General features: G+C 32.5%; 7 protein-coding genes and 3 long non-coding RNA genes across 18 annotated transcripts; 4 read left to right on the top strand and 6 right to left on the bottom strand.

Annotated features, from left to right (window-relative positions):
* Positions 1-8,939: 8,939 nt before the first annotated feature.
* On the bottom strand, positions 8,940-12,583 carry LOC108474482 (BTB/POZ domain-containing protein At3g22104). 2 transcript variants are annotated; one of them, XM_053025467.1, is made up of 4 exons: positions 12,212-12,583; positions 11,626-11,681; positions 9,671-10,777; positions 8,940-9,593 (listed from the first exon to the last, which is right to left on the bottom strand). In XM_053025467.1, exons 3-4 carry the CDS (start codon positions 10,577-10,579, stop codon positions 9,135-9,137), a joined length of 1,368 nt encoding a protein of 455 aa, XP_052881427.1. In that variant the 5' UTR covers positions 10,580-10,777; positions 11,626-11,681; positions 12,212-12,583; the 3' UTR covers positions 8,940-9,134. The 2 variants fall into 2 exon arrangements, with proteins under 2 accessions (XP_052881427.1, XP_017631909.1); XM_017776420.2 differs by having other exon boundaries at positions 11,626-12,583.
* A 6,404-nt stretch (positions 12,584-18,987) lies between these two features.
* On the bottom strand, positions 18,988-20,160 carry LOC128290218 (uncharacterized). Its single transcript, XR_008279862.1, has 2 exons — positions 20,075-20,160; positions 18,988-19,600 (listed from the first exon to the last, which is right to left on the bottom strand). It is a non-coding gene; the product is annotated as an uncharacterized LOC128290218 (long non-coding RNA).
* Positions 20,161-54,302: 34,142 nt separating this feature from the next.
* Positions 54,303-67,791, top strand: LOC108475913 (histone-lysine N-methyltransferase ATXR3). Its single transcript, XM_017777894.2, has 20 exons — positions 54,303-55,044; positions 55,259-57,858; positions 58,122-58,178; positions 59,030-60,202; positions 60,748-61,109; positions 61,194-61,748; positions 61,842-61,942; positions 62,305-63,364; positions 63,503-63,574; positions 63,795-63,905; positions 64,002-64,102; positions 64,766-64,865; positions 64,950-65,045; positions 65,217-65,384; positions 65,483-65,608; positions 65,755-65,808; positions 66,138-66,385; positions 66,471-66,579; positions 66,702-67,001; positions 67,364-67,791. The coding sequence occupies exons 2-20, from the start codon at positions 55,404-55,406 to the stop codon at positions 67,538-67,540; spliced, it is 7,425 nt and encodes a 2,474-aa protein (XP_017633383.1). The 5' UTR covers positions 54,303-55,044; positions 55,259-55,403; the 3' UTR covers positions 67,541-67,791.
* A 616-nt stretch (positions 67,792-68,407) lies between these two features.
* Positions 68,408-69,611, top strand: LOC108475761 (transcription factor bHLH117). Its single transcript, XM_017777750.2, has one exon. It carries the CDS (start codon positions 68,467-68,469, stop codon positions 69,373-69,375), a length of 909 nt encoding a protein of 302 aa, XP_017633239.1. The 5' UTR covers positions 68,408-68,466; the 3' UTR covers positions 69,376-69,611.
* A 2,126-nt stretch (positions 69,612-71,737) lies between these two features.
* LOC108474976 (agamous-like MADS-box protein AGL104) lies at positions 71,738-72,859 on the bottom strand. The gene is made up of 5 exons (XM_017777001.1): positions 72,706-72,859; positions 72,523-72,573; positions 72,212-72,327; positions 71,875-72,036; positions 71,738-71,779 (listed from the first exon to the last, which is right to left on the bottom strand). The coding sequence occupies exons 1-5, from the start codon at positions 72,857-72,859 to the stop codon at positions 71,738-71,740; spliced, it is 525 nt and encodes a 174-aa protein (XP_017632490.1).
* Positions 72,860-78,369: 5,510 nt separating this feature from the next.
* LOC108476090 (uncharacterized) lies at positions 78,370-88,569 on the top strand. 3 transcript variants are annotated; one of them, XR_008279911.1, is made up of 3 exons: positions 78,370-79,036; positions 87,716-88,171; positions 88,282-88,569. It is a non-coding gene; the product is annotated as an uncharacterized LOC108476090 (long non-coding RNA). The 3 variants fall into 3 exon arrangements; XR_008279910.1 differs by having other exon boundaries at positions 78,370-79,257; XR_008279909.1 differs by lacking the exons at positions 87,716-88,171; positions 88,282-88,569 and adding an exon at positions 83,758-84,012 and having other exon boundaries at positions 78,370-79,257.
* LOC108476089 (beta-amylase) lies at positions 85,126-88,390 on the bottom strand. Of its 4 annotated transcripts, none has more exons than XM_053025465.1 (7): positions 87,843-88,381; positions 87,284-87,355; positions 86,797-87,195; positions 86,286-86,714; positions 85,996-86,205; positions 85,649-85,888; positions 85,126-85,567 (listed from the first exon to the last, which is right to left on the bottom strand). In XM_053025465.1, exons 1-7 carry the CDS (start codon positions 88,101-88,103, stop codon positions 85,364-85,366), a joined length of 1,815 nt encoding a protein of 604 aa, XP_052881425.1. In that variant the 5' UTR covers positions 88,104-88,381; the 3' UTR covers positions 85,126-85,363. The 4 variants fall into 4 exon arrangements, with proteins under 4 accessions (XP_052881425.1, XP_017633657.1, XP_052881424.1 ...); XM_017778168.2 differs by having other exon boundaries at positions 87,284-87,628; positions 87,843-87,946; XM_053025464.1 differs by having other exon boundaries at positions 85,126-85,888; positions 87,843-88,390.
* Positions 88,570-106,049: 17,480 nt separating the features above from the next.
* Positions 106,050-111,332, bottom strand: LOC108475581 (zinc finger protein CONSTANS-LIKE 12-like). 3 transcript variants are annotated; one of them, XR_008279907.1, is made up of 8 exons: positions 110,951-111,332; positions 110,115-110,823; positions 109,755-109,979; positions 108,391-108,731; positions 107,662-107,822; positions 106,720-106,789; positions 106,489-106,607; positions 106,050-106,317 (listed from the first exon to the last, which is right to left on the bottom strand). XR_008279907.1 is itself a non-coding variant. In XM_017777564.2 (7 exons), exons 3-6 carry the CDS (start codon positions 110,685-110,687, stop codon positions 107,696-107,698), a joined length of 1,266 nt encoding a protein of 421 aa, XP_017633053.1. In that variant the 5' UTR covers positions 110,688-110,823; positions 110,951-110,989; positions 111,140-111,332; the 3' UTR covers positions 106,050-106,317; positions 107,662-107,695. The 3 variants fall into 3 exon arrangements, 1 of the variants encoding a protein (XP_017633053.1); XM_017777564.2 differs by lacking the exons at positions 106,489-106,607; positions 106,720-106,789 and having other exon boundaries at positions 110,951-110,989; positions 111,140-111,332; XR_008279908.1 differs by lacking the exons at positions 107,662-107,822; positions 108,391-108,731; positions 109,755-109,979; positions 110,115-110,823; positions 110,951-111,332 and having other exon boundaries at positions 106,720-106,793.
* Positions 111,333-118,126: 6,794 nt separating this feature from the next.
* On the bottom strand, positions 118,127-119,406 carry LOC128290313 (uncharacterized). Its single transcript, XR_008280053.1, has 3 exons — positions 119,328-119,406; positions 118,776-118,862; positions 118,127-118,156 (listed from the first exon to the last, which is right to left on the bottom strand). It is a non-coding gene; the product is annotated as an uncharacterized LOC128290313 (long non-coding RNA).
* Positions 119,407-124,458: 5,052 nt separating this feature from the next.
* LOC108475477 (cyclin-U1-1) lies at positions 124,459-125,739 on the top strand. The gene is made up of 2 exons (XM_017777445.2): positions 124,459-125,170; positions 125,250-125,739. The coding sequence occupies exons 1-2, from the start codon at positions 124,734-124,736 to the stop codon at positions 125,482-125,484; spliced, it is 672 nt and encodes a 223-aa protein (XP_017632934.1). The 5' UTR covers positions 124,459-124,733; the 3' UTR covers positions 125,485-125,739.
* The last annotated feature ends 18,440 nt before the right edge of the window (positions 125,740-144,179 follow it).

Raw genomic sequence — 144,179 nt, 5'->3', positions numbered from 1 at the left:
CCATAAAATTTTCAGAATTTTTGTTCAAGCCAATTAGTACAGTTTATTCATTGAAGTTACCTCTGTTTCACTGCTCAACTGTACTGACCACTTTTCACTACGAATCAATTTTCTCCTTGTACAGAATTCAAAAGATGTTCTTATTTATTTCATTTGAAACTAGACTCATTAAGGATTTCAAGCATATAAATTATATCCCCTAATTATTTTTGTACAATTTTTAATGATTTTTTTCCAAGTCAGAACAGGGGATCACGTAGTCATTCTGAACCAGCTCTCAAAAACTTAAATATCTCATAATATAGAATTCCTTTGCTTGCTCTGTTTCTGTTATATGAAAATAAACTCATTAAGCTCTAATTTGATATCTCATTCAGGCTTTGATTCAATTTCTACTATTTTTGTTAAATTCTTAGATTCACATCACTGCAACTATCCAGAACAGTTTTATTGTTGATCTTTCACACTTCAATTGTATTCATCACTTTCCCATAACAATCTTTCCAATTTCCAATCACATATCGAGCATATTGCTCATAAGTTACACACGTATATACTTACACTTATCATCACAAAGTCATACACAATTTCATTTAATCAATTTCCAGTTGAACGCTTTGGAATAATAATGAATCTGTGATGGTATCGCACACAGCCCACCTTTAAAATCGAAGCTCTCTTGTACACATAATGGCCTTCACTTAGCACCACTCATGTGACCTAGCTTGATTGTACACATAATTTTGGCTCTCTTGTACACATGGTGAACACTTAGCACCACCCATGTGAGCTAGCCAGTTTATCTCGTAGCTCTCTTGTCTACATGGTGTCCTTCACCTAGAACCACGCATGCGACCTAGCTACATATATCCCGTAACTCTCTTGTCTACATAGTGTACACATAGTATCACCCATACGACCTAACTACATCATAATGTCTCGTAGCTCTCTTGTACACATGATGTGCACTTAGCACCATACATGTGACCTAGCTACATACCATATGTATCATCCAATCTTTCCGAAGGTTCAACCGGGATTTCTCTCTCTTTCTAATACTTGATTCCATACTTCCAATAGTCAATTATGATTCAAAAATCAGCTACAATACATAAAATATGCTGAAATACAAAAACATAATAAAGATAATGTATTATTTACATACAAACTTACATACTTTCTCATTTCCATGTCGAATTAATATTGAACATTTAAATCACCATAATTATGCTTACTTTCAACACCTCGGCAATCATAGTAAATATATCAATTTTATATTGAAACATGCATAAATTAATGCTTATTATACATATGAACTTACCTCGATACTAAAACGGTCATTTTACCAACTTTTCCGATTTTCGATTTTTCTCCCATTCTAGATTCAAATCTCATTTTTCGAGATCTAAAACATCATATTTTACTTATTTAATTAATGTACTATTCAAAACAGTCCTTAACTCAAACTTTGGAAAAAATTACAATTTTGCCCCTAAACTTTTGCATATTTACACTTTTGCCCCTAGGCTGGGGAATTAAACTTCATCCCTTATTCTTATGTTTTATGACATGCTGATCATTTTTCCCTTCTATAGAAACATCAAATTCTCACTCTAACACATAGTTATGAACAATAACAACTTTTACCGATTAAGCCGTTTTACTCATTTTTGCTTAAAACCGCTTAGCAAAAGTTGTTTAACATAATTTCAGCCTTCATATTCTACCATAAAACATCAAAAACTATGGGTATTTTTCCAAATATGAACCGTTGCTTAAATTATTGCTAGAATAAGCTTAATCAAGTTACCGGGATTCCAAAATCGTAAAGAACTTGAAAAACGGGGCTAGAACGGACTTACTATTGACCTTGGAAAGCTTGAAAACGCTAGCCATGGCTTCCCCCATGCTAATTTTGGCCTCCATGAAAAAGATGAGTCAATTTTGGCTTTATTTTCCCTTTTTATTTCTTTTAATTACCAAATGACTAAAATGCCCTTTCTTTAAAATTTTGTCCTATTCATGCCCATTTTTTTCCAAACGAAATATAAAGGTCTAATTACCATTTAAGGACCTCCTCTTTAAACCCCCATTTCAATCAAGTACTTATGAATCAGAACACATATTTTGCAACTTTTGCAATTTAATCCTAAAAGTCCAATTAAACACTTTATCAGTAAAATTACTTAATGATATTTTTACACTATATTTTAATCAATAAATAAACCTTAAAACTTAATCGGAATAAATTTTTCTACTTCGAATTCATGGTTCTAAAACTATCGTTCCGTTTAGGCCCTAAATTGGGCTGTTGCAGCAACTTCTGCAAATAAACCCTAATAGGCAAATTAAACATGCAATCTATAAAATTTCTTATCAATACTCTAACACATGCATCTAATCACTCAGTAAATCATAAAAATTAATTGAAATAAACTTTTCTATCTCGGATTTGTAGTTTCGCAACCACTATTCCATTTAGGCCCTATTTCGAGATGTTACATAAGGTGTTTTTGCAACTGCTTTATTGGGTACTCTATCCAGAATGTAGGCTGCTGTCTTTAATGCTTCTCCCTAGAGGGACTTAGGTAAGGTAGAATGAGCAATCATGCTCCTTACCATATCTTTAAGAGTTCTATTTCGTCTTTCAGCTACACCATTCATACTAGGTGATCCTAGCATGGTGTACTGTGGGACAATATCACATTCCTCTAGGAATTTTGCAAATGGTCCTTGACATTGTTCACCTTAACCATCATATCTACTGTATTACTCACCACCATAATCAGATTTAACATTTTTAATCCTTTTGTTGAGTTGATTCTCAACTTCAGCTGTATAAGTTTTGAGCACGTCCAAAGACTGAGATTTCTCATGAATGAGATATAGGTACCCATAACGTGAGTAATCGTCTATGAATGTTATGAAATATTGTTGACCATTCCAGGATGTCGTAGGGAATGGCCTACAGATATATGAATTAATTCTAAGACGTCTGAAGATCTGTTTGCACCCAATCTCTTGGTTTTGGTCTGTTTTCCCTTAATGCAATCGGCATAGACATCAAAGTCTATGAAGTCAAGGAACTCTAAAATACCATCAGACACAAGGCGTTCAACTCTAACTTTTGAGATATGACCCAAGCACCTATGCCATAATGATGCTGAATTTTCCTTATTTAAGTTACGTTTAATACCACGTGATTCCACATGTAAGGTTTCATTATAGGATGCAACTGTTTCTAGCAAATAAAGGTTGTCATAGGTATTTAAATAACCAGTTCCAATAACATTTGAATTTAAAGACAAATTAAATTGATTGTTTCTGAATGAACAATAATATCCAAATTTGTCTAACAAAGAAATAGAAACTAAATTCCGTCTAAATGACGGTACTACAAAAGTGTCTTTTAAATCCAAATAAAAACCAGTTCCTAATAACAACCTAAAATGCCCAATTGCTTCCACTTCTACCGATTTTTCATCGCCCACAAAGATGCGTCTTTCACCATCATTTGGCTTTCGGTAACTCAGGCAGCCCTACATAGAAACACTTATGTGAATAGTAGCACCAGAATCTATCCACTAAGTGTTTCTAGGTACTGAAGCTAAATTAATCTCAGAATAGACCAAATTAAGAATTATACATTTCTTTACACGCCAAGCATGATATTTGGTACAATCTTTCTTTACGTGTCCAGACTTATTACAAAAGAAACAACTCTCTATAGCTTGTTGTTGTTTCTTTTGAGCTGGACCCTTAGCAGCTTCATTCTGATATTTTCTTTTCTTGCCCTTGTCTTTAGGGGCATTGGCCAAATGAGCATTTTCAGACTTATCACGCTTCAACCTTTCTTCCTCTTGCACACAATGAGAAATAAGCTCATTTAGGGTCCATTTCTCCTTTTGACAGTTATAACTAATTTTAAATTGGTTAAACTGTGCAGAAAGCGATACCAAAACCATAAGAATAAGCAATCCCTCAGAAAGCTCAATTTTAAGTGCCTTAAGTCTTGAAGCAGTATGGAACATCTCCATAATGTACTCCCTTACGTTTCCTTAACCCTTATACTTTATAGACATCAAAGAAGTCAAAAGTGATGTCATCTCAACCTTATCGTTTTTAGCAAAACATTTCTCAATTTCATCAAGGAAACCTTTGGCCTGAGTAATCTCTTCAGATTCTGTGCCCCTAAAGGCTTCTGGAATGTTGTGTTTCATGATCATTAGACTCATGCGATTTGAACGATCTCACCTCTCAAAGTCCTTCTTAACATCAAGGGTGCTTTCCGCAGTGAGAGGTGCAGGTTGTTCTTTCCTTAGTGCAAGGTCTATGTCCATACAGCCAAGCACTATAAGTAAGTGCCTTTTACATTCCTTAAAATTAGTCCCATTAAGCATGGGTATAGAATTTATATTAACAGATATTGTGGCAGCAGAAGATGAATTAGCTGAATAGAGAACAAAAATAAGCTTAAATTAATATTCATAAGTAAACAATAAATTCAAGATAATGGCTAATCTCATCTCAAGATACCAAACACTACATTAATATCAAGTCTTTGGACAGTAAAATTAACAGTAAGCGGTACTCTTATTGTAGTAATCAAACATTGACAATAAACTATGTCAAGCAATGAATTAATCTTTGGACTAACTTATTACTCACATAAAATACCTTATAATTGTCACAGATTTATCACCACAGATGTCGTTGTAATTTTACCAAATATTAACTTACCTTTGGGTCAATCAATAAACGCATGAATTACAAAACATATAACCATATTAATATTTCAAATAAACTAATCTACACAAAAGAGGTCACTTTATGGTATTTTGTTTCAACTAATTTATTTAAAATATTAGACATCCTTAATTAAAAGCCAAAATCTGAATTTATTTGTTCCAAAATATTTACCTTAATTTTATCTTTTAATCAAATTATAAGATATATATTTATATAATTTTCCAAAACCACATACATTAAAACAATCAAAGCATGCATTTATTATATATTTATATATAAAAACAAAACATATATATGAATCAATTTCTATATATACATTTATATATATTTTAAATGTCATATAGGATTAAAATAATGATAATCACATGCCTTGCAAATATACAAGAACTGAATCACAATATTTTCAAATAAAGCTTAAAACGTAGGTATCAAATAATATTACACAAATATTTTAAACTTTATAATTGAATCTATTAATTGAAAATCACCCCAAATTTTTTTAATATGAATTCAAGATAATAAAAACTTTAATATAAATCTTCAAAAACAACATATATATCTGAAATATAAAACCTATGAAATTTTATGAATCAATTATTCAAATGAAGAACTGAATCAATTCCCAATGATTCGATATGACGAGGCTCAGATGTCACTTGTTAGATTTATAAAATAAATCTAAAATACAACTTAAAAAAATAGGATCTGTCATGTCAAATCATCAAGAATAAATCAAGAACAAAACTAGATGCGAAAGCGTACCTGAATCCATGGATTTCTTGAAACTTTCTAGGTCTTGGGGATTTGATCTTCCAAATTAGCATACAAGAAATTCAGAGAATATCTGCTCTCTCTTTCCTAATGATGGGATATTAGAAAAGATATCTTGTGTATAATTTGGGGACCATAACCCTAATATTTATAACCTTGGTATATTAGTTCTAATTAAATTCTAATTAGCCCATCATTAATTAGAATTTGATTAGAAGAGTATCTACACATATATGACTCATACTTTATTTAATAATTAAAAGCCCAATAAAATTCTAACCAAATTAGATTACTTTTAATTTGGGCTAACCTATCATGATAGTAAATAATAACATGTAATTATCCTTATTATATATGTGATGTCCAAATTTTCCAACATTAGCATCTATAATAACACCTCCAATAGAGGCACAATTCCTTAGTGAGAATATAGCACCGTCAATATTAAATTTAACGTAACCCTCCTCAAGACGTGACCAGTGTGAAGCTATTACCCTTGGATAAGAAAAAGATGACTCGAGTCCCAAAGATAAAACACTCCACATCCAACTTGTGCTTTTATCCACAAGTTCTTACACACAACTATGATCATTCGAGAAAACAAACAAATTTTGATTCTTCAAAAGTACCTAAAAAATAATAAAGAAGAAAAAGTTCCAAGGGATCCCATCATCAAAGCAAGTAGTTACATTTTCTAAAATCCATTTCAGCCAATCCTCAAGAGAAACAGAAAAGAAAAGTACCTGGCTCTAACGTGGTACTAACGTCATCCAAACTGCACGTGGAAAGGAGCAATCCTTTACCGCATGGAGACTCGTCTCAACCCCACATCCACATCGCAGACAATGGCTATCAGTAGTCATATGTCTTCTCAATCTTTCCCCATTAGTTAGGATCCTATTTTGCCAAAGGAGCCACAAAAAAACCCTTACTCGTTGGGGCGTATTAGCCTTCCAAAGTAGATTCCATTGAATAGACGAGTCAGTGGAATCAACTTGGTACAAATTTTTAAACTTTTCCTTGGATGAAAACTTATCACTTGCCCTCCACTTCCAAATAAATTGATCTAGCACTCTTAATGATGACAAAGGAATCATCGTTGCAATATAAGTCAAAATCGAACGAGGAAGCCATCTCCTCAATTGCACCCAATCCGAATTTCCTGTATTGTCCACAACACCACAAACACGTAATGTATCGATTGGCTGTCCTATACCAATATAAAAATCTCTAAGTGGTCTTGCAATCTTAGCCAAATGTCATGATAAAAATTAATCGTTCTACCATAACCAATTGTCCATATGACATTATTTAGAACCTCAAGCCAAACCTTCGACAAGGACCTCCAAACAAAAAAACAATTGGTTCATGTAATAAACGACAGCAGAATCCCATCCATCCTATACTTTTTCCGCAGAATGTGAACCCAAAACTCCTCTGTATTAGTCAAAAATTGGTAGTCAAGTTTGAGGAGAAAAACTATATTCTAATCAACTAAATTCTGCAATCCAAGGCCCCTTCTATCAACAGGCCGATAACAATCTTCCCAAGCTAAAAGTGTCGATTTATGTTCTAACAAAAAAGATCCCCAAATAAAGTTCCGAGTGTGCTTCTCAATTTCTCAATATATCGAAACAAGCAAGTGAACGGTGCCCATAAAATAATTGGGTATAGCTAACAATGTAGATTTAGCTCATAAAATAATTTTGTTGATTTGACTCTCACTTCCTTTCTTTTTTGAATATAATTCTCACTTTCTTTATTTGATGGAAATTCACGATATAAAATCTATAGTAAGCTTACAACAATTATCTCTCTATAATAACATTTTATTAAAGGTGTATAACAGTCACCTCTCTATAATATGCAAAATCTAGGCATGGGACTATTATAGAAAAGATTAACTATAGTTAATTAGGTCCAAAACATTTTTTACCCATCAAAGCCCTTGATTTTTAATATTAAAAGAAAAATATTTTAAACCAATTTGCATTTAAGGTTGACTTGAATTTGATGAGAATAGTTTATTAAATAAAAAATAAAATATTTAATTTTTTAAAGTACAAACTTAATCTTTTGAAAATTTTAATTATTCTTTTAAATTCTATCTTAATGTCAAAATGTAAATCTACAAAAATTAAAATAAGAGCCTAAAATTCAAAATATTTTTCACTTTTAACATGACTTTTATGGGTAAAAATCATAAATTAGAGACTTATTTAATTACAAGAATTATATAAGGGCTACTTTAGACAAAGAGTGGTAATTTAAGGAGTTTTTAGTATATTTTACCTTTTTCACAAACGAGACGCCTTCAACTTTTATAATCAAGAAACACCTAAAGGAAAGCTTTATTTATGTAATGACTTAACAAAATCTACTCATTTAAGAACTTAATTTAAGTTATGATCTAAGCTTTGTCGCTTCCAATAAATGTCTTTTCCGACTTTAGCGTGACAAGTAATCCAATGAACTACGTTCATAAACTGGTATGTACACACACAGCAAGTGAGTGTCCTCTCTGAAGATTTTATTTACTGTCTAAAATGAAATGGCATCGAAAGTTGGAAGAAGAGTGGCGTTTAAGCAAAATAATCCCTTCTCTGCTTCATATTTTCTTGGTTCTAATTACAACTCATTTTCTTCCAGAGAGACATACATTGACCTATGTATTAAATGCAGGTCCTCAATCTTTTCTATATATTTTGCGACAAATTAAATTTCAAGGCAGTGTCGGTCACTTGTGTTGAGGATGCCTCTAGGTGTTGTTGTTCGGCTTAATCCCACATCGAATACGTGGTTTTAATAGTGCATTGACTGCCGATTCAACCTGCAGATAATCTTCCAAGAAGAGTGAGAGCGAGCGGCTACTTTTATCTAAATTACACGGCATTGGCACCTTCACGCCCTTTTGTCGGTTCATTGTTTGAGTGGATCATTTGGCTTTTGCTATGTATTAAAATTTTAATGTTGAATCTATTTTTAACCCAACCCTTTTTTATCTTTGTTGTTTTGAGACGAGAGGAGGCGCATGCATGTACTGTCACATTGCATGGTCCACCCTCATCAAAGTCAACTGTTAAAACTTAACTTTCTCGGGATCTAAGGAGAGATGTTCAATTTTTTTTGGCTCCATTAGTTGACTCATTCTTGATAAACAAAAATTCATTGCCAATAATGTTTTACAAAAACATGCATCACTTCAAGTTTACTAAAATTAACGTCGAGCTCTTCTCCTACTAATGTAGTTGTTGTCTTGTTGATGAAGATGCTCACATTGGGTGTTGGAAAAGATTATGGCCTATTTGCCAGCTTGCATTACGATTTGCCACAGTGTGTGAGAGTGACTGGAAAAAGACCCAACCTTGGAGACATAGGCAATCTTACGGGCACCACAATATATACAAAATTGAAGAAACTTTTGTTTATGGAACCAAACATATAACAAGTTTTTTTCTCTTTTTCAATAGCTGTACAAACCAAGATCTCATTCTCCAATGACATACTTTAATATATGCAGAAAAGAAAGAAAAAAAGAACTGTAATCATACCTCAATGCCATACATACACAAGGAAATAATTTTAAGTGATTCAAACATTATGCAAGTTTTGTTTCATGAACAAAGCCTGGGCAAGGATCTTGCAGTGCTATGAGTTGGTGGTGTTTTCGATTTCATGAGTTTGGCCATCTGGGCCTGCATTTTCTTGCAGAGTTTCTCCAGTTCAATCACCCTCCATTGCATCCCTTGTAAATGAGCTCTGAGGTTCTCGTTGTCGCCCGATATGTCTAATCTCCCTGAATAAAGAACAATTTGTTCACTGCCTTCACCTTTCTTTGCCTTGCCTCGGGTTTCATTGAGTTTACAAGGGGAATCCATGTCGGGTTTACTGTTCTTAGTGCCCTGCAGTAAGTTCTTAAGCTTCAATTGCTGGGAAACGACAGCTTGTACCGAGCTTTTTGATGGAAATTTCGCATTCTGGGAAAGGTGTACGCAAGCATCCGAAGAGAGCTTCTCGTAGTTCAGTGCGCAACAGACCTTCACTTTTTCTTCTTCAGACAACCCTGCATGCACCTATTAAAACCATGTTTAGTGCAAATGCATCAGATATAATAGTGGAGTAACTTGTATGAAAGAGATCAAAGTACTACCTCCAGATAAACGTCGATTGCGTGGTATAATTCATCCCAACAGTCCCTGGCAGAATCCGGCAAGGCCACCACCAACGCTAGAAACTTCGACAATCTTAAAAAAGGATCCGGAGCTACTTCTGCAATATACAGATCCATCAAGCTAGCAACCTTCCTCATTCGTGTTGGTGATAATCGCCAGCCTCCTTCACATAGAAATGCTTTCAGAAATCTAAGAACAAGGTTCACATCATATAAATAACTTGTTCCATATGGAGATGGGATGAGCAGGTTGTCTAATGTTGCTTGATCCATTTGAGAACCTATCATACACTCCAACTTGTTCCTGCTACTTTTGCTTATGTTCAAATTCAGCACCACTCGAAGAATCCCGAACAAACTCTTGCACGAAATGCAACTCGGATCAAGAGTGTAAAGCCCATCGATCACGATCTCTAGAACTTGGCGTTTCTCATCAGATGAAGCGGTGAAGAACTTTGACTTCTGGTAATACAAGAGGAACCGACTGATGATCACTTGATTGTACTTCCGAGAGACCATAGATTTTACCAGCATTTCAACCAAATTGGGACTCAGAACAGAAAGGTCTTCGAACCACCAATTTGCTCGAGAGAAGCTGTTCTTCAAACTCTCGGTACTTCTAGTATCGCAGGAAAGCCGTAACCCCGAGCTATCCGGAGACGAAGTAGACGCACAAGGACTCGCTTCACTAGTGATAGCCAACCTCCCAACAATTGAATCCAAGCATTTTTCAAGAATACCTGAAGAAGTAGCAACCTGCTGCATTTCCTGGCAATGCTTCAAAGCAACCAAAAGATCAGGCCAAGTCCAGTACCCGAGTTCTTCAATGCATTTCTTGGTTTTTTCTAACAGATTACAGTTTCCTGACACAGATTTGCTCATCTCCATGAATTCAGCAGCAGAATATAGCAAGGAAATATTTGAAGGATTTATATCAATTTCTCCATTGTTATAACAAAACCTTGATATAAGCTCAAAATTCTCAGCTCCTCCAGGAAAGTCATTAAATATCACTTTATTTCTGTTGGCACCTGTGGATTTACCAAACAATTTGCTTAACCTGCCTGAGAATGAACATATAATTTTCTGCCAATAACCAGACAAGAATATTAGATGACAAAACAAATAATTAACCAAAACTTAAATACTCTAGCAGGGTTAAAATCTAGAATGTCTTTTGTCCAAGGAATGAGAATTGCAGAGAAAAGTGGGAGGATGGAACACAAAACAGGACAAACTAGAGAATTATTGTAAAAACAGTCCCCCAATCACTTTCCTGTAAGAATCTTGCAGGGCTAAACCAAGAGAACATAAAAAAGGAAGAGAGCTGAGAAGTCATTATTTAAGTAATAAATTAAGTGATGGGGTAATAAATTGCAAAGATGTGAACTAATCATCCCAGTAATGAAGGGAAATGAACAGTAATGAATGCCAACGGAAGCAATCCTAAGTCCAACTCAAAAAGTGGTGAATAAAAACAAAATTTAAGACATGAAACATTAAAGCACCCTAACAACAGCAATAAATGAAAAGGGGGAGGGGGGCAAGGAGAAAGAAAACAGAACAGAAAGCCCTACACACTTTTGGACTAAAATGGAGAGAACATGGTGATTCTCTAGAAAGAAGAACAAGAGCTAAATGAACTTGTGACCCACATCTTTGCAGTGTAGGTAGGGAATTAAATGTTTAGAATAAAAAATTCTAGAGAGAAAAATTTACAAGAGAATGTGACAATAAATTCCACATTTCTCACAGTGCAAAAATCTTAGACACACAAGACAAAAGCATGCCTATAACCTATGCAAAATCTCAAACACTATATGTTCACAATAACAACTTTTTTTTTTGGCATTTTGAAGAGAAAGCTAGAAACCCTAAAAGAAAAGGAGTTCCTTTTTACCATAAAAGAAAGAACTTTATAAGAACATAATTACCTTGTCTAGTAGGAAAGTCTCCTCTCCATTGATATCTGCTTCAAGATCACAGCAAACTGCCATAACCCAGAATAAACAAAACCCACCTCAAATCAAGAGATTTTTTTGTTTTTGGAACTTGTATCAGAAAATCACCAAAAAAAAAAAACTTTTTTACCACCCAACAAGACAAAGCCAAAAGGGAAGTGAGGAGAAGCACAGAAAAAAGTCACAGAACCATATATAAGAATTCTTTAGATGAGGAAGAAGACAAATAGAAACAAGCGATTATACCGACTAAATTATATCCAAAAAAAAAAAGAAAAGATTCCATAGTCAATGAACTGACTTTGGTTCAGCAAAATGAGGGAGTAGTAATAGGGAAAACTAAAAAAAGAGTGCAACACCAAGAAGCAACAGTGACAGTGTGTGTGTGTGTGTGTGTGTGTGTGTGTGTGTGTGTGTGTGTGTGTGTGTGTGTAAAGACAAAGAAGAGATATTAGAATATCATAAGGCCAGTAGTAATTTAACCAGAGAAAATAGAAGACAGAGAGAGAGAGCGAGAGGGAGACTATAAACTATAAACAGTTGTCGTGTGACCACTAACCTTAACCTGACATTCTTGCTAAAAGAAAGTACTTTTGTATGTAATAATATAGTGATAATTTCTTTGATTTAAAATATTAAAAAAGTGGGAATAATTGTATATTATACTAAAAAACAGTGAGTTTTCTTGGGGAGAGGAGAGGAGGACCCTCTTATAAAGCTTCGAACCCAAGCTTTTTCGCTGGCTTTTCCTTGTCTCTCGTCCCATTTTCATCGCTGCCAGTCTCTCTAGACCCGTGCACCACCCACCACCCAATTTCATACTTAAATATTTTGTATATTTCTTTTATATAATTAAGCTATCATTGGTATGCTCTCCCTCTCACGAGTTAAGAGATATTCTTATATTTTCAATCTAATCATAGCCCTTAACTCCCTCGCATATTTTTTAAGGGATAAAATGTACTTATAGTCCCTGTACTTTGCAAAAATTAAGAATTTAGTTATTATACTTCTATTTTAAGGAATATAATCTCTCTATTTTTAATTTTTAAAATTTAGTTTCAATAGTTAACACTATTTATTTTTTAGTTAAATTTGTTGTGACATTTTGAAATTACAAAACTACTCACTCGGTAGCCATGTCATTAAAAAAAGATATTGTAATTAACCTACACTTAACAAAAAATTAATAGTTGGACCTAAGTTTTAAATTTTAAAAAGTAAAGAGACTAAATTCCTAAAAATACAAGTACAATGACTAAGTTCTTAATTTTTGAAAATTACAAGGATTATGGACATATTTTAACCTTTTTTAAATATGCGATAAGTCCTTTTACTTTTTGTAAAATTGAAATTTAGTTCATTTCTAATTGTTAACACTATAAGAATTATTTTTCTTAAATTTAGATTCATTGCAGTATTCCTTTTTTTAGTTATATTACTACCAAGTGAGTATTTTTTATTTATTTCAAAATGCCACACTAACTATAACACCCCTCACCCAGATTGAATCGATATATCACGAGCAAGGGATATGGACACTAAGATTACTTAACTTGAACATCAATTTCAGAACTTCATTTTAACATATTTGAACCCATTTGAAGCTATTCAAGTTATTTTTAGGCTTCCTTTAAAGTTTGGTTGCAAACAGGGACAATTCGGGATCTTTTCAAGTTAAAATAAGGTAAACAGGGTCAAGGTCACGACATTAGAAACGAGCATTGCGACACTGAAGGCATAATACTCCAATGACATCCAATTTCACAACACTAAGACCAAAATTTTTCCAACATTGCAACATTGGCTAGTGAATGTCACAATTCCAAGGATAGATTTTCCAAAGCATGTTTAAAACATCTAAAACCAATTCTAAACTATCATCAATTATTCCATAAGACTTCTCAACCTTATGAAACATAAAATACCATCAAAATATCATGTAATTCAACAAATGTCTTCATCAAAGCTTGAATAAGTTCTTAGGGCTAACAAAATATTCAAGATTCACAAAGTACTTTCAATAGTAATCTTATACATATACTTTGTTTTGACTTATGTTCATGTCATAATCTAATGCCAAAATGTCAAAATCATACTCTCTTCCAGATGAGATGCGATGCGATGAGTTGAAATTGTATCTTCACTCTAGAGCTTCAAGTCGAGCTTCTATCTATACGTTGAAAAATAACATGTTAAGCTTATAAAAGTTAGTAAGTACATCGAGAATTAAACTTACCATTGAAATTAACCAATGTTAACATATAAAACAAGATTAATAATATACAATGAAATTAAATAGAAAGAAACCATAGTGAAATCTCAAACTAACATATTATAAGCCGCTTACCAATTTCACTAATAAGTCTACTTACCATTTAAAATTTTTAGCCCAATTGTAAACTTAATAGAACACGTAGGATATACAGAATGAACATTGAATCATTAGCACAAACGTGCATACACTATCTTACACTGAAGTGTAAAGTTAATGAAATGCTCCGAAGTGCGATATCATTAGATTGCATAGAAGTGCAACTATCACTAATGCACATAAAAATTTCCTAATGGCATGCCATCTATACCCTACTAGTTCATATCTTGTCTACATGGGCATTTAGTACATTAAATTCATTACATTCCCCCAACAATCAAAGATAATTCAAACTTTACATTTTTTTACAATTTAGTCCTTATTAATAATAAAATTCACTATACTATATAATGCCACTATAATATCACTTTTAATTTATTCACTTTTACATCGCTCTTCGTTCAAACCCTATTTATCAATATTTTAGTTCATATGTCTACTTTTGTACACTTTACAATGTAGTCCCTTTTTATTACTATTTTAATACACTTAAGCCATTCATTTTGTAATTAGAATTCAATTCATATTTTCTCTACTCCTTAATCAATTTTCATATAAAATATTAACACGTGGACATATAAAATAGTCATATAACCATTTTAATATGACTTACACTTCGGTTAAATTAGGTAAAGTAAAATTCGTGAAGTACTTACAATCAAGTGCTTGGATGAGCTTCTTTTTTCTTCCTTCACTCTTTAGCTACTTCTTTTCCCTTATCACTAACTTGGAATCCACCCATCTTCTCTTTTCTTTATTTTCATAAGAAAAATATACAAGATTCAACATCAAAATGATAATCAAATAATGTTTCCATGCACTTTTACTCGAAATAAATATGATCGTTATACTAATTCATGATAATAATGAAACCTTATCATCCTTATCTTAACCTTTTACCCAAAAACCTAACTTCACTTCTCTCTCTTCCAATATGAGCACTAGTTGACTTCACAAGATACTAAGCTTGCTATGAGGTTACTCTATTGTGTTAGATTTGTAAAATAAATATAAATTAAAACTGAATAAATCAGGATATATCATGTCAAATCATCAAGAATAAAACTAAATATGAAAGCGTACCTGAATCCATTAATTCCTTGAAGCTTTTCCCAATCTTGGGGATTTGATCTTCCAAATTAGCACACAAGAAATTCAAAGAATATTTACTCTCTCTTTCCTAAGGGTAGGATACTAGAAAAGATATCTTGTATGTAATTTGGGGACCATAACCCTAATATTTATATATGTGATTACCCTAATATTTGGGGATAGTAAATAATAACATGTAATTACCCTTGTTATATATGTGATGTCCATATTTTTCAACATATTGATTCCACCAAAAATCCATGGAAGAATATTTGATTTCTACATTTTTCTATCACAAAAATCTATTTAATTTAATATTTAAAATATTATAAAAAATATTTAACTTAAAAAAATATAAACATCATCATATTCATTTAGTGGCCCACAATAAATTTCAGTTGTCATCCACACTTCATAACACTCTCTTAGTTAAATTGCACTTCTAATCCTTCCTCTTTTTTTCGTATCAATCTAATTCAATCATTTATACTCTTAGTTTTCACATTTTTCCCAACACTTTTCACACTATTACAATTTAGTCAATACCTCGAATTAATTTCCCTCAATTTACAAGTCTTTCTAATTCTCTACGATATACAATTACCTTCTTTGCCAACACTAATGATTCCTATTTTGTATACTTTGAAAATTGTAATGTGTAAATCTTGAAATAATACTATTCTGATATCGGGGTATTTTGAAATTTGAAAAGCAAAGAGACTAAACAATTAAAAATAAAAATATTAAATATTAAATTTATATAAAATACATATACCTATAACATATTTTAATATTTTTAGTCAATCTAAATGTTACAGCAGTGTAGAGTCAAAGACATGCAATCAATTTCATAAAAAATAAAACTAAAATTTACAAATAACTCATAAAACTCGAATTGGATGCTTGCTAGATTGCTAAAGAATAATGAAATTAATGTTTTCTTAGCATATATGTTTAATTTTTTAATGTACCTTAACCCTTTAATTCTAACATGCATAGTATATTATATATAGAGAGAGACTTAAATTCTATTAAACTACTAGACTTTAGAAACCTATCAAACATGGATGTCACATCAATTTGTCGTATTCACAATTTCCCATCTTTTATAGTAATTTGCAATCCCACTTTGGACCCTTCTTAGCTACCATTGGCAGGGGATGTGGTGGACCAACATCTAAAATTGGTCCCCCACCCCTATGCTCCAAAGATTCATCTTTTTCGGTTCTGATAATGGATCATGATTTATATTGTTTCATGTGCTCCCCTTTCTTTTTTAATTTTGAATTTACTATACTTTTGCCATGTTTGGATTCTATTGGAAAGATTATTTGTAGTTGAATTTGTTTATTTTTGTACAATTGGGTTTACTCATTCAAAAGGATTAGGTTGGTTGACTTACTGAGATCCATCATATCATGCAATGGTAATTATAAGATTAGTTAACATAACATTATTTTAATACTTCCTTAAAAAATTGTGGATTGAGCTTAGATTGGCATTAGTATTATTGTCAGTACAAAAGGATATGAGTTCGAATATGCTGAAGCGCAATATCCTCTTATTTAAGGGTTGGGGAGGGGTATGGATAATTTTAAGTATTGTATTAAAAAAAGCAAATATAATAACAACATATAATGAGATTAATATTTAAAAAAATATTTCAATTTGACATTTATTATTATTTTAATTAAATTTAGTCACTAACTATTTAAAATGAGTTGAATTGATTTTTTTTAACAAAAATACTAACAAAAATCTTAAAATTTTAAACATAGTTGCCTACATGACAATGCACATGTATTTTATTTTTCTTTTTAATTTTTATGAATTTTTTATATTATTTAATTTTTTGAATGTTTTATAATTTTTAAATGGGTTAAATCATTTTTTGGGGCCTAGACTTGACAACTTTTTCCACATTGGGGCCTAAACTATTTTTTGGTCTAAGTTAGGTCATGAACTCAACAATTGTTCCTACATTTGGACTTGAACTTTTTTTTATTTAAGTTAGGCCTTAAACGTGGCAATTATTCTTACATTGGGGCTTGAACTTTTTCTTGTCCTAGGTAGTTGAAAACCCTAGAGTTCAAGCTCCAATATGAGAACAATTGTCAAGTTCAAACCCCAAATAATAATTTAATCCTTTTTAAATAATTTGTTGAAGTGATATAAGAAAAATAGTATCATATCAACATAAAGTACACATGGACTAACCATAAATTGTCACCCTAACATTGTTAAAAAATTAATGTGGTAATTAGTATTCTGTTAACAAAAATAGTGATTTGACTTTTTAAAAATCAATGATTAAATTTAACTAAGAAAAGAATGAAGACTAAAATTTAAAAATATAAAATTAGGAACTAAATTTATTATTATGCTAAAAAAATCATTCTAATACTACATGTACGAACCTACCAACAATTATTAAGTCAAGTGATAAAAAATTTAATATCACTTAAACAAGATTTAAAAATAAAATATTATAAATGAAAATTTACCCTCTATTTAAGAACTTAATCTTACTCAACTCGACTTTGCCCTATAATGTCTCTATAAAAAAAACATACTCCTTGTATTTTATTTCAGTAAGCCCTGGCATCAATTTCAGAAACCAACCACAGGGTTGACTCATGATAATTTCATCTTCTTTGATAGTGTATGCTTGTATTTATTCAAGTTTTATAGTTAGACACATGATTCTTATGAAATTGGGTATTTCTCAACCGCTAAAATTTATCTACTTACAAAATTGAATACTTTTTGGGTATAATCTTTCAAGGACGTTACATGCATTTATCAATATACTGTTTCGTGCACTTTTCTTTTTCTTTTATTCAATGGATTTTAGTTAAAATAAGTAAAATTGTGTCAGTTTTATGATGGGATTTGACGATTTTGAAAGTAATTTCACTTCAATTTATGTTACCAAGTGTCATTTAAATTATATATATATATATAAATAAATAAAACAGTGCAATAAATTTAAAAATAAAAAGCTAAAAGAAATATTCGATCGACACAAGATTTCTTAATTTGATATATGCAATTATATACATGAAACTTGAATTCTAATTTATATGCATGGATGAAACTTTAATTTTAATTCAACTATATATATTTAAAGAAATGAATACATACATTTATTTACATATTAGATTAATATAATTATTTGTGTATGCAATATATCAACGTAAAATGTAACACCCCTCACCCGTATTCAACACCGGAATAGGGTTACGAAGTATTATCAGACTTACAAAACAATTAAACATCCATTTAACATACATTTTCTCAATTCAACCATTCAATATTCAATCTCAATCAATTTGTCCCTAATACGAGCCTACGAGGCCCTAAACATGCTTTGGGAATGGTTCGGGACTAAACCGATATCTTAAGAAATTTTTATGAAAACTTTGAAAATTTTTCTTAAAACAGGGGACACACGTCCGTGTGGCCAAGCCGTGTGTCTCACATGGCCACCAGACACGCTCATGTCACTGGCCGTGTAGACATTCGAAATGGGAGCACATGGCCATGTCCCAACCCGTGTCCGACCCCATGTAACTGTCTGACTTGGGTCACAGGGCCAACACACACACCCGTGTGGCTAGCCCATGTGCCCTAAAAATGGCCATGCACGCTCGTATACCAGGCAGTGTGCTACGCCGTGCCAATCCTATAGGGTATACTGACTTATGCCACACGACCAAGTCATACGGCCTCAATACAATCTCACAAATATAAAACATAGAAAAATAAATGATGTAAGCTATAAAGCTTAGTAATCTCCTATGAAATAAACTCAATACAATCTCACAAATATAATTCAATAATTTGAATACAACAACATAAAGTTTACATTAACTAACAAACCTTTCATATACTCATTCACAAAATTATATAATTTCACCATCATTTCTTCAATTTGATGCTAAAATAGTTTATACACATACCTATACCATCCCGTACAAGTCTCATACACATTCTCGTCTTACAATTTTCCGTTGAACCATTCAGAATAGGAATCAGATATTTAAGGATCTCACACGATAAGTACCTATACGATGGCTCGAAGCCAAATCAAAGTAACTTATTTGAAATACTAATATCATGGTCGAAGCCAAATCAACCGATATGCATGGCCCGAAGTCAAATCGGTTTATCTCACACCCAAAGTGCTAATATCATGGCCCGAAGCCAACTCAATGTATCTCCTAATGTCAAGTCACTAGCATTCTAAACTATTCTTAAGGTTCAACCAGGATTTCGAATGTCGAATCGTCGTCGAATCACTATCGTTCGTATCCACAGTCTCGTATTTGCAATTTATGCAATATCAAAGCATATGAAATACATTTGTATTAAAATTTATCACATACGAACTTACCTCGGATGTGTAAACGACGAAATGAGTCGATTAGTCGATAACTTTAGTTTTCCCCCGATCTAGATCCGAATTCTACTTTTCTTGATCTAAATATATTCAAAATTAACTTATTTTATCAACTATTTATTCAATTCAATCCAAAATATACATTAAGGTTATTTTACATATTTATCCCTAAACTTTCACATTTTTACAATTTAGTCCTTATTACACAAAATCACAAATTCATGAAATTCCAAATATACCCATGCCAGCCGAATTACTATTATACCCCTAGCAGCCCATATTTTTCATTTATTTCACATTTTAACTACTAACTTTACACATTTCTCAATTTAATCCCTATTTTGCATTTTCACTAAAGATCACTTTACAAAACTTGTATATTCATAATAAATATTCATAATCTATCATAAAACATCAAAACTCATACATATTCATCAATGGAAACTTTCAAAATCTTTAACAGTTTTGCAAAATAGTCCCTGGGCTAACTAGTACTAGATGCAACGATCACAAAAACATAGAAATCATTAAAAATGGAACAAAAATGTACTTACAATTGAAGTAGAGAGCTTGGCCGAATGAAAACCCTAAGAATGGTGTATTTTGTTATTCAATTTCGGTAATGGAAGATGACTGAAGATGGAGAAATGTTTTTGTTTTACTTAATTATTCATTATTAACTAATTTACTATTTTAACCTTGGATATTAACCATCAAAATCACTTAATATAAGCCCATAATTGTCCACTCACAAAAGAAATAGTCTAATTACCACTTAAGGACATCCACTTTAATGTTCCATAGCTAATAGACACATTTATCTAATAGAACTTAAGTTTTACATTTTACGCGATTTAGTCTTTTTTATCAAATTGACCAATTAAACGATAAAATTTCTTAATGAAATTTTCACACAATCACTCAATTATGCTGTAAACATTAAAATAATAATAAAATAAATATTGTGACATCAGCTTTGTGGTCCTGAAACCACTGTTCTGATTTAACTAAAACGTACATTACATAAATAAGGCTAATTTGATAATGTTTTCAACTATTTATGAAAATTGAATCAAATAAAAATTTCATATATAAATTTGTACAAAATTAAAATTAATGTATGACTTTGCACATTAAATAAAAATTCATGTATAATTTTATATGTATCCCTATAAAAAAAGTATAGAAATTTTTTTAGTCGAAAAAAAGGGAACTAGATTCATAAAATATTAAAAAGAATCTAGCTTGATAGACAACACAACCATGCTTATCAGCAAGAAGTAAAGGTTCCAAACAACTAGGAGGATTGTTACAAACATTAAAGAAACTAGAAGATAAAGTCGTCTCCAAAGAAAAGTTAAATTGGAGACTACTCCCTAACCGAGCAAGGCGCGTTGGTTCCCTTCCTGAAAAACATGCATCAGAAAGATTGCTGGCAAGATAAAATCAAATTAGGAACAATATTAAGGGATCTTGCTAGCTGGAGCCCATCTCTAAGTGTCCACAATTCAACTTGGACACTGCTAACACAAGGGATATGCCTACAGGAGTCAATCACCCAATTACCCTGGTGATCGCAAATAATTGCTCAGGAGGTTTCTAATAGTCCGGGGTAAAGATGGGAAGAGGAATGGGGCGAATCACGGAAGAATAGGCAACAAATTCCCCCATAGCTGATGATACTCTATGAACAAAAGCTTTTCTGGGGCGAGGGATCCTAAAAATAATGGCGTTACAAGAAATCAATGTTCCTAGAGTGCAAAAGCAAACACTGCATACCATGGGAAACTAGGAGAAGAGGTCCACTCCTTCGAAGGCTGTTTAACAGTAAGATAAATTCATAATACAAGAAATAGGCATCGCGTGATTTTTTGATATTAATAACCTTTTTACCATCAAGACTATTTTCAATTTTCAGAATTTTTTTATGCATGGAAAGTCCTCCTCACAATTATTTATTTGCATATTTATCTATACTAACTCAAAATGTAAAAATACTAAAAATTTATTAAGAAAATAATAAATATTATTATAAAAATATTTTTTATAAACTATATAAAAAGTAATTTATATCTAAATAAATTTATAAATTATGAAGATTGAACCTAAAGCATTAACCCAATTGCAACTAAATACTCATTTATTTTTATAGAATTTATTTATAAACATACTTTTATATAATAAAAATTCCTCCCCTATAAATTTTTATAATCTATATTAAGGGTAAAGCCAAAAATATTTATAAGGTGGTTTAGATATTTATATAAAGTTGATATGTTCAAAGTACGCCTAGCTCATGCATGTCGAGCCTTTAAACATGCTATTTTTAAATAAAATAAGTTAAATGCTCAAATTATATTAAATATTGCAGTTATTTAATTTTATTTTTATCAATTAATATCTAGAAATGATTATTATTTGACCTTATTTTTAGCATATTAATATTTAGATACTACTTTGTATTAATTTATCAAATTAAACTAAAAAGTTACCAAATTTATTATATAAATTCTATAAAAGAATTCAAATCTTAAAAACTTTTAAGAACTTTGGGGGCTAAAACAAATTATCATATTTTTATACATTAATTTTAAGATTACAATAAAAATTTTAAAAACCTCAAAGGATTAATTTGAAATTTTTCAAAATTTAGAAGACTAAGTCCAGTGCCAGCCCCTAAATTCCCCCTTATCTAAATTTAATTATATTTTTTTATATATTATTTAATAAAGGTTTGGTAGAGGCAATGCCTTATCAAATAAAAAAGTTAGCTGAGATTTAACTTAGTACATACGGTTGTTATTCTAATAATTAGGAGGATGTGAGTTTAAGTATGTTTTTCTTTTTATTTATTAATTAAGAAGGGATTATAGATACAAGTAGAGTTGTTCATGGCTGGGCCAAGGGTCAGTTCCAAAAATAAATTATGCCCAAGCCGCTTGGCCGCTCAAAAATCCCATTTTACTATTAAAAAATAAAATATTAAAATTATATTTTTTATAATTAAATTTAAATTTTTAAAAATATTATTTAAATTAAATTCGGGTCAAATCGAGTTGGCCCAAGGTACAAAAATCATTACTAATTGGGTCGAGTAGGCTACCCGACCCTTGAACAAGTGTAGGTACAAGTAAACATTGTATTAAAAAGAACATTTTAAGAGGAATAAATCCGATCAATAAACGTTATAGCCATTTTAAAAATAGGGATAAATATCAAAATTATTAATAAACTTTGATTCAATGTGTAATTTGATATATGAACTTTGGTTTGGTATAATTATACACATGAAACTTGAATTGTAATTCATATGTATACATGAAACTTTGATTTTGATTCGATTGTACACATTTAAAGAAACGAATACATACATTTATTTTCATATCCTATTATTATATTTGTTTGTGTATGCAATATATTAATATAAAATTGTGCTAATTCGATAATGTTGGTAGTGATTTGTGACAATTGAATCAAATCAAAACTTTATGAATAAAATCGCACAAAATCAAAGTTCATGTATGGCATTGCACATTAGATTAAAGTTCATGTATAATTTTGATATTTATCCCTTAAAAATAAAAGGCATTTTTTATGGTCTTCTTCATGAGTGAATTACATAAAAATCTCATTTTTTTTTAAAATAATTACTCGGTTAGGCTGATTTTTTGTAAAATTATGGGATTAAGCCGAAATAACGAAAACACTTTGGAAGCGTTTTCAACATTTTTCCCAGATGGTCACTCCCAACAACTATTTTCTCCAACGGTTACGCCTCCAAATGACTATATTTCTTTTTCTATATAATCCTCCATTTCATTTTTTTTCAATTCAATCTCAGCTATCTCTCTCAATTTCCTCTTAATTTCTTACTCAAATTTTATTTCTCTCTCAACTCTCTTTTTATTATTATTAAAATTGTATTAAGATTTTTGTAAATTATTTTTCTATTACAATTTATTTCGCGTCTTTTAAAATTAGCAATGACAAAATCTCTAATCCGTTTGATTTGGAAAGGACATTTCGTTCGATCAATTGCAAATGATAAGAAATTTTTTTATTATATTTAATCTAATTTAGTTTAAATATTTTCTTGTTATATTGAAATTTAATATTTGTTTTTTTATATATATAGTCGGAAGATTGAATTTTGATGACACATATTCGTAATCTACATGCTCCTCCATCATCCTTAATCAAACCCTACTTAAGAGACACGAGATTTTTGCACATGGTCGTGATGGGTATGGGGTGTAAGTTAGACCCCACACTTGTAAGCACGTTGGTGGAAAGGTAGAGACCCAAGACGCACGCATTACATCTTCCATTGGGTGAGTGTACTATCACTCTCGAGGACGTGCAATTACAGCTCAGGTTACCGATGGATGGGCCAATAGTGGCTGGGTCAATTGTTGCAGTCGATTGGAGAGGTGTATGCAAACAACTTATGGAAAGGGTTCTAGAAACAATTTTTGGATCCCAGATATATATGAATTGGTTAAGAATAAATTTTGGTGGGCTTGATGTGGATTCGAGTGAAGTTCAAAGGGAACAACACGCTCGGGCGTACATTCTTATGATCATTGGGGGTCTTCTAATGCTTGATAAGTCACGAAATCTTGTCTATTTAAGGTGGCTACTAAAATTCGTTGGCTTTAGAGGAGAGACGAACTCAGTTGGGGGTCAGTCTTGTTGGCGACGTTGTACCGAAAGATGTGTCGAGCGACAAAACCATAAAAAAACCAAAATTGGTGGTTGCATGCTATTACTGCAATTATGGGCATGGTATCGGCTATCATTTTTACATTCTCGAGAGGATTACCATTATACATCCCACTTATAACAAGGTAAAATTAATTAGATAATATATTTACCATAATAAAATTATTTAAAATTTAAATTATCGTGTTACTCGCATAACCTCGGTTGGTTTGTCTTCTCCTGAATATCCATGTTGTCATGATGTGGTACTTGCTATAACACACATATGTGGAGCAGTATATTTCTTTATGGTCCACAACTCCGTCTTCTTCTTAACGAAAGTCGTGATTTTCCATGCATATTTGTTGTCTCGTATTGCGTATTTCACCTCAAACTTGTCAGATCGGGATTTAACAATGTGGAAGTTTACCTCATTCTTGATGTTGTACCGTTTCACTACAGTGACAAAGCCATTTTTAGAGGAAAACTCATTCTCCTCTTCTAAATCACTCGAATCCAATGAAGAACTCACATGGTCCACTCTTCTGTGTAATAGTTCTACAAACTCCAACTCATCGTTTGCTGATAGGTCCACATTATACATATGGGTTGGAGGTGAATACGCCCTGAATCATGGATTTTTTTTGGTTCTAATTTAGTTGGAATCGACTCTAGTTTAGAAAATAATGCAATTTTTGAACCATCGGCATCGGGCTTCCGAATTGGATTGGTATCGGATTCAGTGCCTTCTTCCTTCTCAACCCAACAAACATATTCACAGTTGGATGTCCCCTCGCTGGTGGGCGTCGTAAGGAGTACATCATCCTTTCTTATATAGTTGTCGAAACAACCAAAATTACCTGCTGATTGCCAACCGCTGAAACTTGATATCATTCCCCTGTAAATGTTCCCAAAGTTGAACATCAACTGATCGAAGTTAAAATCAAAACCACTAAATAAGTGTCGTGCAGAGGTCCAGTATTTTGTGTTACCATCAAACCCAGACTGTTGGACGTTCTGCCTATCGTGGTTGAAATCTAAGGCCAAAACATATGAGTGTTTTCCCATTAATGATTCTGGGATATCATAATGGGAACTTTCTAACAAAGTAGTAAACCCACCGCACAACTACGCCATTGGACTCTTGGCTTGTTCTTTTATTGCATCCTTTCAAACTATGACATATGTCGACCTCCGAGAGCCCTCATCTATCCTTGCAAACTCCATATATAACTCGAGAATTGGTGATCCACTAGCAATATGTGTATACACCATCACCTTCAACTCCCTTGCGCCTCTAATATTGAAAGCGTCATATCTGACAAGGTCGACCGATGTACAAAATCGATATTTAAGTGATGATACTCTCATCTGGTTGGATCTGGAAATTTTTCGCCCAATTTTTCCATGCAACTCCGACAATTGTATGTTCATGTTAAAAGTCAATCGTATTGTGTTTTTTGACAAAAAAATGACCCCATTATCGGTGTCATGCAATTTACCATCATAATAAACAATAGCATTAATCCGTCCACTCATTTTCAATGAAATAACCTATTCCACATGTTCAAACCAAAAACATTATGCAGAAAAATAGTGTGGTAATTAAATATGAACAATAAAAATCGATCCTTACTTTATGCAAATTGTGTGGTAGCTCCAAATTATGTCTTATGTGTGAACTTCCTCTTTTTTTGATTCTTCTTACATTTTTTTTTTTTGCTCGTAAATGTCTTATGCCACTCAATTCTAAAAGTCATGCTTTTATAGACTCGGGGGTCAGTAGCAATTGATTTAGAAAATTTTCCCGAATAAGTGGAGAGTTAAAAGTGCTAAAGGGAAAACACGTCCTACATAAAGCAATTTTCCTTTATCACTTTCAACTCTACACTTTTTACCACTCGACCATTAAATATCCCAAAATTCTCAAAATATATTTTCTAAGAAATCTGATCAAATACATCAAATTTATTTCACACCCGCTCTGTTGCCCAACTTCTTCTGATGTAACAAACACATTCCTGGGTTAACTTTTTTTCAAAACAATTTTAGAATCTGGATGTTTAAAAGCACAAAAAAAAATAATATTGTCTTAATTAACACAGTTAATCTTAGATAATGTCATCATTAAATGATATCCTCTACTTTCTATTTTTACAAATTGTTGTAAATTTAGGGAAGTTGTTGCCTAAATGCTCTAATTAACTTATTGAATATGACAGTAAGCGAAAATTGTAGAATTTAATGGTATAATTAAACTTATTGAACAGAATATTTCCATTCATACTTGTAAATCATTAAAATGAAAAGGGAAAAAGAGGAAAGGGTCTTTATTTGTTGCGGGATGGTCCGCAGTGAGTCGCGGCCCTCCAACCCGTTTTCAAAAACACCCCCTTGTCTTCTTCTTTTTCCCAACTAAATTGCCTTTGAATGCAAATAAAGGTGACACAGGATTCTTCAATCATGTACATATGTGTTTTTTTATGGCTTCCAGTAGTTATTTAATATATTCAAAGTCTTGGAATTTTCAGTATTTGGATTTCGAATTTTATCATTTAGATAGATGCATGTGTGATTTTTTTTGTTTATATCTTATTTCGATTTAAATTTCATCGTTTTGTTAAATTTGATAATAGGTTAAATAGGGTTGATGCAAAATTTTAGATTCGTTTTTTAGGTTTGGGTTCGAAAAATTAATCTAAAATTCTTTCTAAGCTTAGCCCAAATTAGAAAACCTAAACTCGAGTCCGACCCAACTTGCTCATATTAAATTTTTTAGATTATTTTAAATAAAATAAATTTCAAAAAATATATATCAAATAGACTAAAACATTAAAATAAATGCTTTCCATCAATTAGAAATACATTAAAAAAATCTTTATACTTAAATAACACTAATATAGTTGCAACTTAACAAGTAGCAAATTTAATAATAAAATAAGAATTATACAATATCTAAATAATAATAACAAAATAATAGCAATATAATAGCAAATTAGTAGTAAAACAGTTGCAAAATAGTAGATATGAGCCGAGCTTGGGTAAAAAAAAATCTTATTCGAGGCTCGGCTCATTTAATAAAGGGTATTATTTTTTATTCAATCCTATATTTTTACTCAAACACTTTCACTTTTCGCTCATAATCAAATTTAGGTCATGTTTGAAGTTATTTCAAGTTAAATCTATATATTTGCTCATTATCACATAAGTTTGTTTGTGCATTGCATTGTACTAATTGAAGATAATTGTAATTCTAAGTATCACATAATGCTAATTTCTTTTGGTTAGGTTTAGTTTTTAATTTTATAAGTCTGTAATGAATTTTTTTTATACCCATTTTAATATTTATGTTTGATTTTTGTTGTTACTATAATAAATATTAAATTCAGAAAAATAAATTTATACATCATAACTTTATCATTTCAATTAAAATTATATTTAATTATTGATTGAGTCTTTACTTGATTGACATTAATATTATTGTCAATATAAGAGGACGTGAGTTTGAGTGCATTGAAGAAAGGTTATAAGTAGTTCTAAACCTTAATATTCTATTAAAAATTTTTTATCTAATTTTAATATAGATTTATTACGTGTTTTCGTGCACATGGCATAATGTAATAATATTTAAATCAGTTATCGCGAATGGCAATATGATTGGAACAATACAATTTTCATCTGTTTAGTTTTCGAGTGTTCAGTGTGTTCTGAAAATAAAAAGATTTAGAGTGATGCAAACCCAAATTTAGATTGATATGGGCTTGGGCTTGGGTTTAGGCTTGGGCTTTGTTGAAGAAACTAAGAACATGACAACTTAAGAACACCATTAATGGATTGGCTTTTGTGAACGAAGATATTATTAGTAGTATATTATATAAATTTAAAAATATTACGTAAAATATATTTATAAAATATTATGTAAAAAATAATTTCAACTTTATTTGAAATGATAAAATCGAGAATATAAAAATGTTGGTGTTTTAAGTTTAAGTTCTACTATTTGTAAATATATGGGTTTAAATTTTATATAAAAATATTAAATAGATTATTTAGTGATTTTTAATCGAATTGTTATTCGATTGACTCATAATAATAACTCAATTAAAGACTTAAATGTAAAATATAGTATCATCATAATCATCATCGTAATTGATTTATATAATTATGGATTAATATTTGATGAAATATTGATGCATAACCTTCATGTACCATCAATTAATAATGAAATGACATATCATTATTGGTGTAATACAATTAATTTTATTTAAATATAAATAATTATTTTGTTTCTTTTTGGGTTTTGGATTTTAGATTTTAAGTTTGAATTTGATTTTTTTGTTTATGTTTATTTTAAACCCTTCAATATTTTTTTTGTTTTATACCAATGATGATGTGTCATCTTATTATTTACTAATAGCGCATAAGATCTATTCACGAATGGTTCATCAAATATTTTCCTATAATTATTAAGTTTTTAATTGAGTTTATGTTATAAGTTAAGTGACTTTATTTATATTTTGAAATTTTTCGTAATTTTGTAAATATAGCTCTTTTATTTTTAAATATATATTGATTTTTTTAATAATTTAAATATATAATTTGAGATTTGAGATTTTATAATTTTCTAAAATTTAATATATTTTTAGATTTTATAATTTTTGTAATTTTTAAATTTAAAATTGAAACTAATTAAATTAAGACATGTGTCTCATTTCCATTGGCTTAAATTAAAATTTAACATCGCTAACTTTAAGTATCTTAAAGCAAAGTTAAATATTTATTAAAAAATCAAAGTCAAGAATTAAATGGTATATTAATCCCCAAACAATTATTACATCTTAGCAGTGTTCATGAGCTAGATGGTTTGTACGGTCCGGTTTAGGCCAGTTTTGAGATTAATATTTTTAACCTTTACTCATTTAAAATTCTAAAATAAAAATATATAAAAAAATTTATATTAATATTATGTTATAATTAAATTTAAATAATAATAATTTTTTTAAATAGTTCCTAACCCAGTTTAAATTGATCGTCAAAGTGGAATTTCCTTTTTGATTATTCCCCGGCAACGCTTTAATTTTCTTTTTGATGTAAAATAAACTCAAAAGTGTATCAAAAAGATTATAAAGAAGTTCCCATGCTCAACATGTCTCTAACTTTATCCTCTTCTAAAAATACTTGAATCTTCATAGGAGGATTATCAAATATGTGTAAGTCATCATCATTCGCCAATATCACGTTTTGATTTTAATTTGTGATTAACTAACAATCACGCTTTATTAATCATTGAAATGGGTTTAGGGTAACAATAAATAAGCACAACAAATCGTAATACTTAACCTAAAATTTTCTTCTTCTTTTTTAAATATATAAATACAAGAGTTGATAGACATTATTGTTGTTGAGTGATGAATCTCGACCTTCATGGCGAGTCTTCGATTTGGCAAAAGAAGATAAATGGCTTCCATCAATCAACTCTTTTACGGTGGAATTGCTCACCCTATATAGGGGTGTGTAAATTTTAGGTGAAATCGTATTATTTCGGTTAATCAATCGAATTCGGTTAATTAATCGGTTAATTGAATTAATTTAATTAGTGGTCAATTAATAATTTTTTAAAAGTTTGGTTAACGGTTAATCGGTTCGAAATTGGTCGGTTAACCGAATTAACCGAACTTAATAAATAATATTATAATATATAAGTATTCGATCGGGGGTCGGTCGGTTCGATTAATTTTTTAGAAGTTAATTCAGTTAATTTTTTTATATGTTTTATACTTATTTTAACTAAAAAAAACATATAAATTTTGGTTAATTTGGTTAACTGACCGAATTAACCGAAAAAGTTCGGTTCGGTTAATTTTTTTTGAAAAAAGTTCAGTTCGATTAACGGTTGACGATTTAAAATGGTCGATTAATTCGGTTAATGATAGTTTAAGTCGGCTAATCGATTTAACACCCCTAACGGTAGATATATGATAAATAAACAGTGTTGTTGGAATCAAATTGATTGGATTAATCAATAATTGGTTGATATATTAATTTTAACAAAGAGATCGAATAGGTTTATGAGTGAATCACTCAGAATTGATAACAAAATTTAAAATTGAGAAAAAAATTATGATTGAATCAATTTATAAATTGTTTAATTTTTTTATTAATTTTTACTTGTTTATTTAATCATGGAATGACGGTCGAATCAATATGTTTTTAAAATATTGGTTGAGGGACATTTTATTTAAATCACTTTAAAAAAAAAAAAACTAATTTGAATATTTACTAGTCACAATAAACCTAGTCAATAGGGAACTTATAAGCCTATTGTAAATAATGCGTGAAAATATGCGAATGATATTCCTTTCATCATCAACAATTCAATGGAATGAGTCGCTCAAAGAACCCAAAGCCTTTGCCAGCAATTACTCACTGTTAGGAATACAGACACATGCTATATATATGTTTATCAAGTTTAGCTAATCTCTGTTGAAGGTTGTTAGAATTAGGTAGTTTGTTAAATTCAATTGTTGATATACGTGTTAAAAAAGTCATTTAAAATTCACTATATACTCGTTGAAGAAATGTAATTTTCAAAATTCAAGATTCATTTTTTTCTTTTATTGCTCTCTCATGTTCTCATTTTTACTCACTCATTTGTTTATATTGCCTCATCTTTATAATTTATTATTTGATGAAAGTTTGTCAATGTAACATCCCAAAATAGGGCCTAGTCGGAATAGTAGTTTCGGGACCACAAATCCGACATCAAAATATTTATTTTATGATTATTATGAGGCCTAGAATATGAGAATATGCATGTGTTAAAGTTTCATGGAAAATTCTTTGAGTAAAGTGTCCAATTGGAAATTAAGGACTAAATTGAATAAATTGCAAAACTTGGATTTTAGAACTAATTTGCATGAAATTGCTTTAGATTATAAATTAGAAGGTCTTTGAGAGAATTTTCCCAATTTCTAAGTTTTTGGACAAAAATGGGCTTGCATGAATGAAATTTTAAAGAAAGGGCTTAAGGGCATTTTGGTCATTTGGCATTTTAATGAAATAAAATGGGAAAAATGAAACAAAAATCAGCCATTTTCTCCCTTGTACCAGCCGAAACTCTCAAGCCCTCCATAGCTAGGGTTTTCAAGCTTTTCAAGCTCAATAGTAAGTGCTCCTAAACCCCATTTTTAATGTTCTTTGTATTTTTTAAATTCTGGTAGCTTGCTCTCTCCATTTCTACCCATGTTTCATGCTAGGGTTCATGTTTAAAAATTTACCCATGCATGAATTACTTGTATTTTGAAGAATTGTGGAGGAATATGAAAGTTAGATGTGTGTTAAACATATTTTCCTAGGTGATTTTCATGAAAACCCCCAAAAGGGACCTTTTTATAAAAGTTGTAAAATATGAGGTAGAAATGTGAAAATAATGGAAAATGTGGGCTGCCATAAGAAAGAAAAATGTTCCGCTAGGCTTGGGTAAGATAGAAATTGCATGTGTTTCATTATACGAGCTTAGGGACTAAATCGTAAAAATATGAAATGTTAGGGGCAAAACGATCATTTTTATCAGGGGTGAAATTTAGACTTGAAATGTACAATGTGGAGTGTTAATGATTTAATTTTGTTGTAATAGACCCCGAGGAACAAATTCCGGAGGTCGATCGAGGAAAACGAAAGGTTTCGAAATGACCGAAACACAGCACCGAAACGAATACCAGGTAAGTTCGGATAACTTAAAGTAAACTCCTAATAATGATGTGTTGAAAAATTGTCTCGGTTGAGGTTTAAAAGGGAATTCGATGGATAAACCATGTTTTACATGTGTAATAAGATCTTGCATGTGTTGCAGAAAGGATTTAGCCCGGACAGGTAATCTGCTGATCTCAATTATGAAAAGGATCTAGCCCAGACAGGTGTTCCTTCGGATGATTGAGCCTCCCGAAGAATACATGTGCATTATGAATTTAGCCCGGACGGGTAATCCGATCAGGGTCTGAATTTAGCCTGGACTGGTAATTCAGATCCGAGCTCATTAAAGGTGTTCGTCGCAATAAGAGATTTAGCCTGGACTGGTAATCCCGATATCACCTTATGAGTTTACGATATGGGGGATTTATCTTGGACTGTTAATCCTGCCATAAGATATGAGGTTCGCGGGAGTGCACACCTGAAATGATGATCCTTATGAATTGACGGTTAATGGATATTCCATGGAGATTTACTAGACACTCAACGGGATTAATATGAAATACATGTACAAAATGAAATGTTGAATGATGAGCTCATTTAAGATAAATTACATGGTGCTTTATTATGTGACTAACTCATTGGTTGAGTGTATGTGATAGGGAACCATTTCAACTTGTTGGTTTCCTTATCTATTATGGATGTATGCTAATTACTTGGTAAGTTTACTTTCCGGTTATTCGAGCTTACTAAGCATGTAAATTCTTACTCCTCTCTTTTCCCTGCTTTTCAGAGCTCAAGGACTCGTAAGGATTGGAAGACGGTTGAATAGCCAGCACACTATCAAATAGACCAGCTGTGGTATAAAGACATTTCTATTTTGTTCAATGGCATGTGTAGGACCTTTGAGTATTTTGTTATATGTGTCATTTGATTTGCCAAATGTAGGCATGTAAAGATATACCTATCTTTTTGTATATGGCCATGGGAATTGGCTTATTTTGAAGTAGGCTATGACCTACAATTCTATGATGTTTATAGTCATATGTGATGGTTTGTTTATAATTGGCAATGAGTCACAAAAACGAGTCAATTTTGAATGTGCTATAGTGACATGGAAAACCATAAATACAAAATAGGAAAATAATCTAGCATGTATGAAACAAATGATATGAGGTTTCCATGCAATAAGTTTTGCCAAGATCATTTATAAGTGTGTAATCATGTTTTGCTTTGTATTTGGTAACCATTAAGTATAAGTGGTGAAAAAGGTGACCAAAAGCTTGAAAAATAGCCTATTAGGGTCCACATGGTTGGACACACGAGCGTGTGTCTAGGCCGTGTGTGACACACGGCTCACTTCCATGGGTGTGTGTTATGGCCGTGCGTCCCCTGCACTTAAAATTTTAAAGTCAGTGTTGTACACGGGTCAGCCACACAGGCGTGTGCCATGGCCATGTTTTAAAGTCAGTGTTGCACACAGACTAAGGGCAGGGGCGTGTCCCAAGCCACACGGGCGTGTGTAACCACACGGTCTATACCCACACGGGCGTATGGAGCCTTAAAGCATGAATTTTCCAAGTTTTTCTTAAGTTCTCGGTTTAGTCTCGAACCGTTTCTAATGTATGTTTTAGGCCTCGTGAGCCTGTTCAAGGGACATAATGCATGTGAACGAGAAGTTTCAAGTTAAAAGAAATTTATGGTCCATTTTTATATGCGTATGCTTGAGTTGAGTCTGGTAGCACCTCGAACCCTGTCCCGGTGTCGGATAAGGGCAAGGGGTGTTACAGTCAATTACTCATTTGTTTGTATTGTCTCGTTTTGTTTGATTTCTTATTTTCAAGCATAACAATTTTTTTTCTCATAAAACCAAGGCCAACCATTTTGCTTAACAAGATGAGTTGGATTTTACCTCTCTTTGCGATTGAAAGCTTTTTGGAGTCAATGGGCTTATGCTTCAATAACGCAATAAATATGTAACATGTTGGGATCTAGTGCCCTAAGTGTAGTGTATTTGTCAGTTTATACTTGTAATTTTTTAAATAAATTGATTTAAATAATATTCCATTATACATTGATATCATTTATATCTGTCCTCAACGGTTTTTGCATGCAAAATAAAATGTAAGTAAATATTAGCTTATTGATTATCTAATGTTTGACTAATATTAAGTTGTATTATGTAGTTGGATCATAACGTAAGAAGACAACTTATATTAGTAGATAATCTAAACAGTTCGTAATCAAATCAAGATTGAGCAAATAGATTAAAAGACTATTTTGTTGTCTATCAAGTCCAATTGGGGAGATGTCTTGTGTTAGGCACCAAAGCTGATGACTCTCAAAAGATAAAGACACAGATGTCATTGTTTGGATTGTCAATACTTCGAATAAGACCCAAGTTGAATTTATCCTAATTCCATTTATGTATTTATTCACTTGTGATATTCATAGTGTGGCACACCTTAATCCGGAATAGATGATGGACTATGTACGCGTGACTCATATACTTCAATGATTACAAAGCCTAAGTTCAAATAGATAAGAAACCGAAAGCTGATACATTAAATATAAGACTTCTACATGATGTAGCATTATTCCATAACAATGGAATCATAACCCTATAAAGGGTAAATGGTGTCCTCCCATTGGCATTACATGATTAATGAAAAAGGAACGTGGCCAAGAGTTATTTGTCATAAGACAAATGATTTACTTACTATGTAACACCCCAACCAGTATCTATCGTCGAAATAGGGTTACAGAGGATTACCGATAATTACAGAACATTTTCAGATAATTCAAGTTGTTCATAGCAAAACTCTCCACTTGAGTCATAGTCACTAAATTATTTATATCGTGAGCTACAGAATTTTAAATTAAGATCCACTTGATTTTTCCAAAACTAGACTCAAATATCTTTCTACCATAAAATTTTCAGAATATATGGTTTAGCCAATAAGAACAATAAAATCTTCAAATTTACCCCTGTTCTGTTGTTTGACAGCTTCGACCTTTCTTTACTAAAAATTAATTATCTCTTAGTAGAGGTTTGGACGATGCTTCCGTTTGTTTCTATTGAAAATAGACTCATTAAAAATTTAAGCATATAAATTTGAACCCCTAATTTTTTTTTACAATTTTCGATGATTTTCCAAAGTCAGAACAGGGGAATCCAAAATCATTCTGACCCTGTCTCACTAAATTTATTATATCTCATAATTTATAAATCCATTGCTTACACCGTTTCTTCTATGAAAAACTAGACTCAATAAACTTTAATTTCATGTTTTATTCAACCTCTAATTCGATTTCCACAATTTTTGGTAAATTTTCAAAGTTAGACTATGCTAACACATACATAATCACCATATCATAATTTCATAAATATACCAAACCAATCATCACTAGCCATTCCAATGGCTAGGTTTCGAACCACAATTTACAAGACAAGATTTATTCGAATTAGCCTATACATGCCATTATAACCATAATTGTTTTACCTTATACACTGAATGAACTGTTGGATAGTGTGAATGATCTCCGCCAAGCTTCCAATCCAGCAAACATTCTGATTTACTATAAGACAGGGAAAATTAAAATGGAGCAAGCATATAATGATTAGTAAGTCCGTATAACTTAATAATAAACTTACCATCCATTCATCATCAAAATAAATATAAAGGGGCATAATCAAACCATTTAATCTTACAAGCCTTATCACACATTCTCATCACCTTTATTAGTCACATATTTCATATAAACTTCAAGAAACACATATATGAATTCATCAATATTTGGATTTTCATACATACATGTTTTTCCACATCATGTATTCACATAACATATATCAAATTATTTCTATGTATTTCAGATATATTTTATATTAATTCATCTCGAGTTCCGATATATTTCATGTCAGGACTTTACTCAATAATCAATTGCTCTATTGATAATCACTCGGGTAGTACACTCAAGGTGTACTAATCTATTCTCATAGATGAATGTATTCATCATACCATTCCATCTTCATATATAAGCATCTCACACTTCCATATTTCATTTCATGTAACATATTTTCATATTTCCACATATCATGTCTCAATCTATAACCATTTATCTCAATTTCATATTTGCTCATATTATAACTTTGTCCATTGAATTTATTTAAATTATCGATGGATTCTCATGTAGTACACTCATAGTGTACAAATCATAATCCGTCAATTCATATCCAGTAGTACCTTTTAGGTACACTCTCGAGCCACATACTATATAGCAGAATTATCGGTCCAGGCTAAATTCTGTCTGTAACGTATATACTCTAAGGGCTTTGTCAGATTACCAGTCCAGGCTAAATCCAGACAATTAGGATTACTAGTCCAGGCTAAATGCTAATTGAAACATATGCTCAAGAGACTCATTTCGGATTACCCGTCCAAGCTAAATCCTTTCCATAATGAGATCAATGGATTACTCGTCCGAGCTAAATCCTTTCTGCAACACATGCATGACCTCATTTCATATAGGGAAATCACACTATCCATTGATAATCATTATTCAATCGGGACTTACCATTTATGGGATATTATCATTTATTGGGCTTTATTGAACACCCTTAATTTCATAAAATATATATATGATTTATATATCATCACACACACACACACACAAACACACACACACACACACACACACACACACACACACACATATATATATATATATATATATATATATATATATATATATATATATATATATTTATATACCATCACATTCATACAATTCAATTTAAGCATATTAACTTTCATAGTTAAGTTACACGAACTTACCTCGATAGTTGTTCGTGTACATAAAATCTATTAATTCGACATTTTCTCATTTCCTCTCTCAAACTCCATATTCGGACTACCCAGATCTATACGAGTAAATTTTACATCAATTTAATACAATTCATACTCAATTTAATCTAATTTATATTTTAGGAAAAATTACCATTTTGCCTCTAAACTTTTAATAAATGACAATTTCGTCTTTTGGCTCGGAAAATAAAATTCATGCAATTTATTCCTTGTTCCAAGCCTAAATATTTTCATATATAACAATATCAGCCCTTGAATTCCATGAAATTTTAGAATTTTCCATAAATTCAACAACTTTACAATTTTATCCCTAAATCATGATTTCACTCAAAATTCTTTAATAAAGTACCTTTACATATCCATTAACATCTCAATTTCATTATCAAGTAACTAAAATCAATGGTATCTTCCAAAACTTCCAACAAAATCAAAAACTAATGAAGTAACAAGTTGGACCTAATTGTAAAAGTCCAAAAACATAAAAATTTCAAAGAAAAAGCAAGAATTGAACTTACTTGAAGCTAAATTATGAAAAACCAGCTCAAACCCTCTTCAATGGTTGTTTTTGACAGAAAATTGATGAAGAAAATGTCTAGAAACTATTAAAATAACATTTGGCCATATAAACTTTATTTTAATTCCAATTTTGTCCCTAATCACATGAATATCTTTGAATTTTTTCACCTTATGCAGCATCAGCCATCTAAGATGGTTTATTTTCCCTTTTAGTCCTCCTTTATATACTATTAAGCTATTTAATCACTTTAGCAAGTTTTGCACATTTTTCAATTTAGTCCTTTTTAATTAATTGACTACCAAAACATTAAAATTTTCTGATGAAACTTTAATACTACCATATTGACTAGAGGTGTGCATGGGCCGGGCCGGTCCGGGTTCGGTCTGGGCCCAGAAAAAAATTTTAGGCCCATTTTCTAGGCCTGGGCCTAGCCCGACCCGAAATATGGGCCTAAAAATTGTCCAAGCCAGGCCCAAAATAAAATTGTTAAGCCCGAGCCCGGCCCGACCCGGCCCATATTAAAATTTTTAGCTTATTTCATTAAATAAAAAATTTAAAATATAATAAGTCAAATATATTTAAAACAAATATTAAAATAAGAAACAAATAAAAATGATACTAAAACAATTCTTAAAACAATACATAAATTGAAAATATAATAAAAAGTGATTATATTAAACTTGAAAATAAAATGTAAATATGATTAAAAATAAAAATATATATATTTAGTATATAATTGGCCGAGCGGACAGGCCCGAGCAAAAAGTTTTGCCTGAGTCCGACCCGTTTTCTAAACGGGCCTCTTTTTTTACCCAAACCCATATTTCGGGCCTATATTTTTACTCGAACCTCCCATTTTTCAAGGCGGTCTTCGGGCCGGGCCAAGTAGCCTGACCCATGCACACCTCTAATATTGACACTCTATAAATATTTATAAAAATATTTATGGCTCGGTTTATAATACCGAGGTCTTGATATCTCTTTTTCTCAATTAATTGACCTAATAAATTTTTATAAATACAAATTTACTAATTCAAAAATCTTTTAAAAACCACATTTAACTTATAAATATTAAATAATAAAATTTATGAGCTCATTTTCCGGATTTAGTGGCCTCGAAACACAGTTTCCGACATCACTAAAATTCGGGCTATTACATATTATGTGCCAGTAATTAACTTTTTCATATTGGAAGATGTAATGGTAATCATAAGATAAAATAAGATCATATTAGGAGAATGGATTTTATCCCAAATATATAAAAGATATCCTATGTGGATAACACACTTATGACAAAGTCATTAGATGAGCACTTAAACTAGCTTTTGTAATGTTATATAATAAGGGAGAGTTCAGTCATGGTACTATAATGGAATGACTCTATGATTAAATAAGTTGTAATTAATAGGCGAAGTGTCAAACTTAATTACAAATTATTTGAGCTCTAATTATATATATACAATCGTTCCCTCCATAATGAACGTTAATTAATTAGTAGGATAGTTTAGCATTGCTTTTAAAAAGTGTTGTAGAAAAATGCTTTTAAGAAGTCCTTTTAAAAAGTTTGGTTTAATATTTAAGTATTTATTATTATTGTCAAAAAGTACATGATAAATAAAATGTTCATTTTAAACATGGTATTATAAGGTAACAAATATGCATTTAAATAATGTTCAAATTTTATGAAATCTTTGCAAGAATATAAAAATAATTTATTATAATTAGTTGTTAATATTTTAATATATGACATATAAATTTTAAATATTTTAAGCAATTAATATTAATTATTTATATAAATTGTATTTTAAACATTTAAATATAACTATTAAATATTTGTAATTAGATACTAACACATTTGTATTATTTTATTTTTAAAATGTAATTTGAATATATAACCCATATTAGATATTAACATAACATAGAAAATATAAATCTAACAAATTAAAATATTACATGCATTTGAATTAAAGTTTCAAAAGGGAAATATTTATATACGGTATATAAATATTAAAAGTTTACGTTAACTTTTGCAATTTAAAGTGAATTCATTAAACTAGAAGCTATAGCATCTCTTGTTAATTCCATTTCAAAATCACTTGAATTGTTTGATTCATCATCATCATCATCATCATCATCATCATCATCATCATCATCACTTTCTCTGTCATACACATCTTCTGGATTAATAATATTCTCATATACCTTGTTAATATTTTTGTATTCCATAAAATTTACATAAATTTGACAAACATGTTTTCAGATAAAATTGTGTATCGCCATTGTAGCAACAACGATCGTTGTTTGCTTTTCAATACTATAACTTGGCATATCCCTTAAAATGATCCATTTTTTTTTCAAACCACCAAAAGTTCGTTCAATCATACTACGTAATGATGAATGTGAATAATTGAATATCTCCTATTTACTAGATATAGGTCTACCTCTATAAAAGTCAAGCAAATGATATTGTTGTCTTTTATATAGTCCAAGATAACCCTTCATTTGAGAATATTCATAATCAACAAGATAATATATTCCTACATGTCATAATATGATAAATAATTAATTCAAGAGTTGTTTGTTTTCTTTTAAATTATCTATTAAAGAACTTATACTTTATTATTAAAAAAGAAATAAATGAAATATCTTACCATTTTGTGGGTGCGGAAATTTGTATTTTGGATCTCGAATTGCATCAATAAATCTTACTATTTGGTGGATCCTTCCCATCCAACCATAACAAAGGTGAAATACTTACTAAAATCACATATTGCCATAACATTTTGAGTTGAGACATCTTTTCTTTAAATGTAGGGAATTTGTTCATTTGGTGGAAGAATAGCGACAATATAAGTACCATTAATTGCACCTATGCAATCTTAAACAAATAATCATATTACTCTCATGCATATTTTTAATTGACAAAAATTATTAAAATATAATAATATAATTTTAAATTTTAACCTTAAAATGTGGCATATATCTAGAATCGTTACGTATTTGTTCGAGTATTGAGATAAAAAAAATGATCATCAAGTGCAATTAGATTAATGACCATCCTTGAAACTTTCACAAGCACAATTGCAAAGTATCGACTTATTATTGCTCTAGACCTTTGAAATCTTTCTCTATGTTGAGAAACTTTTTCACTGGCACTCAAGATATACAAAAAAATTCTTAACATTTCACGAGAAGATATGTCTTGAAATTTCCAATTTGTATATTATCTCCAAAACTCTCAACAAACTTGTGAATATGATTTTTGATATCCCAAAATTAATCATACAATGTGATCCATGACCGTCAATGATCTCTCGGATCCATGCCTCACCTTACTGTTTTAAATCCATGCATGGTTGCTTCAATATATACTTCTCATAACATAATTACATAGAAGAAGATGCAACAACAAATAATCAGTTAAATCATTCCATGCGTTGTAAAATCTTTTTCTTTTCCCTTTCATCATCACTTTCATCTTCGTTGGCATTATCAACCATACTCATCACCTATGAACAAATTTTATATCCAAAATCAAACATAAACCACTATTGATAAAACTAGATTACAAATAAAAATGTATAACATAAATTCAATATCCAAAAACCAAACATAAACAACTATTGATAAAACAAGATTACACAAAAATAAGTAGAACATAAATTTGATATCCAAAAATCAAATATAAACAACTATTGATAAAAACTAGTTTAGCATTGTTGTTTAGTCACATAGTAGATATCTTTAGACCCTAGAAGACTTAGAAATTTTCAACTCTCCTCCAATTTCGTCTTAAGCTACAAAGCTCTAATCTTGGGATTAATTGATAAAAATATAATTCGCTTTCCTTATTGAGTAATAATTTCAATGAGAAAAAGTATAACAGACTAGCTTCTAGAACTTCCTCTGACATGCTATCAAGCACTTTGACTGCTTATGGAATACCATATGGATCCTTAGCAGAAGTCAAACTACATGTGGCTTGATTCATGTTATCAGTTGCATTGCATAATTTTTTAGTTTGACTGGAAATCTTGCAGCCCCTCCAATTTGCTTTGAGGATTTCTTTCCTTCCAGTTTTAAATTGTGAAATAGATATTTCAGGTGTTTTTCTTTTTTTGACTATTTCCATCAATGTGAACATCATTTCTCGTATTTTATTTCTCATTCTCTTCAGGTATATTATTGTCAATATCCTTAAAAAATTCACCACGGAGTGTATTAAAAGAAGGTGCCCATGCTTTATCACCGGTTGCAACTACCCCCGTGAACATATGGTCCAACTTCCCATCGAATTTAGGATCAATGCCCGATGTTCTAATTTTTAGAGCTTTAGGCACAACCTACATATAAATTTGTAGTTTAATAAGAAATTATCAATAACATCAAAAGTAAGAAAAAAAAACAAAAATATTAAGAATTATTAATGTACCTTTAGCCTACTCTCCCACCAATCATTCGATGCATCGACAGTTCTTTTTATATGATTCCACCCTAGACCAGCATCTTTCGCCTTTAAGTTTTTTCTAAGCCTTCCATTCTTTTTTCAAGCCATCCCACCTATTTTTAAGTTGTTTTTATGAGTAAGCCTTGCATGTTTCTTTCTCGAAGTTGGTCATTATTGTTAGTCATCCATCTTTTGTGAAATGATAACCGGGTCTATTGGCTTTCAATATCTCTTTAATAAAAATATCAAAGAATATTTCTATCAATCTCTTATCCCACATTGTTTTGACCTTTGTACCACTAACTTCAACCACCGAATGTCTATTATGTATATGAACATACTCATTTCAGTCAGTAAAGCAAACAAACAAATCATAGATGGAGACCAAAGCCATTTCCCTTTCAAGGAGAAAGTAGAAAAGGAAAAAGAAAACAATAAAAAAAGCGTACCTTGAAGGAACAAAGATCGAAAGATGTATCTTTGAAGAAGAAAAGCAAGTCCTCTTCCATTGCTACTTCAAAAAATCAGATTCTATTTAAAGAAAATGTTGATGCTTTTGTTGTATTTCAATCTGCCATATAATCAAATCCAAGTTAGGGTTCCATTATACAAATATGACTCCACAAAAACACATTCAAAATGGCTCTAAAAAGGCAGGCAATTTGTATATAAATCTTTATAACAAAAACTGGATCCAAGTTTTGTATTGTAAGAAATACATAACATAACATAATAGAGACCTAAATCAAGCAAAGCCTCTATTACAATATGCAAACCTTACATTTAAGCCAAATGTACTGAACATATTGCATAGATCAACATAGGCCAAAGAGTCAATATATTTTGAATTTAACATATAATTTAACCTTGATATTCATAATATATGTTGTGAACAACTTTTTCAAGTTCCAATTTGCACTGGTTACAATGAACATGAAAACGATAATTATTACATAATATCGCACAATTAATAAAAAGAAATAGATTCTCACCAAAAACTTTATTTGTAAAATTTATATAAAAAAGGATTTATGTAGGAAATTTGTATAAAATCGATTCAAGGTTAGTAACTTCTCTAATTTATTCTTCTAATGGTTTGAATTTTAAATTTAAAAACAATTCATTCTCACCCCAAAAAAATATATTCATTATGCCTCTATTTAAGAATATAAAATATAAATTATTTCCATTTATGAAAAGATAAAACTTATTGTCTATCCTTTCCAATGTCTAACTCTTCCACCTGTTGATCATCATCTTCTTCTTCTCTAAAAACCCAACTATATGAGATTCTTTTCATCATAAACAAATTTATTCAAGACTAGAAATTACAAAAAAAAAAAGATGGTTAGTACGAGGGACAAGAACCTAAACATGCAAATCCCAAATAAACAATTTGTGAGACAATGTCGCCTCTCAAGCTTCCTATAGCCTTTAGATGGCTTTAAGACATTTTGATTCGACTATAACATATTGCCAATAGTTGGGATTAATCAACATGGAACCTAATCTAGTCAATAGGGTTACAGTTATAAAAGTGTTCATAAAATCATAAATTGTTTAGTCTTGAAGCATAACAGGAGGAGACCATTAGGTAATCTTGAAGTTTACTCTTAAAACAAACATGTTTAGGAGCTGAAGTGCTTGTAGACACAAATACAATAGCAACAATGACAGAATTGATAATAATTTAAACATAGATGAGAAGAGCAAATTGAGAGGAACAAATTTGTTGAAATGAGTCTTCATTCAAACTGTTATGGAGGGGATAAATTAATGCAATGAATATCATCACTTATTTCCTACTGAAATTTTATCCAAGAAGACTAATGTCACCATTGTAGATATTTCCCTAAAAATAGAGGATTGAAAAAACATTTGCACTACCAATAGTCAAATACTATACGGATACCTTAACTATTAACAATTAAAGGCAAGAATAAATATATTCGAGTGTTAAACAAGATTGAAAAAGAGGAATATCTAATTGTTCAGGCATAATAAACTAGAAAAAAAAAATATATGATATGTCATTCACATAGGATCTTCTCATCTAGTGAGCTAGGATAATATAAATGTTAATTCTTTCTCTGACCTTATAACAATATACTTCTAACAGTCGTGCATCATCTCTATACATATCAAAGGACAAGTTCCATGTTCTTTAGAAGTTTCAACATAGCATCAAACAAAACTCTAGAAGGTACTTGTGAAAAATAAAATAGAATAAAATAAATAAAAATAAAGAACACATAAATTTTACGTGGAAACCCTTTCGGGAAAAAAACCACGGGCAGAGGAGAAGAAAATTCACTATGTCGAAAAATTTTTACTCAAATACAAGAGGAATAGACTATGTCTATTTATAGGCTTGCAAAGCCATATTCTAGTAGGATTGAAACACCTTATCCTAATCAATATAAAATAGATGGAGTTTAATAAGGTTTAAAACCTTATTCTAAAATAAAATAAAAGAAGTCTAGTTCTATATGGATTTTACTTTTATTTTATTTTCCATCGTATTTTATTTAAATAAGAATTTGGGTCACTTAATTCTAACAATCTCCACCTTGACACAAATTCTCAATGAACAAGTTCTTCATCGCGAACTTTCAATAAACAAGTTCTTCACCTCTTCCAAAAACCCTTAAGGGTTTAACTTCAACAATGAACACCAACCAAGTCTAAGCAATGCTCAAACTTGGTTATAGGAAGTGACTTAGTCATCATATCTGCAGGATTTTCATGAGTGCTAATTTTGCTCACAACAATATCACCACGAGCAATAATATCACGAACAAAATGATACCGAATATCAATGTGTTTTGTTCTCTCATGAAACATTTGATCTTTTGTAAGAAAGATGGCACTCTGTTGTCACAAAATCTTGTCTTTGATTTGAAGGTCTTCATTGAGTTCACTAAATAGTCCCTTCAACCAAATAGCTTCTTTACAAGCCTCAAGAATCGCCATGTACTCGCTTCTTGGTGGTAGACAAAGCGACGTAGTTTGCAAAGTGGCTTTCCAACTAATTGCACAACCTCCGATTGTAAAGACGTAACTCATGTGAGAGATCTTCTTCTATCAAGGTCTCCAAGAAAATCAGCATCAACATACCCTATAACTCCATCTTTAGTTCTTCCAAACTGTAAGCAAACATTAGTAGTGCCTCGTAAGTATCTTAAAATCCATCGAACTACTTTCCGGTGTTCTTTACCGAGATTCGCCATGTATCCGCTAATCGACCGATTGCATATGATAAATCGGACGTGAACAAACCATAGCATACATGAGAGATCCTCTTGCACTAGAGTATGGAACATGTGACATGTACTCAATCTCATTATCGATTGAGGAGATAAGGTAGATGAAAGTCTGAAATGGTCGCTAAAGGAGTACTAACAGCTTAGCACTCTGCATATTGAACCCGCAAAGAACTTTCTCAATGTACCCTTCCGACTTAGGTACAATTTACTTGCTTTTCTATCTCGAGAATCTCCATACCAAGTATCTTCTTTGCTGGTCCTAAATCTTTCATCTCAAATTCTTCACTTAGTTGGGCTTTAACCTTTCTTATCTCTCTTTATCTTTTTTCGCTATCAACATGTCATCAACATAAAGAAGTAGATACACAAAAGAACCATCACTGCTTTTTCTTAAAGTAGACACAACTGTCAAAACTACTTCTTTTGAAATCATGAGAAGTCATAAAGGAATCAAACCTCTTGTACCACTTGTCTTGGTGATTGTTTCAAACCGTAAAGGGACTTTTTCAAAGAAGCAAACATAGTCCTCTTTTTCGAGACTATAAAACCCTCCGGTTGTTGCATGTAAATATCTTCCTCAAGTTCTCCATGCAAAATGCGTTTTACATCTAACTGCTCAAGCTCCAAATCATGCATGGCCACAATACCAAGAAAAGCTCGAATCGAACTATGCTTAACAACCGGAGAGAACACATCTGTGAAGTCCACTCGGAATTTGATCAGTAACCCTTTGCAACAAGCCTTGCTTTATATCCGGGTTCTTCAACTCCTGAGTCCCTTCTTTCTTTTAAACACCCATTTACAACGAATGACCTTTTTACCTTTAGGAAGTTTTACAAGATCCCATGTTACTTTTTGTGGAGTGATTCCATCTCCTCTTGCATAGCAAACATCCACTTTTCGAGTCTTCACACTAATCGCCTCGAATAATTAAATGGCTCTTGATTAGCATCTATATCTTCACCACATTTAAAGCATAAGCAACTAGATCAACCTTGGCATACTTCTTTGGAGGTTTAATTTCTCTTCTTGTCCTGTTTTTGGCGATAGAGTATTGCGGTGAAGAAGCAACTCTATTCTCAATTTTATCTTGGCTTGAGGAGTTGATTCTCAGTATTAATCGATGCTCCACCGCTTTTGGTTTTCTTTATTGGAAGAGTCTTTAAGAGATAAGTTAGGTAGCATAGCGTTTCATCAAAAACAACATCTCTGCTAATCACAACTTTTCTATTTTCAGACACCATAACTTATAGCCTTTTACACCACTTTATAACCAAGAAAACGCATTTAATGGATCTCGGTTCCAATTTTCCATTATCAACATGAGCATCGCAGGACACCCAAAATTTTTAAATCGAATAATTAGCGGGATTACGGACCATACCTCTTGTGGAGTCTTTTTCTCAATGGCAACGGATGGAGATCGGTTGATCAAAAACATGCACGAGAGGTCGCTTACGCCCAAAATGACTTGGTAAGTTGGCATTTGACAACATACATCGAACCTTCTCCATGATCGCTCGTTTCATTCGTTCGCAACGCCGTTTTGTCAGTGAGTATGACGAACTGTCAAGTGTCTCATGATCCTTCCGACTTGCACAATCTATTAAACTCATCGAGCGTAACTCTAAGCCATTGTGCATGCGGAGGTATTTTATCTGCTTTTCCGTCTGCTTTTCAATCATAATTTTCCAAGACTTAAATGTGGAAAACACATCGCTTTTACGCTTGGAAGAACGCCCAAACTTTTCTCGAAAAATCATCAATAAAGGTTAGCATATAATTAGCTCCACCTCTCGAAGGCACTCTGGGCGGCCCCACGATCGTAATGGATATACTCCAACGTTTCCTTCGTGTTATGGATTCCTCTAGTGAATCGAACTTTCTTTTGCTTCCCAAAACACGGTGCTCACGAAATTCAGTTTGCAAATTCCTTGCCCATTAAGAAGTCCTCTTTGCTTAATTACGCCATGCCATTCTCACTCATATGCCCTAGGCGCATATGCCAAAGTTTAGTAATATCATCATCCGACAAGGAAGAGGAAGCGGCAATTGCATCACCAGATAATGATAGAACCACAGAAAACATATAACTTGGCAATCTTTCTTTGCCCTTTCATCACAACAAGGACCCTTTGAAATCTTTAAAACCCCACTTTCACCGTGTATCTGCACTTTTGAATCAAGAGTACTCAACGAAATTAAATTTCTTTTCAATTCGAACATGCCGCACGTCACTAAGTGTTCGACAACTCCATCAAACATCTTAACTTTAATTGTTCCAACACCGCGATTTTACATGAAGCATTATTTCCCATCAAAACAACACCTTCAGATCATCGTTTCATAAGTTGTAAACCAATCCCGATTGGGACTCATGTGGAAGGTGCAACTGAATCAAGTATCCACTCTCGCCACTTTAGAATCATTGATGAAGCAACTAGAAGTTCACCATCGCCGTAGTCTTCTACAACATCACTTCACCGAATTTTCCGGTTGTTTTCCTTTTGATTCGCAGCCTCCCTTTAATCTTATTTTGTAGCTTATAGCACTCAGATTTAATGTGCCCTTTCTTCTTGCGAAGTTCCAAGTTTTACCTCTGTTTGAAGATTTCGATCTACCCTTAGATTTACCACAAGGATTCCGTTCTGTGTTCTACCACGATCATCATCAACATTCCGGTCTTGTCTCCCACGAACAATGAGACCTCTCCCGAGAGTTGGGTTTAACCACAAGATGCTTCATCTTATCATACGAGGTTAAAGAATCATAAACCTCATCAACTGTGAGAGACTCGCGGCTATATAAAATCGTGTCTCTAAAGGTTGAATAAGACGGGCAACGAACAAAGTAGAATCAACCCTAGATCTTCCTTATCATATCGAACCTCCATGGCCTCCAAGTTTGAGAGAATTTCTTTAAACACCGTTAAGTGTTAGGTGTCTGACGCACCTTCCTCCAAACGATGAGCATAAAGACGCCGCTTCATATGCAACTTGCTTGTTAGAGTTTTCGACATACATATTTGTTCTAGCCTCTTCCATAATGCAATGACAGTTTTCTCTTTCATCACATCTTGCAAAATTTCGTTGGACAAATGCGATGTAATTGTGTTAATGCCTTCGATCCTTACGCTTCTTCTCTTCATCTGTTAATGTCGAAGGCATCTTATCTATCCTAGCAGGCATCCTCTAGATCCATCTGCAATAACGCTTGCATCTTAATTTGCCACAACGCAAATCGGTGTTGCGATCCAACAATGAATTTCATACTTCAAAGACGCCATTACCGTGATCGAGATGAATAACCGGAAGCTCGATACCAATTTGTGAAAAATAAAATAGAATAAAATAAATAAAAATAAAGAACACATAAATTTTACGTGGAAACCCTTTCGAAAAAAAACCACGGGCGAGAGGAGAAGAAAATTCACTATGTCGAAAAATTTTACTCAAATACAAGAGGAATAGACTATGTCTATTTATAGGCTTGCAAAGCCATATTCTAGTAGGATTGAAACACTTTATCCTAATCAATATAAAATAGATGGAGTTTAATAAGGTTTAAAACCTTATTCTAAAATAAAATAAAAGAAGTCTAGTTCTATATGGATTTTACTTTTATTTTATTTTCCATCGTATTTTATTTAAATAAGAATTTGGGTCACTTAATTCTAACAGTACTGATGGGATAAAATCCAACTAATCAAAGGAGAAAAAACCAACAAAAGAATCAAAGCAAAATAGGGAAAAAAGAAAAACCCAACAAAAGGATCAAACACAGCAACCAAACAGAAAACCCAAGAAAATCAAAGGTGAAACAAGAAAGTTAACCTAAAATGGGGAGCAACTAAACTTAGCAACAACCAAAAAGAGCTTAACCTAAAATGGGAGAAAAAAAATGAGAAAGTTAAATGGGGAGTTGAAATGAGAAGATGTGATTAAGGGAGTAGAAAGAAAAAGAGAGAAAGCAGCAAAAACCTTTAAAAAAAATGAAAGAAGCAAAGAAAATGAAAGAGAAGGAAGAACCAGAGAAAACTCAGAAAGTACCGTGTGTTCGAGGGATGAAAAAGTAATTAAGCTTTGAAAAGTACTTTTGGGAAGAGAAAAACTAAAAATTTTAGTTTTTCCATTTGGCTAAAAGTGCTTTTAAGAAGCCAAAAATTTTAACCAAAAGTTACTTGTTTAGCAGTACATTTCTTCCAAAAGTTATTGTCCACAGCAATGTTAAAAAAGACCTTAAAGTAGCTTTCGTAATGATATATAATAAGAAAGAGTTCAGTCATGGTAGTACAATGGAATGACTTCGTGATTAAATAAGTTGTAGTTAATAGGCGAAGAGTCGGAACTTAATTACAAATTATTTGAGCTCTAATTATATATGTACAATCGTTCCCTATGCAATGAATATTAATTAATTTTATGAAATACTCATCAATAAACTTCACAAATAAAACTTCACCATTTAACAAATAAAAATTAAGCAAGGAAAAAATATCTTACACTTTAAATAATAAAATAATCCACAACATTATTTTAAAAATCTACAATAATATCATCTCATACTAAATATATAAAGAAACTTTAATAAAAACATAAGCGAAAAGTTGTGTTCTTGAAGCATTTAAAATTGTCTTTTTTTTCTTTACTTTATTTGTTATATAAATTCTTTATTTTTTATTAATTTTCTACTTTAAATTTAAATATTTTCCTTTACTTTATTTAAAGTTTAAAATTTAAAATTTAAAGTAGAGAATAATAAATTTTTATATATCTAACAAACTAAAGGAAAAATAAAAAAATTCTAAATGCTCCACAAACACAACTTTTGTGTATATTTTTATTAAACTTTCATTTATATATTTAGTTAAGATGATATTATCGTAGGTTTTTTAAATAATGTTGTGGATAATTTTATTATTTAACTAGAGTTAATCACTCATTTCTCATGGTTAAATTAGGAGACTAGTTTTTCGTAAGATAAGTATTATTTGTATTTTACTAATTCAACCAAAACTCTCATATCTCTTCATATAAATAGATGGCATTGGTAGAGGTATTTACACATCAATTTTAAATATTGTTATTCTACTAAAAAAATATAGTGAAAATTTACTTCTAAATATAAATTTTATTTTAGGAATAATAATTCTATTGGTTTCTATTGAGAGAGAATTACTTTCTTAATGAAAGTAAGAATTTATTTCTTGTTCTATGTTTGACTTGCGATTGTCTGAGCCCACACTTGAAGTGATTCGTGGTACGAGAATAGCGGAGAAGGTCATTCGGTTGAAAACTGGGAACGTCTGGGATTCATCTTGCACAAAGCACAAATACTTTTTGGAAAAAGTTTATTACTATAAATATAAAAAACCGACTTAATTTAAAAAGAAAAGAATTCCACCATGAAAAAACCATTTTTAAATTGGTTTTCTTCCAACAGTAGCCCCACTGATAACTCAACAGGCTCACATCGTTTTTTTACACTTCTAGCATTTCCAATGAGGTTTCTTTAGTAATTAGATTTACTAAGCCAACATGTCCACCACAAGGAATACCCTTATCTAGTTGAATTGCCGATAATATCTTAGTTTCACCTTTCATGTCCCCACTCACTGGCACAACAGATTATTGCTAACGAGTATCCAAGATACATATGCAATCGACAAAAAAAACCAAAAAAGCATGAAACTTGTAAAGGAAATTCAAGAAAAAAATAAAGTCGTAATCATATAAGTGAATTACCTCGAAGTTTTCCTTGCCTTTTTACTGACCAACCTGTAGCTAAACTTTTTGTGCTACTCCCACTGTTGGGATCTCTTTAGAATTAACAGTCTCGATCTTCTTAGTTGATTTGCTAAATGAGAGACCAAGTTTACCTGCGACTTTTTCCGACATGAACAAATTGATGCCCTTGTATCAACAAGAGCACTCCTCATTCGACCTGCGATGTTGATGTCTACAAACATCAACCCTTTTTACTTGTGATCACTTTTCGCTTTTGTAGAATTGAGTATCATTTATCTGAGACTCAATACACTTTCCTTATCGGGCTTCATTTTGTCTTTTTTACTAACCACGGATTTCTTAAATCCCTTTAGGCAGTATTATATTGCACTATATAGGCTTATTTTCATTCTCTTTTCCTTTCGGCAGTTGTTGGGTTTTGCCTTCCCATTCTGTGATTTTCCATTAGCATCATTCTTACCCTTTTCCATTGTTTCCATTTCTATCATGTTTTTCCTCATGGTCTCCCCTACCATTGCTCATCTATTTGGTATTGGAAGACTCAAATTTGTTTTTCTTCAGACCAAGCTCAACAAAGGATTTTGCCTTGACCATGGCTTTGGTAGGCTCTTTACCCCTTACTCGACGTAACTCTTGTTTTGCTTAGGGCTTCAACCCGCAATTGAACTAGTATAATGCCTTTTTCTCACTCAAATAAGGGATTTAGAGTAACAACTCAGCAAACTTTTGGACATTCTCTCGAATTAAGCCTTGTTGCGTAGGCTGACACAACTTAGCTCGAGCTTCTTCCTTCCTATACTCGAGGTAAAACAGCTTTCTAAATTCATTCTAGAACTCTACCCAAGTCCCAATAGGGATACCAACTCATCTTTCATCCATGCACCTATGATGCCACCATAAAAGAATGACATTAGTAAAATAGATTGAAATAATATTTACCTTGATGGAATTATCCTCAATGCTTATCGCATGAAAGTATTGTTCCACCCCAGAGAAAATTGTCCACATCTTTTGTGGACTTTTTCCCCTTAAACTTTTTTAGTTTGGGAACATCCATCTTATGCTATTTATGAATCGAAACCAACATCCATTTACCTACAACAACTATGCACACAACAAGCTCTCCCTTAAGCTCTTCAATTCTTGACGCCATGACTTTAATTTTCTCATTGAAAGCCACAATCATAGCTTCGAGAGCATCATTTCTATCGGTCAACTTATCATAAGTGAATTTGAGATCCTTGTGCATCTCTTCCACATTAGCATCAGTGGAACCCAACACTTGTTCCTTGAACTGATCTTTCCTCAATTCCAGTTTTGTTGTGTGTCCCTCGATTACCTTAAAGGTCTCCCTCATATAACCCATGGAGCCCTTAAATTTGACAACCTACCTTTCAAAATTGACATCATATCTTTTGATATATTAGCTTTCTTGCCCCCCATGGGTCTCTTTAGGCACAATCTACTTGTCTACTTCTTTCGTTATCTCAATCTGTGCCTTATCAAACATTGGCTTTGGTACTAACTATCATAGGGCTAGAATTTTAGTCTGACAAACCTTGCGGGCTTAGGTGATTCCTTTGCTTCAAATCCGCCTAAGTTAGCCTATCTCTTGAAAAGGCAAAAATTCTCAAAGGAAATTCTCTAGGGCACCGAAATAAAGCGGAAGTAAACTCTCAAGCGAAGAAGCAAAAAACGAACAAAAAAGCTATAAGATAACTAAGAAGACCAAGTGTTTAAGTAAATGCTCTCAAAGTGTTTCTATTACTTTAAAGAAATACAACTGGGTGATTACAAATGGGGGGAAGGGCTCTGTTCATAGTCGAGCTCCTCATGACCCAACAGTCTAGTTTATTAACACATCACCAACTAAGATTAAAAATAATCTACAAGTTAAAATTCTTAAAAGATTTAAAAGATTCTTTAAAAGATTACGAGATCCTTTAATATTACAAAATATTCACCATGGTAAAATATAAATTATTAGAGTGTTTACATGTTCACCAGGCTAAGTAGATGATGAGCCTTCAATCTTTCCAAGTAATGGGCCAAATTTGTTGGGCCAAATGACCCCAAGTGAATAAGATAGATCATCAAAATGTGCCTTGGTCATAGGCTCCTTTGGGTAGCTCATGACATATGCATGTGGATACGATGTATTTAGAATACAGATATGCATTTAAATATAACATACAATAAATAATTAAAACATAAGGTTTGAAAATAATTATTAACAACAAGTGCAATATGTACAATATTAAATTGAAAAAAATAAAATGTATAATGTTGTCATCAATCTTGAGTTAGTGTCAAACTGACTTGTAACGCCAACCCAATCAACAACAATATCAATATTTACGATTGATAGAGGGAATAAAGTATACATAATAAAATTAAAATATACAAATAAATCAAAATAAAACTTTAATTGAGTGGTAAATTAAAGTTTTTAATGTAATTGGTTCGGGTTCAAATCCTACTATTTTCATATATATTATTATTATTTTTAAAATTAAAAAAACTAAAATACCCTCAAATAATATAACTTATTTTAATTATGAAAGAGTAAGTTCAGAATTTTCCTAACCGAGTTGGTGACTTAATTGAGAGTAATACCAACTCAGCCAAGATTTTAAATAATGGTATAGATATAGGAAATTATCTCTGAAAAAAAATTATTTAAAACTTATTTGAAGACTTGAGTTTTCAAATACCAAAAATTTAATTCTGGACTAATTTTCTTTTAGAAAACTTAAAAGTAGAAAAAACATATACAGCTTTTGCAGTAAGAAAAGTTCTTCCATTGGGCAAAGCCCAGTAAGCATAGAACATCTCTACACACTGTTGATGCACCAGCAGACTATGGCGGCTGGGCTTTCCACATGGTTGCTCATACAAGTAGATTAAAAAAATGAATGAAAATCCAATAAATTGCGTCTCTTTTAGCATTAAAGTAAGCCCAACAATCATAACCTTGTTATTCGAGAGTCCCTTTTCTCTCCTAAATTATTTGCCCACCCAAACCAAAATTCTCCATCTTTCAGATTTATCCCCCTTCTCTGCATCATATCCCAGCTCCCCAAAAAATAAACTCCCTTTTTAATCTACGCACTTTCAGAATCTCACTTGCCGACGCCGGCGCCGACAACTTTCCTCTCTATCGTCTGTCTTCGCACAACAAGAAAGAAAATATTTGATTCGGGATTTTTTTTTGATTAAATTTATGAATTAATGACCCTATGTTGTATTGTTTCATTATTTTTGGGTCTGATCTTCTCTTATATAGCAAATAAATCTTAGTTATTATAATTATTGTTTGTATTTTTGTTTTTTTGTGTAGACATAAAATATTAAAATTTAAATATAGGTATAATTTTTATATATTAAATTTAATATCATATCATATCATATTTATTTTATTTCATAATTTTTTCATATTTAGTAAATGTCTCCTGTTTAATACAAAATCTAACTTTTTTTATATTTAAATTACTTGGCACATTATTTAATTTGCTCCAACTTGCTATATTATGAGTTTAGAAAGGATAATTTTCCTTTTATGGATTGAAATTAAAGGTCTTACCTTTACATATTAAAAAAGTCAATATTTTAGAAATTGATAATAAAATTAAGATCTTAATATTTTTAGGGTTGATTTTATTGGAACATTTCATAATTATTTAGTACTGTGAATTTAAAAGGTCCATTAATATTAAAAAAAAAAAAACAATCCGAGTCAATTGGTTAAGGACTCCAAGTTTGAAGGCGTAGGAGGGATAATGAAGAGCTGAAGGGTCAAAAACTCCGAAAATATCCTCACTAGTATTATACGATTCAACATACGGTCCTACTTCTCCTTCTCAGTTCTTATTTGTAATTATATATAAATAAGAGGGGTATTATTGTACTTTAAAAGAATTACATCTTAAATCCGTAAATTTCACAATCAAAGGTTAAAGATGGTTTAAAGGGGGAAAAAATACAAAGAAATTTACATCACGAAGGTTTCGTCTTTCAGACCAATAACACAAAGGCGAGAGAATACATTACAACACCGAGGAGGAAAAAAAAAAAAAAAGAGAGCCAAATAAAAAGAGGGATTTGATAGAATTTTCGTTTTCATTTTTATTTTATAATTTCTATTATTATTTTTCTGTTTGTTTGGCGCAAAGATTTCTATTTACGCAGCAGCTCTCAAGTTGGTCGTCGTTTTCTCTCGATCTGTTCTTCACGTTCGTCGATTTATAGCTTTCTCTCACGATTTCCTCGCCCTCGATTATTGTTTTTTCTCGGTAGATTCTTTTGTCTTTTTAATCTCTTCTTTAATTCAAAACATTGTTTCTTTTTTCTTTTTAATTCCGCGGTGTTCAAACCCTAGAAACCGTGTGGATTTCGAATGCTTTCGTTTTCTCTTCTTGATTCTTTGGTTTCTTCTTTTCACTGAAACCCTACATTGATTTGGTTGATGTGGGTTTTTTTTTTGGTGAAATTTTTGTTGTGAATTAGGTTAAATTTGGAGGGGGGAAGATTTCGGGAGTTCGAAAAAGGGGAGGAGTTTTTGTGAAGTATGAGCATCGATAGACCCGGGAAAGGGGAGAGAGCTAGGGTTTGAGAGAAGTTGGAGAATTCGGAAGAACTTGTGGAGATTTCCATGGGCGATGGAGTTGCGTGCATGCCTTTGCAGCAGCATCAGCATCAACATCAGCACATCATGGAGAGATTTCCAGTTACAGAAAAAACGCTTTGTGCCAACAATGAGCTCACTACAAAGCCTGTTAACCTCAAAGACAACGCCCAGCAGCAACAGCAGCAGCAGCCACAAGAGCAGCAACAACAAGAGCAACAACAGCAGCAGCCACAACCGCAGCTGCCGCGAAAGAAAAAGAAACTGGTCAAGGTTAAGAAAGTAGTGGTGGTTAAGAAGAAGGTGGTGGTGGGAGCAGCAGCAGCAGCAGCAGCCGCAGCAACATCACAGAAGAGTGAATTGGTAGTTAAAGCAAAGACTGAAGCAGGACTGAAAAACAGTAAAGAGATTGATAAAGGTGAGAATTCTGGGCAGAAGGAGGAAGTGGAAGAAGGTGAATTGGGGACGTTGAAGTGGCCCAGAGAAGGGGAGAATGGGGAGGTTGGGACTGACAAGTCGAAGAATGGGGAAATTGAGAAGGGAGAGACTACTAGTGAGAAATGTAGGAAAGGGGAAGTAGTGAAGGAAGAGATTGTTCCTGAAGTGAAAGTTGAGCTGGAGAAAGAGGAAACTGTTTCCAAGAAAAAAGGGGAGGTGATGAATGGAGAGATTGTTACAGGTAAGTGGAGAAAAGGGGAGGTGGCGAAGGGGGAGATGGTTCTGGAAAAAGGAAGGAAAGCGGAACCTGAAAAGGGAGAATTTGGGTCATGGAGAGGCGCCAAAGATGACCTAGAGAAAGGAGAATTCATTCCTGATAGATGGCATAAGGGGGACTTGATGAAGGATGAGTACAGTTACAGTAAATATCGGAAGTATGAGTTAGGGAAGGAAAAAAGCTGGAAATATGAGATGGAACGCACTCCACCTTCAGGTAAGTACTCAGTTGACGATCTTTATCACAGGAAGGAATTCAGTAGAAGCACCCTGCATGGCAGAAGTTCTTCCAGATGGGAAACTAGCCAGGAAAGGACTTCTAGGATCAGTTCAAAGATTGTGGATGAGGAAGGCTTATATAAGAGTGAGTACAGCAATGGTAAGAACCATGGGCGAGAGTACCCTTCTTCTGGTAATAGGCTGAAGCGGCATGGTGCTGATTCAGATAGTGGTGACCGCAAGCACTATGGAGATTATGGCGACTATGCAAATTCAAAATGTAGGAGGCTCTCTGATGATTTTGGTCGAAATTCCCACCCAGAGCTCTACTCACGCCACTCTGTTGAGAGGTTCTATAAAAATTCTTCTTCATCAAGAATGTCTTCATTGGAAAAGTACACTTCAAGACATCATGAATCCTCTTTGTCATCTAGAGTTGTGTATGATAAGTGTGGGCGTAGTCCAGCATATTCTGAGCGGTCCCCACGTGATAGGGTCAGGAATTATGATCACAGGGATCGGAGTCCAATTCGACGGGAGCGATCCCCATGGGACAGATCCCCATATACATGTGAGAAATCCCCATATGCTCGTGATAGATCTGTGTATTCTCGTGAGAGATCCCCATATGATCGGAGTCGTCATCATGACCATAGAAACAGAAGTCCTATCAATGCAGGGCGGTCCCCAGAGGATCGGCCTAGATTTCATGATCGCAGGGACCGGACTCCTAGCTATTTGGAACGTTCTCCACATGATCGGAGTAAGACCAAAAATCAAAGAGACACAAGTAAAAAGGGTGCCATAAATGAGAAGCGAGGCTCACAATATGGTTCTAAGGGGCAAGAAGATAAAGTTAGTCGGAGGGATCATAGTGGAAGAGACTCACATTCCTCAGCTAAAGAATCTGAAGATAGGATCAGCGTGCACAATTTGAATGGATCAGATGAAAAAAATGGCGTGTGTGAGTCTCACAAAGAAGATCAATCTCCAACACCCAGTGTAAATTGCCAAGAACCTCCTCTTCTTGTTGATGGGGCACCTCCTGAAGAGCTGCAATCAATGGAGGAAGACATGGACATATGCGACACACCACCTCACATTCCTGTGGTGGCTGAGTCCGCCGTTGGTAAATGGATTTATCTTGATGTTTTTGGTATCGAGCGAGGTCCTTCAAAATTATGTGACCTTAAGGAACTTGTTGAAGAAGGGGTTCTTTTGTCTGATCATTTAATCAAGCACTTAGATAGTGATAGGTGGGTGACTGTTGAAAATGCAGCTTCTCCCTTGTTGACTGCCAGTTTTCCATCCATTGTATCGGACTCGGTAACACAGCTGGTTAGCCCTCCTGAAGCTCCTGGTAACTTGCTGATGGAAACTGGAGATCTCAAGCCATTAGCCACTCACAGTGGTGATGAGACGATGAGCTTCCAAGATGACAGTGCAGCCACATCTGATTCCTTAGAAGATCTTCACATTGACGAAAGGGTTGGAGCTCTATTGGACGGTATCAATATTATTCCTGGCAAGGAGCTTGAAATAGTTGGGGGTATGCCGTCACTAACAATATTTCTTTCTACTTTTTTTTTTTTTTCTTTCTCCAATACTAACTCCTCTTGAAGTCTATATACCTACATTTTTCTGGCACTTGATTTTTTTGTGCGGTTCCTTGGCATTTATATGTGTATACACTAATACGCATACATTTATATGTGTATATGTCTATACAGAACATAGACAGGTACATGATTGTGTTTGTTTGAGGAGATTTCTTATTTATTTCCTGTTCTCTGGAATTTTTCCATCATGCAGAAGCTCTGCAAATGACCTTTGATGATGCGGAATGGGAAGTATGGGGGAACTCTGATGGTACGTATTTCTTGTAGAAGCCTATATTTCAAATCATACTTTTCTATTAAGACATGGCTATTATATTTCAAATCACACCTCTGAGCATTTGATTAATTGATTCTTTCCTCCTATCTTCTACTGTGAGATAATATATTTTAAGTTGACAAGTACACGCAGCTGGAATTTGGAAAATAGTAGTATTTCAGACATTATGGTTGGCCTTTATAATCTAATATCTGAAAAATAAGTTTTCAATTTTATTTTTGAAGTTGTCTTTATATTCTTCTAGGTTTGTGGTCAGCAATTGATTCCTGTCGCCTCCCACAATTAATAAGGATTATTCTTAGGTAGTTTACTTGCTTGGTTCAGATAGCTGTATAGGGGCATCTTTTAAATTAAAATATATGAAGTTTAGTTTCGTGTATTGATGAGGCTAATGTAAATTACCAATAAAGGTAGCACTCTTGTACTTTTGTGTTAGATTCCATCGGACTTAATTACTTAAATACTCCATATTTTTAGTTGATATATTTCAGCATATATTTTGTCTGCATGCATGCTTAATTTCTTTTGGTTGATCAAGAATTAAGATTTGTCCTAATTATGGCATCTTTGATTTTTCAAGATCAATATAATTTACCTGAAGCATTTGGTCTTTTTGGGATATTATGTGCACTTGAGCTGATCAAGATTTACCAAGCAGAGTGGGAGGCTGAATTGTAACTGAAATGAAATCAGTACAGTAGTTTTATATGAACAATATGTAATAACATTGAGATGAGTTCAAAATGAAGAAAGTAACAGGATATCTCTGGCATTTAGTCACCCATCTTGTGATGTAACGTTATTCCTTATCTTTGCTATTTCAGGTTTCCCTTGGCTTTTGAGTCGCACAGGGGATTGGCATGATAAAGTAACTGAAGAATTATCTAGCTACTCTGACACCAATGCAAAGGAGGCTGCAGAGCCCAGGGCTGTTGCAATCTCTGATTGTTCCTCCTGTGCTGACTCTAGTGACTGGTTTTCTGGTCGATGGTCATGCAAGGGTGGGGACTGGAAGAGGAATGAGGAAGCTACTCAGGATAGATCTTCGAGGAAAAAACTTGTTCTTAATGATGGTTACCCTTTATGCCTTATGCCAAAGTCTGGGTATGAGGACCCTCGCTGGCATATGAAAGATGACCTGTACTATCCTTCTCATAGCAAAAGGCTTGACCTCCCTCCTTGGGCCTTCTCAATTGCTGAAGAGAGAAATGATTGCAATGATATTAGTAGATCGAATCAAATTAAGCCTTCTGCTGTGAGAGGAGTGAAGGGAACCATGCTTCCAGTAGTCCGGATAAATGCATGTGTGGTTCAGGATCAGGGTTCATTTGTATCTGCACCTCGCACAAAAACTCGAGTGAAGGAGAGACACTGTTCAAGATCTTCCCGGTCACACTCGACAACTAGTGATGTCAAGAAATCATCGGCAGAAAGTGATTCACTATCAAAGGCTGTTAATGATCAACGCTTGAAAGGATCATGGAAGGTTGCACCCATTAATACTCCTAAAGACCATGTTTGTACTGTTGATGAGTTGCAGTTACACTTGGGTGAATGGTACTACCTTGATGGTGCTGGGCATGAAAGGGGACCTTCATCATTCTCTGAACTTCAGTTTTTGGTAGATCAAGGAGTTATCCCGAAATATAGCAGTGCTTTTCGTAAATATGATCAAATGTGGGTTCCAGTCACCTCCGCTGCAGGGAGTCTTGAAGTCACTGCATGGAATCGGCCTGGGAATGTTGCATCATCTGCTGATTCTTCTGGAACTACACTTTTAGATTCCCAAGGTGTCGCTGATAATAATACAAGTTCCAGTTCATTTCACAGGCTACACCCCCAATTCATTGGATATACCTGTGGGAAGCTTCATGAATTGGTAATGAAATCATTTAAGAGTCGGGAATTTGCTGCAGCCATAAATGAGGTTTTAGACCCATGGATCAGTGCAAAACAGCCAAAGAAAGAGATGGACAAGCATATTTACCAAAAAACAGGTATGCTCTAGTTATTTTAATTGCTAAATGAGTCTACATCTGGATTGGCAAAGAAATATTTTAATATAGAATGAGATGCTAGAGCTTTTCACAAGTTTCTTGGTAGTGTCAAGGTATGAGGTATTTTGCAAAATTTTGTTACGTTTTCTAATATATAAAATAATAATTTATTAGGTTAATATATAGTTGTCTTCAATATGCCTTTTTAGTGGACCTTCTCTTAAAAGCAATGAAATTTTACTTGGAATAGGCTAGTGTTTTTAGGTTGTTTCTTTTTTCCTCTCCTCACTCTTTTGGCTTTTATATGGCATGGCATTTTGGCTTTTATATGGCATACATCCAGTTTACAGGGTGTGTGTGTGTGTAGATATTTATGTGATGACTGATTTAAGTTGGTAAGGGTCCTCAGTTCTGTCTTGGACTTGGTGAAGATGAGTGTGTGATGTGTGAATTTTCACAATTTTCCCTTTGGTAAATTTACGAGACATTTGTTTAATCTTTCTTCTTTGTTCATATGTGGATGAATCTTGGCCTGCGCATTGCAGATAATGGCAAACGGGCACGAATGATGATTAATGGAAGTGAAGAAGAGTATGATATTGAAGATGAGTTGCAATCAATCCGAAAGGATGATTTTGCATTTGAAGATTTATGTGGTGATGTGACCTTCCATGAACAAGAGAGTGCATGTTCCGTTACTGAGATGGGTAACTGGGGTTTGTTGGATGGTCATGTGCTAGCACGAGTCTTCCATTTCTTGAGATCTGACATGAAATCCCTTGTCTTTGCTTCTTTGACTTGTAAACACTGGAGAGCTGCTGTTAGGTTTTACAAGGGTATTGCAAGGCAGGTTGACTTGTCATCTCTTGGTCCCAACTGCAGTGACTCTATAGCTCAGAAAATCCTGGTATGTTTCATGGTTGCTTAAAGTACTTGCATATAATTTTTTTCCCCTTTACACCTCTGGTTTAATACAATTTTTTATTTGCAGAACTGTTACAACAAAGAACGGATAAATTCCATGATTCTGATTGGTTGCTCGAACATAAGTTCAATCACACTTGAAGATGTTCTTCAAGTTTTTCCTAGTTTATCTTATATAGATATTAGAGGTTGCAGCCAGTTTGGGGAATTGATGGTCAAATTTCCCAATTTGAGGTGGTTCAAGAGCACAAGTTTGCATGCTATGACAATCTCAGATGAGTCTAATTCTAAAATAAGGACTCTGAAACAAATTACCGAGAAAACTTCATCTGGCCTTAAAACGGGCCTGGGGAATGCTATCGATGATTTTGGCGAATTGAAGAGTTATTTTGAAAGTGTTGATAGAAGAGACTCTGCAAACCAACTATTTCGCCAAAGTTTATATAGGCGTTCAAAGTTATTTGATGCCAGGAAGTCCTCATCCATTTTATCCAGGGAAGCTCGTATCAGGCGATGGGCCATTAAAAAATCCGAAAATGGATATAAGCGGATGGAGGAATTCCTTGCTTCTAGTCTAAGGGATATAATGAAGGAGAATACCTCCGATTTTTTTGTGCCCAAGGTACTCTGGATCTTGTGCTTTCTGTTTGTGCATTTTTTGTTTCATACATTATGTTTAAAAGCCTTTATTCTTTTGCTGTCATTTGGTTTTCAGGTTGCAGAAATTGAGGAGAAAATGAAAAATGGTTATTACATTGGACATGGTCTGGGTTATGTTAAAGAGGACATCAGCCGAATGTGCAGGGATGCAATAAAGTAAGGTTTTCTAGTTCCCTCTTTTACATCTTAATTTGATACATTGTATTAAAGAATATTTCTAAGTTGCAAAGGCTTTAAGTCATCCAAGCTGTAGTCATTTGACTTGCGTGGTTATGTGTTACCCAGTTAATTGTCTGAAGGCTGCCGCCTATAATTGTATAACATTTCTTTATGAATTAAAATTGATTTCTTCTGTATATGCCTAGAGCTGTTCTCTCCCTTATTTTCATTTATTGAACATAAATTGTTAATTTTGCGCTTTTCTCCTGTGCTTTATTTTTACGGCCATATGTTCAGCATGAGTATCTGATAATATGCTAACCATTCCATTTGTTTGTATACCAATTTGTTGGTTGTAGAGCAAAGAATCGTGGAGGTGCTCGAGACATGAATCGCATAATTACTTTATTTATCCAGCTTGCCACACGTTTAGAAGAGGGTGCTAAAATTACATCTTCTTATGAAAGAGATGAATTGCTGAAGTCTTGGAAAGATGACTCACCTACTGGGTTCTCAAAGTACAAGAAGAAACTTGGTAAGGCAGTCACTGAAAGAAAGTACATGAACAAGAGCAATGGCACTTCTTTTGCAAATGGTGCTTTTGATTATGGGGAATATGCATCTGATAGAGAAATTAGAAAGCGTCTGTCCAAACTTAATAGGAAATCGCTTGACTCAGAAAGTGAAACATCTGATGAACTTGATCGCTCTTCTGAGGATGGCAAAAGTGAGAGTGAGATTGAGAGTACCGCTTCAGATACTGAGAGTGACTTGGATTTCAAGCCTGAAGGTCGATCTGGGGAGTCAAGAGGGGATGGATACTTCATGGCAGGAGATAGTTTTGATTCTATGGCTGATGACCGTGAATGGGGTGCTCGAATGACCAAAGCCAGTTTGGTTCCTCCTGTCACTAGGAAATATGAAGTCATCGATCAGTACGTTGTTGTAGCTGATGAGGAGGATGTGCGGCGTAAGATGCAAGTATCCTTGCCAGAGGACTATGCCGAGAAGCTCAATGCTCAAAAAACTGGCACTGAGGAGTTGGATATGGAACTTCCTGAAGTCAAAGATTATAAACCCAGAAAAGAGCTTGGAGATGAAGTTATAGAGCAAGAAGTTTATGGAATTGATCCTTATACTCACAACCTCTTGCTTGATTCCATGCCGGAGGAGTTGGAATGGCCTTTAGAGGATAAGCAATCTTTTATTGAAGATGTTCTCCTTCGAACTCTGAATAAGCAAGTTAGACAATTCACAGGCACTGGGAACACTCCAATGATGTATCCGTTGAAGCCCATTGTAGAAGAAATTAAAAGAGTTGCTGAGGTGGACTGTGATAAACGAACAATGAAAATGTGTCAAGGTATACTGAAAGCCATAGATGATCGTCCTGATGACAATTATGTTGCTTACCGAAAGGTATACATATGCTTCATATCTCATATATTATTTTCTGTTCTTTATCCTCATGTTTAATAACATTATGTTGTTTTTCCTTGTTCCTTTGTTCTATGATGCTGGTGTTTACATTTTTTTCTACTGGATATGCTTTATTAGGGTTTGGGTGTTCTCTGCAACAAGGAAGGTGGTTTTAGAGAGGAAGATTTTGTTGTAGAGTTTTTGGGAGAGGTATGATGCGAATTAGATTACAAACAGTTTCTTTTATCTATGCCTTAGTGCAAATAATATATTTTGTTACATTTTTCTTATACAGTTTTTAACTTTCAGCTATATTTAAAAAAAAAAAAGTTTTTTATTTATCATTATGTGTAATTATTTTCTGGCTTTTGGCTTTTGAATAGAGAGACTCTTTGAAGTCTTTTGTCCTCACGGGTTCTAATTTTCATAGGTTTATCCCGTTTGGAAATGGTTTGAGAAGCAAGATGGGATTCGGCTGTTGCAGAATAACAGCAAGGATCCAGCTCCCGAGTTCTACAACATCTACCTTGAGAGGCCAAAGGTCCATTTAAACACGTCTTGTACTAAGTGATGTTATTGGTTAGTTAATTTTAATTGCTTTTCTGAAAATGTTTTCTGATCATCTCTTATTTATCAGGGTGATGCGGGTGGGTATGATTTAGTTGTTGTTGATGCAATGCATAAGGCCAATTATGCGAGTCGAATTTGTCATTCATGTCATCCTAATTGTGAAGCCAAGTAAGTATATTCTGTTGCTCATTTTGTTCTGTGCAGAATTGTGAAGCTATATATCTAGTCATTTTGTTTCTCTTCCCCATTTCTCCCTAGTTTGGGAATTCAAGACTTCTATAGAGCAGAATAATTCAGATTTTTTAAATATGGAGTAAAATGCTCATCAGTGATTTTTTTATTCTTTATATTAATAATTATATAATTGATGTTTGACACATATATAATTCTTGGACCCGTTTAACTGTTGTCAATAAAACTCAATTGTTTGTACTCTGTTATGAGCTTTTGCACTTTTGGGTATGCTTTAGTTAAGACCCTGCAAGGATTTTGGATTCCTAAAAGCTGAAAGAAGTAGCATGGATAATAGAGATATTTGGAATTGTTTTAATAGATAGACTGTTTTCTAATATGACTATTGCCCTGTGGTTCCAGATAACTTATCCTTTTTTGTTATGACAAATTGTATTTAAATCAGTCTCTGTATTATCTGTTTATTCAATAGTTCGGTTCTTTTTGGCACATAAAGCTTTTTTCTATTGGCATGACCTGTCCTTACCCTCTGCTTGTAACTTGTGATCCTGAACAAACTTTAGCCTAGCTACAAATCAAGTTCCGACCAAGATTTTGTTTCCTCTAATTCATCTAATATTTACCATTTCTTGGACGCAGAGTTACTGCTGTAGATGGTCAGTACCAAATTGGAATCTATGCTCTACGTGCAATACGATATGGCGAGGAGATTACATTTGATTATAATTCCGTTACAGAGGTTTGAATCTTTTGTCTTATCAGCTTTGTTAGGGATGATAATTCCTATGTTCTTATAGCTCATGATTGGTGCTTATCTTGTTAGAGCAAGGAAGAATATGAAGCATCTGTCTGTCTCTGTGGTAGTCAAGTTTGCCGTGGCAGCTACTTGAATTTGACTGGTGAAGGTGCATTTCAGAAGGTATGCAGTTTCATGATGGTTTTTTTTTTTTTTTTGAAAAAAAAAAAAAATGGAATCTTCTTTTTGCCTGTAAAAATAAAATGATATGGTATATTACCTGTTATTAAATAAGTTGACCTTTGCCCTTTTGAGTTTCCTAGAAGTTATTGTAGGAATTATGTTGTTCTTCAGGTACTGAAGGAGTGGCATGGTATACTTGACCGACAACAGCTAATGCTAGAAGCTTGTGAACTAAATTCTGTATCTGAAGAAGATTACCTTGAGCTAGGGAGGGCTGGCCTAGGAAGCTGTTTGCTTGGTGGATTGCCTGATTGGTTGGTTGCTTACTCAGCTCGTGTGGTATGTCTTGGTTTGCTGTAATCTCATTACTTCATTTTTGGATTAGGAAAAAAAAAGGAGGGAGCTTCTGTTTTGCTGACATTTCTTTTCTGGTGTAGGTGAGATTCATAAATTTTGAGAGAACAAAGCTCCCTGAGCAAATTTTACAGCATAATTTGGAAGAGAAGCAGAAGTACTGTATAGACATATCTCTTGATGCAGAGAGGAATGATGCAGAGATTCAGGTATGTTGCTGTTCTCATTTAGTCTGTACATGGCATTTGCATGTTTTTGTGCCTTTGCTTGTATCTGCTTACGTTTGTTTGAAGCTTTTTATGCTTACTGTCAAAATGTAAGTGCTAATTGTATACTTTCCTGTTGAACGAGGTAGGCTGAGGGTGTCTATAACCAGAGGCTTCAGAATTTGGCTATTACTCTTGACAAGGTGATTCCTCCGTCTCTGAATGACATATCTGAAGTTCAATCTTCTACATAATAAAATACGGTCATGTGCATTATGCTGACTCAGTAATCTTTACTTTGACCTGGTGTTTTATTATTTTGAAGAGCTAATCTTCAAATCTTGGAAGTTTAAACTTTTCGGAATGCATGGATTACTTTTGTTTTCATTTGGTTTAATGGTTGGATGGGAGTCATCTTTGTCGTAACATTGCATTTAATGATATCAAATTAAGTAGAGGCTAGTTCCTAGAGAAAACTATGTACATGCTCTATTAGTATCCCTATATTATATCATCTTTGATTCTGTTTCAGGTGAGGTATGTCATGAGATGCGTGTTTGGTGACCCCAAAAAGGCTCCACCACCTATAGAGAGGCTCAGTCCTGAAGAAGCTGTTTCCTTTCTCTGGAAAGGTGAGGGATCACTTGTTGAGGAGCTTCTTCAGTCCATGGCTCCTCATGTGGAAGATGAAACGCTTAATGAGCTGAGGTCCAAGATTCAAGCGCACGACCCATCATGGTCTGACAACATTCTGAAAGAACTTCAGAAATCTTTGTTATGGTGAGTGGAATGTCCTCGTTAAAGTTTTTTCCATGCTGTTTCATTCCAGGAAAGATGCAAACTTAATCATTTCTTTGTTTTGAAGGTTGAGGGATGAGGTTCGGAATCTTCCATGTACGTACAAGTGTCGGCATGATGCTGCAGCTGACTTGATCCATATTTATGCTTACATAAAGTGCTTCATAAGAGTTCGGGTGAGTTTTTAACTATTGTCTTTCTGATGAACGTTCTTTTTTTCCGAAAGGGTAGAGGGGGATTGTGAAGTAGAGAATGCTATTCTATTATCATTTTATATAACCAATCATTTTATACGCAGGAGTACAAAGCAGTAACTTCTCCCCCTGTCTACATTAGTCCTCTTGACCTGAGCCCCAAGTACTCTGACAAGTTCACAGGTCTTCAGGAATATTGCAAGACGTATGGTGAAAATTATTGTTTGGGGCAGCTAGTTTTTTGGTATAACCAGACCAGTGTTGATCCAGATTCCAGCCTGTTTAGAGCAAGTAGGGGTTGCTTATCATTACCTGACATTGGTTGCTTCTACGCCAAGGTTCAGAAGCCATCAAGGCATCGTGTTTATGGCCCAAAGACTGTCAAATTTATGCTGTCATGGATGGTAAGCTTCTTAGTTCTTTCATCCATTTGTAATGATGTAAGATGCTGTTTTGGATTATTTCAATTTTAAAGTATTGAGGCCAGCACTCAGATTGCCTTCAAATCGAGCATTCTGTAGATCACTTGCCTGCTGGGGATGAAGGTCGTCTGTTTAACACAGTTTTCAATGACATCCCTGATTTTTTAACCTGATTGTTTTGTGGACTAGTTAATTATCATTTATATCATAAATGGAAATGTAGCATTTCCACAGTTAACTTGCATGTAGAGGAGCAACGGTATTTGACTGGAAACATTATTGCCATGTATAGAAAATCACTAGGAATACCATAGTTACTGTTTTTAATATGGTGGTTGGTGCAGGAGAAGCAAGCCCAGAGACCATGGCCGAAGGACCGAATATGGACATTCAAAGGTAGTCCGAGAATCTTTGGGAGTCCAATGCTAGATGCAGTTTTGAACAATAGTTCACTGGACAGAGAGATGGTGCAATGGTTGAAGCATAGACCTGCGAAATTCCAGGCAATGTGGGATAGATGAGGACATTGTTGTAGGGGTTGAGTTTAGTGGGGAGCAGTAGGATATTATTAGCCAAATACGGTTGTAAATGTTTTTGGAATGATTTGTCAATTTTAGTTTGGCAGCTACCCTTTGGGTTAAGAGGGGTAGTTGGTAAAAAATCATTCCAAAACATCATTTTCTTGTGCCCCTTTTCTTCTCATTCTTATGTACAGTTTTCATCTTTGTATTCTGTAATTCATTTCGTTTAGTAGGCCTTTTTGTCAAAAGAACTTTTCCTTGTCTTTGCCTCATTTATTATTTTACCTGAATGCCAAAGGAATCATCAACATATTTTTCAAGGAGGATGTATTATTAGCAGTGATGATCAAATATTTAATAATATCATTCATTCCCTTTTATCTCAAAACTCAAAGCAAGCTAATCCCATTTCCAAATTTAAGCAGCGAGTGGCATCCTTTTGTCCATTTTGCTTTCAGTATGAAACAAAAGATCCCAACTAAATCTCCAACATGTGCAAGTCCTTAACCTTATACCTCTTTATTTCTTTGCGGCAATGACATGCAGATTTACAAGCCTCTCCGATGTAAATACCCGGCGACTTGAAACCCTCCAAGAGACAACAAAAAAAAAAAAAAAAAAAAAAATCGACAAAGCAGAGGTTGTCTCAGACCTGACCTGATCTGTACTAAAGGGCGGAGTGTGTCAGTTATATTTATATATGATATATGAAAGGCAGGCCAATCATCTTTGATTCTTGTGTCGCCGCCTTCGCTAATTCTCTAGGGCCACCGTTCGTACTTCCCATCTAGTAATCAACCCCCACGTGTCCCCCGTCGCTTTACGTCCTTATATTAGTGTGCACACTCTCCCATTTCTCTTCACTGCTTTTATTGGTCAGTCTCCAACATTCGCCCTGAGGCCACTCTGCAAAGCAAAACACCACCATGAAAATGGAGGAATACAATTTCTGTTCCACTCTTCATCCACTTCACTCTTACGCTCCTTCACCTTTCACTTCTAGTGTTCATAATACCGAGTTCAACAACATGATGATAAACTCCCATGAACCCAAGTTGTTCAACGACCCCAATCTCCGATCTCTCCTCCCTCTACCCTATGAACCCGACGGCCCTTGTTGCTTCTTCACCCCCGACCCTGATCCAGACCCTATCTTCCCTTCTCTTCCCCTCCCTGACCTCGACTTCTCCCTTTTCTCCTCCGATATCCCTGACCCAGCCAGCCACCCTCTTCTTAACCTCCCCTCCCCTCCCCTCTTCCTTTCTGACCTCCGCCCCCTCCACCGTCTTCCTCCTCTCTCCGCTTCTTCCACTCCCAAATCCAAACGCACTCGTCTCGACTTAGTCCTTTCCCACTCCGACAACAACCCTCAAACACTCGACTCCATCGTCAAGAGCTCCAACGCTCCTCCTCCTCCAATCATCCCTCACAGCGAGCTCGCCCGAAAGCGGAGGCAAAAGCGTAGCGACAAGACCCGTTGTCTCCAAAAGCTAATGCCATGGGACAAGAAGATGGATATGGCCACCATGCTCCAAGAGGCTTATAAGTACATCCGCTTCTTGCAAGCTCAAGTCTCCATTCTCCAATCCATGCCCATCACTTCCAGCTTTGTGTCCACCACCCAACATCTTAACAATGCTTCTTTTGAAGTCGGCTTTGCTGGGTTGGGAAGGCTAAACCGGCAACAGCTTTTGCAGGTGTTGATTAACTCTCCAGTGGCTCAAACCATGCTTTGTTCACAGGGTCTTTGCGTTTTTGCTACTGAGCAGTTGGTTTCGCTTAACAAGGCCAAGGAAAGGAAAACCATGCTTCAACAATTTCTCTTTGGTAATTAACTAACGAAAAATAGAATCTGGGGTATACGGTTTTACACGCTATACTATAAATGTTTTAGGGATTCTCTTTGATTTTTCTTTTGGGTTTATATTTTTCAGTCTTTATCGTCGTACTAGCCTAAATGTTAGTGCTAGCTTTTCATCGGAGGGCTTAAATCAATGCAAGGATGAAGGGATTTTGTTTGGTTCATCATTTCCACTTTTGGTTGATAGTAAATGATATATGAGTACTGAAATTTTGTTTTGTCTGTCTGATTTGGACCCAATGTGTAGTTTTTGATCCTAAACAAAACCAACAAATCTTAATATATTTGGGGTCTTATTACATAAATCTTAAAGACTATAATGTTTACCTGGAACACTCAGAATCTTTTCATTATCAACCCCTCTTTCATGTTTTAATTAGTTTTGTATAATTATCTCTAATCCTTTTTTTCTTTTTCAATCTTTTAACTTTGTTTATTTGCTCCAATTTTACTGTTGGGTGCATCCTGCTTAACGTGAAAACATGACATTTTTGTACCCCAAAAAAAGCATGACACATTTCTGGTTCAAACCGAGATTGATATAGCTATGTCCCCTGATTTACCACTTTGTGCATCAGTGACAGTGACTTTTTTTCAATCTTTTAACGTTGTTTATTTGCTCATTTTTACTGTTGGGTGCATCCTGCGTAACGTGAAAACATGACATTTTTGTACCCCAAAAAAAGCATGACACATTTCTGGTTCAAACCGAGATTGATATAGCTATGTCCCCCGATTTACCACTCTGTGCATCAGTGACAGTGACTGGATGAAAAGGGAAATTTTGTACCAATGGCCAACATGAACTTCAGGTTTTGCATTAGCCTAATTTGGTTTTTTTGATATGATAGGGAGAGAAAGTGACAGGCTGAGTGAAATAGCTTTTGTTTGTGCATGCGATGAATATTGAGTTAAACAGTACGAGACTGAAGCTTTATGATCAGCCAGCCAACCTCACCTCTTCATCTCAATACTCTCTTTGCATTTTGGTGAGTAAATATTGTACAAAATTGTGCTTTGATGAAATCCCCCTCTATGCTTTGCTTTTGCCACATTCATGGTTTTTTACACAACTCACTCTTCATTTCTGAAGCCAATTACTTCGGTTGCTTATTGTTTGTAGTGCTGAGTGCCCCTATGTTAATGTGACCAAGATTTGGTTCATTGAGGTTTCAGTTTGTAACTCCTTATTCCTTCCATTGGGCTTTAATTATAACTAAATCGCTACTTTAATTCATGGATCCATATTTTTGGGCTTCTAGGATTGACTGAGAGTGATCACCTTTTACTTTAAAAAGCCTGAAACACAACTATTTTGTTTAGATTTGGGTATTTCAATATGAACTTCTTGCAATAATCACCCACCAAGTACTTGATTAAATCAAAATATATATAAAGGGTAAATATACATCCTCGTACCTGGACTTGGATTTAAGGTTTAATTTAGTATTTTTAAATTTTTTTTGCCCAATACCTAAATTTGGCATCAAAATTCAATTGGGTACCTAAACCTTTTTTTGGTCTACTTAGACTGCCTTTGGTTCACCGTTTAACGCCAGTGAAGTGCAGTTGGGCTACCAACCTCATTGGCAACCTGTTTGGTTGAGCATTTCAGTGCAACCAAAATCAATTTTCACCACACTGATATCCCAAAAACTAACTGGAGCTGAAAGCAGTAAGAAGTTCACTGGTGCAGCAGATGTATTACTTTTATTTATTAATTTACTATTTTATCCTTGAAATTTTTTTATCAATCTTATTTTTTTTCAGATTTGGCAGCCAAATTTGATCCAAGTATAATGTTACTATTTGCAAAAATAATATTTATCATTGTTATAAAAGAATATTTGTGTATGAAATATGTAGACAACAAAGTAGTTTTAACATGAGAAAAGATTGTATAAAATTGTAATTATACGTCATTTTTATCTCTTTTAAATATGGAAATGACAAATTAAATTTTTCTTCCTAATTTTCAGTTTTTTCCTCCTGAAAAAATTCATATGTTTAATAGTGTAATCCATACTAGACCAGCTCTAGGTATCTTCCCTTACAAAGGTGATATTTAACATAAAAATGTGAAATTTCATAGTTGAGAAAAACTACAATTTATTGAGTTAAAAAAAAAAAAGTATATTTAAACAACCTGCCAACTACATTGTATTGTAAGCAAACCACATTTAAAATAACTATAAAACCTGTCATTCTCAAAGTTTCAAACCTTAGACAAGGAGTACACTAACTCTAGTGCTAAAACTACTGTCCAACCCTAACCTATCTCTGTTTTCTGCAATACATTTGAACAAGTCTGAGGAAGGATAACGGTGTTTGAGCTTTTACAGTGAAGGTGAAGTCTCTTTCTCAAGCAGCTTTGTCTTCTGTTTGTGAAGAACAAACATTGGTCATGTTGTTAACATTCATCACATCATATTAGAAAAAAACACACTATAGTGAAAAAAAAAAATGAACTCACTTTGAACTTTTCAATTCGTTGAATTGCCTTGGTAACAAATTGCTGGTGGTGTTGAGCTTCAGCAATTGAGTAGATATTGGACACATCTGGACTATATGACCTCATCTTCTCCTGAGCTTCATATATTTTCCAGTTTAGTTCACAGAGTTTTCTCTCAAGAGTCTGCAGGGAAACCAAAATAGTTATGGAAGAGCATAATTAAGAAAGAGCAGCAAGTTATACAGAGTTTTTGTTTACCTCCAATCTGAACATGCATTGCGTTAACAGCCGATGAAATTGTTCATATGATAAAAAACAGAAAGAATTCTTTGTGAGAAAGAAAGAAAAGAAAAGAAACCATAAATTCATCTGTCTGTGTGTATAAGCATGCAAATGTGCATGTTTGGAGAGAAAGAGATAGATACAAAGGGACATCAAACCCTCCTTCAAATGTTTCAGGCTTTCGTACAAGAACTGTAACCACAAGCAATAACCAGTTAGGATCACTAGAAATTGAAGGCGACGGAGAGAAGAGAAAGAGTTAGACTACCTCTTCATTGTCAAGATGTCTGAAATAAAGCAGAAACACAGACGAGGACCAAACCTCAGCTTAACTATTTGTGAAACCTTTTATTAAACAAAACAATAGAGAAGTTTACTGAAACACACCTACTGAAATCATCATGCCGGTCCATATAACGAAGAAAGATATCCTCGAACCTGTAAAAAGGGCATAACAAAGAGCTTACAACAACATGCATTTATAACTTACAAAAAGAGAAAGAACTAAATAATAGTAGAATTAAATATTGTTCATCACCCTTCCCTTGTGAGTATAGCTGGTCAATCGACCTGTAGGAGAAAACATCAAAAGGCCAACATCAGCACCACATAACGTTGATAATTCAGTGGCCTTCTTGAGAATGCCTTTCCCGCGTTTTGAATAAGCTATTTGACGAGAACAAGGGTTGTCAATTCTCTTGATCAACAGCCTCTTGCGACCCATTATGAAAAGGGAAATCGAATACGAAAATGACGAAGGAAGAAAACTTGTTGTAGGCTACTATGAGAAAATGGACATTATAGGACAAGGGGGAAGAATATGCATTAAATTTCCGGCCATTCAAGAAGGTCAGATAGTTATTGTAATATGCCAATTGTCAAAATTCCCTCACTAACGGATTTTTTTAACTCGACTAAGGCTTCAAGAGTAAACTGAAGATGTTAGTATGGCACTTACACATCGATACAAGCTTGTATTGACTGACATGGGTTGAAATATCGAAATTTTAGTTAAAACGGTACATAAATTACTTGATATCAAATTTAGGTCCAAAACAGTACGTATTGATCGGGGCATCCGGTACTGATACAATTCTGATTACTATGACTAGAAAATAAAATAGTATTTCATGAAGAAAATCTGTCTAACCTCCTAGTTGGGATTAGTTCACTTAACAGAAATCATGTGTTGACTAAATGTTTACAAAGTTATTACATAGAGTAACTCGGTTGTTAATAATTAAGGTTTTAGATTCAGATTATTTAATACCCTTAATTCCAAGGATAGAGATTTCTTGTTTAACATATTTAAGAGTAAAAGAAAAGGCTTCCATTAGTCTAAAACTATGGACTTTCCACTTCCTATAGTAGAATACATGAATCTAATTTATCTGAGTTAGTGAGTGAGATAGTTTTTTAATTTTTAAAGTTCATTGTGCGTTGAAAATGGATTATCTAAAACAATTACCTCATATCAGCATATGCCATTTCTATTCAAATCATGCATCATAATCATATTTATAGAAAAAGTCAACTATTCATTATTAGTACAAGATTATGTAGTAAAATATATGAATCTAATCTTTCTAGTTACTGAGTGAAATAAGTTTATTACACGAGAGAATGGATTGTATGAAATAGTTAAATTATATTTGTACATGTCATATATTTATGTTCAAATCATGAGTCCTAATCACATTAATAGAGAAAAGTCAACTATTCATTACACATCGCATGTGATAATTTAAGGCTTAAGGGTAAAAAAAAAAGCCTTTAGTAAAAGAAAAAAAAAATTAATTAAACTCTTAAAAAATTCACCCTCAATGACAAAAGAAATAATCAACGTTTAGTGTCATTTAATGGAAACTGTCAATTGACTGCTTTAACGTTTAGTGTGCTGACGTGCAAAGGGTGCTGACATGGCAATTTTTAAAAAATAAAAATTATAAAAATGTTTTAAAATTGATAAATATATATATTTAGAATGAACCTGGACAACAATTTATTTAAATTCATTCAAGATGAGCGCAAGCCTACAAAATAATTAAAAATAAAATTATTAAAATCTATAAAAATTTAAATATGTAAAAAATTCAAAGAAATAAAAAAATATTAATAATTTATAAAAAATTATAAAATTCAAAATTGTCACATTGCAACATCTTTGCTTGGTGCACTTCAATAAAAAGTTCGCAACCACTTTACACAACTCTTTTTCGTTGCATGTCTTTTGACAACTGAAATGCTGAAGAGAACTATGAAATCAAGCTCAAAATGTAGGAAACCGATGAGATTATCACTAATGCTCAACCTTTCGCATGGATATCGCCTGAAGATTATCATCATAAGCAGAGTCAGTACCCATTGTTTATGCCTTCATACAAATATGGCTTGTGGAGTTAAAGACCTCGAACAGACCTTAACGGTACGTTTGATTCGCTGTAATAGAATAGAATTGTAATGGAATAGAGTTGTAATGGAATAGAGCTGTAATGGAATAAAACTGTAATTAGTAATTTAATTGTTTGGTTGAATAGAATGGAATAGAACTGTAATGGTATTCTTGTGTTTGGTTGAATGGAATGATGTTGTAATAGTATAAGAAAAAAAGTTAAAATGACCAGCGTACCCCTAACTGATTTTTTTAAGTACATAATTATTGTTGTTAAATTTTACTAAGATTATTATTAAAATAGTAAATAATTTAATCATATTTTAATATAATTATTACTAAATATAATTAAATAAAAATAAAAACATATAATTTAATAATATTCTTAATATAATTTTTATTAAAATATGAATTAATAAAAATCATAACATAATCTCATAGGATCGGAGTTGCCAAAATTACAAATATTGATTCAAAAGCAATAATTATTCTCATTTTTATATATATGAAAATATCAAACATTTATACATCAAACAAACCTATGTTTTAACTTCTCTATGAGACTACCCTAGCCAACCAAAAATTTGTAGACCAAATCAAAAGCCATGCAAAATGGATTCCACCATAAAGTGTTGGAGATATGGGAGATATAAATTCCATTGGCAACCAAATAAGTCATCACCAAAGTTAGATCAACCAATGTATAAATGAACACTAACAAAGCATAATAAATGGTAGTATAATTGATGCAAGCACATAAGGAGTAGGAGCATATGGGAGAATTGCTTTTTAAAGTCTCAGCAGTGGATAAATATTTGAATTATTGAACAACAACGGATTAATTTACACAAACATCCATGGATAGTAATGACAAAAAGGGGTAATTAGGAATTTTTCCAAATATTCCCCGGTTCTGTCATGTTCGAATTTTCCTGGAGCTGAACATCATGTACAACACAAGACAATTTTCGTAGTGAGTATGCAGGGCATAATATGTGCCTAAAGATCTATTTTCCGGTGATTTCCTCATCATCTGAGGCAGCATATTCATTTTCACTCAGTTTTTCGTCACTTGACTTCACTTCTTCTGCTCCTACAATATCTTTAGGCTTGACATATTTCTCACACTATTCTGGTAAACAAAAAGAGTAATAACTTGTAAGCATTCTAGGAATAAGAAAAAATGGCATCCTTAAAATGCCATTGCAAAAAGAAGACATGAAATGTATGCTGCAGATTGATAAAAATCAGATTTTGAAAGTGCATATGCCATAACTTGATCTAATGTTTCCCTGGCCATAGTTTCTGTAATGTACAGAAAATTGACATCTAAAACAATGGCATGAACTAACAGAAAATGAACAATGACTCTTCAAAAATGCACCAACTGAACTGCTAGTTAACCGTATCTAATAATTTTGCTTAGTCTCTAGTTACTTCCAAGATCCAACCAAAGAATAGCTTTTTTTTTCTTTTAAAGTATAAAAACCAACTATAGAGGAGTGTATTTTTATTCTATTTGTGAAATTACAGTACTCAAATGGCATTAGAGTCAAAGCCGAGAACTCTAGGCAGCTATGTAGCTTAATTCTTCATTTTAAATGAATATGAGTGTAGGATATGAATCTCCAAATACATGAAAAACTTATGTCAAAATTGAACATATCCTTACAGGACACATACTTGTATCCGACACTCACAGGTGAGTCCAAGTAACCAACTGAATAGCCACAATCACAACAACAATCTAGCGCAGATTCAAAAAGAAAAACTTTAGCAGACATTATTGGCATATTGCAGGATCAAATATTCCTTATTGATATCCTCACATTAAAAATTAAAGTACTCAAAAGCAAGCTAACTTAAATAGCCATCACCAAAAACCCAAATATGTACAAAGATTTCCTATCTAGTTTCACCAAGACCACCATTACCAAAATGTATAATCCAAAAAGAAGAAAAAGAAAAGAGTAGATACTCACAAGAGACTTGGGGAATATTTCAGACTATAATTTCTTGTAATGCTTAACAGGTTGTCGAGATCTTGACTCAAAGCAGGATAGCACACACACATGCTTTCACAAGCTGGGAAGATCTTCCTGGAGATGATTTCCAAATGAATGATAATTCGTGTAACCACAATCAAATATCAAAATGCATTCCATGCACTATCTAATCCTCTTTTTCACTAGTTCTTTAGAAGTTTCTAATGAAGAGACAACTTCAGTATTTTCACATAATCATGCTGCCAATAAAAGAAAAATACTGCCTTTGTTTTTTTTTCTTTTCACAAAATGTTAATCTTCGTGCTTTAATTATTCGAATATGAAACTATTTCTGTTAAATGCATGAAAAGTTTATTGTCTTTGGTTTCCAACTAAGAAAAATAAAGATGAGAACCCTAAGCTTAAAAATAACAATAAATAGAAATAAATTCGGAGAGAGGGAGTGAAATTACTGTCGACACTGCCACCACTACTTCGTCCTCGAAGTCCCAGATTTCCCCATTCCGATATCTCTTGATTCCTTTTTGATGACTCTAACTACCAAAAAGTTCATATAAGGGAAATAAAAAATGCAGTGAAAAAGCTAAAAAAAAAAGTGTTGCAATTCTGCAACCAAAAGGTTTTATTGGCTTAAAAGGTGAAGAAAAAAAAAAGAAGGAACGAAGAATAGATTGACCTAGGTATTTTCTGCAATCAAAGGGAAAAAGGGAAACTGAGGGAGAAGATGATGGTTCCAGAGCTTTTTCATTCTCTCTTAGAGGTGATGGCAAAAATTGAAAAGGGGGAAAAAATTTTACTTCACACGGGAACAAATGGCTATTCAGTGGTGAGGTAAAGGAATGACTATTCAACATTTTCCCTGTAATACGCCTTGAATAGATTCGTGCTGTAATAGCATTACAGCAAACCAAACTAATGTTTGGTGGTTGGCCCGCCAAATTGGGCTGGAATCTATTCTTAAGCCCCCAACTAAACATGTTGTAAGTATTTCGGAAAAGTTTGATCAAGTTGTTTCTTTGAATTTTATAATTTTTTATAAATTACTATTTTTTTTCATATTTTTTACATATTTAAATTTTATATAATATATATTAATATTTTTAAAAATTTTATAATTTTATACTCATTTTGAATGAATCTAGACAAATAGTTGTTTATAAATTCATTGTAGATGTATCTATATATTTTATCAATTTTAAATATTTTAATAAATTATTAAAATTTTACCATAATTAATGATTTAATGATAAATGAAGCACCAATTTTTGTTAAAAGAGAAGGCAGTAACACCCACCTGACCAAGAAGAACCAATTTACAAATCTAAATGTTCCTCCATTACACAAAATTCCGAAGTTGTTGGACGGATAACCCATTTTGGGACTCCTTGAACTTAGCGGCACACGAAGAATATATAAAGAAATTAGAGAATTTGATTTATTCTATTTTGTTTTGTTTTAATTTAAGTAAAATAAATTAAAGTTATTAAAAATAGAAAATAAAATATCACATTATCAGGTAATATAAGATCACAGAAGTGTGGTATTGAAATTACTCATATTTTAGAATTTTGATTTTATTGAGAATTTAGTATTATCAACTCAATGTAATGTTTGAAATTCAAGTTATGCGCATAAGATAAAAAGAGTAAATATCTCCCTACAATGCAATTTTTTTATTATTAAGAATTGACTGGGTATTTATTGACATAAATTAAAAAAAGACAAAGGATTCAGGCCTATTAAAACAAGCCCAAAAGATAAACAATCCGGCCTATTACATATTAAAAGGAAAACTATCAAAATAGGAAGAAACAATAAAAGAAAAGAAATGACAAAGCAAAAGTGTGGCGACCGATAATAATTATGCCTAGAAAAAGGAAGCCTAAATTTACCCTTAGTCAATCTTTCAATGGCTGGAAACCATTAAGCCTCTTGTCTTTTCATTTCACCCGTCCCATCTGCTCTATCCGTCTAACGATTGCATTGCCCAATGTTTTCTTTCTTTGCTATCTACTTTTAAAACAAAATCTCCTATTATCTTCTTAATTGTTCTGTGATACCACCATTATGGCGATTCATCTCTACATCCTCCAGGTAAGCTATTTCACTTCTCTTCAATGTTTCATTCGTAATATTGTGAGAGCACTCATGTTCTTCATTTTTTGGATGTGCCTGAACTCTATCTTCTAGAAGCACGATTTCTTAGCTTGAATGTCTCTGATAATTGCTCCAATAACTAAATAATCGATTATGGTTGATTGGCATTTCTTTATCACTGTTAGTGAATTTGCCTGTATTTGTATTTCCTGAAAGTCCATTTCGATTCCTAACTTAACTGCTTCTAATCCTGCATATGCTTCTGCTGCAAACGGAGATGCAATATTATAATGAAGAATCGGTTTTGAGGCCAAGTACTCGTTCGTCGTTCCCCAAACCACCAGCCCAGTCGCTGATCTGAAGTTTCTGGTATCAAACACAGAATCAAACTAGATTTTTATACTCGGTAGGTTCTCTACAGTTCTTTGATTATACACCATATTCGATAGGCTCTTCTTTGCTCTAACCCCTTCATATTTTGCTATGTGGTTCTGGACTTTTTGTGCGAGATCTTTGTCTGTTGAGTATAATCTTTCATGTGTAAGCTGATTCCTTGAGTACCAAAGCAACAATAAAGTATAACAAAAATATCTGCACTGTTCATCTGTTCATTGTTTGAAAACTGCGGTAAGCCACTCTTAGAAATTTTGCTGCATAATATTTGTGATCCAAGACAAATTTAATAATTGCTAGACTTCTATGCTTACAGGACATTGCCTAAAAATATGATGGCAATTTTCTTCCCCATAACCACAACAATGACAAACAACATTCGTCACTATTCTTCTATATCTAAGATTGGCTAAAGTAGGGATGTAATTCCAGGCAATGCGCCAGATTATGACTATAATCTTAGATGGTAGTTGTAGATTCCATAGCTTTCCAAAAAACTTATTTTAGGTCTGTAATAAATAATTGCTAGGATCCAGATTAGCATTTTGTAATAGTTTGTAAGCGCTACGAACTGAGTATTCACCGGTCGGTTCGCCCCTCCAAACTTGGAAATCCTCATTATCTAATTCCGATAATGGGGTCTGTAAAATTTTCCTAGCAACTTCCGAATGAAAGGTATCATTAATCAACTGTACCTTCCATTTTCTATTTACCCTATCAATAGGATCCGATACTAACTCTAGTTTTAAATTGTCTGAGCTATTCTGCCTTTCCAATTATTCAACCCCTTAAATCCAACAATCCTTCCAGATAGAGACTTTATCTCCCCTTCTAATTCGCTAACATAAGCCTTTCTGAAGGAGACCCTTAGCTGCCCATATGCTCTTCCAGGTGAGTGAAGGTAAACTTCCTAACTGAGCCTTCAGGAAATTCGAATTTGGATAATGTTTCGCTTTTAAAACTCTGGCTAGTAATGAATTAGGATAATTAATCAAACGCCATCCTTGTTTGGTAAGCAACGTAATATTAAATTGACTCAAATTTCGAAAACCTAAACCACCATTCTCTTTTTAAAAACAAAGGTTCTTCCAAGCGCACCAATGAATTCCCCTTTTCCTATGCCCCTTCTGCCACCAGTATTTCGCTATGATATTTTCGAGATCACCACATAAAGAACTAGGCAATAAAAAACAGGCCATCGTATACGTAGGAATAGCTTGGAGAATAGATTTTATAAAAAATTCTTTCCCGCCTTGTGATAGAAACCTGGTACTCCAATTATCAATACGTTTTTTAAGGCGATCTTTTAAATTTTGAAAGGCTTCCTTCTTCCTCTTCCCCACCATATTCGGTGGACCCAAATAGTGCTCAGGCTCGCTTGAACTTCAAACTCCCAAATAGACTAGCTACATTTGCCTATCTTCCTCCCTTGTGTTTTTACTGAAAAAAACTGTTGATTTATCGAAGTTCACACATTGACCCGAGAAAAGCTTATATTCTTGTAAAATGTTTTTGAATAACTGTGCCCCTCTTCTTGTTGTTTCCCTAAATAGGATAAAATCATCTGCAAATAGCAAATGCGAAATCGGTAGACCATTCCTACTAGCCTCACTCTTTTCAAAAGACCTTCCCTTGTTGCTAATCGCATTAGACTCGATAAGCCCTCACCACATAGAAGAAATAAAAAATGACTTAATGGATCACCCAGCCCAAGTCCTCTGTGCGACTGAAATTTCACTCCTAGCTGTCCATTCATGACCACTGAATAGGAAACAGTAGTAATACATTTCATAATGATCTCTATCCATCTAGTTGCAAAGCCCATTCTATCATTATCTACTTTATGAAATCCCACTGTACCCGATCATAAGCTTTACTCATATCGAGTTTTACTGCCTTGAACCCTTTCTTTCCAACCCTCTTCTACTTCAACTTATTCAGAATTTCGTAAGCTAGTAGCACGTTATCAGATATTAATCTTCCTGACACAAAAGCACTCTGTGCAGCATCAATACATTTCCAATCACTTCTCGAAAACAATTCGTAATAGCCTTTGCCAATATTTTATACAAAAAATTACAAAGACTAATTGGATGAAAATGCGTCATATTAGAAGGATTAGAATTCTTTAGGATGAGCACAATATTTGTAGAATTAATCGAACTAACCTCCATATCTAAAAGACGTTGATAGAATCTAGTGACTTTATTTCCAATGATGGGCCAACATTTTTGATAAAATAGTCCAGGAAGTTCATCTTCTCCCAGCGCCTTCGTAGGTCCCATCTCGAACACCACCACTTCTATTTCTTCTTTCGTATAGTTTATAGTCAGTTGTTTATTGTCCTCATCCTGGATGCACCGAGCAATGCCTAATTATAAATGACCTGAATCACCCATTTGTCCTGTCGAAAATAGCTTCTGGAAATATAACCCTCTAATTCCTATAATACCTCAGTTTTGCTACCATATTCATTTAGCAACTTTTGGATAAGATTTTTCTTTTTCTGTTGAGTTGCTTAGCTGTGAAAAAAGGCTGTATTTTTATCTCTAAATTTTAACCAGTTCAGTCGAGCCCTCTGTTCCTAGTAGCTTTCTTCTTTCTCAATCTCGAAATTTAACTGAATTTTTATGTCGATCAGCTCTGCTAGGTTATTATCATCTCTATTTGCTTCATAAAATTCTGATAACTTAGCTGTAAGGACCTGCTTCTTCCTCTTTCGATTCCTTTGGATTTGTCCAGCCTAGTTTTCCAATCTCTTCTTAACATCTTCTAACCTTTGTAATAAGTCCCTTGAAGACATCTCCCAAATTCGTTTAACTTCATTGAAAAAAGAATCCTCCAATGGCCACCACGCTTCAAATCTAAAAAATTTATTTTTCAACCGTTCTTCTTCACCTACACGTGTTAATTAATAGAGGACAATGGTCTGAAAAAGAGTGTACTAAATGTTGTACTTTTACCTCCGAAAACATGGATATCCATCTAGTATTAGCCACTCCTCTGTCAAGCCTTTCACGTATATTCGTCTTCGAAAGATTACCTCTCTCCCAAGCAAACCATCTGCCAGAATATCCTACATCAATCAAATGACATTCCTCTAAAGTTCTCCGAAATAAATCCATTCTTCGTTCGTCCCTAGATAATCCGTCTTTCTTCTCAGACCCATACATTATTTTATTGAAGTCCCCACAACCAAACCACAGTGTGTCGTTGTCAGTACTTAAACTTTTCAAGACATCCTATGAGTCATTCTTATCTTGTGCATAAGGGGACCCATAGAAACCTATAAATCTCCATTTTCCTCGTATTTCAGTATCCTCAATCTCCACATCAATATGTCTCTTTGAAAAAGATTGAAGTATAATCGAGAGATCTATTCTTTATGCCATATATAAGCCTCCTCTACTACCTTCTAAATCAACCTCCAAACCATGCACAAAACCGCATTTCCGTCGCACCTGTTCCATCTGTCTATTACCCAGCTTAGTCTCCATAAATAAAACAATTTGGGGATTATACACCTTTAGCATATGCCGGAGTCACTGAATCGTCCGTGGTCTCTCAAACCACGGACATTCCAACTTAAGATTTTCATTGTAACCGGTCGACTTGCCTCTGGGCAGCCGCCGATGTTAAATGATTGAACTCTACCAGTCTTCTATTCCTTACCAATAAGTTATCAATTTCTTCTCTTACCGATACATCTTCTAAAGCTCATCTAGCTCTCTTCTTCCTTTCTTCTCCAATTATGACTCTTTTCTCTAGATCATGCTCCATAATTGTATGCATCAAATCTGATGTCCTATTTTCTTTTTGTTGATCAAGAGTTGATGACCCCCCTTCCAGATTAAAGCCCAAGATTGGATCAATAATCTTTCCACCTCCTGCATTATTATCATCACCCCATATTCTATTCGTTAAGCCCCGAATGTACCTCTTATCCCCATCACGTTTGCCATCATTATCCTCCTCCCTAAGCCAGATACTATTCATCGATAAGGCTCTGCGTGATTGAGCGCGCAGAGATAGATCCCAACCTAATTCAACAACTTCCACCCCAATCAACATTTTAGCTTCACAAAACGAATTATTATGTCCCAACCAACCACAATAAAAGCAAAACAGAGATAATCGTTCATATTTAAATTGGACATATGAACATCTTCTATTAAACACAACCTATTTTTTCCTTTTCAATAGTCATCTAATATCAATCTGAGCCCTTATACGTATATAGTTACGATTCTCCTTTCCTAGATTTGCTCTATCATATTCCAAAAAATACCCCCCAAAAATTACCCAATTGTACGGCTAATTTTTCTGAGTATAAACCAACTGGAACATCATGAATTTGTACCCAAAAAGGAGAAAAAATTAATGGAACTTTTAGCGGGTCTTCCCTCCACTGTAGCTTATAAAGGACTAACAGATGATTGTTGAAAGTCCATGGGGATCCCATGAGAACCCTTTCCATATTCATAACATGAAAAAATTGAAATAAATACCATTTTTCTCCCAAATCCCGGATCTGAACCCCACAAACCGTATGCCACAGATTTGCCATCGCGTTTTTCATAGCTGGAAAGTGGATAATACTTGTCGTTAGAAAACAGCCTACTAATTGGAACTCACCCCTTTCGTTACCCGAGACATGATCTACTTGAATCTACAAAATTTCATCTTCTTCTTCATTGAGTGACAGATCTGCTAACTCGTTTTCCATTGATGTAGAATAAGAGCGACTTGATGAAGCACAGATTGCAAAAGGACGAAATATGAGACAAAAGACAAGAAAAAAGAAGACCTAAATAATCATGCTATTGGCGACAGACTTCAGCGTGCTAGGGTAGCAGACTACTTTATACCTATAGAAAAATAAAAACTTTTCCCCTACAATGCAATTTAATAGTATAATATATCACTGTAATTGTATCTTACAAAATACTAAAAGATAAATAAAAACAATAAAGAACACTAGAAATTTAACGAGCTTTAGCAAATTACACCTACATGCTCAGACATTACCAAATATATTTCAAAGCAAAATGTACAATTGAAAAATTACAAACAGAAAGGGAAAAAAATTGACTTAAGAAGAAAATGACAAATTATGGGATAATTTAAAAGTGGAGAGACCATCTCTTTTTGTAGTGGTAGAAACACTCCACAACCTTGTATTTTTTAGATATGGAAATGTGCTATTTTAGCAATCCAATCAGAAAAATTTTATGCCAGAATCTAACATTATCTCTGAAAATGTTACATTTTTTTGTACAAAAATACACTAAAAACTGAGAAGTTAATCCAATTGTGTAATACTATCAAACTATAATAATTGTTTACCTAAAAATTACTAGTTCAAATTCAACTATATACATGCAATAAATTAATAAAAAATCAACCATTTATGTTCACGTGATTTACCACTAAATTAATTACTCAATTTTTCATAAAATAATATGACCAAAATTTGTAAAGATAATGCATAAATTAATGCATAAATTTGGTACCTGAATTAAACTCATTTTGTTAATGTGATATCGGGGTTACTTTTAGGTTCAATGTGTTTTTATATTTGATAAAAGTTATAAATTTTGATAATGCTATTAACTTTTTAGTGTTTAATTGAGTTCTAGAGTTGATTTAATGAGAATTCATAATTAACTAATAATATTAGCAATTAATTTTCATTAAATCAACAAAAAATTTAAATTAAATCACATTCATTGGATTGTATTTGACAAATTAAACGAAAAATGAAACAAATTCACTAAAATTTTTTATTAACAAAAACAATAAAAATTCAAGCCTAATAATATTAGTAAATTTAACTTTCATTAAATCAACTCTAAAATATGAATTATACATTAAAATGTTAACATTGTTATTTTTATACCAAAATATATAATTTTTTTAAATACAGGTACTAGATTACATATAATACATTAAAAAAGTGTTGGGTACCAAATCACATCTTAAGCCATACTAATACCATAATTGGACTGGGTTGACCAAGGGATATTATGAAACAGAGAGGATGATGGAGAAGAACTTAAGGATGCAATGATTTGGTAAAAAAGAAAAAGAAAAGAAAAAGAATTGTTGAAATTATGTTTCTCAATGAAAAATTGTACAGAGAAAATATGAACAAATCTACTCTCTACTTGCTTTTAATGAAGAAAGTTATGGTTGATAAGCCTGATGATTCCTGGCAAATACAGATGGCATTTGTTATAATTATTCACAGAGTTGGTGATTATATTATAATTTATAACCATGAAGGTTTTTATTTATTTATTTCGACTCCATTTCCAATTATTTTTTTGACCCTTTTATCTCACTTGAACAAGGAAAACAGCTTTCTTATCAAATTAGCAAGTACACCATCAAAATCATCAACCTTCATGTCTGTTTCTTCACCCCAGGGGAATGGCTCCATTGGCTTGGTTGCTTCCAGTAGATCTTCCATCACCAACTTTGGCTTTGACCGCTCCAATGGACCTATTTGGTGATTGTACATTCCCAGATCTGCACAGTAATCCTGAGAAACAAACAAAAAAAAAAACACCAACTTTATCCCCTCAAGGGTATTGTCTTTGTATGTATGTAAATGTTTGCTTACTTGATCAGTATGCATTTTCTTCACAAATGTCTTGAATATCTTGAAATTCTTGTCTTTCAAAAGCTCATCTGATAAACGAAGATATGTTACCCCATACATAATTTGCTTTGGCAAACCCTCTCTGCTGATACCATTAGGCCTGGCATTTAACAGCATCTGATTGTAACCATTGCTGTCGTATCTTGATAATGCATTTTCTCCTGCAACTTCTACCTCCTCTCTCCACCCCCCACTCAGAACCTGCAAAACAATGTGCCCATGGATGAATTCACTCTGCAATGAGCTTGATATGTACTTCATATGAGTTTGTTTTCCTGCAGAAGAAAATGTTGACCCTATATTTTTACCTGTTGAACAAGTTCCTGAGGTCCACATTTAGCATCAGCTCTTTGTTCTGAGTCCCTCATCTCCAAACATGTGAAATTGAAAATAGCATAATGCCTTGATAGCATCCTTGCAATAGGTCTATATCCGTCTCTATCTTTCAAATTGTAATATCCTGAAGTAAGTTCTGCTGCATGACTAGGAGATTTATACCACCAATGTATTCCAGCTACCTGTTTTTTTAACACAAAAATAAGTAAAATCTGATAGATTTAAGCCTCTGGTTAAAAATGCTTTTAGTTTAATGATATACTTTTGCGGCTAGCTTCAGTTTACACCCCAAGAAAGCTCTATTAGCTTCATCAAGGATCTCATCACCATGGTTTAGTAACTTGTTGGAGTACCAAGTCAAGAAAAACTTCCCTTTCTCAGTCATGTATGTCCCATTCAATCCAAAGAACTCTGTGGATCCAGGCGTGTCATTGTATTCCCCGGCATTATCAGGCAATCCCCATTCGGGATGGCCTGCACCCGTTGCTGCTTCTTTGAACTCCGCTTCGAGGTACTTGTCATAGCATTGAAATTCTCCAATGCCAGGGAAAACCCATCCTTGTGTTCCTGTATAAGAGGGATACCTAAGCTCACCTGCAGGACCAAGTCCTACTTCAATATCTATTATGAGCCCTGCTTCTATAAAATCTGACATGTGCTGCCTAAAGCTCTTCATGTTGTCACTGTACAACTACAAGAAATTCAACAATCTATCTTAATCATTATTGAAGTATATGAAAATCATTACAGAACAACTCCTGAAATACACTAACCTGGACAGCAGTTCTTCCATGGAAAAGAGGTTGATTATCGACACCGATAGTGAGGTATTCTTTGTTCCGGTTACCTTTCCGATTGGTATAAAATATGTCAGGGTCTGTTTCACCAATGTCAAGCACCCATTGTGGAAGTGGGATGGTAACTTCGTCTCCAACATTGCCACCACATCGATGAAATGACATAATGGCTTGTAGTTTCAATCCACATTCTTGAACGAGTGCAAACAAGCTCCTATAAGCACTCCAATCGTATTGCTTAGGTCCTTTTGATTCCACAATCCCCCACCAAACATCAACCATTACCCCATCAACACCAGCTGCTCTCAGCTCCTTGAGCTGCTTTTCCATCTTGGGCTGATCTTCAAAAACATTATCATTTGAAATAACACCCAACTGAGGAGAAAAAGAAAAAGAAAAGAGTAACATAGAGTTAGTGGATAAATTATCTTTCAGTAACTCGATATGTTTACTGGGAACTTACTGGAAGCATCACATAGACTGGCACATAGTTTGCTAACATCTTTTCATTGTAAGTGGAAGGAGCAGTTGGAGCCTGCATGTTTTGATTAACAAAGGGAAATGCAGATTGGTCTGAGATTGCAGTAGTAATGAAGCTCTTGCTTTATAGACCAAATAAAAGAAATAAAAAGAGCCAAAATTCTGTATGGTATGGGGCCTTATCTTTGCAAGGAAAAAGGTGCACATTTTAATTTGATTCCTTAGGGTCTTTCTGTTTGTTTCTATAATAAAAAGCCAAATGTTTATCTTCCTTTCTGCTCAGGAAATTGCACTTTGCCACTTGTGATAAAACTTGCTAGTGTTGGAACTACAAAAAGTTTCAGCACATGGACATTACAGTCATTTTAATCTCCATATTAGTTGAATGTCCTTATTAACCATCATTTCTTTGCAGTTGACAAGAATAACCCTACTCAAGACTACATAACAGGCTGAATTCGGGTTTAGCTCAGTTTGGGTTGAATTCCAATATGTATATGAAGATTGTAAGGCAAGAAATTATATATAGTTTTTCAACTCACCTCAGGCATTTCATCTGTTGATAACTTTGATGTCCCTGCTTTGGGAAATTTTGTTACATCAACATAGTTGGATCTACCTGTTTGCCCCATAGCTTCTATTCTTTTAACCTTCCTTATTACTCCCTGTAAGCTCTCAACTCTATCTATCAATGGCATCACGGCCAGGTCGAAAACGCCGCCATAAAGCCGAAGCCTAAGTCTATCACTTCCCCAACAACCACCCTGTGTTGAACGTATAATGCTTGTCATGTTGTTGATCATGGCTTATGCTTCTCCTAAACAGTCGAGCGAAAAGATTAATGAGGACTGCCAACGGCCAAAACGCTTCAGTAAGCAATAAAAATCACGTTTGTTACTCATATTGGAATTATTTTTGTGGTCTTCAATCTCCATGGTTGATAAATGAAAATTATCTTATGTTTTTTTTCTTTTTTTGTAGATTTAAAAAAGGAGTCGTCTACATGGGGAAGGGATGAACATGCACCCTTGAAAACACAGAGACGTGTGGTCAGGATCTATAGATATTCAGGTATTGGTTTGTTTGTAATTGCAATTCATAATATATATGGTGGATATGTTTCTTATGGTAAACGTCAGTATCCTCAGTTTTGTTCCTTTCTTCACTCTTTTGATGTTTGAAGGCTGCCATTGGCATCTTGTCCTAGAAGATGTTGAAGTTTAATTATTATGTGTTTAAAATATTCATTTATCTCTATTTGTTTTTAAAGGTTTTAACCTTTTATGTATATTTTATTTCCTAAACTACAAAAAAGTCACTTTTATGCATATTTTTCTTCACTTATATTTAAAATGTTACGTTTTAGTCACTTATGTTTAAAATATTACGTTTTAGTCACTTACGTTATCATTTTGTTATGAAATTATCACTCTACCGTTAAGCTCCATTACCTCCATAATGGCGGTCCTACGTGGCAGTCCAAATGGGTTTTAAATGCCAACTTGGATATCCTACGTGGCAGTCCAAATTAAATTTATTTAATTAAAAACTTATTTTCATCCCAACTACTGGACATCTATATTGACATTTAAAGCCTATTTGGACTGCCACGTAGGACTACTTTTAGGGAGATAACGGAGTTTAATGATAGAGTGATCACTTCTTAACAAAACAATAACGTAAGTAACTAAAACGTAACATTTCAAACATAAGTGACTAAAATGTAATCTGAGACAAATAAAAGTGACTATTTTTGTAGTTTATCCTATTTTATTGTATATTCTTTCACAGGACTAATTATGATGTAAATCTAACAAGTTCAATTAATTAGTTTGAGTTATCAAATTTAATTAATTAATTATGAGTTATGAAATTCAAGTAACCAAATTCTAAGTTTATAATGTTTCAAATTCATAGTAAAATATTTAATTAGGCGTTTAATAGTTTATTGAATTTATATCATTAATTTCATAAATTGAAGATTATTTCATTTAATAAAATATGATTAATTGATTTTTCATGTGAAATTTAAATATTTTATTGAAACAATATTTTAATTATGTCATTTTTATTTAATAAATTATAATTAACAAGCTTGCTTATATGAAATAATTATAATTTTAATAAAAATTTAAACAATATGTTGTAGAGAAATAATTTAATAAGAAACGTACTTCATAACTATTCATAACTATGAATGTTACTTTTATAAGTGAAAATATATTATAGAGAGTTAAAATAAAATATAAAAATCGATTTTACTAGAAATTTAGTTGTTATAGCGAAATGCTATTATAGAGAGTGTCGATATAGAGATGGATGACTGTATTACGATTGATAATAGTTACAAAAATTGATAAATAATGTTTTTTTTTACTTTTATGAAATAAAATTTTATTATTTCATTATATATATAACTTAGAAATAGTAGTATCATAACTTATATAACTAAATTAATACTTGTATAAAAATAATCATAAATCTAACATGGTACATGGTATTAATAATTATTAATATTGGTAAAAGAATATACCCTTTCAGTATGATACTCATTATCATGTTATATTTTTCTATTTTTCTATTATTTTTATTTTTCTATTTTATTTTATGTCATGTTTGTGTTATGTTTCATTATTATGCCAAATTTTCTATCATTTTTATTTAAAAAAACAAATTATTTACTTTCCTTTAGTAATGTGATTTCTCCCCATAGAAGCATCAAATTCAACATATAGGTAGATTAACTTAAAGCATACAAAAATGTATAACTAAAGAAAGACATTGGCCATGGGGTCTAGTTTGTTATTTGATTGCCTTGGACCCAACTGCATTTGAAGGTCCAAATATCAAATTCTTGTTTAAATTTAAATTTTAAAATTATACATAAACATTGATCTAATGTGTAATGTCATATATAAATTTTCATTTTGTGCAATTTTATGTTCGAAAATTTGATTTGATTCAATTTTACAAATTAAAGACAATACTATCGAATTAGCACAATTTTACATTAATATATTGCATATACAAATAATTTATTAATCTAATATAAAATAAATATTTGTATCCATTTCTTTAAATATATATAATTGTATCAAAATTAAAGTTTCGTGTATAAATATGAACCACAAATTAAATTGTAAGTGTATAATTATAACAAATCAAAATTCATGTATAAATTTAATATTTATCCCTTATTTAAATAAATAGATAATAAATTATGATATTTAATTTATAATCTACATTTAATTATGATATGTGTGTTTTTTTTTTTTCTGTTTTTATATAAAAGATATTAAAAGTGATAAAATACCCTTATAATAATATAATTTACTTTGTAAAGAGATGATATTTTAGTCATTATCTAATTGAATTGGTGTCTAGTTGACTTGTGACACTAATTCAATTAAGGGCTTAATATACGGTATAAAAGTAAAAAAATTAAATTCATGTCCATTCATTTAAGTTAAATGAACTTGTTTGTGAATATTAAACAAACATTTTCACAAACATGTTCATAAATAATAAACAAATCAACATAAAAAAATATTTTTAGATATAAAACAACCAAATATAAATGTTAATATTATATTATAAATAAAATAAGCACAAAAACAATAATCATATTATTAATTATGTAATAATCAAACAAATAAATAAATTTTAAATGATTTATTAAACGAGTTAAGAATGAAGAGATAGTGGTGGTGACAAAGAGACTGGTTCACATAAGTTAGATGAAGAGTCTAAGTCAAGGAGTTAAGGAGATGAGAGAGAGACCGTGTGTTAGGTGATATACTTAAGGTTGCTGAAGGAAGGGAAAAGATCCCTCCATCGTCACGCCTTGAAGTATTTATAAGGGGAAAGTCCCCATGCCCGATGGTGCTATGTCACAGACAGTACAAGCGATGGCCCGCTCATATGATCGACTAGGTGACAGGCTGGTTGACACCAAATGAGGGTCTGCTTTAACATTTCCTTTGTCGAGATAGCATGAGGTTGTTATGCCTCAATGGCCATTTAGTGGTCCCCTCTTGGTGGTAAATGTGTACTCGCTAATAGTGAGTGGTTGGAAGTGTATACCCACTAATAGTAGGTGGCCCAAGATGATTAGCCTTATAAAAGTTCCGAGGCATACGGGTGGTTGGCCTGCAAGGCGGAAGGTCGTCTATGAGTGCTTCTCAGATTGTTTATTGTGCCATTAGGTGTCCATGTCGAGTGAGGGTATAACAAACTTAAATAAATTAAACAAACAAACTCCATTTGTATTTGATTCATTTAATAAACAAACCTTGAAATCTTATTCATTTGTATTTTATTTCTTACTTTTTTAGAAAAAATATATGAAATTTCTTAAAGTTTTATTCATGTTTATTTCTTACTTTTCAAAAAAAATTTGAAATTCCTTTATATCTATTGACTACATTATACATCGACTAATCAAAACCTAGCATCGAAATTTTACTTAAAAAGGTCAAATTTCTTACCATAGAAAAAGGTATGCTGCAAGCTTTCAAACACGGGATAGTTGATTTGGCGTGCAGGAAAAAGTACTCCGAGCGACGTACCTATTTAAAGCAATGATAATAAACTCAGATTAATTTTAATTAATTATAATTAAATTTTAAAAATAATTTGATTCTTTATCAATTCACACTAACTTTTCTAGACAATGAGATTAAGATCCTAAACTTATTAATAGTTGTATTATAAATTAAATTAAATTAATATTTGGTCAATTAATTCTAAAATATTACATAATTATATAGATAATTATTGAATACATAAGCGAATTTGAGATTTTGACACATACTTATTAATTTATATTTTAATTTTTAAATATAATTTAAGATCACATAATAAAATCTCGACTTCATTTGCAGAGTTAAAATTTTTATTAACAATGTGCCAAATAATTATCCATTATATATTAAGTGTGAATTAGATATTTATAAAATTAAATATTAATATGTATTTTAGAAGTCAAAGTCTATGATGACTTCCTATACTATTATGTAAAGTTGATTTTAGTCACTCCATTAAAATTTGCTTTAAATTAATCTTTATACATTAAAAATTATTTAAATCATGACACCTTTATAATTTTCTATTAAGTTATGTTACTAATCAGTTGGAGAAAATATATTATATCCAACTGGTTTACTCATGTCTCAACCAATTATAATTAAAAATCTATGTATATTTAAACTATCGTGTGGTAGAAAAAATATAAACTTTATAGATAAAATTTTTCAACCATACAATAATTTAAAATAAATAAGTTTTTATGGGTTGGGTTATGAGTAAATCAGTTGGGTATAATAAATTTTATCTAAAACATCAATAACTTATCGAAAATTGTAATGATATTAAAATTTAAGTAAAATTTTAATGTACAAAGAATGATCTGAAATAAAATTTAAGACATTTAAGAAAATAAAAGGAATAATTAAATGTAATTTATCTTTAAATAATCAACTTCCAATAAGCATACTTAACTGATACCAAGAACTAAAAATAATTAATTAATTAATTGGCATTTCTTATACCATCTTTTAATTTTAATTCAATCTGTATCTGATAACCGACCCTTATCTCAATATCTCATTATCTTCAATTAATTTAATAGATTTGAATTTTAAAAGGCAAAAAAGAAGAAGAAGTCACACTTGACTATTGTACCAAAAAAACGTGTGTTCACAGTTAATGAACGTCAGTAGAAACACAGCTTTCAAAATGAATGGCTTTGGATAATTGGATGGAGAGAAGAATTTAAGTTCCATTTTGTCCATTAAATTAAGTTTTTAAAATTTTCAGAGTTCTGTAACTCCACATAAATAAAAAAAAGCTAAACATACTGTTTGGGTCCCTAAAATTAATAACTTTTTTCATATTGATCTCTAGATTTTTTTTTTTTTTAGATCAGATTGGTCTTTAAAGTTGGAACCCCTAATTGCTTTTTGATATTATCATTAAATGCTCGATTTAGTTTGACATGTATTGCACTTGAGTTAGTTTCTCATCATTTTAGGCTATTGGTAAATATTTTAATTGAGTTTGATAATTTTTGTAATTATGCATATAATATATTGCTTTTTACCGGTTATAAAAATGTTGTTCTCATATTAATTTTGTCCCTTATTGTTTTAATGTGATTTATTCCAAACTTTATTAATTATATATATATATATATTTTTGTTTAGCATCTCATTTCACAAAATTTATAATGCACTAAATCATTTTATAGATTTAAAGTTAGGGGGAAATGCAATATGCTCAATGCATATTCTCGTACCAAAATATGTTTGGTTCGTACTTTGTAATACATGTTACGATTTAAAATTCGTGTAAATTGGTTTGTTATGATTTTTTGTGTTTAAATTGATTTTTTTTTGTTTTCTTTTATAATCTAATGGATGCAATTTTTTTAGTTGGGTTGATACAAGTGCCGATGGACAAACAATTGTGAAAGATAATAACAATGTAGTGGAAGATTTAGTAGTGCAAATCAACATACTATTGAGTGAAAACAGGAAGTTGAGGATTGAAAATGTTGAACTTAAACATTTGGTGGACATGGATGAGTTGCAAATGTTACAGAAGAAGGTAACGTATCAGAAATAAAAGATGAAAGCATACAAAGAAATGATATCAAAAAGCAATAAAGTTGTTCTGTGTAAAATTGTTTTAATGTTTTCTTGATTATGTTCTTAGTTCATTTGTTATGCTAGTGAATTGATGCAATCAAAGTGTATGTTGAACAATATTGTAATGTTCTATGGTATGCGAAAGAGAGATGAACAATATTGTAATGTTTTATAATAATGGGAAAGAGTGAAGAATGATTTGTAATGCCTTATGGTGATGGAAATGAAAAGAGGCTTATTGTCATTTTATATCTCTTACCTATTACATTTCATTTTATTGTGGTATTATACATTGCTTTGTTGTGGGAATAGTTTGAAATTGCACAAAATGATGAATTATTTCAACAGACTCATCATTCTGTATCCATAAAGGACTTTAGATCTTGGTTGGATTAGACTTTGACTTTGTAATATTAGTTATTTTACTTTCTTGAGTGCTTAATGTTTCAATAGTGTTCTTAAGCTTCCTTTTTTTAGTTTGTTTTTCACATGACAAAGATATCGTAGTCTCTCCATTTAACCCAAACTACATGTGAAGAAAAACTTTAACTGTAAAGCCAAAACTGTATATGTTATTTTAAGTTATTGCAACTTGGGAAATGTAATGATATACTTATATTCAAAATTTGTAATCTCGTTTGATCATCAGTAAATAACCCCATTCCAATGAGAATATGTCTTACTCTCTTTCTACCTGGTCTAAATTTTGATAGTTTTAATGCACCAACAACCGTTGCTGGTAAAGGCACATCTCCTCACAATATGAAATCAATACAACTTTCAATGCAAAACCAAAACACATGAAAAGTGTCAAGTCAATTCAAACGGATTTCATTCTATCCAAAAACAATATGAATTATATACAAGTTGGACTAACTTGTGGTATGAAAACAGGGTTAATTGAATCTTTTGCATGAGATTGGTAAATTGATATTGAAATCCTATAAACCTAGCAACAATAAAGAAGAAAACATTGTCAAGTATAATTTGGTAGTTAGAAAAAGGAAGCAAACAATTGAACTTTCTTACCTTAATTTGTGTTGTTTTAATGTTAGAGGTAGGGTTTGATGTTAGGGGAGCTATATGAGGAGGTACAATAGCTGCTATACTGGGTGACAGAGGTCAGTTGAAACTAATGTTGATGGAGAAGGTGTTGCACTAGCTGATACTGATGGAGAACTTGGTGGAGGAAATGCATTAGTGCCCTGTTTTAACCCAAATAACCCCTGAATGGTCCCTGTTTGTTACCAAACTTTAAATGAAGCCTAGAAATGGCTTAGATAAATTCAAATGAGTTTGTTTATGTTAAAACAAAGTTTTGAAATTGATGTTCAAGTTAAGTAGTCTTAGTGTCCAAATTTGATACCCTTTATTTGTGATATATCGATTCATTCTAGATTAGGCGTTACAATATATATATATATATATATATATATATATATATAGCATTATAATATCAATAATAGTACCATTTTGGCATCTTCTCTTAAATAAACAACATGGAAAAATATATATACACACATAAACAACTATTAAATTTTGAGAGGATAAAAATTGGTTCTTTGACTTATTTTGGTTTTGTCAATCCAATCTCTAAAAAAAGTAGATTCCTTGAAGGTGCAGTGCACGGTAAAAAAATTTTATTTATTAGAATTTAAAATAAAATTTAAAAATTAAATCACTAATTTAAACATTCAATTCCAAAAACCAATTTTAGAATACCGAAATCCCCAAACCCAAATCAAAGTACTCAAATTTGAAAATACAATTTCATTCAAGAACCTAATTTCTAAATACCTAACATCGAAAACTTAACTCTAATTATCTTGTAACACTTCTTACCCGGTTCGATCACCACACCCGAACTATAGGATGCTACAACAATAAACAGAAACAATCTCATACATTTTCATCAATAGTATTCAATAAATCGATAAATACAAGTCATGTATTATGTTTAACATGAATTTCAAACAAATCCAAGTCTCAATCGAGCTTATGAAAGCTCTTAAATCGACTCAAAATCAATTCATGACTATTTTAAAACTTATGCAAAAAGAAAGGTAAAATTTTAAAACAGGGGTCACAGGGATGTGTGACAGGCTGAGGCTATGTGGAGCTAGATAACATGGTCGTGTATCCAAAATGTGTCACAAACTAAAACCATGTATAACAGGGTCACACAGCCGTGTCATCAGACTGTGTGGACCTAAATATAAAATCTTATAAATATTCACATGGTGTGTAGCTAGAACGTGTGATAGATTGTAACCGTGTTTATCCAAAACTACCCTGATCATACAGAGCACACAGTCATATGTGAGACTGCGTACGTCATAATAGACCACCTAAGGCATAGCATAAACCAACCTTTTAAAATTGACCTATAATGTATTTCATAACTAATTAGACCTGCCCAAAACATGTGTAAATTTCTATAATCAACTGAACATACAATCAATATGCCACATTTGGCACCAACAAAACTGTAACAGCTTAAAATTTCAATGGTGTCGGAACAGTGATTCAAGATCACTAAATCCGATGACTGGGATTAGGAAATTAAAATAAAATAATATTTAGAAGTGAGAGAGATGTTAGAAATACTTTAAATAGGTGAAATTAAAATTTAAAGAGAAATTATTAAATAAATTAAGTTGAAAATGAGGTATCGAGACCTCGATCTCGTAAAACTGAGTCGAAAATATTTTTATAAATATTTATGGAGTGTTAGTAATATGATGTTAAAATTTTGGTAGAAAATTTTATCGTTTGGGTGGTTAATTAAATAAAAAGGACTAAGTTGTAAAGGTGTAAAACTTGTGAAAGTGATTAAATAGCTTAAGTGTCTAATGAGGAAGGACCTAAATAGAAAATTTTCGCAAGGGAGATATTTTGGATGGCAATAGCTGAGAAAAAGTCAGGAAATTAGTGAAATAAGGGCAAAATTGGAATATTGCCAAGACTAACTAAATAAAGTTAGGACTAAATTGGAATTATCTAGGTTTTTCTTCATTTTTCTTCTTTCTCATCAGCTAAAAATGCCATAGGAGGCCTGGAATAAGCTGGTTTTTCATATTTTTGCATCATGGAAGTTTAATTCTTGCTTTTTATTTGTAATTTTTGTGTTTTTAAGACTTTTACAACTAGGTCCTACTATTAAATTCATTTTTATTTGATTCTATGAGTGAAATTTAAAGTTTCCATGAATAATTTATGTAATTTTATGATGATTTAGCATGGTTTTGAAGTTTTAAACTTATTATATGATGATTTTCTTAAGCAATTTTAGTGGAAATTGATTTTTAAGACTTAATTGTGAAAAAGTTTGGAATTAAGGTCTAATGCTAAAATTATGATTTAAAAAGGTTATGAAGTAGTTTCAAGTAATATAATAAAGTATTAATTGAGAAAAATTAGTTCAATTGGAGGGTTAATTGAGTAGGGACTAAATTGTAAAAATTGTAAAATTTGGGGCAAAAGTGTAATTTCTAAAATTAAAGTGCATAAGCTGTAAATTAGAGTAGAATTTGAATAAATACTAATGAATAAATGGAAAAATTTTATATTACAAATCAAGAAATCGAGGATAAACGAGGAAAAGAGAAATTTTGGAATAGTTCCAAAAATCTCTACAACTACTGCAAATTGTTCCGGGTAAGTTCGTATGGTTAAAGTATTAAATTTCAATATTATTTTATGAATGGTGATTAATATTTATGTATGTTAATTGTTGAAAATAAGTAAATTATGTACAAAAGTTAAGAAATTGAACTGAGTATTTCGGAGGAACGGAACGCAGGAAATGAGCACAATTGTTCAGTGAAAAAGATGAATTGACGGTAAATTACCCAAGTAAATCGATATTCAACATTTGTTGTGAATTCTCGTGTTTGCTTTTCGTTTAGCTCTTACGAGCTTCCGTTAACTCATATGAGTTTCAGTTAACCATTTTGGGGTTTCAGTTCAACTCTGATGAGCTTCAGTTAGCCTTCAGGATTCTGTTTAACACTTGTGTGCTTCAGTTAGCCTTCAGGCTTCCGTTTAGCACTTATGTGCTTCAGCTAGACTTCGGGCTTCAGATCACGATGTACTCAAATCCGTAAGCCGTTCCTTGAATGGACAAGTTGGTAAGTCGTAAATGTAACGTGTGGAAAAAGAAATGTAAGTAATGTTATCATTATTATTATTGAGCTCAATTAAGTAAATTTTTTTTAAATGAGATTATAACTTACAAGATAAAAGTAACTTACTTGAAATGTCTATTTGATTTGAATTTTAGAAAACTAATTTTTAGTAAGATTTATAGTTAAAGCCGACGAACTTACTAAGCTATAGTCACTTACTTCTAATGTTTATTGCTCTTTGTAGATTAACGGGAGCGTCAGAGGATCAGATCATCACGCTCAAGTCACACTATCTCGATTTTTCGGTAGATTTTGTTATAAATACTTTAAATGGTTTATATGGCATGTATTGAAGCTTATATGACTATGTTTTCTATTAACTCATGAATATATTAGTTAAGTTAATATAAGTTGATATATGATATGAATGGAAATTAACTAAGATGTTTAAATACTACTTGAAAGTATGAATGGTTATAATGTTAGATAAAATAAAGACTAGTGATATTGTTATGAAACGAATGTGATTTGGATGAGGATTGTATTTATTGAGTTGTTGTTTGTGTTGAATTGGTCGCAAATTTGAAATTGCAGGGAAGGTTAGATGTTTCTAAAAAGGTTATATTGAGTTTTTTTAAAATAATAATAAAAAATAAATAAAAAAATAAAAATAAAAAAATAACTATATTATGAAAAAAAAATTTCGGAGTACTTAAATAAGTCCCTGTTCATTTATAATAAGTGATTTAGGCCTCGAGGGCTCATAAAAGAGACTTAATGATTTAATTTTAATATGTTTGTTGTTTATTCATGAATTGTTTGTAAATTAATCAATATGTTCGGTAATGCCTCGTAACCCTATTTAGGTGACGGTTTGGGGTTAGGGGGTGTTACAATGACCATCGATAGAAATCTACAATCCATACCAAAACACTTAACCATTTTATACCTCAAGCTAGGTCACATACATGTCATTAATTAAGGTTGCCATTCACATTTGCTAATACCATTCAACATTTACTTAAGTCACCATATGCACATGTTTATATATATATATATATATATCCAAACTTAACAATACCAAAACACAAGCACATACTAGTTCATATGCATAACATCATCCAAACTTTGCCACAAATAATCCATCATTTAGCAAGTTATCATATATGCTTATATACAAGAATAATTATAAAAAATACTTATTAACTTGAAAAAGTTTAATCACCTTATGTACATGCCACAAATAGCCAAGCTCGAAACATCAAAAGTCTACCGAATCGGTAGACAAAAGGTATATGCTTCTCGCTGATCCGGTCAACATGTTCTGGATGTCTAAAATCTACAGAAAAAGTAGTAACACAGGTAAGTATTATAAAGACTTAGTAAGCTCATACAATATAAATGTCTACTTACCTTAATTTTCTTATCATATACCATTCACTAAGCAAAATAGTTAACCCTATCAATGCATAATACAACATCATCAAGTAAGGTTTTGAATTTAAATCCATACATATAACCTCAAATGTTCATATTTCCACCACAATTCAATTTGTATCTCACTTCTATATCAAGTTCATTCATTTGCCAACACCAATTTCATGTACTCACATTTCCATATTTTATTTCTACCCAATGAAACATCATTGATGATCGTTTTATGGAACACTAAACTAGACTACGATCACGACTAAGGCAAGCGCACCTATCGAATGGTAGTATGGTTATGGTGAGTCCAGAATATCGTATCCATAAGGACTAAAAGTACTAGTATTAACTATCTCTTTATTATTTAGCCTAAATTATAAGAGATTTGTTTTAATCTAAAAATTAACTTAACTAATTAACTACTGAACGTGACAGAGAGTGGAGAAAATAATCGAATAAACCAATAACGAGGACAATACCCAAGGAAGAATCCACCTAGACTTCACTTATTATTCTAACTCTGAATTAAACGATTTATTCACTTGTCTTAATCTGTAGGAATCCTTAAATTATGTTAATATCTCTTTCGAGACTAAGAACAATTGACTCTAAGTTGATTAATTGAAATCTCTTTCTAATTAAAACCCCTATTGTCGCATTACTCGATCTATGGACTCCTTTATTAGATTTGACTCTAATCCGGTAGATTTATGTCTTCCTATTTCTAGGATTGCATGCAACTCCGCTTAATTATGTTAGATCTTCTCTTAAACAGAGACTTTTGCTCCACTAAATAAGCACATCAAACTTGGATTAATATCCTGAAAATATTAAAGCAATGATTAAGAACACATAATTAAGAACCAGAACAAGTATTTATCGCGTAATTTAGATAATTAAATAATAAAATCCATCGTAGGTTTCATCCTCCCTAAGTATTTAGGGAGTTTAGTTCATACTAATGGGGGAAAACATCTCAAAAATAGAAGAATAACAAAACATAAAGAAAACCCAAAAACTTTGAAGGAAATTGAAGGGAGATCTTCAGTTTTGGAGGAGATCTTGCTTCCGAGATGACTCCAACGGCATCTCTTCAAGTATTTTCTACTATCTGCTCTGTGTGTCCCCTTAGGTCTTCCTCTAGTATGGATTTATAGACTTTAGACTGCTCAGAAACCCTAAAAATTGACTTTTTTCATGTATTTGGGAAACCTGGAGTGATATCGACACGGGCTGCCACATAGGCGTGTGGCCAGCCTGTGTGGCTCACACGGGCGTATACTCCACCCGTGTGGAATTTGTCTTGGCCGTGTGGGTCCTTTAATCAGCCCGTTTTGTCCATTTTTGGCCCCTTTTTTGCTCTTTTTGTTCCCTTATGCTCTCCTGAGTATAAAATATGAAATTAAAGGATTAAGAACATCTAATTCACTCAATTATATAATAAATCATCCAAAAGTATACTAAGTATGGGATTAGAAAGTGTTACTTTTATAGTTTATCAATCATAAAAGAACTTAGTACATAGGTGAAATTGATAACAATTGTTCATCCGAGCTAATAAAAAAAATAGTTTCTAGTTACCCGTTTGGGTTAAACCTACACAACAAATGTCAATGAGTGTTTGAGCTGTTCATAAACAATAGTGCTTGGTTACCCATCTGGGTTAAACCTACACAACAAATAGCTTGGCTATGGCGTAATATACATGTAATGTTACTAGTCCAAGCTAAACTTGTGTCACGTGTATCTTCAAGTCCACAAAAAATGCTAGAGCTTGGTACCATCGGGCACCTACCCGTAACCTCGCATATGAGGCTTTTACTATGTTCATCGGGATTTAACCTTAACATTTCCATTTTGTATCAATCCATTTTAATTAAATTCAATCATCAACTTATGTAACAATTCATAAACAATTCAAGCTGTCAATAAAACATAATTACACATTTAAACATAACATAACAACAGTTTAGATTTAGTTATATTGTATGAACTTACTTGACAAAACGATGACATTTTAAATAACACAGACTATTCGACAGTATTCTCTTTTCTGTGTAAATCCTCCGGTTGTTGTAATTCTTGATCTAAACCTAATTTAATTCAATTATCAATTCCAAATATCAACTAATAGCATATTGAAGTTAATAAGAGTTCAATTTCATCTATGCAGCACATTCTTCAAATTTTGTATTTATTTTAATTTAGTCCCTAAAACTGAAAATACCATAACTTTTAAATTTGAGCTTAAATTTCAAAAATTATCTCAAACACATCCTTAATTAACATACCAGCAACATATAACATATAATTTTCATCCCACTATTTGCAAATTTTACATTTTAGTCCTTAGTGACAAAGCTATCAAAATTTCACTTACAATTTAGTCCTACTAACAATTAAGCTTAACATGCTAGCCATTAACACCAAAAACTTCAAGAATCTTTCAATGATAACTTTTCTAAAATTTAACAGTTTTATGATTTGGTACCTGAAATAGTTAGGTTAAACTACAACTATCTCAATAACATAAAATTTACAAAAAATGGACCCAATATACAAACCATGCAATAGCCAACAATGGTAGAAACGGTGGAGATGGATGAGAATGAATATAGCTTTCTCTTTCCATCCACTTTTTGTTTCTTTTATGTCATTTACTTAATTTTCTTTTCTTTTATTTTTATAATACTAATCCAAATTAACTTAAGTAAACATGCTAAATAGTCCATCATACATCCAAAATGGTATTTTTACCATTTTGGTCCTCAAACAACTTAAAAGTCTATAGAAATTGAACTTTTATAATTTTTACAATTTAATCCTTATACTTAATTAATTATCAATTTAATTAAATTTTCAAACCGAATTTAATATAACACTAAGATAGACTCATAAATATTAAAAATAATATTAACTAACTCAATCATCAAAATAGGAAATTTCAAAACTATCGTTTTAGTACCATTGAAAACGGATTATTACATATATAATTTCAAACAAAACTCAATAATCTAAAACTTTAAAAGGAGTTGAATAATATTTCAAATAAAAATTTAAAATAGTTTCAAACCCATTGAGAAGAAATTCTCAACTCAAAATACAGTGTTTCAAACTAAAAATTTAGAAAATATCATTTAATAAATTGAAGTCTTAAATCGATTGAAGAATTAAAGAGATTTTCAATCTGAAGCTGGTATACTCGATTTTTAAGTTGAAGAAGTCTTTTTACTTTTCCTTTTTTTTTCTTTTCAATTTTGCTTCCTTTCTAAATGGGCTCGTATCCAATTAAAACATATTCATTTTCTTTAGTTAATTATTTATTTATTTTAATTACAAATATAAATTAGATCTATATATTAAAAACTAAAAAAAAAAATAGTACACGTGTCAGGATGTTATTAGTCAATTCTATCAGCTGGTTTAAAATTCAAACACCGTTTGTTTCGGGGGCTCATTTGTAATAGTTGGCAATTTAAGGGCCAATCTAATCCAAAAAAAATCTAGGCACCAATATGAAAAAATTACCAAATGCAGGGCAGCCTTAAAAAAATAATAATAATGGACGGCAGCCAAATAAAGAGAAACGAAACCATTCAACTTTGAACCATACAAGTGGACTCATTCATCAACGCTAAATCAACGTGTGGATTAGGACTATCCCTTTGCTTCCACACTAGTCTCTCCACATCATTCATTTCATGTCACCAACAAATACATTTTTATTTTTATTTTTGCTAACAAATGCCTTGAAGACGTTGCTAAAAGTAGTTTCTTTTCTCGTTGCCTATTCAACTCTTTTGTCTCTGCATGTATCCGTCCTTTCCCAATGAAAAACTGCAGGTGAAGATGAATTGAGAACCCTTTGTTTGCTGGTGGGTTCCCACATAAAGAGAGAGCCTTTTTAATTCATGGCTATAAAACCAAACTTGTATCTTTGGTAAACTAATAATTGACTTTGTAACCACTCAACAACAACAAATTATGGTTCATAATATCCCTTCATAACATCTCATAAAATTTTGGGGTTTAATCATTTTTACCCATAATTATTACAGCCTTCAAATTACTGGTACAATTATTTAATATTTTATTTCCTCAACCACAAGTTCCAATCTTGTTTTTAAATATCAAGACAACATTGGGTCATAATTTTCTCATGCCACCAGCTTTTATTATATATTGGGTATTTTTCTCTCAAGTTTCTTAGCCATTCAATCTTTCTCTTTTTTGAGTCTCCCCATCGTTCAAAAAAGATGTGCAAAGGTTTAGAACAAGGAGGGAACAGAAGCAGTTCTTGTCTGAAAAAGGGTTTTTCATCAGGGTTGGTGAATTGTGAGCTCTGTAATTCCAGGGCTTCCTTATATTGCCAAGCCGATGATGCATATCTGTGTAAGAAGTGTGACAAATGGGTTCACCAAGCTAATTTCTTAGCTCTCAGGCATATCAGGTGTTTCCTTTGCAGTACATGTCAAAGCTTAACCCAGAGATATCTTATCGGAGCTTCACATGAAGTGATGCTACCAACAATGGTGACCTCTTCTGAAACAAGCCACTGTAACTCTGACATGGAAACCCACCTTTCAACAACGCTTAAAACACCTTTTCTTTTTCTCTGACTCTAAAATTTTTCTTCTTCTTCTTCTTCTTCTTCTTCTTCTTTTTTTCTCTTATGCAACTTTTGGTTATGGAGGGATCTTATCTGGTTAGTCTGAGGTTGCACATATATAAATACATGTAGGCTTCATATAGGCAAAATCGGAGAGACGAGAAACAACTTTGAAAGTAATTCTCTGCAATGAGAAGAAACAAAAGAGAGAATTGAAATATAAAATCATTATCTTGATGTAATCCTCAGTATTCTGTAACCAGATTGCCTTTTTATCATTATTGCATTTTTTCTTCTTCTTCTGCAATGTATCATATTTAGCTTTCTTTCCTTTTTTTTTTCTTTCTGTAATTTGGAATATAAATCATAGGAAATAACTAATGGATGTGCCTTGCTAGATTCTTTTTGAGGTTCCTTGCTATTTTTGTTCAAGCTCCAGGCTCTGGAACAGAACTGATCATTAACATGTAACACAATCACTCTTTTTCAGTGTTGGAAATCCAGTTTTTTGGCATGGTTCTTTTTAGTGATCTTTTATCTCCTGAAATCTGTTTGCAAAGGTCTTCAAATCTCACTATACGTAAGCTCTTCAGTTTTCACGGTGGGTGAGGCACTCCCACTCTGCGAACTGTTCAGGCGCATATGATACTTTGCATATTTGTATGATTGTTGAGGGTCCATAGCGCTATAGCCCTTTACAAGAAGATTTACTGCAAATTTTGTATGATTGTTGGTGGTTCATGGAGAGAGAAAGTAGGCCTCATGTTACCTGCACCTGTTAGTCATTCATCAGAAAAGTCAGAAAAAAGTTATGTACTAAAATTTGATCATTATGTACTAAAATTTGATCATTCTGCATAAAAAATAATAGGTTGATGCCTCGGTAAAAGCTAAGCCCGGCTGATGTGTTATTTGCCTTCCAATAACAAGCTAAATATTATAGAACCATTCAATTTTCCCAAGCGTGGTCCAACTCCAAATCATGATCCTTAGAGGAAGCAACAATCTGAAACTAAGCACTTAGTGTCTATAGGGTCCCCAGTAACAATTAAATACAAAAATTGCTTTACATCAGAGAAGGGGGGTATGGACTATGGGAGTGAGGGGCCTCGTCAGCAAAGGGGAAAAGTTAATTGTCTCATCTGCTGCATGATTTCATCAGATGATGTCTGGTTGGTGGGCCCATGGGAATAACTCAAAGTTTCTGAGTATGTTCAAATCATGATGAGCCCTGCCCATGCTTTGGCTGTGCTTTCATCTTTATTGTGCTAAAGGGCCATCCTATCTTATCACATTATGAGAATCTTAATGATTGATGATCACAAAGTTCTCAAAAGGAACAAGACTCGGGATAAAGAAGATTAAAACTTCTGTCAATTTTTCTAGTGTCTATCTCCAGCAATGGAGTTTATAATCACCAATTTTCATGTTATGAAGTTCAAACAATTCAAGCCAGCCAAAACCTGAAGCTCCCATTGATCAATCTTTATCACTTACAGAGAATCATCTGGTATAGTTTCAGTATGGTTAAGCCATAAAAAAGAAATGAGGGGCAAGGAAGTCAAAAGTTACAGTTTTCCATTGTACCCTGAAACCAACAAATGCTATTCCTTTTTCAGGTCAAAACTTCACAATGTTTTATGTCAGCATTGGATCATTGGTTGCTCCCTTCGTACGTATGTATGTATGTATGTATGTATGGATGTATGTATGTATGTATGTACATGTGTGTGTATGCATGCATGGATTCATGCAAGTAAGTATATTTCTAAGGTATATTACCCTCTTCCCTTCTGTCCCTTCCTTGTGCTTGAAGGAAACTGAACTCAGCTACTTCAAGCAATCTAAATCTTTCATTCTTGATAGTTAATCTCATTTGCAGCTAAAAGAATCATACATAACAAAAAATATAAAGTACTCTAAAATATGGAACAAATAGAAATAAGAAATAGTGATTTATTATTCTGACAAAGTGCTACTCCTTATTACAATTTGATGACAATGGATCAGTGCTTATTACATGGAAAAGAGCTGGTGCACCATACAATAAGAAAAAACAAAATTGAGTTGCAACAAGGGCTTGCCTTCTGCAACGAAGGTGGAAATGGCGAGAAAAACCAGACAAGGATCTAAGTCCAAAGCTTGTTACTTCCGAGGATCTTCACAGCAAGGTTGACGTCTTGGAGTTTGTATTATCTATGGTTTCCTGCATATGATACAATAGCATAACACACTCAGTGGTGATGACAATATAATTTCCTTTTGTTTTTCAATGGATAAATGAAGCACAGAAACGCATCAAGTCAATTTCATTAGTATGGCATGTAAAGTAATCAGTGGTTTTACAGGAATAGTTTATTGTCAAGAGCCCAATTACCAATCACAAGGAACTATAACACAAGCATAATTGAGGCTGTCCGTAGATCTTCGGGGAATAGATCAGTTAGCTCGAGTGTCCATAAACTCTTATGAGTTGAGGTGGCCAGCACAATAGATCTACCAATGTACACATGAAACAGGCTTATATATTGAAACCAAATAATCTTCAAACTAAATGCAAACAATAAAACCTGCAGATACAGAGGAGAGGGAGCAAGAGAGGAAGAACCTATAGCAGCATTTAAGTTGGAATATATGGTTTACTTCCCCTTTCTGTAATCAAGAAAGAGCAACTAAACCTGCAATAAAAGGTACAATCGAAAAAGCCTAAGTTGAGTGTTTGCAGAGGAAATGATGCATCAAAAATATTCTAAGATGGGAAAATTATTAAAATTGCATAAGTTTATGCCTTTTTTATCGGCTATTGTTATCAACATTTACAAACCAGGATTTATCAAGAGAAATTATGATTTTGTGTCAGCTTTTTAGACCTAAGCAATGGAATTAAGGATTAAGATTTGAACTCTGAAAGTTCATGCAATATGCTGCCAATGCTGTGATTGACCACTCTGTGTGCAGATCAGTCCAAGTTAGCATTGGAAACTTCTGCAAACAGCAAAACCTTTTATTGATTTGCTCTAGCAGGAAACCAGATTCCTATAAAGCTAACTAATCTGAATGTTCTGTTTACCTTTCCTTATAATATAAACAAAATCATCTCAATAGAAATGCAGGCTACTCAGAGATGACTACACTTTTTAGCTTTTATTTCTATGTTCTTCACTCACTCTTCTTAACACTACTTGTTTTTTAATTTCTTCAATCTAGTGTTCACATAAACTCTTTAGTCAGCAATTTTGATCCATTAAACACCTTTTAGTTCTTTGCTAGAAAATAGGTTTGGGTATGTATGCCATAACTAAATCTAAATTATAAGATGAAACTGCAAAAGTTAAAGCTCAATCTCAAAGAACCATTTAATATAGCTGATACAAGTATTAATATCATGACTTCACTGAGTTGGGTATACATGCCATATCTTATTCTAAACGATGAGATGAAACTGCATTATACAGCATCTAAAAATCTTTATACTTATCATGTCCTTACTAGCTAGATTATTTACAAGAATTTTCAGGTGGACTACTTGATATCTTGTTAAACAGTTTACCTTCATGATCAGGGACATTATTACATAATGTGGCTTAGAAATTTCGTGGCACAAGAGGATCATAATCATATGCTTCGCCTGCTTTCACAAATCTACCCTTCACACGTTTCCTAGTGTCAGCTCTAGCTTTACGGGAAGCATATCTTATTTGCTTACCGAATCTGTAAATAATAAAAATGAAAAGCCAGTTAGGATTTTAATTTAAGTATACTTTATCATATGATTACCCTGACCGTATGTGAACAAACAACTATTAAAACCGTGTCTGAATGCTTAAAAAATGCAAACTGCCTCCTCCATCTAAAATGGGGAACTAAAGCAATAATCCTTACAAAGAGATGTTTATGGTTTTGTAGCCACAATAATGGCTTCAATGGTGTAGATTAACTTTCACTATTTCCACTATTTTTTTCCAGGAAAAGTAAACATTAATCATTATTTACAAATTATAACTGATGATTTCATTTGTTAAAAAGGGTACCCTATAGATAATAGACAATAGCATGAATGATACCCCAAAAGAAGTTGACCTATAGAGTATCAGTTATTAAAACCGAATGCGGCATGATTTTCAGAAGATAGGAGAAACTAAGATCAAGGTAAATGAGAAAACTTCATTGCTAAAAGCCCTCAAAATGTTTTAGCCTGAAAATGAACTACCTTGTAATCTATTAATATAAAGACAGAATGTAAACATCTCTTTCAAGGTAGGAAAGATGAGAATCATACATCCGCGTTTTCTTTTTTTCATTGTATCTTATCTTTGCTCTGTCCCTTGCTTGTGGACAACTAACTTCCAAATTTGATTCCCATGGGGATTCTCCAGTTAGAAAAACAGGTGCTAATCCGCAGTCTTGACAATCAGCAGGGCTATTTTCCACTGCAATGGTGGTTAATGAATGAGCCATGGTTGAAGGAATTTGACCAACAGGATATCCTAGATTGATGTTACAACCAGGATTGATAAGCATGCAATTGGAAGTGCCAATCATGGAAGCCATCATGCTAGCTAATCCACCAACTTGTGAGGATGGAAAAGGCACGCAGTCCTTTTTTACTGATGATGATGCCTGAAAAGATACACAATAGTGGCTTGTCAACCACAAACTGGACAAGCAAACTATTATCCACTTCAAAAAAGAAAAGTAGATAAAACCATGAACATAATTATGAAGCTACTGGTTTTTTATTACTCCACGATATCAGCAAAGTATGTATGCCTGATAAATCTTAAGCACACAACAAGGTAAAATGTCTTATCTACAGAACAACCAACTATAATACCAGTCTTGTTTCTTATGAAAGTCAATGAGTAGGCCTGACAAGTTAATATACAAGGGATCAAGGAGCAAATTCTATGTCCCAAGCTTCGTAAGCTATGTGTCAAAATGCATATTCCCTTTCTTATTATGTATGATCGTTTCTTATTTTGTAGAGCAGAAGATAGTATTAAAACGTATTATTTGCACATAAAAGTAAAGCAGTGCAATGAGCCGATTATTACAAACAAATGCTGCAAATGGAGGTACTGAGGACAGGGTCCGTTGGTTATTGTAGGACAAGACTTCATGTTCTAGACATTACCAAGGTATCATAAAAGCAATAATATTTTAAATGCACTCTTTGTTGCTCTGACTCTTCATTTTTCTTTTAAGAATATGTGCCTGACATTCATGCCAGTTGCAGTTCTGAACATGGGTATGGGGATATGATTCTCCAAGGACCTTACAAATACATGAAAGAAGAACATAGAAAAGTTGAACATTCCCATGTCCTATACATGCTTGTAACACTCATGCTCAAGCCCAAGTATCATGGAATGAACTTTATATCATGAACAGACTTTTTAATAGAAACACTATGTAGCACATGGACACTGGACCATTATCCCCTCTAACACCACAGTAAATGATGTACTGCAAAAGGTAGGATTACAGCTCAAAGAATCAGCTCATAACTCTTCAATGAACAACTGTGATGCATATGTAATATTCACAATACTACAGATAGATTACAAAAGTGGAGAGAGCAATAGAAAATAAAACAATAGATGCTTTTATAAGATATATTTAGCAATTGAGTTTAGAGAAAACCTCTAATGTAGTCTCAATAGGACCATCTGATTCAGTTACTGATAAGGTTTTCTCCATCAAAATGCTGTCTGTCCCAACATTCTCAAACTGGCATCTAGTTTGACCTTCTGAACAGCCCAATATCTCATCTGCAGTCTCAAAGGTTAGTTGAAAATCATTCATGATAAGACCCTCATAAAGATCATCACCATCAGGAACCTTGAAATCTTTGAGGTCAGAATAACCCTGCAACATAGGTGGCAAAAAGAAAAAGAACCATGCACTGTCTGAGAAATAACAGCTCCAGCTCAAATATCATAGCTTTCAAATTACTGCAGCATTAACCAATTCAAACAAATCCAGCGGCAAAAAGCATATTACCTTTGGCATATCCTCTGAGAAAAGTGATTCTTGATCTCCACAGTAAGGCATGCAATTTGCATTTGTTGATATCAAACAAGATGACTCCATACATGGCTTTAGCTTAGAACTAGAATCTAATTCATTCAACTTGGTACCAGCCGATCCAAATGAGGCCCCTTGTTCTCTTTGATCCGAACAGTTAGCAAAACAATCATCATTACCAGACTGTGACAAACCAGTATCAAAACCGCCACGAGAAGAAGCATCAAGAACTGAAGACCAGATTCGTCTAAACTCGGCCAAGGAAGGACAACCGGTATAACAATTCAAGGGCTCGCGCCTATGTCCCAAACTCAAACAACCATTGCCATTCCAATCACAATCTTGACAAAGAGACAATCTCTCATCCAAGCATCGGACTATGGAAGACTGAGAATTACATTTCTCACACAAAAGTGAACGAGCATGTCTACATGACAACAGATTTGCAGAGTGAACACACCCATCGCATCTCAAACAAAGCCGAGCTGAATCCGATTTACAGTAGACTACTGCTCTTACCCCACGACAAAAATCGCATAGAGGTTCCATACTACCCTCCTCAAACCTTATTATCTTTTTACCCCAAAATACTATTTGTTCAACTTTTAACAAACTCCACCTAACCGGAACCTCATGTTTGGAATTCGGCTTTATTTGATTTCACAATCTCGGCAAAAAACTAGCCCTTCACCATTAATATTAGCAAAAAACCCATTAATATTCTATCAAAAATATGTACAATGAACAACGGAATTGAATCATTTAAATGATTAAAATCATAGAAAGAGAATCACATTGAGCTTACGCTTTACCTATTTTCAGAAGGAAAAACCGAATTCCAGCCTCTGAACCTGTATTGATTGGATCAACCAATGTCGAGGAACGCAGAATCCATTAACGGAAGCAAACAGACATTAAGATTGATTTAAGAAAAAAAAAGCAAATATTTTGAACAAAAAAAAAACAAGGGAAAACACAGAGACGGACACACACGCACGCACCGAGAATAAAGGCGTGAGACAGTGAAGAGAGAGCACTAAGCCTTGGTCGGTTACTGGAAGTTAGTTTTTTTTTTTTTTTTTACAGAAATTTACATTTAGGTAAGCGTATATTTATTCGGGTTTGTCAGAGGTTAGCGGAGTGAGTGCCACGTGGCAAGATATGAGCTTTGAGAAGGTGATACTCGTTGTCGACGTGGATATGTAAATTTATTGCGGTCTGCCTTTTTAGTCGGGCGATGGCATGGATGGTAAATAAGCGGAAAGATTGGCTCACAAACTGAGTGACACGTCGGCGACGAGATATTCGCGGGGTTTTCATTGACCTTCGAGACAAGAATGAAGCTCCCCCCGTATCTCGAGATCACAAATGGACACGTGGATTATGTGTCTGAATAGCTTTTGATCTGTGGTGAGAGACAGTGCTTATGTGTCCATCTTTGTTGTGCTGATGTGGCAAACAAAACTGAATTCTTCTTTGATATAGCTTGTGTATTACCGAGTTCGGCTCCCATCCATTGACGACTAATCCGCTCATAAAATCATTAGAAGTATTTATAAGCCTACTCAGATTAAAAGTTAGAAAAATAAATTTGCTTCTTTTTACCTCTCATTGAATTGGGTTCTACTTAATTTATCATATAATATAATAATTATATATTATTATTAATTTTAGATATTTTTTATTTAAATTAATTCTATAATCCACACACAAATTCGAGTGATAATTTTATTTATAAATTAAGTTCAGACCAAAAATAAATTACAATAATATGATTTCTTCGTATAATCTATACTATATATAATACGACTAATTAACTTAATTTCATTGGTATCTCATCTATTTCATATTTCATATATTCATTTTGATTTCAAAACTCTACCTTTGAAGTAGGATGTAGGTTACGTGGTGTAGTGTTCTATATTTGTATGGTCATGTTTTCACCCATTTCATCGAAGCAACTCTTTTTCAATCTTTAGTTCATCAAATTCTTTCTGAATTAATTTTATACTTGTAACTTAATTAGATCATTTATCTTACATGTTGATATGACATGTCTGATTGATTTCTTGTTTTTATTTTAGAAATACACTTTACTCCACATATATTTAATTATAGGGTCATAGCTCAAGTATAATGTTTTTTAGTTTTCTTAACTCTCACTTTTAGAATTTGTTAACTTTTTAGAGAGTAGGAAAAGTGTTTTACCTAAATATATAGTAGAATGCTCTTGGGATCAAGTGGTTTTTTTTTTTATATGGTATGTTTTTTTATCAAGCGTCTGTATAAGCATCCTAAGATGTGTAGTTTAAGGATTATGTACCATGTATTGGAAATATTATAGTTCCATTTCTTTCATTGTAAGCTCACATATCAATTTTTCATTTCTTTATTGAAAACTACAAATATTGAAAAATAAATGTACTAGGAATCTTTATCTAGACAAAATCAATCATAGCTACCTATATCTATGTTGTAAACTTGAATCTTGCCACCTCAGTTGTCAACATTACTATCACCACTTTGCAATATCGCCTTTGAAGGCATTTATAATGATTTTAGTCTTAATTACTAAATACCATTACACAGTATGAATGTAGCTCGAAAAAAAAAAAACATCATATAAAATTACACAACATAATAAAAATAACATCAACGAACCCATGTTTTTCTCTGTTTTTTTTTATTATTTTGCAATAATATTTGCTGAAACCACTATGTTTTTAAATTTTAATAATAAAATAATTTTATTAAAATTTAACTTCAAAAACAAATGAACATATAAGCCCTATATTTTTAATTTTTAATTTTAATTATAAAATTAATAATTTGCGTTAATCTAAACTCTATCCGAACGATTTAAATAAAAATTTTAAAATAATTTCTAAAATATAATCCATCTAATAATTACTTCTAAACATGACCATATATACAACATTATATTTGAATACTAAAATATTCATATTTTATTCTAAAAGAATGCAAAAAGAAATTAATGTCTTTAAGATTTTTTTAAATTTTATTCTTATTTTATAATAAATATATAAAATGTGATCATTTATACTTGGCCCTCCAAAGTTTTTCTTAACTTTTAATTTTATTTTTTATAAAGTTTATAATTTAAATTTAGTAAAATTTTTAATTTAATTTAATAAATTAATACAAAATTATATACTTGTAGCATTTAAATATTCGTTTAGTAAAAAAGAAATAAAGTTAACAATTGTGGTATGTCATACAAGCTGAGCAAACTTATTTTTGCTTTCACTAAATCTTAATTTTGATGGTTAAGATTATTTGGAAATTGAAAATACTTTAATTCAAAGTAGTTTTGATATATATTGGGTTTTACTGAACTTAGCTTAAATGAATCAATTTTTATGCATGTATGTTTGTTTTGATAAAATAAGCACATAAAAATAATATATTTATCAATATGTACTAATGGAACAATAAACAAATATAAAATGAGCTTATTTATGAATATAAATAAGCTGAACAATTTTGTTTATGTTCTGTTCATTTAATAAACAAGTCTCGATACTTTATTTATATTCGTTTATTTAGCTTGGCAAATAAAAATAAATGAACAAAAATTAAATTATATTCATTTATAACCCCAAACCAAGAGCATGTCTACTTTATACATACATCCATTTATTAACATATTTTACTTCATTTTTGTATAGTGTAATGACAAAAAATCCTTCTTTAAATGAATTTGTAATTCTCTTTGATTCCTGAACATCCCATAGCCCTTGCTCTTAAAAAGTGTTAATGTAAATTTGTGTTTCTGAACTTAGTAATTAAATTCATTTTTATAGATATATTTTTTTGTCCACTTTAATATTTAAATTTAAAAATTAACCTTAAACTTGAAAAATATAAAAATTTGATGACTAGATGTCATGAGATTGTAAAATGTGATTAAATCTTGACCAAGTCCATGTTTAGAGGCCAAAATGAGCCAAGTGTCAAGTTATGGTAACAAAGTGTGCTAGAAAAAGTACAAATGTCAAATTAGACCTAATTATACTGTTGAAGAGCCAAAATTTATATTTTAATTATAGGGTAAATGTAACAACCTATTTTCAATTGTGTCAAAAATGGTGGTTTCGAAACCTCGTATTTTAATGATCGAGTCAGTAAATATTATTTATTAATATTTACGTGTTAATTATATTATTATATTAGATTTTGGTATGATGAATTTGTTCAGTGGACAGTTATTTAAGGTACAAATATATCGACTCTAAAGTCAATGGTTTTGGAAAATGAGGTATCAGGACCTCATTTCTGTAAACTGAGCAATGTTTAATATAAATATTTATGGAGTTATATTATAGGAGAATTGAATTTTGGATAGATAATTTTACCGAATTAGCAACTAATTAAGTTATAAGGACTAAATCGTAAAAATTATAAAAATCAATCGTTATTGATTTCTACTAATTAAAAGGCTTAAAAAGTAATTGCTTAGGGTTTTAAGTGGTAATTTACCAGTTTTAGTATTAGTGGACGGTGGATGCATGATTTTGGGTGTTTTATAGATTAAAAATATTGATAAATATTAATGAAAAGAAACGCAAAGCATATAAATTAAAAATATTGATAAATATTAATTAAAAGAAACGCAAAGCATATAAATTAAAAAGCCATTATCCATTCGTTCTTCTTCAACCCTGCGAAACAAAAAGAGAGAGGGGAAGCCATGGTTTTAAAGCTTCAAGCTTGGTAGCTTTGCATGGTGAGTTAAATTAATTCTATTTTTTAGTAAATTTTATGTTTTTGAGATTGTTATAACTTAATCTAACTAGTCCGAGTACTAAATCGTAAAATTGTTAAAGTTTTAAAATTTTGTCATTGATTTTTTTTTGTTAAATAGTTTGGTTATAAGCTTAGATTTAATAATGGACTAAATTGTAAAGTGAAATTGATTAGTTTTGAGTTTAGGGACTAAAATGAAAATATCTCGATTTGGCATGAAATTTCTATAACCATTTATTGTAGAAGGATGTATAAGGATTTGTTTGGACTTGTATTGTGAAACGAGGTTTAATTGCGAAAGATATGACAGATTCAGTTTTAGGGACTAAATTGAATAAAATGTGAAACTTTAGAAAAATTTTAAAAATTGAAATTAAGTTGATATATACATTGAGTAATATGTTTTAAGATAAGTAGAATTGATAATTTGAAATAAATCATCATATAGATCGGGAATTGAATCAAATAGAGTTTAATCAAGGAAAAGTTCATTTTTGCAGATTAATCCATGATGTTTTTGCATCGTTGTTTTTGTCAGGTAAGTTCATATGGACTTAATTTATTAATTCTTGATATGTTTGTATTATTTTATTTTATTGTTAAACTGAAATGTTATATATATACAAAGTTTTTGGCATCAAATGGATTAAATCGTAAAATATAAAATATATGATAAATATGAATAGATGTATGGTATTGAATGATTGTAAATTTTTTGTATAAATTAATTATGTGTATGTGATGATATTACACGGCTTAAAATGTATTTGGATTGTTTTTCAATATGAAAAACGTGTATACGGTTACAGAGGTTGAATTAGTATAAGTACGATAATAGTACCGTGTGAAATGAATAGTTATTTAGAATGGAAGATACATGGATTGTTAATTGAATCATGTTACATATATATGACAATGTTATGATAGTTTTGAAGGTTGAAATGGATTTATGGCTTGAGTGAACCTAATAAACAATTAGGATATACATATAGGAGGTACTATGTATCAGTGTTGGCTATCATGTCATATACATATAGTAGGTACTACGTATCGATGTCGGCTATCATGCCATATACATACAGCAAGTACTATGTATCGGTATCGACTTTCATGCCATATAAATACAGCAGGTACTATATATCAGTGTTGGCTATCATACCATATACATACAACAGGTATTATGTATCGGTGTTGGCTTTTATGCCATATAAGCATAACAGGTAATATGTACGGGTGTTGGTTATTTTGCCGATGGTTGAAATCCTGCATGTGTTGTGAACTCTCCCTAACTCGTGAGAATAATTTAAGTCCCGTGTATCTGAGATTACTTTACTATAGTTATCTAGGTGAAAATGTTTAATGAAACAGAAAAGTAATGAATCAGAAAGATATTATTTACAAGTTTGTATGATGAACTTGTATTAAATGATATGATTATTTGTGTATGAATGAAACCCTATGACATTTGATATGATGTATTTATGTGATGTACTAACCATTGGATTTGTGGTCTAAATTGTATAAGGATGCCATGGTTTATAACATGCTTTGTGCCATATGTTTCAATTATTTATATTGCTTAATATCGAGGTAAGTTAAGTTAAATTTTCATACGAACTTACTAAGCATTAGTATGCTTACTTTGCTTCTTGTTCATCCTTGTAGATCGATAGTTGGGGTCGAGTTAATCGGATCACACCGAAGCTCACACTATCCATCTCAAGTTTCGATAGACTTTTGTTCGTTTTGGCTTAGTTTTATGTGGCATGTACATAGGTGTCGTTGTGTATGTATGTTGATTTTGAGACATGTTGCTTTGGTCTCTATATAATATTTTGGTGTTGGGATAAAAGAAAACAATATGCATGAATGTGTGTATTTCATGTTTTGATCATGTTATACTTGATAGTTAAAATCGTATTTTGTTGTGGACATGGTATGATGGATATGAATGTGTTAAAGGCAAATGATATTTATAGGTTGTTTTATCCTAAATTGACATGAATTGAAGGAATGGATGGAATTGTTGTATTTTGGGTTCCAAATGTGGTATATTGGTTTAAAGGTTTAAACAATGATATGTGTTGGTATGTGTATGAGAGGTTTTTGTGTAGGTTTGAGTTAAGGTTAAGTGCATTAGTTGATGTGTTACAAGATTGAATTGAATTATGCACAGAATATCATGTTTATGTATCATATGGTCTGCACACGGGTTAGTGACACGGTCGTGTCATCACTAGAAGTGGAATGTATTAAAAACCATACTATTCCCGGTTGTTACACGGCTTGGTCACATGGTCGTATGATACACATGGGCTGAGACATTGTAACACTCCTTACCCGAGACTGTTGCCAGAATCGAGCACGAGGCATTACTAAACTTATTCTATCCCTTAAATAGGTTTAAATTGTTTATTTAAGCATTTCGGAATGTGCTGCCATTCTGCGTCGTAGTCGCCTAAAAATTCATATCTTGAGTGCCGAAACTCGAAATTAAGATCCGTAAATTTTTCCTGAAACTAGACTCATATATCTATCTACTAATTTTTTTCATAGATTTTTGACTTGGCCAATTAGTACAGTTTATTAGTTAAAGTTTCCCCTGTTTCAAAACTCGACTGCACTAACCTCTTGTTACTACGAACCATGTTTCTTCCTGTACAAAATTCATATCACTAAGCCGTTTGTTTCTCTTAAAACTAGACTCAACAAGTATTATAAACATATAAAGTATACCTTCTAATTAGTTTTGTACAATTTATGGTGAATTTCCAAATTTGAAACAGGGGTTCCAGAAATCGCTCTGACCCTGTTTCATTAAAACTCAGATATATCATGAAATATAATACCTTTACCTATTTTTATTATTCCATAAGAAAATAGACATAATAAGATTTAATTTCATATATTATTCATCTTCAAACTATGTTTATAAAATTTTTAGTGATTTTTCAAAGTTACGTCATTGCTGTTACTTGAATCTGTTTTAGGTTACTTTCACATTTTCATAATTTTCATGTGATAATCACCATTCAATCATACATATTGATAAACATGCATATCATCGGCCATTTTATTAGCTAATCACTAGCAAGTATTTACACATCATTCATTGTTCATATTATACCAAAAGTGGCTAAGTTTCTATACATGCCATACACAAAACAAAACGTCTAATTATACCGAGTTATTTCTTTGATAGTGTGATCGGCCTCCGACGTTTCCTTCGATCCCGAGTGGCTAGATAAGTACTATAAGAAGAAGAAAATAAAGAGATTAAGCACTAGGCTTAGTAAGCTTACAAGCAAATAAATCACAACATTCAACATAATGGATAATTATGCATAATATCATCTAACATCATAAATTTCTTTACTTCTCAATTTCTATCTTCTTCTTTATTCCCTTACCTTCTTTCTTACGACCTTTCCTTTTCATAAGTATAATCTACTTTTCCTTTGCTGTTAATTCACTGTAATTTAACTCGTATCCTGACCCGTTGAACCACTCGGAATACTAAGGATACTAGGGTCGCTTCTGTCTATCAATATCTCGCCAATGCCATGTCTTTGACATGGACTTACATGAATTATTCCTGTCTCCAATGCCATATATAATATGGACTTACATGGCTCAATCCTGTCTCCAAAGCCATATTTCTAATATGGACTTACATGGCTCATTTCGTTACATCTGTCAACCCTAATATCCTAACATTCCTAGGGTTCAACCGGCTTTCTAACACTTTTCCTCTGTCACTTCACCTTAAATTCGACTTTAAATATTTTCATAACATAAATATATAAATGCTGAAATTGACAATAATAATGTAAAATAAAAGAATATTGCATTTATTTACTGTAAACTTACCTCGATACAAAATGTGACTAAACTTTACAATTTAGTCCTTTACTTTTTCTTTTCCTCGATCTACTCTCGAATTTCGCTCTTCTTGATCTATAATAGCAAATTTAGCTTATTTAATATCAACATTTATCAAAACAACCCTTTACTCAAACTTTGGCAAAATTACATTTTTGCCCCTAAACTTTCACATATTTGCACTTTTGCCCCAAGGCTCGTAAATTAAACTTCATCCTATTTTCTTATGTTTTATGACATGCTGATCATTTTTCCCTTCTATGGTAACATCAAATTCACACACTAACATGTACTTATGACTATTAGGTATTTTTACCGATTAAGCCTTTTTACTCGTTTTCACTTAAAACCAAGTAGCACAAGTTGTCTAACATAATTTAAAACCTCATATTCCATCATAAAACATCAAAATACACAAATTTCACTTATGGGTATTTTTCCAAATTTGATTCCTAACTTAAATTATTGCTAGCATAAGCTTTATCGAGCTAGGGACTTCAAAACGTAAAGATCATTAAAAGCGGGCTTGGAATCACTTACTATGAAGCTTGAAAGTTGAAGAAACCCCAGCTATGGAGAGAGGTAAGGTTCTGCTGGTAACTTGAAGAAGATGATACAATTTTATCATCTTTTTACCTTTTTATTAATGTTAATAACCAAATGACCAAAATGCCCCTCCTTACTAAACTTTCAAAAATTCCTTCCATGTCCTAATTTTGTCCATGAACTTAAAATTGGTCAAATTACCATTTAAGATCTCCTAATTAATATTCCAAAATAATTTCATACTAAAAACTTCTAGAATGCAAGTTTTGCAAATTATTCGATTTAGTCCCTAACCTCAATTTAAGCACTTTATGCATAGAATTTTATCACGAAATTTTCACACAATCATGTAATCATACCATGAACCTCAAAATAATAATAATTTTTTTTTTACCCTGAATTTGTGGTTTCGCAACCACTGTTCCGTTTAGGCCCTATTTCGGAATGTTACAGACATTGCCGTGTGACCCATGTTTACAAAAATTTTCATTAATTTTGAAAAAGTTCCATATTGATCCTTAATTTTTCTCGGGTCAACTCGATTAAGACTCGGTTTAGTTTGTAAATCATATTATGCATGGATTATAAAATGTTGTATTTTTCAATTGAATTTTAAAACCTATATTAAATGTGATCTGCTCCAATGATTGTTGTAGCATTCCATAGCTCGAGTCTAACAACCAAACTGAGTATGAATGTTATAGAAAACTACAAAATTGGTCATTCAACTTTTATAAGTTTTCATTTTATGCCTCAAGAATAAAAAAATTACATTTTAGGCATTGTTGTTAATAACCGTTTTCAATTTGGTCACCCACCATTAATTCAATATTCATTTTAGTCACTCAACTTTTGTAAGTTTTCATTTGAGTTACTTATTTTATCTTTTAAAGTTCCTTTAGTTTTTTTAGAATTAATTTTAGTATTTCCCAATAAAATGAAATAAACTTGGGGTTTTATAGAGAAAACTTGAATTTTATAAGGAAAAACATTTTATATTTTATATTTCCTTTATTTTCTTTTCTTTTTAGAATTAATTTAGTTTTTTCAATAAAAGGGTAAATGACATTGTTAGAAGAGGCAATCACAGATCTCCGAAAGGATCAGTCTTCATGGACCGTAAAATGGACATGGAGGATACATTAGTTGTATAAAAATGATAGGGCAGCGGACCAAGACCATTTTTCAAGTTGTTTGACACAAGGAGATTCAAATCTAATCTGAAAAAAAGAAGCCAAATAGATTTAGGAAAATAAAGAAAACAAAAATAACTAAAAGAAGAAATTTAAAAAATAAAAAATAAATATTTAAAACAATAAATAAATAAATGAAAAATTAAAAGTGGAAGATGGATATGAATAGAAGATAGTTGTCCAATTGAACCGTTTGAGATATAAATATCAACAAATTCAATTAATAGCTCTAATCAACCATCCAAGAAATAATTAATGGCTCTAATCAACCATCTAAAAAATAATTATTGACAAATTGAAGGATGAAAGATGAAAATTGAATTCTCACGACTCCTTAAAGAAAATTGAGAAAAAAATTATTTCTAAAAATCACAATAAAGCAATATTGCATGAAAGAAAATAACTCTCGAAATAAATTTTTATTAAGGAATAATCAATTTTATCAATGTCTTTAATGAATAATGAAGAGGTATTTATATAGCTAGCTAATTACATCCAAATAAAACTCTTAAGTATAATGAAACTCTAATTAATCTAAACAAGAAGTAGTTTTAGTCGAATTAAACTTTCTTGTTGACTAAGGGCTAGTTTGGCAATGCTTTTGAAAAGTGCTGTGAAAAAGTACTTTTTAGAAGTGCTTTTGAAAATTTTGATTTAAAATTTGAGTGTTTAGCATTGCTGTCAAAAAGTGCTTTTGAGAAATAAAATGTCCATTTTAGACATGTTATTATCAAGTAACAAATATACATTTAAATAATATTTAAATTAGTTAATATTATTATATATTAGTAAGAATATAAAAAATTATTATAACTTCTTGTTAATATTTTAATATATAAAATATAAATTTAAAATATTTTAAGCAATAAATATTAATTATTTATAAAATTTAATTAGAATATATAAACTATATTTTAAATATTTAAATATAACTATTAAATATTTGTAATTAATATTTTAAAAATATTTTTTATTTTTAATTAATGATTTTAACACATTTGTAATTAAGTACCAAGAAAAAAAAAGGGAAGTATTATGTTATTGGAGGGGTGAAAAAATAATTAAGCACTAAAAGTGCTTTTAGGAGAGGAAAAGCTAAAAATTTCAGCCAAAAATAGCTTGTTCTGCACAGCTTTTCTTCCAGAAGTGGTTTTGGAGCCAAAAGTGCTTTTGAAAAGCAATGCAGAACTGGCCCTAAGAGTTAGTTTGGTAATACTTTTGAAAAGTGCTTTTAAAAAGTGACGTGGAAAAGTGGCTTTGTAAAGTTTGGTTTAAAATTTGAGTATTTAGTATTGCTGTCAAAAAGTGTTTTTAAGAAATAAATGTCTATTTTAGACAAAAGCACTTCTGAAAAGCTAAAAATTTAGCTTGTTTAGCATAAATTTTCTTTCAGAAGTGCTTTTAGAGCCAGAAGTGCTTTTTTTAGGCCCTGCAGAATAGACCCTAAGAAATATAAAATTCCTAAACAACTTTAAATACTTAAAAATATCTTAAAATTTGAAATAAATAAATAATAAAATAATAAAAACTAATAAATATAATATTGGACTCATATATAATAAAAATTAAGTCTAAAAATCGATCCCAATATGATTTAAATTCGAATTAAAGACCGAGACTCATAATTTCCCGTAATAATCCCATCCAAAAATTTTACTTGCGCAGTCTTCAGTCAAATTATTATAACTTGAGCTTTTGGACTTGAAATTAAGTGATTCAAAGTGTGTTTCAAAGTTAAGAGATAGATCTTCAAACTCTATGCAAACATCTTAGCCCAAAAATTTCTGGATTCCATTCAAAAATTCGTTGCAAGTCGATTGATCTTCCAAACTTAGAAAATTGACAGCTTGGTTAAATTAGCTTTAATAATTTTCACCTTATCCGTGCATGTATTAAAAAAAATAAAAAGGGAAAACTTAAATTTTTATATGAAAAACTTGGGTTTTTGCGAGGAGAACATTTAATCTTTTTAATTTTCTTTATTTTTAAGAAATAATTTTATTTTTCTTTTCAAGAAAAAGGAAAACTTGTTTTTACAAAGAATTGAGTTATAGGTAAAAATTCGGGTTTCATCTTTGCAGTTAAATAATGCAATTTCCTATAAAAGCTTAGGTTTGTTTTTTAGAAAATTAAAATTAATCCTAAATGAAAATTTATTAGTTTGGGTGACTAAAATTAGTGTAAAATAATATTGCCTAACCCCAAACTAACAATAGGTGACCAAATTGAAAATGTTTGTTAATGACAATGCTTAAAATATAAATTTGTACTTTTTTTACCTTTTAACACAGTAGTATTTGGAAAGTCACCTAGTAATTGGATTTGAGTGTAGTTACTTGTAACTACATAGACATTACATGTTTGGATAATCATTGTAATTGGTAGGTCGCATTGAATTGAGTATAATTGCAATAACCCAATTACAGTACTTTCCAATTCTTACATGATGAGTGAGAGTTAAAGTAATTACGAAAGTAATTACACCTAAATTAAATTTAAAAAAATATTTTTATACAAGTTTAAGTTATAATTTTTATATTATAAACATGAATACTTATAAGTGATTGGGATGATTATGACCAAAGATTTATTATATTATAAAACTAATTTACTTGTATTTTATAAAGTTATAGCAAAAAATATTATTTAAATCTTAAATCTTTTTAAAGCTATGATCAAAAAATTATTATAAAAATAATTTGCATGTAATAAAAATGTTATAATATATTTATTTATAAAAGTTATGTCCAATGAGATAACTTATTTCCGTGTCTATACTATATATTATAAAAATAATATTTTTATTCATAAAAGGAAAAGTGTTTTAGTTTTTTTATTATAATTTATTTGTAAAAAAAATTTATAAAGTTATAACAAAAAATATATTATTCACAAAAGGTTATGAAAATTATTCGACATTTCACAGAAAATTATAAAGATTATATATTATACATTTTATATTATTTTTTACTTAATTTATATATTATAAAAAAAGGTTGTAATTTAACATAATTCTTTTTTAAATTAATTTGTATAAGTTATTATTATTAAAACTACATACTAATTGCATTATGAACCCAAATATTATATAGTATGATATCATTTGAGAGAATGAGATTAAACACAAGCACAAAAAACGGCTCGCGAACTTTTTAATTTGAGGTAATCAAGGCTCTAAAATGTGGTTAGAGGACCTTTATTGTTCTAAAAAATTTTTCTCATACTAACAACATCATTTTAGTATGACATAAAAAAACATAAAGTTAGATCGTACTAGCATGTTACATATTTCATAGCTTCATTTATAGGTAGATTTAGGATGATCAATACTTCAAAAAGTACATACAAGAAAAAGATTTTGATAATCTTAATGATACATATTCAGATGATGATGTTGATGTTGATAAACTCGATCAAGAACCAACATTCGACGAAATGAGCTTATATTAAATATTAAAGAGGGGATAACCTAACAAATATGGAGCATTAGAACAATTAGATAAAATTTCATATGATCTTTATTTTTCTTGTTATCTTTATTAAGAGTCTTATTATCAACTATTTTTTGGACTAACATAATATACATGATGATTTGATTTTCATTTTTGTTACTTATTTAGAATTTCTTTTATCGTGCTAATATTTTTATAGTAATTAATATTTTTAAAATATAAAATTTCTGTAATTATAATTTTACTACCAAACATAACATAGAAAATTACAATATAATTACACTCTATCAACTAAATATATCTAAAAATTATAATTTTTTATAATTCTAAAAAAAATGTTATAATTACTCTACACAATAAACCCTAAGAAAATGGAATTACAATTTACAAGGACAAGAAGAAGGCTCGCAATCCGAGCCAAACTGTGGCTGTCGTCTCCCCACCAAACATTCAATCCAGCGAATTGTTGCTATCCGATTAAACCCAATCCCTTCCCATGCCATCCACTCGTGGGACCGCATTGCATCTAACGCCTCAAACTCTCTTTGGCGCACCTAGCCAGCCAACCCTTACAATTCCTCCGTCCAAATTACAACCCAAGTCCCCCCACTCGCTTACCTTAATAACATCAAAAACCCATCACAAAACTAGCTATACCCATCTCCTATGCCACATTAGTCAGCCAAATAGATAGGCTCATAAGTCTTAGCCACCCAAATATCTCCCACACTTTCCTTCTTCACACAATGGACTAAATGTTAGCCACCGGCGACTACCCCACGCACCCAATCCGGCAACCGGATCCAATCCAAGCCGACACAACACCAACACCAAGAGTCCTCACCATAATTTCCTCGGTTTTAGAAAAGTTAGTGGCCCGAAACGACAAGCTCGTTGAGGTCCTAACCGAGCAGCCAGATGGATTGAACTTGGACCGCAATGGTACCATCTCTGCTCCTCTTGGTAAAAGCTTGAACGTATTTCATGGCGTCAGGGCTCCAAATATAAGCATACCAAACTACTTGGAGAGGATCTATAAGTACACAAACTGTAGCCCTTCATGCTTTGTGTTGGGATACGTTTATATAGACAGATTGGCCCATAAGCATCCCGATTCACTCCTCGTATCCTTGAACGTGCACCGATTGCTAGTCACCTGTGTCATGGTTGCTTCCAAGGTTCTTGATGATGTGTAAGCGCCTTCTTCAACAACCCTTCACCTATTTTTGTTTCTTTTTTTTTAAAGGATTCTTGGGTTTTTGCTAATTCAGGCACTATAACAATGCGTTCTATGCTCGGGTTGGAGGAGTGAGCAATGCTGAGCTGAACAGGCTAGAATTAGAACTGCTTTTCCTTTTGGATTTTGGAGTGGCGGTGAGCTCACAGGTTTTTGAGACCTATTGTTTCCACTTGGAACAGGAGATGTTAATTAATGGCGTTGATCAGAAAGTTGAAAGGGGGATAAGCCCCGTTGCTGTTGATGAGATTGTGACTGACATCGGTTGATTGTTTCGCCGTCTCTCAAGCCATGGGATTGGCCCCAAGTTCCTATCTCTGTCTCTCTCGTCTTAAAATGGGGTCTCATTATTATTAACTTTGTTTTTTTAACCAAAAAATGGAAATAGAGGAAAGGAAAAAGAGTGCAATGGCTTTCATTTATTGTTTGTTATTGACTATCGAACCAATATTGTTTGCAACTATTTATGCCTAAGCTTTTGTACTGTGATCAAATTTAGTCATTATTTAGAATTATTTATCAAATTTTGAAATTTTAATTTTAGTTCAAATGATAGCAATTAAATATGTTGGATTAAATTTTGTACTATACTCAAGTTCCGTATTTAGCTCATGTTCTTCAATTTGCTCATTTCTTTTGAATTTCGATATTTTAATCCTGACTCAAAATATTAGTTGTTAAATTCATTAACTAAAATGGTGTGCCTTTTTTGTGCGTATCATGTGAAAATATCAAGATGATAGATATTACATATATGACAATATGTTTGTTGTATAAGATTTTGTAAATAACATAATTTAAAGGCTATCATTTATTCAAGACTGAAATTTCAAAACTCAAAAAGTGTAGAGACTAAATCCATAATTTATATATAATACAAGAACTAATAATAGCAGAATTTAAGTTTTTTTTTTTTTTAAGAAAAGTGATTATTACATCAAAACAACATAATGCTATGAAAATAAACTATGTAATTGACCTTAAAATTAGCTAATTTATTTGCCTCCCGAAAAACATGCTTGAACTGCACAAACCATTGTTTTCTATAGCATTCTTTGACTCTCTTTACTAAGGTTATGGTGTTGCCTTCCTCGTTATATTTTGACAACATTTGAACCACATTTGAATTATCACATTCTACCTCTGTGTAATATTTCTTACCTGATCCCGTCGTCGAAATCGAGTTATAGAATGCTACAATACAAAACATAACAGTTATAAACAGTTGATTGTAAAAAATACAAATATTTTAATCAATTCAATCATTAAATACCATCTAAAACTTTTTCTGAGTCTTATATGAGCTTACGTGAGATCTTGAGTTGATCCGAGGATATTTCAGGATCAAATTGTAATATTATCAAAATTTGAAGGTAATAATGCAAAATACAAGTCACATGGGCATATGTCCAGATCATGTAACTCTCTGAAGCCGTGTGAACCAAAATGTAAAAATTTCATCAAAAGTCATACTGTAACGCCCCCACACCCGAGACCGTCGCCGGAGTCGAGTATGAGGTGTTACTAAGCTTAGTTTAACATTTTTAGAACTTTGAATTATTTGTTTCTACATTCACAGCTTTTAAGCTACTTGCGTCACAGTCACAAGAAAAATCATATCTCGAGTTACAAAACTCGAAATTAAGATCCGTAAATTTTCCCTGAATCTAGACTCATAAAACTATCTACTAATTTTTTTCTAGAATTTTTGGTTGGGCCAATTAGTACAGTTTATTAGTTAAAGTTATCCCTGTTTCAAGACTCGACTGGTCTGACCTCTGTTTACTACGAACCACATTTCTCTCTGTACAAAATTCATATGACTATGAGGTTTATTTATTCTAAAACTAGACTAAATAAGGATTCTGAGGATATAAAATACACCACCTAATTATATCTTTACAATTTATGGTGAATTTCTAAAGTAGGAACAGGGGATTCAGAAACTGCTATGACTCTGTTTCACTAAAATTAAAATATCTTCTAACATATACTTCCTTTACTTGTTTCATTTGTTTCATGTGAAACTAGACATAATAAGCTTCAATTTGATATGTATTTCACCACCAAATTCAATTTCTATGATTTTTAGTAAATTTTCAAACTCCCGTTAGTATTGCTGCGGTATTCTGTTTATTGTAAATTTCATCCTTTTTATGAGTTTTTATGCACTAAGTATCTTAATAGTTTTCCTTAACATCAAACATAATCTAAACTAACCATTTTCATAATTTATCATTATCAAGCATTTCCTCAACCATTTCACAACCATACCATAAGATCATTTACACAAAATGGGTATATTGCTATACATGCCATACTTAAATTTACAAGCCATTTACCAAAAATCTTCGGATAGTGTGGTGAGCCTTCGACCTATCCCGACTCTGAGCTGGCTTGTCCAAAACTACAATGAGTAAGAAGGAGGAGTAAGCATAAATGCTTAGTAAGTTCATATGCAAATAATAAGTAACATAACAAGCAGTTATACCAGTCAACATTAGCATACATCACTAAAACACATATCACATTTTTAATCATTCTTCATCATCTTATTACCTTATCGTGGTTGTATCAATACTCAACCCGAGGGTTAAATACATACCTGTCCAAAATATCCATTTCATATCACTTACCAATACGTCTCTTTACATCTCGAAATTTTCCTCCATTTGAGTAGAACTTTACCCGTTGAACACATCGAATATAATTGGATACATGGATAACTTGCACATAAGTGCCGCATATTCAATCAAGCAATCATGTAACCCGCCCATAGCGAACTCGGACTCAACTCAACGAGCTCGGTGTTCGCATCCATAAGTGAACTCGGACTCAACTCAACGAGTTCGGATGCCTAGTTACATCTCACGAACTCGGACTCAACTCAACGAGTTCGGACATTCGCATCCATAAGTGAACTCGGACTCAACTCAACGAGTTCGGATGCTCAACCATCCTAGTGACATGTCACTTGTATCCTAATCTATTCCTAAGGTTCAAACGGGCTTTTCCTCGAACACTTATCCTTGCCGTCTTCCGTAGAATGCGAAATCAATACTCGGTAACAATTATATTTAACAAGTAGTTCACATAATTTACATATTATTTGAAATTAACCACAAAGCATACATTTCATAATAAAATTCAGCATAACACATAATTAATATCAATAACTTAAAAATAACAATTATGCTACATTATTTACACATGAACTTACCTTGGTACCAAAATACAAAGATTTTGCAATTTAGTCCACAATCTTTTCTTTTCCTCGATTGAGGTCGATTCCACGTCTTTCTTGATCTAAAATAACACATTTAGCTTATTTAATACTCACATTATCAAATTAATCCTTAACTCAAATTTTGGCAAAATTACAATTTTACCCTAAACTTTTGCATATTTACATTTTTGCCCCTAGGCTCGGGATTAAACTTTATTCCTTATTCTTATGTTTTACAACATGCTGATCACTTTTCTCTTCTATGGCAACATCAAATTCTCACTCTAACATGTACTTGTGACTATTAGGTATTTTTACCGATTAAGCCTTTTTACTCGTTTTTGCTTAAAATCGAGTAGTACAAGTTGTCTAACATAATTTAAAACTTCATATTCTATCATAAGACATCAAAATATACAAATTTCACCTATGGGTATTTTTCCAAATATAAACCCTAGGTTAAATTATTGCTAACATAAGCTTTATCGAGTTAAGGGATCTCAAAACGTAAAAATCATTAAAAGCGGGCTTGGAATCACTTACTATGGAGCTTGGAAGCTTGAAACAAACCCTAGCTATGGAGAACCCTTGAAATTTCGGCCTAATGAAGAAGATGGACAAAATTGGCTTTTAATTTTGTTTTAATTTATTTTAATAACTAAATGACCAAAATACCCTTACTACTAAACTTTCCCAAAATTCCTTCCATGTCCTAATTTTGTCCATGAACTTAAAATTGGTAAAATTGCTATTTAAGACCTCCTCATTAATATTCCAAAACAATTTCATACTAAAAACTTCTAGAATGCAAGTTTTGCAACTTATTCGATTTAGTCCCTACTTTCAATTTAAGCACTTTAGGCATAGAATGTCATCACGAAATTTTCACACAATCATGCAATCATATCATAAACATCAAAATCATTGTAAAATAATTATTTCTATCTCGGATTTGTGGTCACGAAACCACTATTCCGATTAAGCCCTAATTTAGGATATTACACATACGACCGTGTGGTTGAGCCGTATAGCAAACTGAGATCGTATGAAAAATTAGGTGACCAAAACTACAGTACTCACACGAGCATATGGCTAGCCTGTATAACAATTGGGAACCATGTGATTCTACATCTACCTATTTTTTAGAGAGCATAAGGACATGAATCAGCCCGTGTGGTGCAAAATAGATAAATTATTGATTGTTTCAAACCATCCAAAACACATTTTGGTAATTTTTAACATACTCAAAACATGTCAAGACCAAGCCCAAATCAACTTCCTAAAAAAACTAAACAATATGCCACAATAGCATCAACACACATGAATCAATTCAAATCTTTCAAGCATGTTACTACATTCCATATCATTCATAAGCTTCAATGTTACCTTTCTCATAACGCTTTGGTTGAAGAGTGATATCCTGAGGATCACACCCAAGTCCTCAACTTTTTGAAACCTTAAAAAAACTACTTATGTGGTCAACTAACAAGTCATTCGTATTAGGAGAATAATAAATTTTAGTCTTTTGTGCATTAATATTGTGCCCTGAAAAAAAGACTAAAATCTTGCTTAACGGCTACTTTATAGGAAAGAACTAGGTTATTGGCAAAGAATAGGTATAATAGAGGAGGTCCATCCTTACTTAATTTAACCGGCTTCTTTTTGTAGGACAACTTTATTAGTGCTTTAGCTAAGTCTTTCCATTCCTATCACAGAAAGGTATGGGGAAAAGGAATCTCCTTGTCGAATTCCTCTAGAAGGTTTAAATTCAACCAAAAGAGATTCATTTCAAAAAATTTACATTGACGGAGTTGAAATACAATGTATGATAATACGAGTTAGATTATAAGGAACACCTACATCTAAGAGTGAATCTTCTAGAACGACTTTGATCGCCATCCACCTAACTTTCCCCTTGTAAGTGTTTAGAATGGAAACTCACTTGGTTAGGTGCAACTAGTGATGGCGTAAGTTGCTTCAATATATTAATAGTTGTTTTTGTTACCGCTTTATAGAGAATTAAGCACAAACTAGTAGGCCTAAAATGGGAGAAATTTTCAAGCCCATTTATTTTTTCTGATCAAGCCAGTCAAAGTTTTATTCAACTTAGGATCCAGAGTACCTCTTTTAAAGACATTCACCATGTTACAAATATCATCAGCCATAATGTCCCATTGGCTTTGAAAAAATTGAGTATGAAACCCATTAATGGTCGTAGCTTTTGATGGAGTCATATCAAATTATTCCTTTTCCACTTCCTCATTCAATACCTCATTTTGTAAAAACTCAATCATGCTTTCCTCAAGTAATGAACACCTACCATGTAACCAGAAAAGCTCCATGAACAGAGCCCTTTTACCATGGAAGTAGTTGATAGTTTGTCTTTCAACACCTCATTTTCAAAGCACCATTCATCGCCCTCTAATTTCAAAGCATATATTTTGTTTTGTTTCCTCTTAGCAAGAATCTTAATAAGGACATACTTTATGTTACGGTCCCCTTCGATAAGCCATTCACAACCTGATTTATATTGCCAAATGAGCTCATCCAAGTCTAAAATCTTCTCAAGCTCCACCCTAAAGTCCCCTTCAAGTTCTTCAAGTTTTCGTGATCTCTTTCTTTCCAAAGCCGCTTGGATGCCTTTAAGTTGCGTCATGACAATCCTTTTACAAGTCAAAATATTCCCAAACAATTAATGTTTCCAATCTTTAACAGCTGCCAGAAGACATGCAACATTCTTTATAACTAGCTCACCGAATGAAATCAAAAAGGCTTATTAGTAGTCTACAGTTCATCAACACCAACCATAAAGAGCGAAGGTTTACGGCTAGGGCCACACTAAGGGGGTTGGTAGTGCGTTGGCCCCCCATTGATTTGGTATAATTGCCTCCCTAGGCCTTTAAATTTTGGTAAATTTTAATTAATAAATAGTATATTTTTTATTCCCACTCCCCACCAAGATTTTTTAGTTCTATTTTGTTACCCTCACCATAAAATTCTTGGATTTGCCCTAGTTTATGACCTGGAGTAATGGTTAAAGTTTTCGTCTAGCACCTAAATGGCACATGTTCAAATCCTGTTATCCACTCTCTCACACTATGATAATGATAAATAAATAAAAAATAGACGAATTATTATATTAACTAATAGTTTTATATAAAAGAAATTTTAGTCATTCAATTAAATTTGTGTCACATTATACCTATAAATAATATAAAAGGTCTTAAATTTTATCAATTTAATTAAGTTTGTATATTTTACCTCAGATAATCATGATTGTCAGAATTGGATTGAACCTACTAATTAAACCAAGCATTGGAGGTCCAATTGGTTCAACAGGTACTATAAAACCAAAAAAAGTTTGAACTAGTAAAAAATTAGTCAAACCAAGTAAAAAAATCAATTAAAATTGTTTGAACCAGTTTAAACTAGTTTAAATATTTAATTTTTTGTTATAATTTATAATCTTTATAATTTAAAAGCCCTTAAGCTTCTCTGGATAAATCAATTAAGCCCTTAATTTTTTACCCAATTGAACCCTTAACTTGTAAAAATACACCCAAATAATCCCTTTAATCATTAACTTTAACAATAGTTGTTAACTTTAACAGTTTTTTTTGATATTTTATTAAAAATTTTCTTTTATTTTTGAAAATTTAATAAATTATTATAAAATTATTCATATTAAAAATATTAAAATTGTAAAATTATACAAACTATTAAAATCGTCAACATTTATATTTTTATATAATTTGCATTACGACATCTGGGATTAAATAATTTCTTCTTACTTTATGTTTTTAGTGTATTTCATGAAATGCAAATTACTACTTTACCATGTCGTAATAAACTATGGAGTCGAGGAAGATGACAGAATTCTTGATTCTAATGCAACTGACGAGATGCCATCTTGCTTCCAGTGGGATCACAATATTGCTGCCAAAGTCGCAAAATTCAGTGTCACGTTCGAGATATAGGCACTTGCCTTCAATATAATATCTCATGGAGAAATTTAAATCTATTGAAAGGTTAATGGTTGAGTAGGCTATTCTCCAGTCAGAGAAGGGATCCATGCTTGACTTAAGAGTAGAACTATAATCAAGAGAAAAATGTTATAATTTTTTATAATTTTTAAACATTTTTTAAATAAATTTTTATATGATTTTTAAATAAATTTAATATTTTTTTACACTTTTCAAAATTGGATAAACTACAAAAAATAGTCACTTTTGTTTGCTTCATATGATATTTTAGTCACTTATGTTTGAAATGTTACATTTTAGTCACTTACGTTATCATTTTGTTACGAAGTGGTTACTCTACTGTTCAACTCCGTTACCTCCATAATGGCAGTCCTACGTGGCAGTCCAAATGGGTTTTAAATACCAACTTGAATGTTCAGTTGCTGGGAAAAAATAAGTTTATAATTAAATAAATTTAATTTGGACTGCCATGTAAGACATCCAAGTTGGCATTCTAAACACATTTGGACTGCCATGTAGGACCGCTATCAGGGAGATAACGGAGCTTAATGGTAGAGTGACCATTTTGTAACAAAATGATAATGTAGGTGACTAAAACGTAACATTTCAAACATAAATAACTAAAATTGTAACACCCTAAATTTTGGGGTTAGAAGTTTTTGGGTTTTGTGGTTAGGGTCAGTGAGAAGATTGCTCTATTATGTTTAGTAGCGCATTTAAGTGTAAGAATGGGTCTGTTGGTTTGGTGGTTGAGTGAGTGTTAATATATCTTTAGGTTCTAGGTTTGAGTCTATAGGTGTGCATTTTTGGAGAGCCTTTTATTTTGTTTTGTTTTTGGTTAATAATTATAATTATTTATTTTTATTTTTTACTTTTATTTTCTATTTTTGGTTTTGGACGTTTTTCTTTTTTCTTATCTGGGTTTTCTTTTTCTTCTTTCCAAAGTTCTTCCTTATTTTGCTATTGAACGGTTTTTGCTTGGGGAAATTTTAAGAGCCTCGTTTCCTTGATGTCGAGTCAGTGTTTGGGCATTTCTGGTTCCTATTGGTTTCGTACCTTCCTTTGTTTTATTCGCAAATTTTATCTCGACTTTATGAGAAGTCGACAACGTGTATGTAAGTGTTCACAAATCCGTTATTTTCGATGTTGTATCGTTGCCTTAAGTTTAGAATTGGTATTGATTTGGTATAATTTCGAACTATCAAGGGCTGGGGAGTGCTTCGTGCTGGAAACACATTTTTCGGGATTGTTTTAGGATGGTTTCGTGACCACACACGGGCGTGTGCTGATACACAAGGCCATTTTCTTTTGGGAATTAGGCTTTCCGGGTTGATTTGGGCCCCACACGGTCGTGTGGCCGAATTGGGGATTTTTGTCGATTTTCACACGACCATGTCCCCTAGGCTCATGGGCGTATGTGTTTGGGAATTAGGGTATAAGTGATTTGGCACCGCACGGCTTGGTTACATAGCCATGTTGCTAATTTGGGGATTTAGGGATCCTACATGGGCGTGTGTTTTAGACACACAGTCGTGTCTGGTGGGTACACAAGCGTGTGAGACCCTCACACGACCGTGTCTGCCCTATATTCTATTTTAGTACAACTGGGCAGTGAGTTACACAGCCTGTTCCCACGACCATGTTCCTGGTCCAAAAAGGCGTGTGCTTTAGCCATGCGGCCATGTGCCCTTCTTCACACGTGCGTTTGACCTCCCACGCGGCCAGAGCACACGGTCGTATGGTTCTAAGACACTTGCTTTGGTTCTGTGTGTGCTTCTGGTTTGAAAATGTGTCTGTGTATTCCGACCCTTGGCTAAGCCTTAGTGAGGGTGTTTAAGGCTCGATATATGTAACCATGTACTCTGCTTTTGTGTTGTTTGTGACTGGTGTTTGATTTTGAACCCGGGTAACTGGGTATATGTATGTATATCTGTTCTGTCTAACTGTCTGATAATGTGTCACCGTTCTGTGAGGTTGTATGCATATATACACTTGCATAAAGTAAAGTTTTGGGTCGGATTGCGAAGAGAAGGGAGTCTGTTTCTGATCTGATCTGGCAGTTCTACTGCAATTTACTCGTATAGCAATTAATCACATTGTACTGCATGTGCGTCAGCTTTGCTGCGTACTATTATCTGATCTGGCAGTTTAAACTGCAACATGAGTGTACAGCAGATTACCGCATTACACTGTATTGCTTATACGTCAGCTCTGCTGCGTATTAATATCTGAGTAGCTCGTGCACATATATGATGTGTAGGGTTGGATGGGCCTTCGAGGTCCTAAGTGGTGTGTTTTGGTTGGATGAGCTTAAACAGCTCTTAGGGGGTGTGATCGGGGGACAAAGAGGTGTGTTGGCTGGATGGGTGGGATTATTTATTTGACTGCATTCATGTGCATCTGTTTATCTGTACTATGTTTGTCTGAATAACACTTATGTTGCGTATTTTGGGTGTGCTTTGACTGTTACGTGTACTGAGGTGTTGGTTCTGTACTGTATCAGCTTTCACATATATCTGAAAGTATATTCTGCTACTGTTTTGTTGTCAGGAATTCTCTTCTACAAGTATGTTGTTTTCTTTTGAACTCACACTGAGCTCGTGTAGCTCACCCCCTTAGTGTTTCCCCTTTCAGGTACCCTTCGGAATTCTGAAACTGGTCCCGGTATGCAAAGGTCTTGGACAGTCATGGTTAAAATAAATTATCAGTTTGTATTTTTAGTTTCTGTTTTGTTTTTCGGGTTTGAACTGTCAAGCTCCGTTTTAAATTTTAATTCGTTCATTTAAATCCGATTATATATAATAAATGTTTTGGTTCGACGTGATAACTTGTTTTGTAAAAATTTACCTACGATCACTTCGGTGATCAATGTAATATCTCGGATTTGGTCTAGACTTACAGGCCGGATTTAGGGTGTTACAAAAATGTTATCTGAGGCAAAAAAAAGTGACTATTTTTGTAGTTTACTCTTCAAAATTTGAAGAAAAATTTCACAAATATTTTTTATTCACTTTTTTATGTTAGGTTGATTATTTATTTGTGTCAAACTATAGACTAAAAGTTTGAAGGTCTAAGTCTCACTACACTCTGTACATTTGGAATTTAGTCATTCTTTTATTTTAGGAATTTTGTAACACCCCTAACCCGTATCCGCTGCCAGAACAGGGTTTCAGAGCATTACTACCATTTACAGATCACTAAAAAAAATTTAAATACTTACCGATTCAATGCATCATATAAATAAATATATTACCATTCAATCAACAGTTTTGACACTTGTATAAGCACCAAACAATGACATTGTTAGTATACTTGCACATATCTCATATAAATTCAACATTAATATATCTATTTTCTCGACATATCGCACTTGAGTTTAATAATAGTCTCAACTTACATAATTTCCTTGTATCAACATATCAAAGATAATCATATATGTACATGTCATGAAACATATCATGCTCTTACCGTTTCTTCATAAGCATATATCATTCATTTCATTATATCAATATTTCATGCTCTATCATTTCCATATATTTTATGTATATTTATTCCGGTAATAGTTTATATCAAACTTAACATAAATTATATTCCATGTAGTTATACTTATTTCATTTATCTATCTTTATAATTATTTCATATAACCATTCGTCATCGATACATATTACACGAATATCAATTGTTCAACAGATGTCATAGCGTCTCCCATCCACGGTCTTATTTATCTTTGACATGATGCCATCTGTCTTTCAACTATGGTCTTACTCATTTTTGTCATGTTGCCATGGTATCTTTCAACCATGGTCTTATTCATTTCATGTCACGCTGCCATGGTATCTTTCAACCATGGTCTTATTTATTTCCGTCATGTTGCCATGGTATCTTTCAACCATGGTCTTACACATTCATATCAGTCGCCATGGTATCTTTCAACCATGGTCTTACACGTTCATATCAGTCGCCATGGTATCTTTCAACCATGGTCTTACACATTTCATATCAGGTTGCCATGGTATCTTTCAACCATGGTCTTACACATTTCATATCGAGAGCACACTCCCTGAACCTCATCCTTACATGGGATTACCACCAAAGCTAAATCCTGTAATATAAACTCATAGAGTATTGTCGGGATTCCAAGTCCAAAGCTAAATCCCACAACGACAATTACTCTAATGAGCTTGGATCTGAATTACCATCCAAAGCTAAATTCAGACCCTAATTGATTACCCGTCGTGCTAAATCCATTTACACGTATTCTTCGGAGGGCTATATCGGGATAGGATCACCCGTCTGGCTAGATCCTTTTACCGTCAATTCCTTTTCGAGATCCATCGAATTTTCCTTTCATTCAGTAGGATTTCTTCCTCTTTTATCAAATATGTCAATGTTTCATAAAATTTCATATAATGAACATTCAAATCATATTCATATCAAAACATGCATTTCAAGCATTTAAGAATATAATTCAAGTTATATGAACTTACCTCATTGCTTGTTTGTGTTTATAATTTCAGTAATCCGATATCTTTTCTTTTCCACGATCAAGTCTCATATTTGAGTCGTCCGGATCTTTATAAATAAATTTACCCCTAACCCGTATCCGTTGCCAGAACAGGGTTTCAGAGCATTACTACCATTTACAGATCACTAAAAAAAATTTAAATACTTACCGATTCAATGCATCATATAAATAAATATATTACCATTCAATCAACAATTTTGACACTTGTATAAGCATCAAACAATGACATTGTTAGTATACTTGCACATATCTCATATAAATTCAACATTGATAGATCTATTTTCTCGACATATCGCACTTGAGTTTAATAATAGTCTCAACTTACATAATTTCCTTGTATCAACATATCAAAGATAATCATATATGTACATGTCATGAAACATATCATGCTCTTACTGCTTTCTTCATAAGCATATATCATTCATTTCATTATATCAATATTTCATGCTCTATCATTTCCATATATTTTATGTATATTTATTCCGGTAATAGTTTATATCAAACTTAACATAAATTATATTCCATGTACTTATATTTATTTCATTTATCTATCTTTATAATTATTTCATATAACCATTCGTCATCGATACATATTACGAATATCAATTGTTCAATGAGATGTCATAGCGTCTCCCATCCACGGTCTTATTTATCTTTGACATGATGCCATAGTATCTTTCAACTATGGTCTTACTCATTTTTTTTCATGTTGCCATAGTATCTTTCAACCATGGTCTTATTCATTTCATGTCACGCTGCCATGGTATCTTTCAACCATGATCTTATTTATTTCCCGTCATGTTGCTATGGTATCTTTCAACCATGGTCTTACACATTTCATATCAGGCTGCCATGGTATCTTTCAACCATGGTCTTACACGTTTCATATCAGGCTGCCATGGTATCTTTCAACCATGGTCTTACACATTTCATATCAGGTTGCCATGGTATCTTTCAACAATGGTCTTACACATTTCATATTAGAGAGCACACTCCCGCGAACCTCATCCTTACAGTGGGATTACCAGTCCAGGCTAAATCCCTTGTAATATAAACTCATAGAGTATTGTTGGGATTACCACCAAGGCTAAATCCTCAAACGACAATTACTCTAATGAGCTTGGATCTGAATTACCAGTCCAGGCTAAATTCATACCCTAATTCGGATTACCCATCCGGGCTAAATCCATTTACACGTATTCTTCGGGAGGGCTATATCAGGATAGGATCACCCGTCCGAGCTAGATCCTTTTTACCGTCAATTCCTTTTCAGAGATCCATCGAATTTTCCTTTCATTCAACCGGGATTTCTTCCTCTTTTATCAAATATGTCAATGTTTCATAAAATTTCATATAATGAACATTCAAATCATATTTATATCAAAAACATGCATTTCAAGCATTTAAGAATATAATTCAAGTTATATGAACTTACCTCATTGCTTGTTTGTGTTTATAATTTCAGTAATCCGATATCTTTTCTTTTCCACGATCAAGTCTCATATTTGAGTCGTCCGGATCTTTATAAATAAATTTACCCCTAACCCGTATCCATTGCCGTAATGTGGTTTGAGCATTACTACCATTTACGATCACTAAAAAATTTAAATACTTACCGATTCAATGCATCATATAAATAAATATATTACCATTCAATCAACAATTTTGACACTTGTATAAGCATCAAACAATGACATTGTTAGTATACTTGCACATATCTCATATAAATTCAACATTGATATATCTATTTTCTCGACATATCGCACTTGAGTTTAATAATAGTCTCAACTTACATAATTTCCTTGTATCAACATATCAAAGATAATCATATATGTACATGTCATGAAACATATCATGCTCTTACCGTTTCTTCATAAGCATATATCATTCATTTCATTATATCAATATTTCATGCTCTATCATTTCCATATATTTTATGTATATTTATTCCGGTAATAGTTTATATCAAACTTAACATAAATTATATTCCATGTAGTTATACTTATTTCATTTATCTATCTTTATAATTATTTCATATAACCATTCGTCATCGATACATATTACACGAATATCAATTGTTCAACAGATGTCATAGCGTCTCCCATCCACGGTCTTATTTATCTTTGACATGATGCCATAGTATCTTTCAACTATGGTCTTACTCATTTTTTTCATGTTGCCATGGTATCTTTCAACCATGGTCTTATTCATTTCATGTCACTGCCATGGTATCTTTCAACCATGGTCTTATTTATTTCCGTCATGTTGCCATGGTATCTTTCAACCATGGTCTTACACATTTCATATCAGTCGCCATGGTATCTTTCAACCATGGTCTTACACGTTTCATATCAGTCGCCATGGTATCTTTCAACCATGGTCTTACACATTTCATATCAGTTGCCATGGTATCTTTCAACCATGGTCTTACACATTTCATATCGAGAGCACACTCCTTGAACCTCATCCTTACAATGGGATTACCAGGTCGAGCTAAATCCTTGTAATATAAACTCATAGAGTATTGTTGGGATTCCAAGTCCAGCTAAATCCCACAACGACAATTACTCTAATGAGCTTGGATCTCAATTACCGTCAAGCTAAATTGAGACCCTAATTCAGATTACCCATCCGGGCTAAATCCATTTACACGTATTCTTCGGAGGGCTATATCGGGATAGGATCACCCGTCTGGCTAGATCCTTTTACCGTCAATTCCTTTTCGAGATCCATCGAATTTTCCTTTCATTCAACCGGATTTCTTCCTCTTTTATCAAATATGTCAATGTTTCATAAAATTTCATATAATGAACATTCAAATCATATTCATATCAAAAACATGCATTTCAAGCATTTAAGAATATAATTCAAGTTATATGAACTTACCTCATTGCTTGTTTGTGTTTATAATTTCAGTAATCCGATATCTTTTCTTTTCCACGATCAAGTCTCATATTTGAGTCGTCCGGATCTTTATAAATAAATTTACCCCTAACCCGTATCCGCTGCCAGAACAGGGTTTCAGAGCATTACTACCATTTACAGATCACTAAAAAAAATTTAAATACTTACCGATTCAATGCATCATATAAATAAATATATTACCATTCAATCAACAATTTTGACACTTGTATAAGCATCAAACAATGACATTGTTAGTATACTTGCACATATCTCATATAAATTCAACATTGATAGATCTATTTTCTCGACATATCGCACTTGAGTTTAATAATAGTCTCAACTTACATAATTTCCTTGTATCAACATATCAAAGATAATCATATATGTACATGTCATGAAACATATCATGCTCTTACCGCTTTCTTCATAAGCATATATCATTCATTTCATTATATCAATATTTCATGCTCTATCATTTCCATATATTTTATGTATATTTATTCCGTAATAGTTTATATCAAACTTAACATAAATTATATTCCATGTACTTATATTTATTTCATTTATCTATCTTTATAATTATTTCATATAACCATTCGTCATCGATACATATTACACGAATATCAATTGTTCAACAGATGTCATAGCGTCTCCCATCCACGGTCTTATTTATCTTTGACATGATGCCATAGTATCTTTCAACTATGGTCTTACTCATTTTTTTTCATGTTGCCATAGTATCTTTCAACCATGGTCTTATTCATTTCATGTCACGCCCATGGTATCTTTCAACCATGATCTTATTTATTTCCGTCATGTTGCTATGGTATCTTTCAACCATGGTCTTACACATTTCATATCAGTCGCCATGGTATCTTTCAACCATGGTCTTACACGTTTCATATCAGTCGCCATGGTATCTTTCAACCATGGTCTTACACATTTCATATCAGTTGCCATGGTATCTTTCAACAATGGTCTTACACATTTCATATTAGAGAGCACACTCCATGAACCTCATCCTTACAAAGGGATTACCGGTCGTGCTAAATCCTTGTAATATAAACTCATAGAGTATTGTTGGGATTACCACCGAGCTAAATCCCGCAACGACAATTACTCTAATGAGCTTGGATCTGAATTACCGGTCAAGCTAAATTCATACCCTAATTGGATTACCCATCCGGCTAAATCCATTTACACGTATTCTTCTGGAGGGCTATATCGGATAGGATCACCCGTCCGAGCTAGATCCTTTTACCGTCAATTCCTTTTCGAGATCCATCGAATTTTCCTTTCATTCAACCGGATTTCTTCCTCTTTTATCAAATATGTCAATGTTTCATAAAATTTCATATAATGAACATTCAAATCATATTTATATCAAAAACATGCATTTCAAGCATTTAAGAATATAATTCAAGTTATATGAACTTACCTCATTGCTTGTTTGTGTTTATAATTTCAGTAATCCGATATCTTTTCTTTTCCACGATCAAGTCTCATATTTGAGTCGTCCGGATCTTTATAAATAAATTTACCCTAACCAAAGATCCGCGCCGAGCAGGGTTTTGAGCATTACTACAATTTACGATCACTAAAAAATTTAAATACTTACCGATTCAATGCATCATATAAATAAATATATTACCATTCAATCAACAATTTTGACACTTGTATAAGCATCAAACAGCAGCATTGTTAGTATACTTGCACATATCTCATATAAATTCAACATTGATAGATCTATTTTCTCGACATATCGCACTTGAGTTTAATAATAGTCTCAACTTACATAATTTCCTTGTATCAACATATCAAAGATAATCATATATGTACATGTCATGAAACATATCATGCTCTTACCGTTTCTTCATAAGCATATATCATTCATTTCATTATATCAATATTTCATGCTCTATCATTTCCATATATTTTATGTATATTTATTCCGGTAATAGTTTATATCAAACTTAACATAAATTATATTCCATGTACTTATATTTATTTCATTTATCTATCTTTATAATTATTTCATATAACCATTCGTCATCTGATACATATTACCTGAATATCAATTGTTCAACAGATGTCATAGCGTCTCCCATCCACGGTCTTATTTATCTTTGACATGATGCCATAGTATCTTTCAACTATGGTCTTACTCATTTTTTTTCATGTTGCCATAGTATCTTTCAACCATGGTCTTATTCATTTCATGTCACGCCCATGGTATCTTTCAACCATGATCTTATTTATTTCCGTCATGTTGCTATGGTATCTTTCAACCATGGTCTTACACATTTCATATCAGTCGCCATGGTATCTTTCAACCATGGTCTAACACGTTTCATATCAGTTGCCATGGTATCTTTCAACCATGGTCTTACACATTTCATATCGAGTTGCCATGGTATCTTTCAACAATGGTCTTACACATTTCATATTAGAGAGCACACTCCGAACCTCATCCTTACAAAGGGATTACCATTCAGGCTAAATCCTTGTAATATAAACTCATAGAGTATTGTTGGGATTACCGGTCAAGCTAAATCCCGCAACGACAATTACTCTAATGAGCTTGGATCTGAATTACCAGTCCAAAGCTAAATTGAGACCTAATTCGGATTACCCATCCGGCTAAATCCATTTACACGTATTCTTCGGAGGGCTATATCAGATAGGATCACCCGTCCGAGCTAGATCCTTTTTACCGTCAATTCCTTTTCGAGATCCATCGAATTTTCCTTTCATTCAACCGGATTTCTTCCTCTTTATCAAATATGTCAATGTTTCATAAAATTTCATATAATGAACATTCAAATCATATTCATATCAAAACATGCATTTCAAGTATTTAAGAATATAATTCAAGTTATATGAACTTACCTCATTGCTTGTTTGTGTTTATAATTTCAGTAATCCGATATCTTTTCTTTTCCACGATCAAGTCTCATATTTGAGTCGTCCGGATCTTTATAAATAAATTTACCCCTAACCCGTATCCGCCCGTAATGCGGTTTGAGCATTACTACCATTTACGATCACTAAAAAATTTAAATACTTACCGATTCAATGCATCATATAAATAAATATATTACCATTCAATCAACAGACACATGTATAAGCATCAAACAAAGACATTGTTAGTATACTTGCACATATCTCATATAAATTCAACATTGATATATCTATTTTCTCGACATATCGCACTTGAGTTTAATAATAGTCTCAACTTACATAATTTCCTTGTATCAACATATCAAAGATAATCATATATGTACATGTCATGAAACATATCATGCTCTTACCGCTTTCTTCATAAGCATATATCATTCATTTCATTATATCAATATTTCATGCTCTATCATTTCCATATATTTTATGTATATTTATTCCGTTTATATCAAACTTAACATAAATTATATTCCATGTACTTATACTTATTTCATTTATCTATCTTTATAATTATTTCATATAACCATTCGTCATCCGATACATATTACACGAATATCAATTGTTCAACAGATGTCATAGCGTCTCCCATCCACGGTCTTATTTATCTTTGACATGATGCCATAGTGTCTTTCAACTATGGTCTTACTCATTTTTTGTCATGTTGCCATGGTATCTTTCAACCATGGTCTTATTCATGTCATGTCACGCTGCCATGGTATATTTCAACCATGGTCTTATTTATTTCCCGTCATGTTACTATGGTATCTTTCAACCATGGTCTTACACATTTCATATCGATCGCCATGGTATCTTTCAACCATGGTCTTACACGTTTCATATCAGTCGCCATGGTATCTTTCAACCATGGTCTTACACATTTCATATCGAGTTGCCATGGTATCTTTCAACCATGGTCTTACACATTTCATATCGAGAGCACACTCCACTGAACCTCATCCTTACAAAGGATTTCCGGTCAAAGCTAAATCCTCATAATATAAACTCATAGAGTATTGTCGGGATGACAGGTCGAGGCTAAATCCTACAATGACAATTACTCTAATGAGCTTGGATCTGAATTACCAGTCGAGCTAAATTCAGACCCTAATTGGATTACCCGTCCGGCTAAATCCATTTACACGTATTCTTCGAGGGCTATATCAGATAGGATCACCCGTCCTGGCTAGATCCTTTTACCGTCAATTCCTTTTCGAGATCCATCGAATTTTCCTTTCATTCAACCGGGATTTCTTCCTCTTTTATCAAATATGTCAATGTTTCATAAAATTTCATATAATGAACATTCAAATCATATTCATATCAAAAACATGCATTTCAAGCATTTAAGAATATAATTCAAGTTACATA

The sequence above is a fragment of the Gossypium arboreum genome, chromosome 3 (assembly GCF_025698485.1).
Source record: "Gossypium arboreum isolate Shixiya-1 chromosome 3, ASM2569848v2, whole genome shotgun sequence".
Lineage (NCBI taxonomy): Eukaryota > Viridiplantae > Streptophyta > Magnoliopsida > Malvales > Malvaceae > Gossypium > Gossypium arboreum.
The sequence above is the reverse complement of the archived record's forward strand: the minus strand, read 5'-3'. Positions and strand labels throughout refer to the sequence as shown.

What these genes read in the sequence shown, in the direction of transcription:
- LOC108475581 (XM_017777564.2), bottom strand. Translation starts at nt 110,687, where the DNA reads ATGGAACCTCTATGCGATTTTTGTCGTGGGGTAAGAGCAGTAGTCTAC. An exon ending in TCTCAGAGGATATGCCAAAG is followed by an intron (nt 109,980 to 110,114) that starts GTAATATGCTTT and finishes CCTATGTTGCAG; the next exon opens with GGTTATTCTGACCTCAAAGA. An exon ending in CTATTGAGACTACATTAGAG is followed by an intron (nt 108,732 to 109,754) that starts GTTTTCTCTAAA and finishes GTATCTTTTCAG; the next exon opens with GCATCATCATCAGTAAAAAA.
- LOC108474482 (XM_017776420.2), bottom strand. Translation starts at nt 11,688, where the DNA reads ATGGCAGTTTGCTGTGATCTTGAAGCAGATATCAATGGAGAGGAGACT. An exon ending in AGACTTTCCTACTAGACAAG is followed by an intron (nt 10,778 to 11,625) that starts GTAATTATGTTC and finishes GGTTATTGGCAG; the next exon opens with AAAATTATATGTTCATTCTC. An exon ending in CAATCGACGTTTATCTGGAG is followed by an intron (nt 9,594 to 9,670) that starts GTAGTACTTTGA and finishes TGGTTTTAATAG; the next exon opens with GTGCATGCAGGGTTGTCTGA.
- LOC108475761 (XM_017777750.2), top strand. Translation starts at nt 68,467, where the DNA reads ATGAAAATGGAGGAATACAATTTCTGTTCCACTCTTCATCCACTTCAC.
- LOC108475913 (XM_017777894.2), top strand. Translation starts at nt 55,404, where the DNA reads ATGGGCGATGGAGTTGCGTGCATGCCTTTGCAGCAGCATCAGCATCAA. An exon ending in TTGTAGAGTTTTTGGGAGAG is followed by an intron (nt 63,575 to 63,794) that starts GTATGATGCGAA and finishes TAATTTTCATAG; the next exon opens with GTTTATCCCGTTTGGAAATG. An exon ending in TCTACCTTGAGAGGCCAAAG is followed by an intron (nt 63,906 to 64,001) that starts GTCCATTTAAAC and finishes CTTATTTATCAG; the next exon opens with GGTGATGCGGGTGGGTATGA.
- LOC108476089 (XM_053025464.1), bottom strand. Translation starts at nt 88,103, where the DNA reads ATGATCAACAACATGACAAGCATTATACGTTCAACACAGGGTGGTTGT. An exon ending in CAACAGATGAAATGCCTGAG is followed by an intron (nt 87,356 to 87,842) that starts GTGAGTTGAAAA and finishes CAAAACATGCAG; the next exon opens with GCTCCAACTGCTCCTTCCAC. An exon ending in CTCAGGAACTTGTTCAACAG is followed by an intron (nt 85,889 to 85,995) that starts GTAAAAATATAG and finishes ATTGTTTTGCAG; the next exon opens with GTTCTGAGTGGGGGGTGGAG.
- LOC108475477 (XM_017777445.2), top strand. Translation starts at nt 124,734, where the DNA reads ATGTTAGCCACCGGCGACTACCCCACGCACCCAATCCGGCAACCGGAT. An exon ending in TCCAAGGTTCTTGATGATGT is followed by an intron (nt 125,171 to 125,249) that starts GTAAGCGCCTTC and finishes TTGCTAATTCAG; the next exon opens with GCACTATAACAATGCGTTCT.
- LOC108474976 (XM_017777001.1), bottom strand. Translation starts at nt 72,859, where the DNA reads ATGGGTCGCAAGAGGCTGTTGATCAAGAGAATTGACAACCCTTGTTCT. An exon ending in TTTGATGTTTTCTCCTACAG is followed by an intron (nt 72,574 to 72,705) that starts GTCGATTGACCA and finishes CCCTTTTTACAG; the next exon opens with GTTCGAGGATATCTTTCTTC. An exon ending in AACGAATTGAAAAGTTCAAA is followed by an intron (nt 71,780 to 71,874) that starts GTGAGTTCATTT and finishes CTTCACAAACAG; the next exon opens with AAGACAAAGCTGCTTGAGAA.